Genomic DNA, 121,896 nt, shown 5'->3' on the forward strand with positions numbered 1-121,896 from the left:
AGAAAAAAAGGAAGGTCCGCTGCTGGAGGGCTAAGAAATGTCATATCCTGCCCTAGCCAGTTTGGCTCAGTGGATAATGCCTCGGCCTGCCAACTGCAGGGTCTGGGTTCAATTCTGATCAAGGGCAGGCACCTAGGTTGCAGGCTCCTCCCTGGCTGGGGCCCAGGTCAGGGCTCATGCAGGAGGCAACCAATCAAAGTGTTCCTCCCACTTTGATGTTTCTCTCTGTCTATCCCTTTCTCTTCCACATTCTCTAAAAGTCAGTGGAAACATATCCTCAGATGAGGATAAAAAAAAAAAAAAGAAAGAAAGAAATATCATATCCTATGAAAGACACATCTTGAAAATGCCTAAAGAAAGTTGTCATTTTTTTCATGGTGAAGGGACTGGAGTCTGTGTTGATGAAAACACCTTGGTGGCTGTGGTGACTGGCAGTGGCTGCAGCAGCGGGGTGATGGGGCTGGTGCCTTCCCCTGATCAGCCCGGTCGACTCCCACAAAGGGAGGCCAGACTGTGGCTTAAGCCGTCAGTAGGACATCCTCTGAGGGCTCCCAGTATGTGTGAGGAGGCAGGTTGGGCTGAGGGACCCCCCATCCCCAGTGCATGAATTTCATGCACCGGGCCCCTAGTGTCAATAATAAAACACTTCCTACAAGAAATATTTTTTGGTGTAAATCCTAATAGACCCAAATACCACAATTAGTGTTGAATTTTAATAATAATATATTTGTTAGCTTCACTCATATTACATATCTTTTTTAAAAAACGTTTTTACACTTTCTACGTTTCACATGAGTGAAATAAGACAACCACAAAAATATAAAGATTGCATGATTCCACTGATAGGAGGTCTCAAAAGTAGTCCAGTTCAGCCCGGCCAGAGTGGCTCCATGGTTGAGCATCAACCTATGAACCAGGAGGTCATGGGTTCAATTTCTGGTCAGGGCACATACCCGGGTTGTGGGCAGGATCCCTTGTAGGGGGTGTGCAGAAGGCAGCCAATTAATGATCCTCTCTCATCATTGATGTTTCTATCTCTCTCTCCCTCTCACTTCCTCTCTGAAATCAATTTAAACAAAAAATTTAAATTAAAAAAAAAGTAGTCCAGTTTGTAGAAACAGAAAGTAGAGTGGTGGTTGCCAGAGGCTGGGGGAGGGGAAATGGGGAGTTATTGTTTAATTGGTAGAGAGTTTCATTTTTCCAAGATGAAAATGGTCTGGAGCTTAGTTACACATCAACATGAATCTACTTAAGTAACACTACTGAACTGTGTGCTTAAAAATGGTTGTAATGGTAAATTTTATGTTGTGTGTTTTTATCACAACAAAACAAAGCATACATATCTTTAATAAACATTGTATTCAGTTTGGAAGTTAATTTGGACAACTCTCAGTTACACAGTTAGACCCTAACACTTGGGTCATAGCCATACTCATTTGTTTCAAGAGTAAACCCCCACGGGTTCAGAATTCTTCATACTCATGTAGAGCTCAGCTCATGCATCCAGCTCTTGTGATATATTTCTGTGTTTTTTTATTTTTAAAAATATATATTTTTTATTGATTTCAGAGAGGGAAGGACAGGGAGAGAAAGATAGAAACATCAATGATGAGAGAGAGTCATTGAGCACTGCTTCCTGCACGCCCCTTACTGGGAATAAAGCCGGCAACCCAGGTATGTGCCCTCCCTGACCAGGAATCCAACTGTAACCTTCTGGTTCATAGATGGATGCTCAACCACTGAGCCATGCCAGTTGGGCTATTTCTGTATTTAAACAGGAGATTAGAAAGGAGCAGTTGGAGTACAACAATTGTAAGGAAAGAAATAGAATTTAGTTATTTAATCACTAGGGGCCTGGTGCATGAATTCGTGCACAGGTGGGGTCCCTTGACCTGGTGGGTAATTGGGGTGATCAGAGCAGGCCCGCCAGGGGGTGGGGGGAACAGTGGGAGATTGGCTGTGGGAGCGCACTGACCACCAGGGGGCAGCTCCTGCATTGAGCGTCTGCCCCCTGGTGGTCAGTGCGTGTCATAGCTACCGTTCAGTCGTAACAGTCACTTAGGCTTTTACATATATAGATATCTTTCAATGTGACCACTGGGGATTTTTATTTGTGCTTGAATATAAAACAGTGAAACAGTGCAAATTGTGAAGTGCGATCATTTTGTTTGGTTCTTCAAGGGTGATAGCAGGAGGAGGTGGCATAATTCATAAAGTGGGAAGAGTGAGTCTTTATACTGCTGCCTTCTCAAAGATGTTGAGGAGTGAGGGATCCACTTTCAGGAATGTGATCCTAGGAAGACGGATGTCACAGCTTCTGTGGTGTTGGGGCTGTAACTAGGCAGTAGGAAAAAATCAATGGCCCTTAATGAGTTTCAGATGTCAAAAAGCAGGCTTCAGAAGGTAAAGAACAGAACCTAATTTAGGGCCCACACCTTGTTTGGCTGTGTTTTTGTTTCCCTGGCCTGTGAAGCGCTGCAGAGCCAGGGGTCCTCAAACTACGGCCTGTGGGCCACATGCGTCCAGCGGGGTGCCGCTGCCTGTCCTGCTTAGCAGCCAACTCCTCCTGGGTCCGCAGTGCGCATAGGAATTTGTTCATAGTTTTTTTTTTTTTTAAACTATAGTCCGGCCCACCAACGGTCTGAGGGACAGTGAACTGGCCCCCTGTTTAAAAAGTGTGAGGACCCCTGATTGAGAGAATGACCTCTAAGGGTGAGGGGCATGGGATCCCTGTCAGTCCCACTTGGGGACAGCTGAGGAGGGGTGCCTTCCTTGCTTCAGCCGTGCAGCCTTCAGACGGAGAGAGTGCTGTCCTGGTGGGAATTTGGGGTCTGACACCAGTCACCTGTGAGTGCTTTGAGATGCCCCGATTCTTTTTTTTCTTCTTCTTTCTTTGAACTGACAATTTTAGTAAATTTCAAAATCTGAGCAATGTGAATCGTGTTTCGTGAAAAAAGTAGAGAGAACAGGGTGGGTGCCCGGCCTGCTGCCCAGCTGTATTCCGGGCCCCATGGCTCCCCAGCGGCGCAGTAAATAGAATCCAAACAGGGACCACAATCCACCGCGCGGACCGCACGTGGAGTTCGGGGCTTGCAGGATCCCGCTGGCTTGGCCGACTGGTCACAGACCAGGGAGGCCTGCAAGTCGGTGGCGCAGGTCCCGGCCCGCACCCGCGTGGGGGTGGCAGAGATGGCCATGCGGGAGGTGCCCGGGGCGGGCCGGGCTGTCAGTCCTACTTCTAGCGGCCACCGCCGGGGCGGCCAGGGTGCAGGGCGCCCCTGATTCTTTGGCAAGAGGAAAGGGGTGCGACATTTTCCAGCAGCTCCAGGTAGGAGACTGTGCCTCATGTCTCAGCGCAAACCTGCTTAAGGCGCCCTAGCCCGTTTGCTCAGTGGATGGTGCTTCCGCCTGCACACGGAAGGGTCCCCAGTTCGATTCTGGTCAGGGCACATGCCCAGGTTGCAGGCTCGATTCCCCCCAGTAGGGGGCGTGCAGGAGGCAGCTGATCAGTGATTCTCATCATTGATTTCTCTCTCTCTCTCTCTCTCTCTCTCTCTCTCTCTCTCTCTCTCTCTCTCTCTCTCTCTCTCTCTCTCTCCCTCTCTGAAATAAATAAAAATATATTTAAAAAGCAAAAAGGGCAAACAAACAAAAAAACTACTTAATGTCCTCCCTTCTATTTTTGTTCCACTGGTTGACAATGATCCTTCAGCTTGGCAAGTTGTTGACCTTATCCACTGACCTGATTGACAGCTGGGCTGAGGACAGTGAGGCAGGCATGTTTCATTAAGGTTCTCTTTCTTTCCTCACACAAAGGTCATTCAGATCTGGCAAGGAACAGAGAAGCTTTGGCTTTAGGTCATGGTAACCTTCCCCACATTTGGAAAAAAAGCATATCTCTTGCCATGTTTTGACTCTGACGCTGGGCCTGCCAGATCCATTTTGGATTACAATTGAAGAGCCCACCTGTCCAGCGACTGGAGTGAGCTAGGACACAGGTGGGAACCTAGATGAACACAAATACAGCATGTGGCTAGTCCAGGGCCCTTTGATCCCAGTGTGGAAGCATGTGTATTTGACTCATGGGAGACCCTCTTGTGCTTACTTTATACAAAGGAAAAACTAAAATTCTCCATCAATTCCCCCATAAAATCAAGCCGAAATTCAAGTTGGCCAAGGAGTGAGGCCTTCCACAAGAGAGGGTACCTGACCTTTAAAGCTTCAACTTGTATTCTTTCTTCTCTATTGCCAGCCTTGGAAGGCAGGGGATTGATTTTGATAAGGGAGTTGATGTACATTATGGTTGGTAGATTTCATGGTTGGCTAAATGGGATTAGCCTAGTTACTGGGTGACCCAGATTCAGAAATAGGAGTCGAAGCTTCCAGAAAGATCATATAACTGGCTCTACTTCCATGAAATCTTAAGTATCATCAAGATAGAGCCTACAGCTCAGTACAACAATATTTGATGTGCAAGTATGGTTTTCATAGAAGGCCACGTTACCTAGGGAAGAGCCAGTCAGTAGGGCTGAACAGTCAATTTCCTAGCTAAGAGGGACACAAAGACAGAGCAACTGGCAGGAGAGCTAGAAAGGTCCCCAACAAAGTAAGGAGGTTGGTGAGTGCCTCTGGGAGCATAACCAGCGCATTCCTTTCCTTCACCAGCCCTCTAATCCTATGTGTCAGGCATGCTGGTTCCTCATCTTAATGGTATCATAGTAGCTCACACTTCTGTGACTTTGCTCATGCGTATTCCTCAGTCTGGAATGCCCTTCTCACCACCCTCCTGTATTTTTACATTGGAAATCCTACTCATCTTTTAAGTCCCTGCTTAATGGTGACCTTCTTAAAGACTTCTCTACCCCCCCAAGCAGAATCCTTTAGGCCAGCGGTTCATAGGACTAGCAAAGCCTAGAATATTTGCTCACTGGCCCTTTACAGGAAAAGTTGGCAATCTCTGCCATAAACCTGTGCTGTCCACTGGGGGGGGGGGGGGGGGGGGGGGGCGGCAGGAGCCCCAGGTGACTGTTGCACACATGAAATGTGCCCAGTGCTACTCAAAAATAGAATTTTGAATTTTAAGTAATTGAATTTCAAGTTAAAAAACCAATACTCATTTAGTTATGGGAAAACGTTTAAATCTGTTTAGAACAACTTGGGTATGCAAACCTATTTTTTTCAACTGTACATTTCATGAACTTGGAATATGGGTCAAGTTTTTCTGAAGAAAACTTAGTTTCCAAATTGCAAAGTGACATAAGTACACACTGACTTTTGAAGACTTAGTAGTAAGAAAAAAGAATGTAAAATATCTCAATACTTTTTATATTGATTACATGTCAAAATGATCATATTTTGTATATGTTGGATTCAATAAAGTATGTTATTAAAATTAATTTTACCTTTAATGTGGCTACTAGAAAATTTACAGTGATGTAGTGACTTGCACTATATTTCTTTTGGGTAGCACTGTTCTATACTAACATTCAGAAATTCTTTGTAATAATTTTTATACTGCTGTGAACACATCTGTCTTCCTCTCTAGGTGTTAAGTTTTTTAAAGACTGGGATGTGTTTTGTTTTGTTTTTAAATCTCTGTCTTACATATCTTGCATGTAGTACATACTCAATAATTGGATGAGTTAAGCCAAAAAGTTTCTATTTAAATGCTTCTTACGGGCAGTGGATGGCCACTTCTCTGGGTTTTTAAAAGGAAAGCTTAGACTGAATCTCAGTGATCTACAGGTGTTTTTGATTTGTATCTACAAGAGCATCCTTACTGTAAAATTGATCCCTCAATAAATGAACTTCTTGCAGAGTAAAGGGTGTGTTCTGGAAACTTTTCTCATGGCTATTAAAAATATATATAAGGCCATCTCTAATTTTTAACACGGACCATACCTATATTGTAAAGCAGATAATTGCCAAATAGTTAAGCTATGCCAGATATGCTGTTATATTTGGGAGGATGAGTTTTTTAGGGCTCAGCTTCATGTCTATGATATAGACATGAGCAATGGTATATCAAAAATGCAATTCAAATCCTTTTATTGAGCCAGGGATTGTTCTAGACTCTTGGGAATATCTGTCCTTGTGGAGCTTGTGTTCTATTATGTTTATTATAATGACTAGAGGCCCATCAGGGCCATGTCTGCCACCCTGCAACTCACACTCTGCTGACGCTTCTGGCACCCCACGATGCTGCCGGGGCGGAGGGGGGGGGGTGAAGAAGGGCCGGAAGGTGCTCCAGCACCTCCTCGTGACCAGTTGTTTGGTCGTTCCACCGTTATGGCATCACGACCACAGGCCTTTTATGATATAGATGATAAATAAGTTATATAGTATGTTGGAGGTGATAAATAAAATAGAAAAAAGAAAAATAGAGCAGGATAGGGGGAATCAAGATTCCCACATGAAATAAGCTAGAATTGTAAGTAGGGTAGTCAGTACAGGACTCACTAAAAAGATGTCATTTGGGCAAAGACCTGATGTAGGTGAGTGATTTATTTATAGAGCTATTTGGGGGAAAGCAGTCCAGACAGGGATGAGCCAATGCCAAGGTCTGGTTAGGGAGTCTGTTGGTATGATCGAGGAACAGCAGGAGGACAGAGCAGTTGGAACAAAGTCACAAAAGGATGGATTATAGGACATGAAAACTGTAAGGCAATCGGGGCCAGATCATATAGGCCTTGTTGGCTGCTCTGAGGACTTTGGCTTTTGCTCAGAGAGAACTGGAGAGCCACTTAAGAGACTTTGTGCAGAGGAATGACCTGATCTGACTTAAGTTTTAAAAGGGCCATTCTAGCTGATCTGTTGAGAATACACCAGAGGTTGGCAAATTGTTCTGTGAAGGGCTGGAGAGTAAATGTTCCAGCCTCTGTGGGCTGTGCATCTCACAACGATTCAGTTCTGCTGTGGTAGCACAAAAGTAGCTTCGGACAGTATGTAAATGAACGACTATGGATGTGTTCCATTAAAAATTTATTTATGGACATCAACATGTGAATTTTATATAATTTTCATGTGCCTTAAAATGCTCTTCTTTTGATGTCTTTAATCATTTAGCTCTTAGGAGGTACAAAACCTGACAGTGGGCTCAATTTGGCCAGTGGGCAGTAGTTTGTCAATCCCTTAAATAGACTGTCAGGGGCCCTGACCAGTTTGGCTCAGTGGATAGAATGTCAGCCTTCAGACTGAAGGGTCCAGGGTTCGATTCTGGTCAAGAGCATGCACCTTGGTTGCTGCTCGATCCCCAGTAGGGGGCGTGCAGGAGGCAGCTGATCCATGTTTCTCTCTCATCAATGTTTCTAACTCTCTATTCCTCTCCCTTTCTCTCTGTAAAATCAATAAAATATATTTAAAAATAATAGGCTGCCAGGGGACAAGAGAACAACAATGGAGACCATTTAGTGATCCAAGGAAGAGAGCTGACAGTAATCCAGACGAAGATGATAGCAGGAATGGTCTAAGAAGTGGTTATTTTCTAAATATCTTTTGAAAGTGAAACCAAAAAGACTTGATGATTTGGATGTGGGGTGTTAGAGAAAGAGAAGAATCAAGGAAGACCTCATGATTTTGGTCTGAGCACCTTCAAGTATGCATTGCCATCAACCACAATGGAGAAGGCTGGAGGTGAAGTGGGTTTTGGGGTAGAAGAGTCTAGTTTTGGACATGTTGACTTGAAACATCAAAGTGGAGATGGTGAGGAGGCAGATGGATAGATAAGTTTGGAGTTTGGAGAAAGGTCTGGTCAGGACATATGCTTTTGGGAATCATGACAAAGAGACAGTATTCGAAGACTGCATGAGATCACCTAGGGATCAAGTGTTGATAGAAAAGACCAAAGAACCAAGGACTAAACCCCAGGGTATCACACCATTATGAGGTTGATACAAGGGGAAAAAGCAGCAAAGACCACTGAAAAGCAGCAGTCAGTGAAGTAATTGTGGTGTTTTTTTCTCTGGAAGCAAAAGGAAGAAAGGACATTAATGAGCATGTAGTGAACAAAGTACCAATACTGCTGATAGATCAGGTAAGATGAGGGCAGAAATGTGACCATTGGATTTAGCAACATGGACTCCTGGGTGACCTTAATGAGATCGGTTTCCATGGAGCTGTGGGATGGAAAACCTAGTTAGAGCGGATTTAAATGAGAATGGGAGGGATACAATTTGCAGTAGTGATTAAAGGCAACTCTATTTTTCCTAATTTTGTGACAAAGGAGCCAAAGAAATAATGGGGGAGAAGTGGAGTCAAGAGGAGATTTTTTTTAAAACATGGGAAAAACAATGCAATATTTCTATGCTGATCAGGTACCATCAGAGAAGGAGAATCCAAAGTATGGCAACTTTATTATTTTACAATAACTTAAGAAGGAAAGTCTAAACTCCACTTACTAGGAAATTGGCATCCTTGTCTATAATTATCCAAGGTTTATAATATACAGATAACATAAAAATTCTAATTTAGTTAGAATAACTACCTATAAAACTTTTTGATGTTTAATTGAACAATTTTATTTGCCACTTTAGAATTTAGAAGAACTTTTTCTTTTGTGATAAATTGTATGACCCAATTCTTTTAAAAAAGCTGAGCTGACACCCGGTGGCACATGTAGGAGTTGACCAACAGCTACATCGATGGGTGGAGCAACAGGTTGATGTTTCTCTCCCTACCTCTCTCTAAAACAAACAAACATAATTTTTTTAAAAGTAGCTAAGCTGATGCCTAATTTTCCTCTTTATTAAATTTTCTTATAACAGAAGCATTTGATATTATTTCACTGACCATAGAACTATCATCATTAGCCTTATGTACCAGTAATTTTATTATCAGCAAAGTGATGATAATTCTTCCCTTGAAAAATGTTTTTATATGTTAAGGCCAATACCAATTTCTTCACTTTGTCCCCCTTTCCCCCTTCTTAGTTACTTCACAGCAAGCGCAGTCAGAAGAAATACAATCAGAAAACAAGTCAGTTGTCAACTTCCAAGTTTCCACTTAGCACTTAGTTGACAGCTCTCAGAGGGCTTTGTAATTGGAAAGCCAAAGTAACAGAAATAGTTATTGGGTTCTAGCTGAGATATTTCAAAAGAAGTTTCCAAACATCTCTGTGGAATTAAGACCAACATTTGATAATTGGATTTTCCAGCCTGTTAGTGTCTCCCTAAACTCAGTCTTTGAATAAGTGGACAAATTGAGCTATGTCTTTCAATTAATTATCATTTAAATTAGAACATTTCTTAATACATAGGAGTACTTTGTATAAGACAAAGCTGAGGATTGCCTTAGCATGTTTGAGAAGGTTCATTCAATAAAACTTAAATCCTGGCCGGTATGGCTCAGTTGGAGCATAGTACAGTGTACTGAAAGGTCATGGGTTCAATTTCTGGTCAGAGCACATACCTAGATTGCAGGTTTGGTCCCTGGTTGGGATCCATACAAGAGGCAACCAGTCAATGTTTCTCTCTTTCTCTCTCTCTCTCTCTCTCTCCCTTTCTCTCTTTCCCCTTCCTCTCTCTAAAAACCAATAAACATATCCTCAGGTGAGCATTTAACAAAAATCTTAAAGCAACTAGGTGGATTAGACGCTTCTGGACATTTCCTCGAACCATTGATTTTGTTGTGGTTGTTATTAACATAGCAAAAGTTAAGAATCCTTCCCTGGACATGGTGGACAATACTCATTGCTCCAAGAGGCACTCATATAAGTATGAAATTATTAGCCTCTGCATTTCCTTTTCAGCTATCTGGTGTGCCACGCCAGCACGGCCAAGGATGAACCTGAGTGGGGGTGGTGAAGGATTGAGAAAAGACAGACAAGAGAATGAAAGCTGGGTCTTGGTGGGACGCTGTCCTCTCTGATGGAGAACCTCTCTGATGGAGAGCTAGCGACAGCGTCACAGACTACAAGCGACGTCTTTATTTTATAGCTAGATTCCACAAGGCAAAGTAAGGTTGTGGTCAAGATGTTTACAACATTCTCATGAATTTTGATCCTACTCAATTACATGCACCTGAACTCTATCAAGCCCACATCACTCAGGCACGTGGGACCACGTGTTCGGACCATAGCTTACAACTATAGCTATTGTTCAAGCTTACAACTATAGCTGTTGGCTATAATTGTGTTGGGAGGGCTCTGCCCTCCAAGCTGGGACTTGCATGTGGCCATGAGAGGACTGTGCCCTCTCATTAGTCTGAGGCTTGAACCTGTCCAAACACTGTAGCCACTCTCCACAATCTGGGACATATAAGAAGCACCAGCCACAGGTTTATTTCGCATCAAATATAATTACCATCTGTACTCTGAGACATTCCTGCTACTATACTCTGCCCTTCTCACTGTTCCTCTTGCCAGTCTATGAAGGTGATTCTTGAAAAGGTTCTGAATATATCCTAGATGCAGCATCAACCACCACTGACCTCTTTCCCCTTTTTAATGGTGGCATGAGGGGCATAGCCGTGTCATTTTTAGGATTCAGAGAGGGGTAGAATAGCATGAATGGTTAGAGAGGATATTAGGATTAAGATAGGATGGAATGGTTGGTGTAAGTTGAGGGTCTTCCAGATGGTAGATAGAGTGTGGCTGTAGGGTGATTGGGTTTGGAGGCAACTCACGGGTACCATGTAGGCTGGGTGGTCAAAGAGTTAAAGAAGCAGAAGAAAATACCCTAATTCCTCCAAGTAATGCTCCCACTATCGGCTCAGCTGCACTAATTAAAATGACATCAAGTAGCAACTTGGATGTCTGGGAGGACCTCTGAGTGCCAGAGGTGTGTGCTCACTTTTTCCCTCTCTCCACACTGGCCTGCAGATGGTGAAAACAGGTGTGATGTCAGCCATCTCCTCTTTCATCTGGATGGTGGCATCAGTTGGTTAGGGTATCTCATTTCTCCAACATTTGTTGAAGCTATTACTACTTCCCCTCATTCTTCTGTCAGAGTGCTTAAGAAGCATTTTGAGAAATATACGGGCCTAGACACAAATCCTAGGAGTCCCATATTCCCACAGATCCACAAATCACTTGCCAGTGGCATCCAGATTGACATTATCTAAATTTGTCCGCTGTCATTCCAGAAGCCTTTCCACTGTCTGGGGAACTTAGGTGGAATATAGTGAAATTTAAGCCTGGGATTTGCTAAAAAAAAAAACACCACACAAAACACTGATGACACTATACTAGTCTTGTTTTTCTCAAACCTTTACCTCATCTATTTAATATGGCCCTTGCTGAGAAACTCTTGAGTGTAGTTTATTTTCCTCAAATGTCTGGTAATTGTGGTTCATTTATATTTTTGAATGAAGATTGAGGATGGTTAAAGTGAACAGATGTTTTCTGTCTTCTTCCCCACACACCTTTCCCTGACAGGGGGCAGTGATGATGCCTCTGTGTCAATGTCCAGGCTTCATTTTGTGATGTGAAAGCAGGAAATGGAAAAGTGGGCTGGGTTTCTTGCCCCTTGTCCTGTGTCCCAGACCAGGAACTTAGCTCTATCTATACCAATCATTCCTAATTTTAAAAGATCAGTTTCTTTATTTAAAAAATAAATATATATTTTTTATTGATTTCAGAGAGGAAGGGAGATGGAGAGAGAGAAACATCAATGATGAGAGAGAATCCTTGATTGGCTGCCTCCTGCATGCCCCATACTGGGGATCGAGTCCACAACCCATGATGTGCCCTGACCGAGAATCGAACTGTGACCTCCTGGTTCATAGGTTGACATTCAACCACTGAGCCATGCCAGCTTTGAGAAGTATTTTGAGAAGACACTCTTGAACAACATATAAACTTTAGGACAAGAACTTGTCTTTTGTCCTCACTGATTTGAGTCTATTTTCAAGCAGTTGAAAGTCACCAGATAAAGTGAACTCTGACCAAGTTTTATAGAATTATTATCCTCATTGTGTGCTATTTATATTTCTAGGGTTAATACTTATCATATTTTTTCCCTTTGCCATCACTGCTGTCAAAGTATCATAATATATTATGAGTTGTTTCACATAAAGACCATTTAAATTCAGGATGCAATGTTATACTGAAGATATTGATAGTCGATAATTTATTTATTTATATGGATTTATTAGTAAACTAGAGGCCCGTTGCAGGAAGATTCCTGCAATAGGGCTTCTTGCAGTGGTCTGCTTCCCTCCCTTCTCCCCCGCCCCACTTGCTTGCTTCTCCACAGCTTCGCTCCCTTCTGCAGCTCTTGGCTTTCTTCTACACTGTCTTCAGTCTTCGCTCTGCACCTGGATATGCAAATTAACCACAATCTTGGTTGGATTAATTTGCATACTCACTCCTGATTGGCTGGTGGGCGTGGCAGAGGTATGGTTAATTTGCATGTTTCTCTTTTATTAGATAGGATGTACCAATTGTTTTCCTATTTTTAGTTTTTTTTAATTTTTATTTTATTTTATTATTTAAAAATTTTTTTTTATTGTCTAAAGTTTTACATATGTCTCCTTTTCCCCCAATTGATCCCCTCCCCTATCCCTTCCCAGCCCAGGCAAGCCCCCACCACCCCAGTGTCTGTGTCCATTGGTGATGCTAATATGCATGCATATAAGTCCGTTGGTTGCTCTCTAACCGCCCCCATCCCCTACCATTTGTCTCTAGATCAATCTAGAGTTTGTTTGTTTTTAATCCTCATTTGAGAATATGTTTTTATTGATTTTTAGAGAGAGAGGAAGGGGGGAAGAGAGAGAGAAACATCAATGTGAGAGAGAAACATGGATTGGTTGCCTCTCATATGTGCCCCGACTGGGGATCAAACCCACAACCTAGGTATGTGCCCTGACTGGAAATCAAACCCACAACTTCTATTGTTGGGATGGTGCTCCAACCAACTGAGCCACCTGGCCAGGGCTTCCTGTTTTTAGTTCTAACACATATAATGGTAACCTTAAAAGAAGTTCACAAATTACAAAAATCAATACTCTAGGACCCAACATTATCATTTCCCAGGAAGAAATTTTATTTCATGTTGTGAATGCAAATTTTAGTAACAATTCTGTTGAAGTTACTTTTCTAGGACTGTTATCAAAGTAGTATTTCAACTACTCAAGATAAAACACATTATCAGAATATGATATTTCAAAATGTCACAAGTGAGAAACCACTCGCCAAAAGGTAACACATTTGTTTAATTTCACTAGTTACAAGTGAACTGGTGGATAAGTCATGATTTTAGGTGTGTATGATATTTCTACTAAGACATCCAAGTTACAGAGATGATCAGAAATGGGTATGGCTATGGAGATTCCAGGTGAATCAGTGTATCACTTCTGGGGGCCCATTGGGCCCACCAACCCTACTCCACAAACTTAAAACAACAAAATCCTTTAACTCGTGTGGTTTTAATTCATGGGTGGTTCATGAGCACTGAGAACCAAATGCATCTCTTCTTAGGAAGAAATTAAGGGGCTGTGTTGACAGATAACTTGGAGAGTACATCTATAGATGAAGATTTTGACTATTTTAAGTAAGGGAGCACTGCTGGGGAATAGCATTTCATGTCCAGTGATCAACAGGGTTGGAAAGAGCTGGTACTTTCTGGGAGAAGGAACTTTTCTTGATAGCTTTAGTATTGTATTGTGAGTTGGAAACAGTTAGAAACCAATCCCTGAAGACAAGTTAAATGTTTTCAAGTGAATTTGCACAGTGAAATAGTAACTCTAAATAACCAAAATTTGCAAAACTATTTTTTCTATTATATGAATGCAATCTGTTTTGGCCTGATAATTATAGCTGTACGTCTAGTAATTAGATGAAGACTCAGATCCACCCCAAGATGGTCACTCAATAGAATTATTGGTTCAGACCAAAAATGAAACAAACATATTTGTTTCATAACCAAAAATGAAATAAACAAAATATTTCCTGGGTTATATGTCTAGGCTCCAAAGAGAAGAGATGGCAGCCCTAAAGATAGGAAAAACAGAATCTTCTTTCTTATATTTTCCTTTCTCTTTGTCATGGAAACATGTTTTAAGGGAAAGGGATGTACATAGAGTTTTAAAACTGGAAAAGGCCACCACGCTCCTTCATTTCTACAGACTTTTGAGACCAAATGATTTGCCTGAGGTTCAACAGTAACCTGGTATCCAGTCTGCTTTATTAATCGATGGGCGATTTAGTGTTCTCTGCTCATAATTCCTACTTGTTGCTACTTAGAAATATTTATTGAGTTCACGTCTTTTAGGCTATGAGACTAGCCAAGATGAGCAATTCTTAGTTTGCCTGGCCACATAAGCTAAAATCCTGCCAGTTTTTCTGGGCAACACATAACAGTTGGGTTACATCAGGTAGGTCCTGGTGAAGAGATGATTAATAGTTTCAGAGTCTGAAAAAACAAAGCTAAGCCTTCCCCCTCCTTCATATCTCATAATAGCCATTTCTTGTGTGATGTCCTATTTGACTTCGCACTTTCAAGGAACTCAAACTCCCTCTGGCTATATCAGTTAACATGAAGTTGGACTGAGCCAACATGCGGCTGATTTTGTGATTGCCAACCAAGTTCATCCTTTTGCCATCTGTTGAATCTTTAGTATGAAATGCTGTATAAAAGTGGGAAGCTCAGTGTTGAAATGGATGAGTTGATGTTTGTGGAGCATCTTACACAATGTCATCTCTGCATTTAGCATCAAACAAGTCTTCCAGAAAGTATAGATTGTTTTGATATCACTGAGGGTTCGGGTATATTGGTAGCCTCTCTTCCTTCTTGCGGTGGGGTAGAGGGGATGATTAGTTTACTAGTAATGCTAGCTCCTCTTGGGAGATGAAATCTTGCCACATGAAATGTCACCTGCACAGTAGTTAGGTAAACTGGCTTGTGTGTGTCAAGGGGTTAGAATTCACGTTCAAGAAACCAGCGTTTTATAAGTCCCCTTACCGGAGGGAGTAGTATAGGGTTAGCTTACAAAACTGTTTGCTTAAACTCTTTTGAGATTTGGCCCTCCTTATTTGCGGTTAGATGGGACTTTTCAAGCAGTTCGTAGTCCTCCTGTATGTTGGGGAGACTTTGCCTCGTGTCTTGGGTGATCTTTTGGACTTGAATATCAGTCCTGTTCTTTGGAGAAACCCTCTGGCCCCGGTATGCCTGAGCCTGGCGTTTAAAGATGCCAAACTTACTGAGTAGGATAAATACGTCCCGCTGGAAGGTCTTGGTGAAAATGGCATAGAGGAATGGATTGGCACAGGAGTTAAGTGGATAAAAGAGAACCAGTAAGATTTTGGAGTTGGTAACAGTGATAAGAGGCTTGTTCATAAGAGCTGACAGAGCATAAAATGAGATGGGGGCCATGCACATAAAGTCAGTGAAGATCAAAACAGCCATCCTTTTGGCAATTTTGGTGTCTTTGTCCCCTGGGTTGTACTGGGGATTTCGGACTGTGATGTAGATCTTCACGTAACAGAAGCAAACGATGATAAAGGCAACTATGTTGAGCAACAGGACAAGGATAATATATGCCAGGGCAAGAGGGGTCTCGGTGTCCATGGGCAGGCAGATGCTAACTTTGGCATAGCTGCTTATTCCCACCAAAGGGAGCAGGGCGAGCAGGAAGCAGCAAACCCAGCCCCCAACCATGATGGCATATGCATGCCTGAGTCGGATTTTTCGATCCAGGCGCATGGCGAAGGTGATGGCATACCAGCGCTCCAGGGTGATGACCGTCAGTGTATACACAGACAACTCACTAGCAAAGACGGTGAAGAAACCAGCTGTGTTGCAGCCGGGGCCTGTCTGCCAGTCGATGGCATGGTTGTAGTACTCAGAATGAGTGTAGAGGTCTACAGAGGCAATGAGGAGTAGATACATCCCCATGCAGAAATCTGCAAAGGCCAAGTTGCACATGAGAAAGCGTGGGACGGTCAGTTTGTAGTGGCTGGTGAGGAGAATGACCAGGACGAAGACATTGCCCAAGAGAGCCAGCAGACTAACAAACCACACCACGATTCTCAGGAATTTGTAGCCCATTATGTCTTCACAGGGGTTGAACTCATCTGACTTGGGGGTACACACCATGTCTTCATTGCCCCCACACACTATGTAGTCATAATGGTTTTCAAAGGCCTGTAGTGTCTCTTCCTGTGGGTTTTTGAGCTTCTGGCCAAACCCAATGATCTCATCTTCTTGCTCTTCAAAGAAGACGTAATAATGAGAGTGGGTATCCTGGGACTTGTTTTCCCTGTACCCAGCACTGTGGTCACCTGGATCCTCTTCATATTCCTGGTAGAAGGGACCATTCAAAGCATTCACAGACTTTCTCTGCCGCAGGCTCCGAATACTGCTGTCATTACACATTAAGGAGTCAAGGATTCTGCAAGGCAACAGAAATAAGTCAGCACTTGCTGAAAACCACTAATGGGCCCTACAACATGTAGCAAAAAGATTCTACATGACCTGGTTAGGTCCATCTCTCTTACGTCATTTCCTATTACCCTTCCAAAACTATGCTCCAGTGACACTGGCCCTTATTTCTCCTCTGCAACCAGTTCAAGACCAGTAGTGAGAGAAAAAGCATGGATGCTGGAGCCAGTCTGCCTAGGTTAGGACCTGGCTTCACTATTTACTAGCTGTTTCACCTTGGGCAGGTCTATGAAACTTGGTTTATCAAATTTTAAAAACAGAATCATGAAATTACGTATTTCATATCTTTTAAAGCTCTTATACAGCACCTGGAACATGGTTGGTGCTGTATATGTGTCGGTTATTGTTATTATTCCTATTCAGAGCTTTAGAACACCATGTTCTCTTTGCCTGAAAAACTCATGACTGCTTCTACTCATTATTCAGTTTTAAACTCAACTGTCCTTTTGTCCCTGATCTCTTTATTTGTATTTATTTATTTATTTTTAAAAAATATTTTTATTGATTTCAGAGAGGAAGGGAGAGGGAGAGAGATAGAAACATCAATGATGAGAGCATGGAACCCTGACCTCCTGGTTCCTAGGTCAATGCTCAACCACTGAGCCACGATGGCCGGGCTGTCCTGATCTTAGATAAATTTTCCTACCCTTGTGTTTATTTCCTTCATACCATTATCAGATATCTTACTTGTTTGCTTATTTTCTGACTTCCCCTACTGGAATGTAAATTAAATATTCTTGTCTGTCCTATTCATTGAACAAATGAATAAATGGACATTATCATGCAGGCATGCTCGTGGGAGTAAGACTTAGTTTATTGTTAGCCTATCAGACTGACATCAAAAGAGATTCTTTAACTTGCTGAGCAGATGTTGACTCACCTATTGGGTTAAAATGCCAATGGGCTGCCTATTCCAACCTGTTTGGAGGTTAACAGGAAAGCTGGACCCTGCCCTTATGCAGTTCATTAGCCTCCCACCCATCCCTGGTCCTTTCCTACTCTGGGCCACATGGAATCAGTATAGAACCTGCTATCAGCATCCCCATACACCACTCTTAGTTTTCTGTAGATGTTATGCCCACCATTGACCTTTGCACAGCTGCTCAACTTTCCCATTTGCTTCTGCCCACTACTAGGTCCCAAATTATTTCCCAATGCAAGTATGAATGCAGAATGTCAACCAATAGATATTTAGAGACAGAGAACACACTATACTAATAAATGATGGCAGTGTTAGGAAAATGGGATTGCATGAGTCATGAAGGGGGAAATAATGCAGAGTAAAAGTGTAGGTGAGGACAAGATTCAGAGAAAGCATGGAGAGAAAAAGACCATCCCTCTCCCAGCCAGTGTTTCTCAGTGGTTAGTGTCAACCTATGAACCAGGAGGTCACGGGTTCGATTACCAATCAGGGCACATGCCTGGGTTTTGGGCTCGATCCCCAGTGGGAGACGTGCAGCAAGCAGCCAATCAATGATTGTCTCTCATCAGTGATTTTTCTGTTTCTCTCTCCCTCTCCCTTCTTCTCTGAAATCAATAATAATAAAAAAAGACCATCCCTCCTTTGCAGCCTGATCATAAAATAATACACATTGAGAGCTTATACTATTCCAAGTTATTGTGATAAGTGTTTTCTATTAAGTTTCTCATGTAATCTTCTCAAAACCTTTATGAGTGATAGCATTATGATCTCCATTCACAGAGGCTCAGGGAGGTTAAATAAGTAGGCTGAGATAACACAGTTAGGAAGTGGCAGAGATAGGGTACAAACCCAGCTGATTCCAAAGTGCCCACGTATGTAACCAGTAAGCTGTGACCTTTGCAAAGCCCTAATTGACCAGGTAACACAATTGCTTGTGTTTCTAAGTTTGTCCTCAGAATTGTGGCATCTAATGCATGTTGCATCTGGAGGCTGTGCAATATAATCTTGATAAGATTTCTACATGATCTGGTCATTCCTCTCTCTCCTATGTCATCTCCTAGTCCCCTCCCCTCCCCTGCTGTGTTCCATTGACCTTGGCCTTATTTCTCATCTGTAGCCACGTAGAGTCTAAGTCATTGTGTCCCATGGATTTTATGTTTCTTGTGGATACTTCCAGTTCTTTCCACATGGTTTTCAAACCACAAAGCTTCTTCCCCAGACCCAGAAATTAATACAACTTTTCCCAAGGCCTTTTGTTGCTTATTCCAGACACCTGCCACTTACCCTCTCGTTTTCTTCTGATTCTTAAAAGCACAGCAGTGGCTTGGATAAGAAAGGTCAGCCCGTGCAAGGTGGAGGAAACTCAAGGAAGTTGGAAGTTTCTTTAGAGTCCAAGTATTTCTTGCTATCAGTTCCTTGAGGTGTTCCAGGCCTTTGGAAGGCAGGGCAGTAACACTGGTATAAGAGACGTCCCTGGGGGCGGGGGGAGGAGAAAACAGAGTAATACAGAGAGGTGGTGAGCACCCAGAGCCTCTAACTGTTGGCCAGAAAGTCAAAGAAGCCCGAGATTAATGTAGAAATCACGGGCTCCTTTCTGCTACCGAATATACACTCTGAGTTCTTTATATACAGTCACTGGTCTAAGAAAGGATATTAGGCTTCTAAGTGATAGGTGACAAGGTTCTCCCATTTTTATTGCTTGGACCTCCGGTATCCATCAATACAATAACTGTTTAGCAGACATTTTATTTTATCCATTGCAACACATACAAACTCTTAGAGTCAGAGACAGACATCAATTCTACTCTGGAAATCTATACCTATAGCTACTAAAGGGTTTCAAGAGGCAAGAGAAATATATTTGAACAGGCTCAAAGGGGCCGAAATTGCTCCCAGTCTCTGTGGGGAATGGGACTTTGGGTTTAATGAACTGATCAATGATATGGATTAACACCAGTATCATGAAAATCTCCTGAAGATGTAGAACTTGGGAATCAAACCAGTTGCATGGTGAATTCAGGAGATGAGAGAAAGAGAGAAACATTATGGTTGCCTCCTGTACACACCCCAACTGGGGATCAAACCCACAACCTAGGCATGCCCTGACCAGGAATCAAACCTGCTACCTTTGGTGTGTGGGACAATGCTCCAATCAACTGAACCACTGGCCAGGGCTCTTTTATCATTTTTTTTTTTACAGTTACAATTAATATAATTGTAGTGTCTGATTAGCAAGTGAATTCCAATATTTATAACTTCTCCCTCCACATCATTGTAACTGGACTTTGCTGGGGTTTACATTCTCAGGGTTCAAGGCTGCAAGAACTGCTCAGTTTTCATAAACACGAAGCTCATGCATTTACCCCATTCTCACCACAACTGTGATTCTCAGAGAAGGGTGCCACATTTGCTATTTTGTTTTGTATTTAATTTAAAAATTCTATAATTCAGTATTTCCCAAATCTCGCCTGGTAGTAAGAATTAACTGTGGTGCTTGTTATTGTCTGATTCCCAGGAAATTTTTAACATTAAGCAAGTACATTTGGGAAAAAACTGACATAATCAAATAACTTTTCAGGTAGTGAGAGAGTTGAGGGATTTGGGAGCCAGCCTGATAAACACAATTGTGAAGTAAATGCAGCTGTGCCTTGCTCTCTGGCCTAACTGTCCTTCTGATGCGTGTCTTTCTTTTGGTCATGCTACCTCCAAGGTGTAGCCATCGTTCTGCCTCTAGTTTCCTGGAAGCAACTTATGTGTTTCATTATCCAGTGATGCTTTTTGTCAGTGTTGGATACACTGACTGTGCGTGTTCATTTCAGAGTTTATCCTTCCAAGCAACGTGTTTGTATTTTATTAGATTTTTTAAAATTTTATTTTCTTTTTTATGTTTCAATTACAGTTTACATTCACTATCATTCTGCATTAGTTGCAGATGTATAGCAGAGTAGTTAGAAAATCATGTACTTTACAGAGTGGCCCCCCGATGTTCAATTACCCACCTGGCCCCACACACAGTTATCATGATATTATTGGCTATATTCCCTATGCTGTAATCTACATCTCTATGGCTATTCTCTAACTACCTATTTGTACTTCTTAACCCCTTTGCCTTTTTCACTCAGCCTCCAAACCCCCCTCCCCTCTGACAACTGTCAGTCTGTTCTCTGTATTAATATTTCTTGAGAAAACACTTTCAGAACCACTCCAGTTATTGCGTGACAAAACATCCCCAAAACGAAGTGGCATCAAACAACAATCCTTTTATGCTAAGAGTAGTTTTTGTGGGTCAGGGATTTGAGCAGGGCATGCCAAGATAGATTTGTCTCTGCTCCGTGATGTCTGGTGCTCAGCTGGGAAGACTTGATGGCTGGCGACCCCATGGCTGGGGGTCGCAGGCTCCGTCACCTGCATGCCCGGTGTCAGCACTGGGACGATTCAAAGCTGAGCTCAGCTGGGATGATACTGTGGCCTCTCCATGTGGCTTGGGTTTCTCACATCATGGTGGTCAGCTTCTGAGAGGGAGCATCTGAAGAGAGCGTTCTGACAACTGGTAGATTCAAGGGCAGGAGACACAGAACCCGTCTCTCAATGGAAGGAGTGTCAAAGAATTTGATGCCTAATTTTAGAACTGCCATAGTGGTCTAAGTGGCAGGGATATCATTGAGGCAGATATTTGGTGAAAACTGGTAACTCACCGATCTACAAATCAGTGTTCCAGTTCAGCCCCCACCCTGGACCAGTGTCAGAAGCACCTGCAGTACAGACGCCTGAGCTACCCCAGGCCAACAGAACTATAATCTCTGATGGCATGGCCCAGGGATCTGCATTATTTAAAATGCTCTAGATCATTCAGAGTCTCATCTTGAATTCTCAGCATTTTGATGAAACAGGTGGATACTAAAGTTAAGACAAATAAACAAGGCATGTTGTGTCCAAAGACTCAGCAAACCAAGGGTGGAGCCATAACTGTCATTTGAGTTTAGAGTCCTAGATTCCATGTCCTACAAACTTTTCTCTAGCCTTTTTTTTTCCTTTTTCTTTTCTTTTTTCTTTTTCTTTTTCTTTTTCTTTTTCTTTTTCTTTTTCTTTTTCTTTTTCTTTTTCTTTTTCTTTTTCTTTTCTCTATCCTTTATCCTCAGATCCAGGCACAGCAACCCTCTTTTTGGAATCTGGGAGGGAGGAATTGATTTTGTGGTCTGAGTGTCTGCAATGAGTGTATCCCAGGTGCTTCTCGTTGGGTCCCAGTGAGGATGCCTGGGAAGGCACAGAAAAAGCAGGTAATGGAAAATGTGTATAAACCTTATGACAGGAGCAGCTGTAATGTACTGGGTCCTTGGCATATAGGAGTGTTCAATGAATGCTAATTCTATCCTTGCCTCAATTTAGTTTGTTGGGCTCAAGGGAGAAACAAGAAACCCGGCAAATATAGCCCTAGCCAAGATACTGACTTGCATATCCAACTGCTTGTCTGACCTGGATACCTCACAGTCATCTCCAACTTACCAGGTCTTTCTCCAACTTTTGATCTCCTCACCCTCATCCCATCCTGCTCCTTCTCTACTTAATTGGCAAAAGAACTGTAGATTTGAACTCCAAAAGACTCTTGAATCCATGTATTTGCATCTCCAATGTAAGCTCACTAGTTTAAATTAACATCATTTCTTGTTGCACTAGCTTTCTGATCCACCCTTAATCTTTCCCAATCCATTCTCCACACAGCAGCTGGAATAGTCATAACACATCAGGTGTGAAAGTTCACATTCCTGCTCAGAAAGTTGCAGTGACTTCCCGTTATACCACAAATAACATCTACTCTTCCTACGGTGCCCCTTAAGGTCCTGTAGATCTGGCCCTTGCCTTCCTCTCCAACCTCACCTCAGGGGCCCAAGGCCACTTACAGCGCTAATTGGAACCTGTCTGAAGTCATGTTCCTCCCCATTGGCATGAGCTATTTGATGTAGCTCTACATATCCATTACGCCTGTTGCTGCAAAAGTGCTCCTGAGGTGCTGTCCTCTGCTGACCCAGGCTGCTCCGCTCCTGCTACTTTGGCACTTACAGAGTCAGGTAAAGGGAATAATTGCGTTTCCCCTCTTTTTGGATTTAACCTCCCTTGCAGAGATCTGCAGGTTTTTTTTTTTAAATATGTTTTTATTGATTTCAGAGAGAGGGATAGAAACATCAATGATGAGAGAGAATCTGATTGGCTGCCTCCTGTATGCCCCACACTGGGGATTGAGCCCACAACCCTGGCAAAGTGCCCTGACCTGGAATCAAACCATGACTTCCTGGTTCATGGGTTGATGCTCAACCACTGAGCCATGCCAGCTGCGTGAGATCTGCAGTTTTAATCAGATAGTCTGGTTTATCAGAAAGGAAGGTAGGAGCTCCTGTATGCTTCCCAGCAGATGTAGCACAGCCTTCCATTCAAAGTAGCCCAGTGGAATGATTCTTCCCTCCAAGCCTAATGGTATTTCATTATTTCCTAAATTCTGTCCGCTCTCTTCCAGGGCTTGTATCCTCTTAGAGTCTCTCTTGCCCTTGCCATAAATATTTACAGTAAAATGCAATTGGGCTAACCCCCCTGATCAGATGTCAGCTCAACTGTTTATATGTCTACAGTCTCATGGTTCTCATTACTACCACCTTAGTTTAGGTCTGAATTGCATTTCATCTGAATTTTGCAAAAATTTCTTGACTGGTCTCCCAGAAAGTCTACTAATCTCACTTTCAGACTTGGAACAAAATGTTCTTTCTGAAACTTGGATCTCATTATATTGCTCCCTAGTTTGAAGCCCATGGTTCCTCAGATGTCTACAGAATGAAGTTCAAGCTTCTTAGAAGAGGAACCCTCCTTTCTCCCACATTTGTTTATCTTGGTTTCAGTCTTTCATTAGAAGCAATCATTGGCTAGTGATTGTTGGTGGCACATTCATGCTTAAGATTGAGGCACCGAAAAGCAGATTGGGAGCTTGTCCATATGCAGACTTTGCTTTAGGACAATTGTGTAGGGAGCTGGCCATTGTGCTGTTGGACCTAAAATATCAATGCGGAGGTCTTTTTGTTTTAGGGTTATTCAACTTCCTCAGAAAGGAGACCTCAAATCTCAGCCTGGAGGAGATGTACTTGGCTGCTGCAGGCATTTTGTATGACGGGGTAGAGGATTAACATTTCCAGTTATGGACCTTCAATAAATTCTTCTGTTTTAGTCCCATGTCTAACTCTTGTCCCATGCCACACCCATCACCTCTAAACCCCACCCCCTCAGAGATTCTGCAGGACAAGGCAGCTGCCTCTGACTGTATGCTCTTATGAGTACTCCAAATTTCACCTTCCTTGTCCTCTAGCTTTTCTGTAGCTCTCCATACTATTGATGTGCCTCACCTGCCTCTTTGTCCTTATGGACTTATATATATTAAAATTTCATTTTCCATCTTTTTAGGGAGATTTCAGGAGGCAGAGGAAATAAAAGGTTATGCTGAATGCATTATCTTTGACTTTTTTTTTCTGTAATAATTACCAGTTTTATTCCTCTGGCTAAGATATGCAGAGGTGATTTGAGGTTTATATTTTAATTAGAGGCCCAGTGCACAAAATTCGTAGGGTCCCTAAGCCTGGCTGGTGATCAGGGCCAATCTGTGGGGCGACCCGCGGGGCGATCAGGGGGCCCCTGCTGGTACCCGCCTTGGCTGGCCTGGGGCCTGCAGGCTGGGGACAGCTCCTGCATTGAGCGTCTGCCTCCTGGTGGTCAGTGCGCGTGATAGCAACCGGTCATTCCACTGGTTATTCGGCCGTTCGGTCGATTTGCATATTAGGCGGCTTTTATTATATAAGATAGTTATCTCATCAAGAGTTTAGGCGCCCCCATTGCCCTTATAAGCTGGTTGCAAATTATTTGATTCTCTTACTTATTAAAAAAATTCACTCTGTCTGTGACATGTGCTCATTAAAAATACATATAAGCAAAAATAAAATGCACATCAATGGGTTTAATGAACTGCTCATTAAGCACAATTAACTTTTTGATGTGTGTATGTATCCACACATGTACACGCACACTAACTTTTACCCTACATATGTGAGCTGTTACTAAACATGCTGCTTTGTAACTTGCTATATTTTACTTTACAATATGGAATAAACATTGTATTTATTATTATTATTATTATTATTATTATTATTATTATTATTATTTGCTTCAAAAAGCTTTATTGTTTCCATTTGGCCCAATACAAGGGAGAAGGCTCCAGAGTGGTTAAAAGAATAACTAGTGATTTCAGGGAGAGGCTCAGGCAAAAACCAGATACCACGGAGATGCAGAGGGGTCGCTCAAAGGCTCTGGGCTCTAAAGGCTCCTAGTCATGCTTGAGAGTGAGCCTTTGAAGAGACGCTAGCCCAGCCCAACCTGTGGAGGTGAGTCATGTGTCACCCATCTTCTTGATGAGTTTCACCTGCTCATCCAGGAAGTGGTTCTCCAGGAAGCTGCTGAGATGGGTGCCTGCGTGGGCAGAACACAGGGCATGCAGATCCATAGGGGCCTCGTTCAAGTTCTTCTCCATGACCATGGAGCTTCCATGGTGTCCTGGGTTTTACCCTACTCATCCTGGGAAGGCTTGGAAGAGAATGCAGCCACCAAGCTGGTTTTGCATCTTTAAGAGAAGCTGGGCTCCCTCGAGCTTCTGCTCCACCAACTTGTGGAAGAAGTGGCCCAGGCCCTCCAGAGCTGCATCGTCATGGTGGAAATGGAAGCCCAGGGAGAGGTAGGTGCGGGAGGCCCGCAGATGCTGGGTGACGAGGCTGTTGATGGCAGCCTCCACCTTGGGGAATGATTCTGATGAATTTGGGAGCTCATGGTTGTTCAGCAATAAGGAGATAAGGTAGAAAAAACAAAAACAAAAACGGTGTTGCCTGGTCTCAGAGGCTGAGGATGGCTGAGGTGGTTCCCAAGGTGGTGACTGGAGAAGAGGTTGGTGGGTGGTCGAAGGCTGGGTTGGCGTCCCTTGGTTTGTTCCATTCAAATACTGTTGAAGCAAGAGACAGATCCGAGGGACCATCAAGGTCACTCTGGAATAGACATATTTTTATGCATTTGCGTGAAATTTCCCAATTGAAAAACAGACCTGGAGAATGAGTCAAAATACAAAATGCTGGCAACAAGGAAACTACCTAAAACAAAATTCCACCAGATGATTAAAAGAAAAACGAAGGTAAAAGTTACCTCAGAAAATGTGAACAGAAAGAACAGAAAGAAAGCAGGGGCTAGATTTTACTATCCTACAAAGAGAGAGAGAGAGAGAGAGAGAGAGAGAGAGAGAGAGAGAGAGAGAGAGAATTCAGGCTTAAAGCACTCAGGATAAGGATCGTTGCGTGAATGTCTTTGCTTCAAATGCATCACCACAAACTTGTTTCTTATTCTTATTTTTTGCCTAAGCCTTCTGCCTCCTGTGGTACCTCTTCTGAAGGGTGGTCTTCCTGGGTCATTGGCATGTTCTGTGCTTCTCCTTCATTTTCTTCACAAGACTTTTGCATGTTGAGTATTTTTCTGTTATTTCCTTTTCGAACAAATTAATCCTGAAAGGATCCAGGGCAGTTCTCTCCTTCTCCAGCAATAGGGAGCTGCTCCAGGAAACAGGCCCTGGACTACATGCCGTCATCCTCAACTTTTAATTACTTCATTTAACACATAAGACTGCAGAGCTTGGAACAAATTCTTGCTGAGAACTGAGCCACTCTACAGTCTGCCAACTCTGGAATTGATGGAGGAAGAGCCTCAGCTGTAGAAATCCTAAAATTCAATAGGGCAGGATCATTTTAAGTTATCTGAAGCTGTATTTTTTTCTCATTCATCTAAATTTTTGGACCACTTTGAATCCAGAATTTCTTATTAGTGTACCTTCTTTTATGAAATAATATCTTCAAAATGTAGTTAAATTTTGTTTTCAGAATAAAACAAAGGAGAGTAGCTATCAGCAGTTGAGGGATTTTGAATTTGTGAATGTAGCCACGTGGTTGGAGACCTACAAGCTGGAGAGCCTCCCCCTATCTTATTGACTCTGGCACTTTCCACAGAGTTCATTACGTGATGGGCACTAAGCTTCATGAGAATCTGTCTCTAGCAAGTATTTACTCACAAAACAGCATGCAGCGGAGCCTAGCCTGGCAGACACTTTGAAGTCTAATTGTCTAGGTCATGGGAACCATCTCAAGTTAAGTGTCCGATGAAACTAACAGGACCTGAATTTAGAGAGAGGGAGGCCTATAGGGTTACACACAAGGCAAGAAGGTCACCCAATTTTATGATGCTAGAAAATAAAAAAGAGTCAACTGATATTTGATGTCACAGGAAGAACATATTGCTTCTCAGAAGCAATTATGTACAGTAGCATCTCCAAACATTAGAACAATTTCATTTTTTCCATTTTTTTGGTCATCATTATTTAACATTAACCTTTGATGAATTTAATTGCAAATGAAATAAGCACCAGTTGGCTTGCCAGTGTTTCTGCAGCAATGTAAGCATCTGTTACGCTCGCTTGTAATGAATGTGGGTTTTCTAAAGGTCACTGTGTAGAAGCTGATCATTATAAATGTGTAGCCACATCTGTAAATTGGTAGATGAAATGCATCTAAGAGCAGAAAAAAGATTAATTTACTGCTTAAAAGGCAGTTTAATAAATTATTAATACTAAATTAAAAATAACTTAAATGTAGGGAGCGGTTATAGGGTTAAGCCTCAGACTGACCTGCAGGCAAAGCCGCAAACAAGTCCCAGCTTAGAGGGCACAGCCCTCTTAGCATAATTAAGCTTGATCTTGTGACTGCTCCCTAGATCTTTCCTGGGTAGCTAATGGGCTGTGGGAGGTGCAGCAAGTGCTGCCAAAACAAGTGAAACTTACAAGAATATTGTAAAGTACCTTATTTACCTCTGACTATAAAATAAAGCATCAGTTTGCAGTCTGGATCTGTTCTGTGGTCTCAGTCACACACAGAAGATCCACCTAGACCCAGCTTATTCTCTTTGTCTGTCTTTTCTTCATCCTTCGCCGGCCCTCCCTCAGGCTTGCCGAACCCTTGGCTGTGCTGGTGCGGCTCACTTAAGGGTGTAAGACCTGTAAGTTCAAGGCAGTGAGCTTATCTAATTATTTGTTTAAAAGAATTTAAAAACACAATATGCATTCATTCAATAAGTATTCATTGCTTTCTATGTTTTAGGTATAATTCTAGATTCTTGGGCTATAGCCATAAACTAAAATGCAGATATTCCTGTTCTTCTCATGCTCACATTCTATAGAGGAGAGAGAATTAAAAAAAAAAAAAAAAAAAAAAAGGTAAAACTTGCGGAATGTTAGCTGACAACTATTAGTATCATGGGGAAAAGAATGATAGAGAAGAAGAAAGGAAGAGCCCAGAAGTGTGGTCATAATTAGAGATGATGGAGGCTGCCAAGGAAGGCCTCACTCAGGAGATAGTTAAGCAAAGGCCTGAAGGAGGTGAGCAAGAGAGCCATGCTGATATCTGGGGAAGAGCATTGCAAGCAGAGACACCAGCCAGTGCAAAGGCCCCGAGGTGAGAGTGCGCCTTGGAGTGTTTGAGCATGCAAGGAGGCCAGGGTGGCTGGAGCTGAGACAGTGGTATTGGGGGAGGGGGTTTGAGGAGTTTAGAAAATGTGTGAGAAGAAGTCGGAGAGGTAATGGGGGGCCATATCATGTGTGTCTTGTAGGTCATCAAAAGTACTTTGTCCTTTCATCAGAGTGAGATCATAAGCCTTCAAAGGAATGGTACAAACTAACTAATTTCAAAAGGATCTATCTGGTTATTGCTTTGAAAGGAAACCAAAGAGAACAAAGAGTGGAAACAAGGATACCGACAATAGAGAGGATGATGCCTTGGATAAGAGTGATAGCAGTGGAGATGCTGAAAATGGTTGACGTTTGTATAGCTTTAAAAGATAGAGCCAATGGGATTTTCTGATGGCTTAGATATAGGGTGTGAAAGAAAGAGAGAAAAGAATGACTCCAGGATTTCAGGTCTGCAACTAAAAGGGTGGAGTTGTCATTTCCTGAGATGGGGAAGGCTGCAGGCAAGGCAGGTTTGGAAGGAATGATCAGGGATTCAGTTTCAGACAGATCAGATTTGAGATACTTATGAGACATCCAAATGGCATTGTCAAGTAGGCAGTGTACTGAAAAGTCTAGAATTTGGGAGAGTTGTCTGAATTGGAGATTTCTATTTGGGTAGCACAGGCATTAGGCAGTCAAAGGACTGGATGAGATCACCAAGGAAGTGAAGGGAGATAGATGAAAAGAAGGCCAGTGCTCTGCAGAACTTATATTTTTGAAAGTAAAAAACTTTTGAGGATGATACTAGTTGTACTTTTAGTTAATTGAAGAATTGCAAAGGTTTGTATGACTTTGAGGATCTGCAATAGCTCCATTATCTTTCCCACCAAGAGCCATACCCCCTCATTGGGAAATGCTATGCAAATTTCTCAGTAGTTATAAAAAGCAACCTTCCTGTTTTTCTCATATTGGTGGCTATGGAAGTAAAAGATATTACTGATCAATTAACTTGAGTTGTCGACACAACTTCTCTGGTCTGAAGATTCCTAGGGCTAGACTGACCATCCTCTGGTTCCCAGCAAGAAGCCAGCATGCAGACAATTCTGGAAAGGTAATTGTCTGTTCTTTCTCTTCAAATTCTTCTGTGACCTCCCTCGAAGCTCTCGTAGACTCCACAAAATGGTCTCAGGCCCTCTCCTTTGCTGGGCCTCTGCTCGGTTGCCTCCTCGGCAACTCAGCCCCTTGGCATAGTCCGGCTGGTGCCCAAAGGGGAACTGCCAAAGTCTGTTTATCTCTGTAATTCATCTCACAGTCCATGAGCAGAGCAGCCTTGCAGACAAACCTCCTCTGGTTCTCACCCCTAGGAGGCTCCCTTCCTTCCAAGAGAGCTGCTCTGAAGGCTCTGCTCAGCAAACACAGAAAGGAAGACAAGGAACTCCAGGCATTAGGTCTTCAGGCTCAATTTCGATTTCCTGTCCCCCGAGGGAGGTCCAATGCCTGCCAAATAGCTGGGCGGCCCAGAGCAGTCCCGAGGCAGTGGCTGGGACAGAGGTATCCAGGACTAATAGAGTCAGGGCTGAGGGAGGGCAGAGGCAAAGGAAAGAAGGCATGGGGGTGAGTTGAAGAGAGCCACACACTGTAACAGGTTATGCAACTGTAACTAATATATCCATGGTAACCCTTCAGTGGGTCAGCCCACCTGCTGAGCCAGGTCATATTCCTCATTTATGATTTCAGCACAACATACTTTGAGACACTATTCTTCAGCCCAAATTATGTTTTCCTTTTCTTTTCTTTTTCCCCAATTACAGTTTATATTATATTCATTTCAGGTGTACAGCCTAGTGGTTAGACATTAATATAACTTACGAAGTGATTCTCCTGATAAGTCTAATACCCACCTGACATCATATGTAGTTATTACAATATTATTAACTATATTCCCTATGCTGTTTATCCCTGTGACTATTTTGGAACTGCCAGTTTCTCTCCCCCTCCCCCCTCTCTTTGGGTTCTTTGAACACATCCTATTTTTTCCTTAGACTTATCTTTTTTTCTTTCTCTTATAATTCTATCTCTGTTGTCATTCTACCCCTCATCTGAAGACCATCTCAAATATCACCTAAATGAGGCCTTTGCTGGTTACCCTAACCAAAAATGATAATCTTGATTCTCTAATGTCTCTTATGGCTCTTTTTACATTAAATTCACAATGCAGTTACTTATTCCCATTTCTCCCAAATTTGATTGTAACCTATTTAAAAGCAGAGGTTGTGTCTTACCCTTCTAACTTTCCTGGCATTCAGTAGGTGCTCAGTAAAATGCCTGTAGAAAAAGTGAGTAAATACACACCTTGCATGGGTTTGTTTCAGATTAGCCATTTCTTCTTAGGGAAGAGAAAAGGGAGAGAGGATGGGGGAGAGCTAGTAGTTATGACTAAAACTGATTTTATTTAGGCCAAAAATTTTACCCAGGATCACAACTTAATAATAAGACAAAACAACACAATTTTTAAAATGGTTAAAATATTTGAACAGACATTTGCAAAAGAAAATATACACATGGCTAATAAGTTCAGGAAATGCCCAACATCATTAATAATCAGGGAACACAAAGTACAACCACAATGAGATACCACTTTATACCCATTAAATGGCTAGAATAAAAAAGATTGATAATGCAATGGGTTTGCCAACCTGCAACTCTTAGAACTCACTGGTGAGAACAGAAAATGGGACAGCCATTCTGGGCAAGTTTTGCAGTATTTCCTATAAAGTTAAATATACATGTATCCTGTGACCCAACAATTTTACTCTTAGATTTTTACACTAGAAAAATAATAAGCTATGTAGGTAGGTGTCTATGGAATGATGGGGCATGAGGGAACTTTCTGGATGAAGAAAATGTTTTAAGCCTTTACTGGGATAGAGTGGCATAGTTTTGCTAAAACTCATTAAATTTTACACTTGAGAAATGTGCATGTTATTGTATATAAATTGTACCTCAATAAAAAATGAGCAACCTAGAAAGTCATGTATTCAACGCTCCTGTGCACTTTAGGAATGCCCAAAAGAACCCTGCTACACTTCTTCTGCCATCTAACAGTATGATCTTGTGATGATCATTGAGTCAGAAAGAAAAACATAAAAAGGATTATTTTTTCTGTACACCAAGGTGGCAGAGCCATGACCCTTAGATTTTCAAATGATTAGTTTGATCAGTGCAAAGAACAGTTAATTTTGAAGTTTATTTTTTATTGACACATGTAATGCAAACTCAAGGATATTATAAGAAGACTAGAGGCCCAGTGCATGAAATTCATGTATGGGTGTGTGTGTCCCTCAGCCCAGCCTGCACCCATTCTAATCTGGGATCCCTCTCACAATCCAGGACTGCTGGCTCCCAACTGCTCACCTGCCTGCCTTCCTGATTACCCCTAACCACTTCTGTCTGCCAGCCTGATCACCCCCTAACCACTCCCCTGACAGCCTGATTGATGCCTAACTGCTCCCCTGCCAGCCTGTTTGCCCTTAATTGCCCTCCCCTGCAGGCCTGGTCACCCCTAACTGCCCTCCCCTGCAGGCCTGGTCCCCCACAACTGCTGTCCCCTGCAGGCCTGGGTCCCCCTCAACTGCCCTTCCCTGCAGGCCTGGTCGCCCCCAACTTCCCTCCTCTGCCGGCCTGGTCACCCCTAACTGCCCTCCTCTGCAGGCTTGATCACACCCAACTGCCCTCCCTTGCAGGCCTGGTCCCTCCCAACTGCCCTCCCCTGCTGGCCTGATCACCCACAACTGCCCTCCCTTTCAGGCTTGGTCCCTCCCAACTACCCTCCCCTGCTGGCCATCTTGTGTCCACATGGGGGCAGCCATATTGTGTGTTGGAGTGATGGTCAATTTGCATATCACTCTTTTATTAGATAGGATAGAGGCCTGGTGCACAGGTGGGGGCTGGCTGGTTTGCCCTGAAGGGTATCCCAGATCAGGGTGGGGATTCCCTTGGGGTGTGGGGCAGCCTGGGCAAGGGGCCTGTGGTGGTTTGCAGACTGGCCATGCCCCCTGGTGACCCAAGCGGAGGCCCTGGTATCTGGGATTTATTTATCTTCTACAATTGAAACTTTGTAGCCTTGAGCAGAGGCCAGGGCCAGCCAGGGCGGGCTGGAAGCTTGGCTTCCTCCATCACCAGGGAAACCCAAGCCTCCTGCTTGCTCCGTGGCCACAGCCATCTTGGTTGGGTTAATTTGCATACCTGCTCCTGATTGGCTGGTAGGTGTGGCTTGTGGGTTTAGCGGAGGTACAGTCAATTTGCATGTTTCTCTTTTATTAGTGTAGATTTCCCTTTCTTAGGAGATACTTATAGTAATAAGGGGGACTGTAATAATATAGTAATTTTTAACAGTAAGTTAATCTTATTAGTGTGGGTTACGTAATTTAAACCTTAATGAACCCTGATTATTATAGAAGGCATTGCATTTCAGGGTTTATAATCCTTTGGGATTATAAACACCAAGAGTGCTTTCAAAATAAGATTAAAAGAAAAGAAGATAGTAAAAAATAGAAAGTATAAAAATAGAAAATGAGATTGCATATCTTGATTAAAAATCAATAAGTAAGAATGTTATTAAATAAAATTAAGAAGGCTTTTTTAAAAAAATACCAAAGATTGGAGAATAGATCTTACTTTAGCTGTGGCATCTATTTAAAATTAGATTCTTTTCTAATTTAACTTTGGCAAAAGGTGGTAAACTAAGTGGGCAAGTTTGTTTTTGCCAACTTTAGAGATGACTGTATTCTGTCATAATTACCTTTAGGAGGCAGAAATACCTATGCCATTCAGTTCTCTTTCTAGATGAAGTTTAAGTTTTTCCAAGTTTGGCTTTTACATCAAATCCCAACTTAATCATGGTTATTTGATTTTCAGTTTCAATTTATCAAATATTTATTGAGTACTTGCTTTCTTCTCTTTTGAAGTAGGGGATTACAAAAAGTATATAAGAATCCATTTTTTCTAGGATCTTAAAGTCTAGTCTTGAGGAGGAAGTATGTGGAAAATAAAGTAATGAAGATTTTGACAAAAGTTCAACACAAGAATTAAAGTGATGTTACTTTAGTGCATACTTAGTTAAATGAATTTTAAGAAAACTGCTTGGAATTTGAAGAATGAGACTGGGCTTATCTTTGTTCATTTCTACCTTTCCTTCTACTGGCCTCTCAGGTGCTGCCAACCCCATTGTCCTCTCTTCCTATACTGGTGGCTTTTTTTTTTTCTTAATTTAATTTTTATTTTTATTAAAATTACGCATGGGCTCACTTTTTATTTTTATTCTCACCTGAAGATATGTTTATTGATTTGTAAGGAGAGAGGAAGGGAGAGATAGATAGATAAACAGATAGATGGATAGATAGATAGATAAACATCAATTGGTTGCCTCCCGTATATGCAAGAATCGAACCCGCAACCTACGTATGTGCCCTGATTGGGAATCAAACCTGCAACCTTTTGGTGTCCAGGGTGATGCTCCAAACAACTGAGCCACCCGGCCAGGACTGACCTATTTTTTAAAAAGCAAATTACACTGGAAAGTTGATAACCCCCACAGCAAGCCTCTGTGTCGCCTCTCCCTGCATTCTGCTTTTTGAAGAAGCAACTACTCTTAATTACAGTATTTTTTCCATAATTGGAAATATTTCTCCATGTATTGGCTTTTGATTTACCCACTGACTCTCTACCATGAAGATGAGGATTTAGCTTTCCTCACCCTACATATACACCTACCTGACACCCCCTCTACTCTCTTGAAATAGTCTGAGGACATATTTGGATAAACCCATATTCAGTATCTTAGTTATTACAACTCTGCATATTGTAATTTAATTTCCTTTTTATGTAACTCTTTTGATTCTTCATGAGATGTCTCTCTTTCTTTTTTTATTATCGTATCTTGGTTTGAGTGGACCTCTTGCTTAGTCTTGCCACGTGCTCTAAAGTTGTGTAAAACACCTCTCAAACCAGGTTTTCATACCGTCAGTCTTGTCAGATAATCTATCAACCCCTTTTTATTTCTAGAACTTTCTTTTGGTGTCCTCCATCCACTAGCTCTGATATGGACGCCTTAGTCTCAAGATTCCCAGGCTCTGCCTTTTGGGTCATCCTGGGAATTACATTTGTTTCTCTCCTGTGTTGATCGCTGCTTCTGAATTCCTCGCTTTTCTCTTCTTGGTGGAACCAAGAGGGAAGGCCAGGGGCGATTTGGAGGCTCTTGTCAGCTAGACCAGCACTGCTGAAGTTGTGGTTCCCTTTGGCTGTTTCTATGAGTCTTTGATAAGGTCAGAAGCTTGCACTGGAATGTAAGTCAACTACTTCACTGTTCAGTTTGAGCAACTTGGTTTTCATGGGAAGATTTAAATGCAGGTTAAACTTTAATGTCTGACATTCACCATTTTCACCAGGAAAATCACATAACATGGAAATGTTTTCAAATACCTATTCTAAAGGCTCTTTCCAAATCACAAATTTCTTTAGAAAAGCAACAACCTTTCTCATTCATTGGTGAAATATCACCTTTATCTTAAAGGAGTAGTTAAAGGTATCTTTCAAAAGTATCTTTTAGGCTCTAGCTGGGTGGTTCAGTTGGTTGGAGTGTCATCCTGTACACCAAAGGAGTCTGCAGGTTAGATTCCCAGTCAGGGCATATACCTAGGTTGTGGGTGAGTCACTTTCTCTTTCTCCCTCTCTCTCTAAAAATCAATAAAAACATATTCTCCGGTGAAGATTAAAAAATATATAGCTCTGAGGTTAAAAAAAATCACAGAAAAGGTCAACACATATTTTTTTTTCACTTGTCTTTTTGTAAAAAGAAGAATGCATAAAACTTTTTAAAGTATTTGCCGTGAATTTACAATGAATCTCCATGTAATACAGATTTTCAGGGTCACTCTGCCCTCTTTCATGGAACCTATGCATTAAGAGAATAAGGCCATAAATCCAAGTAAGTAGGTGCATTTAATCTAAAAGTGAAGTAGAATTATTAAAAGTGAGAGTGAGGATAAGTCTTTGACACTGTGGATCACTCACTGTTTTCTTGGATGCATCCATTCCCTACCTAACACTTGAGGGATAGTGGTCATCCTATATAATAAAACCCTAATATGCAAATTGACCGAATGGTGGAACAACCCGTGGAATGAACAGTGGCTATGACATGCACTGCCCCCCCGAGAGGGAGGTGACCGGTGGTGGTGGTGGGGGGGTGGTGGGAAGGGTGGGGCCAGCCAGCAGGTGGGTGCCAGTGGGGGCCCCCCAAATTGCCCCGCCTGCTGCTCACCCCACAGATGGCCCGATTGCTGGCCAGGCCTAGGGACCCTACCCTATATATTGGGAACAGTCTCTTAGATTTAAAAATTAAAACCTGGCAAGGCTACTCTAACACTGCAGAAAACAGGATGATGCAATGATGACATGCATGGACTCTGGCTTGCACATTTTGTGGTCAGCCCTGATTCTGACACTTATATCTGTGTGACAAAGCCAATTACTTAACTTCTCTCTTCTTCAGTTTTCCACCCATAAGATGGGGAAAATGGTACTACTGCCTCAGAAGGATCATGTTATGTACTACTTTTTATAATTAGGGCAAAAAAAAAGTAGATGCCCATACAACAGCAAGATGCCTTTCACCTGTATGAAAAGTATGTTCACTGGTGCATGCAGCATCCTGGATTGCGAGAGGGATGTCTGACTACTGGTTTAGGCCCAACATCCCCTGAGGGGTCCCGGATTGCGAGAGGGCACAGGCCGGGCTGAGGGACGCTCCCCCCCCCAACCCCACTCCTGCCCTCGAGCACAAATTTTGTGCACCGGGTCTCTAGTCTGTATTAAAATATTAGTAACACTAATTTGTTCTTATTTTTTAAAAGCATAAATATACATAGAGCCTCTCCTATTTCCTTTGATCTCTACTGATTGGTGCTTCTCCTGAGGTGCTGTGCTCCATTGACTAGATACTCAATGAGTTTCTAAACTAAGGCCAAATCAAGGGGGGTGAAAAGACGGCGCTGATGGAGAGGCCAGAGGGAGATGGAATTGACAGAACTTGATCAATGTTGGACATGGAGGTGTACATCAGAGGAAATTCACAAATAGGTAATTTTTCCTGATGTTTCTCCATGACGTTCACATCCCATCTTCCCCAACAATAAGTTCTTCCAGATATGAATACAGCTATCACCTATACGCTTCCTTCTTTGTGCCAGGCGTTGTGCACCTAAGTTTTTGTGCAAACTAGAGTGCTTGCCACCTATTGGCAGACCTCATGTCTCAGAATTTTGCAAACAGCAGCTGTTCAAAAATGTCTGTTTTTCCCACTATGAGAGGACCTCCCAGGCATATCCACACCAAAGTGGCTGCCTGATCAGGGATCAGGATGGCACGGCGGAGTGTGGGGCCTTCTGAGTCTCAAAGAACAAGGGCTTTCTCCAAACAATAGCCTATACAGCTGGGCAGAAAAGTACTAGCAGAAGTCTTTGTCCAAGTCAACAACATTCCCTGCCCACAAACAGCTGCTCCCCCTAATGCCTACCTCTTGTCCAGAAAAAGAAAAGAAAAAATAGACGGATATATTCTTTTGTTCGTCTTACTCACAGTAGGGTTGGTCCACTGTATGCTCCTCCAAATGCATCTTTGTCAATAACTGTCAAATATTTATTCTTGTTCAGGTAACTAGAGGGAGAGAGAGAAAATAGATTAGGTGAGATTAAGCAAATTAATCGAAATACCAAAATAAAATGTGAACATGGTCCCTGTAGCTATTAAGAATTTGGAAATTGCCCTAGCTGGTTTGGCTCGGTGGATAGAGCATCAGCCTGCAGACTGAAGGGTTCCAGGTTTGATTCCAGTCAAGGGCACATGCCCGAGTTGCGGGCTCCATCCCCAGTGGGGGAAGGGGAGGTGCAGGAGGCAGCCGATCAATGATTCTTTCTCATCATTGATGTTTCTATCTCTCTCTCCCTGCCCTTCCTCTCTGAAATCAATTAAAGAATGTTCAGGAAAAAAAAAAGAATTTGGAAATTTAAGAATTACCTTCTATGGCTTAAGCACTCCAAAAAAATTTATAGGTTTCATTGTGCAAGGTTTATACACATTAATTATGGCACAAGTCTTTGAAAGTGAGCATGTTTATTGTTTAGTATGCATATATAGATTTTACACAAGTTACCTAATTCCCTGTTTTCCCAGCCAGTGGCAACTGTATTTTTCAATCATCTTCAATACCAAGTAATTTACAATTTTTTTCTCAATATTTATCAGTATTCTCATTTACTTAGAAAATTTATTTTTATTTCTTTTAGAGAAGAAGGGAGAGGGAGAGAGAGATAGAAACATCAATGATGAGAATCATTGATCGGCTGCTTCTTGCATGCCCCATCCTGGGGATGGAGCCCGCAACCCAAAAATGTGCCCTGACCAGGAATTGAACCATGACCTCCAGGTTCACAGGTTGACACTCAGCCATTGAGCCGCATGACCTGGCTTCCCATTTACTTTTGAAGACTGGGCTTCAATCAGGAATGGAATGAAGGTGGTGAATGTGGTGAGTGGTGATGGGGACTGTGAGGGATTCAGACCTCTTCTTTGGGATAGGGTTTCCAGATTTAGCAAATAAAAATACAGCCCAGATAAACAATGAATACTTTTTTAGTATAAGCATCCCCCGTGCAATTTTTGAAACAGTCTTATACTAAAAGTTAAGATTTGTTGTTTATCTGAAATTCAAATTTAATTGAGTAACCTATATTTTCTTTAACAATCCTATTTTGGGGAGTTAGCTTATGCACATGAGATTACAGAGTACATCTTTTGTGGAAGGGTTTGATGGGCACACTGAGCTTTCCAGTTTGAAACACATGGGGCATTTGAGGTTAAAATATTTTTGAAAATATATTTAAGTCACAAAGTGAGTCTGAAACATAAAGTTACTTCCAAATGGATAAAAGCTTCCAAGCATTTTAAAACTGGCTTTCCCCACTAGCCTTTTTCGAGAACAAAATTGTCTAAAAAGAAACAAAGCACATATATATCCTTGTTATGAAGTGATCTAAGTTTATGCCTGTTTAGAATAACTTACCCCATAGCCTAATCAATTGAAGAGTTAGTGAGTGAGCCCCTGTTGGTGCAAAATTAGTACAGTGCAGACCCTTAGGAGGTATGCTTAGATACAGATAATGCTTCTTTCATTCTGTTTATGGTGTTTGCTCTTCAAGGTGGAAAATTCTCAAGGATGATGGCTAATAATTATAGTGTGATATGAGGATTCATGGTCAGGAGGATTCCTTTTTCAGAGCCCTCACAGAGAAACCTTCTTGGTTAATTGGCTGTTCCTCTCTTTCTCTGAATCAGAGGTGAGGAGAAGGAGGGTGGCTCCATTGGTGGCTGACTTGAGGGGAGGCAGCCTTGGTTGCTGTTCAGAAGGCAAAGGCAGAAGCAGCATGTCCATGGGGTTCCTGCCCTCAGCCTCTCCTGGTCCAGCAACTCCAGGCCTCTGTCAAAGATGGAACTTATTTTGAATGAGAGATGGCAGCCAGAGCCAGAGATGGGTCCCAACTAGAGCCGTTGGAGGAAGGAGAGTTTTACCAACCCCAACGAAGTCTTCCTTTCTTGGGCAGGATGAGGGATTAACCCAATAACCACGAGGTCTCAAACTGACGTTGTAAACTTCCTAAAGTCGCTGCTGAGGTTTTCTCATCACACTCTTTTTTTTTAAACTTTTAAAAACCAGTGTTTATTTTGCAAGTAAAATGCTCAAAAAACTTTAAAAAGGCCCAAAGGCCTAGAGATATCCAGGTTCCAGTTAAGATTATAGGCAGATGCTGACCGTTGGTTTCTCCATTGCTAATGCCTAAATTTCAATGTGCTCGATTCTGCACTTCAATGTGCATGATTCTTCTATTTGGGGAGCAGTGAATTCCTCCAGCTCTCAGCATACATCAACATTTACCACAATAAAAATGATAAGAAAAACAGTGGTAGTAGCCATCATAGTCATTGCAAAGGGAAATATTTTATGACCCAGGGAGAAATCTGCCAGAGCAAATCCAAGAATCAAAATCATTAATCCAGTAGGGAAAACAAAGTATCACTTGCAGAATCTATATGAACACTTTCCTTGGATTATTCTCTGCAACCAGGTCTGTTGACTATAAACTTGAGATGTCAAGTTCATGATGAGTCTTATCTTGTATTAATGCAACTCTTTCAAAATGAGATTTCATCACACTCTTTATTTGCTCATCATCTGCCTCCCCAACTAGAATACAAGCTCTTTGTCTTATTTATTGCTATGTCATTGGTACCACGTTCAATGCCTCTGTAATTATTTGTTGAATGAATATGTAAATGAAAAAAAAACCCATTGCATCTGTCCTCCAAAATAGTGAGGTAGGTGCTGCTAAACGCTTAGTGTGACACATATGATTGCTTTAAGGGAAAAAGAATGGAAAATGAAAGATTAGAAGACTCAGCATATGGCGTGGTGGCCAATTGACCTTCTTTGATGGCTGTGACAAGGCAGATGGTTTACAAACCATAGGGATGTGGCTCAGACATGGCCTTTTCAGGCAGTGGCTGGACGCCAAGCTTCCCAGGCATTGTTAAGTCTGAAAGGGAAGGCTCAGCTCATCTCATACATATACAGGGCCCAATTAAGATGCTACAGCAGCCAATATGTGCCTTCTGGATGAATGGCTATCACCTAAGGTTCTCAGTCACAGGCTTCATCTAATTATTGTCTGACTCTTCTTCAAGTCATGTGTCCACGGAGTTCCTTTGCTCAGTGATAGAGCAGGCAAAGAGCCACCTTGGAGAAAACAACTGGAGAGAAGATCTTGAATAGCATGATTTCATAAAAGGCCAATTAAGCTCAGCATAAGGGCCACACTGGCTTGTGTCTCTTTTTGTATTCTTTGGACCATGCCGCTCCCAGAGCACATTCTGTCCCCAGACCGCTGAAAGTCAAGTAATGACTGGTGAGCTCATCTCAGTTTTTCCTCATCAACCCCAAGTGCCGTGAGGGAAAATCGGCTTGCTCTCATCGTTAGGGATCATTGTAGGACTAAATAATTGCTTGTCCAATTCTGCAGTGTTTTTGTCTGATATTCAATATGACCCCAAGGAGGCTGGTTGATAAGCGTTGTAGATTACCAGAAATGCTGCAGGAGATTTCAAACTGGGAAAGCCAGCCAGAGTCCAGGAGGGGAGAAGGAGGATGGAGGGAAGGCACAGCCAACTTGAACGGAGATGAACTGAGTCTTGGGGGAGGCTATGTTCTCTAAAACCAACATGGTTGTGTAGGCACTTTACCTCTTAGAGATAATTGGGTGCTTAGAAATGAAACTGTCCCCCTGCCTTTAGCATGTGGAGGGCTGCCTTATTTAGCTTTTAACCTTGGGTTCAGATGTTTGATATAGCTTCCATCTGAATCTAAAGGACTGGATGGGGGAACATCTAGATAAGCTTTAATAGCCAGGAAGAAGTGCTTTAATTGGCCCCATGTATCACATAGTATTTCCTGGGAATGTCAGTCTAGTTGGGGAGTGGTGTTGAAGAACTCAGTATGTACTATGGATATAATGTTATGGCCTCACTCTTGGGATACACCAGCCATCCAGTGAAAACATGTTGGATGAATCAAGAAAGTCTAGTTGCTGGGAAATTCCTAGCTAGAGGCACCCTCTGTATTATGTTTAGATGAGGAAGTGTGTCAGAGGGAGAAGTGTGACACTGTGGCAAGGGAAGATGTAGTTGCTGCTGAGCATTGCTCTCTCAGACACATTCAGCTCCAAGATGGAATTTTAGCCTGTGTCTCCATAATTCCGGTAGGGGACACTTGGGCTGGCACCTGTTTGTGTTGTGAGACACTCATGGGAATACTTCTTTGGTGAACTACGGTTCACCAAAGAAGTGTCCCCAGCCATAGTATTTGTCATTTGGAATTAAAGGGAACCTTTGCCCAGCCCTCATTGCTCTGTGGAAATCCTTTGGTAGCAGAAATCAGGATACTTGTCTGTAAACAGTCACAGGTGAGAAAATACACAGGGTTTCAATAGGAAGAGAAAGCCAGCCTTGGAGCATCTCCCACAAGCTGTTCAAACACTTACTGAGAAATAATGGCTTGCTTAATCCTATAATCTTCTCTATCGTCATCTTTTCCTCAGTGCTCTAAGCTGCAGTGTTTCGCTTTTAATCAGCTAATATGCGATGCTAATTAGTACATGAATTGTGTTGACTTCCCTGTTCATAATGATTAGTGTTTCATTCTTAGCACATCAAAACGGTATTCCCCTCCCCCACACCCAAATGTCTACTGTCAGATAGTAGCTACTTACTGGAGTTTGACAATAGAAAATACAATGCAGAGAATTAGACTTTTTGAGATAAGCAGCACATTCCCACACCAGATTGGGTGGAAAGAGAGGATGGAAAGGAGGTTCCAAAGAATGAACATGTGACTTTACTTGCAGTTCAATTTCTGTGGAACAGAGGATGCTTGTGTTTTTATTAATTTCACATCTGAGTGATGACAGAGAGCTTGGTTCCATGTGAAATCACAGGACCACGTGCTCTTCCACGTCTGCCATGATTTTTGTGAACCTTTAACTAATTACCCAACTGCTGCAGAGGCACCAGCGCTCATTCTCAATGTGGAATTTGTCCAAGTTGGCTGCAGGCGTGTTCTTCAGTTTTACTAACAAAAATGGGTCTCAATGAAGCCAAAGCTGCTAATTTCAGTAAACTGGCATGAAGCCGATGATGGGGAATAAATGTTCTTTGGATGACATATTGTTTAAATTTGAACCTAGAGATATTTGAACACACTTTGGAGAATTTACCAAATTGTTAGCATGCTATGTGCGAAATTTGAACACTAAGGATAATCATGGGATATTGATGTGTGTAGATGAGTTTGAAATTACAATTAGCATTGATAACAGAGGCATCAGTCCTGTGTAAAAATCACAAAGTGAATACTATTTCATTATTGCTATGGAATCTTGACCTCCTTCTACAGGTTAACTCTTATCTTTCTCTAGTCCCAGGCCTTCCTTGTCATGATCATCTTGATTTTGTCTTGGATTTACATGATGCCTTTAATGAAGGGCTAAAGCTAAGAAAAAAATAAATTTCTCTCAACTAGGAATCAGAAACTTAGGGTAGAATGATGAAGAGATGGAACCTTGTTTTATAACAGGGGGAGAGTTTCAAGTTTGGATTCAAAATACTGATTGGAGGAAAAAAAAGATCTTTGTTTTTGATTATGATTTGATCTGAACTTTCAAACCCCAAAATATTTTTATCCAGATACTTCTTATCTTTATTCCATGCTTGTCCATTAACCTTTATCAGGAATTGGGAGAAATAGACTGAATATTTCATCACACAATGGCCATTCTCCCCGAATATCTTTACCTAGACCAGAGGTTCACAAACTATGCCCACCCAGTCAAATCCTGCTTGCTGACTGTTTTCGTACATAAAGTTTTATTGAAACACAGCTGCACCCAGTTTATGTATTGTCTATGGCTGCTCTCATACTACAATGGCAGAGGTGAGCAGCTGCAACTGAGATCCTATAGCCCAGAAAGCCTGAAATATTTGCTCTCTGGCCCTTTCCAGAATGAGTTTGCTAGTCTTTGATCTAAACTTTTAAAAATCAAGAAACAAACGATTTTTTATTAAGAAATATTTCCCACATTGGTTGAACTCCTCCAAATAACTTTAATATTTTCACATGAAAATTCCAAAAAAGTATGATGAGATGGTGCACTGCTTTCTTTCTATGTTTCAATAGATGTTTACAATGACTAGAACAGACTGTAATTCAGGGCACCAGTGAATTAAAATCCATCATCAATAGAACAACACTCTGCCATCAGCTAGGCCTCTCAAAGAGCTCATGAGATGGTCTGAGGAGAAAGCTGGTGGGAATGTTGAGTCTCCCTACATAATTTCTTCATAGGTTTAATTTCAGAAGACCACCAGATGATCTGAAACTCTCTTGAGCTCTCAGATTCTACACAGGCCACCTCTATAATCAACCTTGTTAAGTTTACCTGCCTTACAACAAGGTGGTATATTAAAAGAATCTTCTTGAGTAACATTACCCCAAAAGATCAGAGCTTCAAGAGTTTCCTAGGAAATTCTACATGCAGTATCCCCATCTTGAATACGAGTAATTCAGTATGCTCTATTAAAAGACCAAGCTAGTCCATCTAGATACTTTAACTTTGTATGGTCATGAATAGCTTTTTATTTTTTATTTACTTATTTATTTTTAATACTCACCCAACAGTATGTTTATTGACTTTTTTAGAGAGAGGAAGGGGGAGAGAGAGAGAGAGAGAGGGAGAGAGAGAGAGAAACATTGATGTGAGAGAGAAACATTGATCAGTTGCCTCCTATACTCATACTAACTGGGAAACTAATCCACAACCTAGGTATGTGCCCTGACCAGGAATCGAACCCACAACCTTTTGGTGTATGTGACGATGCTTTAACTTAGCCACCTAGTCAGGGTGGTCATGAATAGCTTTTAAAAAGCAACACTAATAAATTTACAATGGAAAGAAAGTTCAGTGAACACAGTTTGGGGACACTCCCTCCTACCCCATTTCTTCTCTTACCAACAAAAGAAGAGAATTGGGGACAGAAATTATTGTTTCTTTGTAAGTTTTTCTCTTTTCATTAGAAAATGTCTCTAAACTCCTTTGATATTCTGTAGCTGATTTTATGGCCAAAGCCATACACTGAGATCCACTTAGCCCAGCAGAGTATCCTAATTATAGAAGATACAACTTTGGAAATCTCTTGAAGTCTTTGTGTAGTTCTCTAAACATGATCTAAGGCCAATTATGAGTAGGTATAAGATATTTTTAAGAAAATGGTCAATATACGTGGCCCAACTTCAACCCCAATTCTTTGAATTTAATAACTGTTTGTCATGCCAACCTTTCATTCAAGGTTGAAGGACCGTATTTGGAAGCTCGCTGAGTTGGTGTATGGGTAAAGTCAGGTCTTTACTGACTAATGACCCTGTTCCTTGGTATAACTGTTCTCTGAAACTTCCGGTTGTGTCTTGTCTCGAGTGGCCTCCTTTCTCTCACATAAGTCCACTCTTCTTCCCAATTGCAAGATGTTTTAGCTTCCGTATTTCAGGCTGAGTTAAGAAGTCTAAACATTCTCCTGGGCTAAGAAACAAGTGGTCAAGGTGGAGTTGGGTGAACAGGCCTTGGTGGTGGTTGGTAAGTCAGCAATGATGAATTATAGCAGAACACAGGGAAGGGTCTTGAACCAGGGGATCCAGGTTTTGGCTTTGGCTTGGCATCTAGACAGCTCTTTCAAATTTAAAAAGCCAGGTTAAAACACACACACACACACACACACACACAAAAAAAAAAAAAAAAAAAAAAAACCAACAACACACACACATTTAAAAAAAGCCACGTGTTCACTTTGGGCTTCATATGTAAAATGTGATGATTAGGGCAAGAAGGTTGATATAGGTTTTCCACATTAGTAGTTCTTGGTGTTTGCTTTCCGTTGATCACACTGGGGGAGATTTTAAAATCCCCACGCCCTGCCTACATCTGGACTAATGAAATCAGAATGTCTGGTGGTAAAAAAAATCTAGGCACCAGTGTTTCCAAATCTCTTCAGGTGATTCAAATTGGCAGCCAGTATTAAGAATCATTGCTCTGTAGACCTTAAACTCTGAATTTTATGCACCAAATGTCTATCCTTAAAAAATGGCAACTGAAGATGATGGAGGGTGATTCCTTCCAATGACTAAATGTGGAAAAATAAAGAAGCAAATAATTTAAAGCATAGATCCTAATCTTTGGCTTAAATTTCTTTTTTGCTGTAGAAGCAGAAGTTTTAGAAATGAATTATATTGTATCCATGGTTGGTTTCTGGTTCTTTTTCTCGTCCATCATTCTGGAAAGTCAGTTTGATTCAGACAAGAGTCACCTGGACACACTGAATTAAAAAACCATATTATCATCTCTGTTTGAAAATTTATTCACTGTTCCTACCCCTTCTCTTGCTAATGAGGTTCTCTGTTGCCTTAATGATAATCTCTTGATGTCCCCAATGTCCAGAACAATGTGACAGTCTTCTGAAATCTTTTATACTCTAAGTATTTACAAACTGTCTTAATTATTTTAAGAAGTCCCAATACCCTACTTCTGGGATGATCATTTCTCTCAGGGTCAGGCTTTCTAGGAATAGTTGAATCAAAGAGGAAAATATTTGGTTAGATCATGTAACATCAAAATTAAATGCTATAATTTTAAAAATGTAATAAATCTAGGGGAAATCATACTTACACTGAGTGACCAGATTATTATGATCTCTGAACGCATAATAATCTGGCCACTCAGTGTACATCCTATATAATAAAAGGCTAATATGCAAATTGTCCCCTCGACCAGGAGTTCGACCAGCAGGCAGGCTGGCCAATCGCCCATGTCCCCTCCCCCTGGCCAGGCTGGCCGGACCCTACCCATGCATGAATTCATGCACCGGGCCTCTAATATATATAATCAACCTTGTTAAGTTTACCTGGTTGATTATATATATTAGAATTATAAGCCTTCGGATTTTGCAATGATTATTCTGGCAGTACTGATGTTTGCAGCTACACCTAAGGAAAGACACCTTTTGTGAACACTGATCACTTTGGTGGCAGCTCCTGATTTGTTAGGTTGTTTTATTTGCCTGTCTTGAAGGTATGAAATAAAATATTTGTAAGTTTTTTTAAATTTATGATGTAGTTTTGTAGTAGGAAGGCCCTACAAATGAACTCGTCTACTGTACTGTGGGAAGCAGACTCTACTAAAGCTATTTTTCATTTGTTGAATATCAGGTTAAAGCACACAGAAGTATGGCCAAATCAGTATGCAAGCTCCTAGACACAAAATATGCTCTAGCATAGATCCTGGGGGCCACAAAGACCCTACAGAAAAGTACAACAATCACAGAAACTCATGTCAATCTCTGTCTTTTTGCCAACAGACTGTTCTAGGCATTATTAATTTAGGGAGAAGGCAAAAGTTGGATATGTCTTTTAAGCTCTTTCTGAGTGAATCAAATATAAACTGATCCTTTTTCCAAAAACATGTCAGAAAAAAGAATCTAAAAGAAAAATCTTACTCTCTGAACAGCTTTGGACTTAAAGATACTCCTTTACTTCTTGCACATAGTAGATAAACATTGAGACACACATTCCTACAAGATATCTGAAAATGACCCCATGGTGCTCCATTTTATTGTGGGTAAGAGCTTTGGGATTTAGAATTGGAGTCCATGTAAGTGTCCACTGAAGCTGGCTCTTGCCAAGTTCCTTAACATCATCGCCAAGTCTTGGTCACACTAGCTCTGCAGTTTAGGAATGCGCTGGCAGAAACTATCTATCTCTAGAAGAATTCTAACCCATTGGATGGTCCTTCTTGGGGATGGGAGGATGGGGGATGATAGAGGTTTCCATAGCTACCCTTGACTTACACAGCATCCAGCTTTGTCCCATTGAAAGCATGTCCTTGGATTGAAGTAAAGCCATTGTTGTATAGTTTCCTGCAAACAACAGAGCAAGGAGAAATCAGTGACCTATAGGAGGTGACGCTGGCCCATTTCTGAGGTTGGGCTTCATTCAGTATCAGAAATGTACATGAAGGTTCTTGGGTCCCACATCTGAGCCCAGAAGAAAACTCTACAGTATGTCTTGTTGGGGATGTAGAATAATATTTCTCAGTTTTAATTCCCATTCTCCAGACTTTGCTTCTAGTAACTTGACACTGTTTCTCAGAAGCAGGTTCATTTTGAGGAACAAAGATCTGCCATCATTTAAGACATTTTAAAACATGTTGTACATATATTTAAAAAAACAATAGGGTTTCAGTTAATAGTTAACCCAAAGTCAATAATGGAGGAATGGCCCAGTCTGTATGGCTCAGTGGTTGAGCATCGACCTATGAAGCAAGAGGTCACTGGTTCAATTTCTAGTTAGGGCACATGCCCAGGTTGTGGGCTCAATTCCCAGTAAGGGGTGTGCAGGAGGCAGCCAATTGATGTTTTTCATCAATGTTTCTATCTCTGTATCCCTCACCCTTCCTCTCTCTCTAAAAATCAATTAAAAAATTTTTTAAAAAATGGATGAATGATTGCAGTTTTTAAAAATCAACACTTTTAAAGATATTGTTAATTTGAATGCATAAGCTTTATTGTTCTGTTTCAAATGCTATTTCACATTTGTATTTTATCTATATTTTTATTCTTTGGGCTTATCATAGATGAAATGCTTACTTGCTGTGGGCTGAACTAAATTGAACTTCAAAGACAAATTTAAGGAAGTAGATAGGCCCTGTCCTTTTGTGGAAATTTTCATGTTTTAATTTGTTGCTATGTTTCTTCAACCAGTTAATGTATATAATGATTCCAGGGGTTGGACTGAACTGCTATTTCCTAGTTAAGTTAATGAAACATGCAGTTAAGTTGCTGAAACCACATTGCTGCAGAGCTGTTGGGACTCAGGATTCTTAACCTCAAAAGCCATTCTTCCCACTCACCCAAAACACAACCCTTTGTGCAGGAAGAGCCCCAGCTGTAGGAACTCTGGTCTACAATGAGATGCATGGGCATTATTGGTGATATTGACCTGAGAAAGAGAAGGCAGCCATGACCACAATCAGGCACAGCTAGTGGCAGTTGAGGGGGCACTTTGATCTCTACTGTCGTCCATTATCTGTACACTGTGTAACACATTAAGAAGCATAAATACAGACTCCAAATTTGGAATTATACCTGGCTCTGACCCTTCATAGGATGTCATCCTGAGAATTTCAAAACCTCTATTATCCTCACTTTCCTTATCTGTAAAAATATGGTAATAATACCCAATCAAAAGGTTGCTGGGCTGATGAAATAGCTTTATATTTAACCCAGTGAGAAACACTTAGGAGATGGCCATGTTAAAAGGAGTACCCTGAAGAGCTGGATTTATCCCATGTGTAGAACTAAGAGGTAATCTTTGCTTGTTTTAGATAATTACACCATGAGTTTAATTATACAACTAAGGTGTCCTAGGTGAAGACTGCCATGGGCAGGGACACTGGGCAGAGGTTGAGAAAGCATTGATAGTTAATTTTTTTGTGCAAGCTAGAGTTCTTTTATGAAGATGTGAGAATTATACACTTGAAGATACTTAAATACAAAATATTATAAGGCTTCCAGGCCAAATCTGGCTCACTGCCTATTCTTTAAATAAAACTTTATTGGAACATAGCCATGCTCGTTAGTGTGTATAGTGGGCCCTAAAATGGCAGAGGTTAGCAGTTACTACTAAGGCCATGTGATTTGTAAAACATAAATGGCCCTTTATAGATAAAGTATGCAGGCTATAAGGGAATACTGTTGTCTTGTCACCTAGACTATTTTGTCATCTATAGAGTCCCATACCACAGGGCCATACTCTTACTTATTTATGTGAAACCCTTGGTAGACCACAGAGCACTTACTATAAGGTAGTATGGTTCTTAGATGGGCTGTGAAACTATGACGATTTTCATATCAAAATTCAGTTGTTGGCATTTGTAGAATGGAGAAGTTATAACACTACTCACAGCGTCAAGGTTTCATTGCACAGTCCCTGGAAAGCATTGGCAGGGATGGAAGTCATGTAGGGGTTGTCTGTAATTTCCCTGCAAGAGAGGGACAAAAACACTTGGTGAAAACAATGCTTTTATTTTTTGGAGCTGGGTTCTTGCTGCACATCTGCATTTAAATAAATAGCCTGACACAGTTTAGTTTAACCTTGTTTCTTTTTAAGTTTCATTGACTTAGTCGCTCGCTGGTGGCTCTTAGGTTAAGCGAGGTGATGAGAGCTATCCTAGATGGACATGCACTTAGAGCCCCAACTGTATAGTCAGTGAGTGAGCTTTGGATTTGGCTGAGGCCCCTGACTTAATCCTTATCTGCCAGAGGAGCTAGTGGGTTTCAGAGATATTTCTTGTGAGTGTATGACAAATACTTTGTCCATAGCAAGTAGAGTGTTCTAAGTATATGGAACACCTAAAAAGAGTTGGAGGAATGGAATCAATGGATTTCATTTCATGAATATTTCTAAAGTGTTCTCCACTTGGAAAACACTGCCAGGCAGTTGCCCAGGAGGGCATTTCTATGCCAACCTTGTGGCTGGAAGACTGTCTGTATTTTGAACTGAGCTCTTCTGCTGCAAAGGAGCATAGTCAATTTTTTTCTAGCAAAATCCCAACAGTTTGGATCCCTTCACTTCACGTTTTGCTGATTGTGGTGAAAACTCAACCTGTAATTCTCTCTGCATACGTCCTTTCACTTCTGTACAACTTGACTGTGTGTAACAGGTTTTAGTCAAGAGCACATGGCCAACAAGAAGTCACAGAGAACAGTTTAAGCATCTCTAGTGACTACTCCTTGGGACTCTGCTCAGACAAAATCACTTAGGTTTTCTATTCCTCAGTTTCCTTATTTGTAGAGTGGAATCATTATAACTTCCTTTTATGACTTAATGAAATGGCTGAGAGGAACAACCTTGATAATGAATTAGGAAGTGTTTAAAAGTATTAAAAAACTAGATGAAAAATGAAGTGTCATCATCATCATCAACATTTTCTCCTATTTAATCATTGCTACCACAAATAAATATGTCATAATTTCTCCCACTAAAAGAGAACCACAACAAACCTTTTCTTCCAATATCCACAAACTACTGAAACATTTTCTGCTCTATTTTAACAGTAAAACTTCTCAAAAGACTTTATTATAATCACTCTTTCTAATCCTTCCTCTTGCTCACTCTAACCACTTCTCCGTCACTGGAAATGTCCAGATCAGGATCACCAATGCCCTTCATTATTAAACCCAATGGCCATTCCTCAGTCCTTGCCACCTGTCATCTATCAGTACACCTATCACAGCTGATCACTGCTCCTTTCTTGAAACAATTGCTCTTTTTGGCTTCAACCAACACTAATGGTTGCCTCTATTCCTTGTTAGGGACAAATAAAATATTGCCTAACATTGCATGTGTGCATACTTACAGTATAAAGAATACATCCATGGAATAAACTTTGGTCAGGTCAGGGAATATTTTAAGTCCAGTGTTGAAAATGCCACTAAAGTAATGAAAAAGAAGAAAAAAACCCAGAATTTAGCAAAGGAAATTAACACATAGGAAGTAGAATAATGTAAAAGCTTAAAGCATGAGTTCTGAAGTCAGGCAGTAGTCAAATCCTAATGCCTCCACTTAATAGCTGATTGGCCTCGGGAAAGTTCTGATCCTTGGATGAGATAATGTTCCCTCCAGTGGAATAACCTAATCTTGTTCACCAGTGTCAAAACATGTTTTCTTTTTAGAAAAATCTTGGGATTATTTGAACCAAGTAAGATTCCTAGGAAAAGGAATTCAGGCATTCTCTCTCTCTCTCTCTCTCTCTCTCTCTCTCTCTCTCTCTCTCTCTCTCTCTCTCTCCTTATTTTAATTGGAGCACATTGCGGGTGTGCCTGTTTGTGTCTGGGGGATAAAATAAAGGGAGGATGGGAAAGGAAGACAATACAATTAACCAACTCCAAGCAAAGCTTCCTCTTTCCAAATATACATTATATGTATTGTGTTCATTATTTTGCCAAGAATGCTTTTCCCAAGGCAGTCACTGGGGGCACCATGGCAGCAGTACCATTTAACAAGTGTGTCCAGCCAAGGAAGGAAAGCAACCAAACACATCCTCACTTTCCATAGTTTGTATCATCAGGGCAAAATGCCAAAATGAAAAGATGTGCATGAACAGCATGAATACAAACACTCTCAGGTTCTGATGCCTCCCAGATTTAGTTGGTTTAACATCTGTTGCAGCTACTAGAATGTAGGTAGTAGAAACAGATGGGGTGTGATCTACACACTATCAGTGAAGCTTTACAGAAAGTCTTCCAGTAGAGAAAACTCTAGTTCCACTGGTGTGTCTTCTCAGGCAAATTCTGACCTGACTTCCTCTAGAGCAGTGGTTCTCAACCTTTCTAATGCCGCGACCATGTTTTCCGATGGTCTTAGGCTCTACAGCAGCGGTTCTCAACCTGTGGGTCACGACCCACAGGTTGAGAACCGCTAGCAGGGTCGCTGAAGACCATCGGAAAACACAGATATTTACATTACGATTCATAACAGTAGCAAAATTACAGTTATGAAGTAGCAACGAAAATAATTTTATGGTTGGGGGTCACCACAACATGAGGAACTGTATTAAAGGGTCATGGCATTAGAAAGGTTGAGAACCACTGCTCTAGAGGGAAGACATAGGATTTGAAGACAAAGCAGGAGCCAGCGGTCTCAAATGGGACTTTGAACAAATAGGACTTTGCAAATAATAAAGGAGAGACATGAGGTTCCATGCGGTATAACTGAAGCACAGGAAACAAGCTAGTTCAGTTGCAATAGCAGTTCACATGGAAGAGCAGGGGGAAAAGGCCCAAGGAAAGGGCTGAAATGCCAGATTAGGGACTTGTAGCAGGACCCCTCTATTCTTCAAAACCCTAGACAAGTCCATCTCCTTTTTGATGTCTTCTCTAATGGCCTGTACCCCCAAATAATGTATGTTCCTCTCATTTTTCACTTACCATTATTCTCCTGTATGGGAGGAACTTTTCAATGTCATATATAGTATCTTCCCCAACTAGAACGTAAGCTTTTTGAAGGCAAGGACAATGCTTTACTATGCTCTGTGTTCCCCACAGAGCCTTGCACATAGCAGGAGATCATCATATCAAAGAATGATTGATTGAAACACTAAGTCCATACAGGAGTGACTGCCTTTTCCCATAAGTTTTTGTCACTCCCCAGATACCCCTCAGCCACATAACCCATCAATGTCTCTTTCTATTCCTCTGGCATCTCCCACTCCCACCTCTTCAATACTGAACTATTCATAGTTCCCCCAAGTAAGCCATGTGGTTCCATGGCGTTGTGTCTTTACCATGCTTTTCCATCCATCTGTATTTCTCTTCTACCTCAACCCCCTTCTTTTCCTGGATAACTTCAATTCATCCATAAAGACTATTATTCATAAAATACATATGGCTATATACTTATATTTAAAAATTACTAGATGGAAATAAGCTATGTTAATAGTGATTATTTCTGGGCATTGGGATTAAGGTTGATTCTTTTTTTTCTCATAATTTTTTTTGCCTTCTTCTCTTTTACAATGCATGTGAGCAAGAAAGAGGGAAGGTGGAAGGGGTTCTTCCAGCGGGTGCCTGGAGGACCTGAGACCACATGTAGACATCCAGTGAACACACTGTTGTTGAGCACATACTCTGCTCAGCAGTCAAGAAGCAACAGAGAACACAAATGTGGTTCCTGCTCTCACAGAGATATGATGAAGGTGTCACCAAAGCAGGGCAGCAGGTGCTGTCCCACCCATTTTTATCCCTACAACCTCCAAGAGATTAGATTTTATCCGTTGTGACTTTGGTATTTTTACTGTGTAGCAGCCACTCTACTATTGTTGCGATACCCATTTTTTCAGGAGGCTCTCGGGGTTTCTTGTTTTGTTTTGTTTTGTTCTACTCCACTTAAAGACTATATATACAGGGTGTCCCCCAAATTGTATGCACACTTTAACAGCTGGTAGCTCAATTTTGAAAATAAAATGTCTTTTATTTATTTTTAAATCCTCACCTGAGGATTTTCCACTGATTTATAGAGGGAGTGGAAGAGAGAAAAAACGAAGTCAGAGAAACACATGGATTGGTTGCTTCCTGCATGCACCTCAACCAAGGCCTGGGATGGGAAGAAGCCTGCAACCTGGGTATGTGCTCTTGACCGGAATCAAACCTGGGACCCTACAGTCCACAGGCCAACACTTTATCCACTGCACCAAAGCAACTAGGGCGAAAAGGAAATGTATTTTAATAAACACTGCCTTTCTAATTATTTAATTATATTTTGGGGGACACCCTATACATGATGGCATTTTCTCCTTCATGTTTCTGGGAGTAGGTATCTGGTCCCAGCAGTATGTGCTGACCTTTAAACCGGTTTTCTAAAATGTGGACCATTTCACCAGATACCTTGCCTGATGGGAAAAGGTGGGGAGTAAGTCATAGGATATGATTTGCCTTGGAAATTAAACCACTCAAATGGTCCTGGCCCACATCATCCTAGGGAGAATTCTGGTAGATAATAACATAATCATCTAGAAAAAAATTTTAAAAAGTGGGATTGGAATGGAGTTAATACTTACAGGAACTTCAGAAGAGGCAGCTCTTTTAGGGCACCAGGGTCTATGTAAGTTAAGCTTCTTGTATTCCGAATCTCTCTATAAAAGTTACAAGGAGCACATTCACCATAATACACCCATTTCTTTTCTTATCAAAGATAAAACAACATAAGTCAGCTTTAACATGAGAGGAATACACACTGACGTGGCACCCCATGGACGGTTCCTGCCGGGAGTCATGGGCAATAAAGGACTGCTGGCTCCTCACAGGGATACAGCAGCTGTTCAGCCTCCTCACATCCTTTGCTTAGTTTCGGTTCCTTTGAATTTATGGGCAACTTTTCTCCTAATTGCAGTCTCAGAGCCTTTTTAAACTCTCAGATGTAAATAGGAAAGAAAAGCCGCCTCAGTGGCTTGTGGAAGGCAGAAATCTTTATTGTTCACTGTAGCAAGTGTCCTGGCCCTGGGTGGGAGGTTAAGTGCATGAGATGGATGGCAGCAAGGTAATGAGGGTGGTGAGAGCTCTCTGTTAATCGCTATTTCAGAGGCAGTAGATGTCGAGAGTGTCAACAGTTCCCTTGGGTTTATTTTCCTATGTCAGTCATTTAAGACTCTTCAGCACATGTGGTGTGATATCATGTATTTCTGGAACTTATATGGTGTGATATCACGTATGTCTGTAACTTACGTGGTTGGGTTTATATGCATGCTCATCACAGTTAGCATTAGTGAAATTAGTAGTTGTTAGAAATGGCTACCATTGATAAAATTAAATGTAGTCAACATACTAGATTGGTTAAGAGTTTCAAGGCGCTCCCTGTGCTTGTATGAAGAGGATGGAGGGTCCCGCACACAGCCTTTCCTTAGGCTTGGTGCCTAAAGGAACCTGCATTTAGTTGTTGGTCATGACAATTCAAAGACTTAGAATCTGGCCTTTGGAATTTTGTTTTTAATGGTTTTAGTAAAGGAGAGTTTCTGTAAGATTCATGCATTGCAGGTATATAGCAGTAATTAGATGATTTCTGGTAAATTTGTGGAATTGTGCAACCATTGTCACAATCCAGTTTTAGGGCCTATCAATGACGAAAGTAACCATTGGCCCATTTGCAGTTAATTCCCACCCTCTCTGCCATGCGAGGATCCACTAATGTGCTTTCTATCTCTATACATGTGCCTTATCTGGGCATTTCATATCAATGGGATGATAAATATGTAGTCCATGTCTGGCTTCTTTCCGTTAGCATAATGTCTGTGAGGTTCATCCACATGTAGCATGTGCCAGAAGTTGGCTACTATCTATTGCTAAATAGTAAGGTGGACCTGGGATTGAAACTTGGCTCTGCCACTGCTGGCTGCATAAACCTGGGCAGGTTCCTTGACCTTTTTGAGCCACAGTTTCCTCATATGTAAATAGGGACAATAACAGCACCTGTTCCATAGGACTCTTGTTAGGACTAAATAATGCCCATGAGAAATTTGACATGTGACCTAGCACACAGTGAGGGCTCTATAAATGATTATTTTATTACTAGAGGCCTGGTGCATGAATTCATGCACCAGTGGGGTCCCTCAGCCTGGCTTGCGGGATCAGGCTGAAACCAGTTCTCCGACACCCCCCCCCCCCCCGAGGGGTTCCAGATTGCGAGAAGGCACAGGCCAAGCCGAGGGACCCCACTGGTGCATGATTGGAGTCAGGGAGGGACACAGGAGGTTGGCCAGCTAAGGAGGTACCGTGGGAAGGCTTCAGGGCGTGTCTGGACTCTCTTGCTCAGTCCGGATTGGCTGGACCCCAGCAGCAAGATAACCTACCGGTTGGAGCATCTGCCCCCTGGTGGTCAGTGCATGTCATAGCGAGCAGTTGAGTGGCCTTAGCATATCATTAGCATATTATGCTTTGATTGGTTGAACAGTCGACCAGTCACCGGACGACCGGACACTTAGCATATTAGGCTTTTATTATATAGGATATTTTTAAATAAAAAAAATTTAAAGGAAAAAAACGGACTAGAATCAGGTAAATTAATTTTAAAGTAATATTTTATGATAGGTTTTTATAACATAATAAATCACCCATGTATTTTAACATCAAGTATTAATCTCAAGATTAATGCATATTGAAGGAAACTTTAATTTTTAAAATGTTTATTTCAATGGACTATACAGATAATGTATATACATGGTAAAAAGTTTTAAACATCATTCCATGATTCAAAGAAAACCAGCTGTGGTTTTCTCTCTCTCTCTCTCTCTCTCTCTCTAGTAATCCTATATAGGATATAATACATCCAATATAATAAAAGCCCAGCAAATGAACAGCAGAATGACCAGAATGACTGGTCAACCAGTCACTATGATGCGCACTGACTACCAGGGGGCAGATGCTCAATGCAGGAGCTTCCCCCTGGTGGTCAGCACACTCCCACAGTGGGAGCGCCACTCAGCTGACTGGGATGAGCAGCTGCTCCTGCTGCAACTGCTTGGCTGGCCGGGATGAGTGGTGCTCCCACAGTGGGCCAATCCCCACAGGCCACGCTCCCCACCAGTGCATGAATCCCGTGCACTGGGCCTATATAATAAAAGCCTAATATGTTAAGTGTCCTATATAATAAAAGCCTAATATGTTAAGTATCCAGTTGTCTGGTTATCTGTTCAACCAATCAAAGCATAATATGCTAATGATATGCTAAGGCCATTTAACCACTTGCTATGACGTGTACTGACCATCAGGGGGTAGATGCTCCAACTGGTAGGTTAGCTTGCCGCTGGGGTCCGGCCGATCTGACTGAGCAAGATGAGCTGGACACACTCTGGAGCCCTCCCGTGGTCTCTTACCAGATGGCCAACTTCCTGCATCCCACCCCAGCCCCGATCGTGCACCAGTGGGGTCCTTCAGCATGGCCTGTGCCCTCTCGCAATCCGGGACCCCTTGGGGGATGTCAGAGAGCTGGTTTCAGCTTGATCCCGCAGGCCAGGCCGAGGGACCCCACAGGTGCAGAATTTGTGCGCTGGGCCTCTAATATATATATTTTGCTAATTAGATTGGACATCCTTCTGGATGTTCTTCTGGACGTTCTTCTGGATGAAGCCAGGACTGCAAGAGAAGCCCAGGTCCTGGGTGACTTCTGGTGGCTGGAGGGAAGCCCGGGTCCCGGGTGCCAGAGGGAAGCTGGTGCCAGCAGCCGGGGGAAGGAAGGCCTACTCTTGCATGAATTTCATGCATTGGGCCTCTAGTATATCTATGTTAAAGTAGCATTATGTCAAAAGCATTTCCTCTGGGATCAAATAGTCTGTAAAAATAGAAATCCAATGGTTGCTTAGTGTTTCATATTAAACCATTCTCCTAGCTCAGCATTTGAGTATTTTCCAAATTTTTGCTATTATAGATTAACTTTGAGACAGATGGCTTTTTATGCAAACTTTTTCTCCTCTGTTTATTTTATTAGGGGAAATTTATAGATATGAACTTACTGGGTCACAAAGTATAACATCTGACAAAGTTCTTGGAATATATCCTTAGCTGCTTAAGTCCTGATTTTTAAACTAGCTCTCATTTTCAGTAATAGCCTATAAATTCACAGAATAAGTGATCTCCTACATCAGTGGTCAGCAAACTTATTAGTCAACAGAGCGGCAAACTGCGGCTCATGAGCCGCCTGTGGCTCGTGAGCCGCAGTTTGCCGACCACTGTCCTACATTACCAAGGCTTTTCAATGAAAGAAATCTTAGTATTCTACTTTGATAATTATCAATGAAGTCTTTTACCACTAACACTCCATTATGTAACTGGGGGAAAATAATCTGTAACCAAAAGGTGATATTTATGATTTTGGTGCATCTTCTAATTTATTGGGGAATTAAAAATAATAGATGTTAATTCAAATAGTTTGTAAATGTTCAGATTTTTTAAGCAGATTGAGGAAAATGTAAGTTTATCAGCAGATTTTCTACTAGAAATAGGACTTTATAAAAGTGATTTTTTCAAATGGCCTGGAAGATACATGTTGCTACTCTTATCTATCTAATAATAGAGGAATATGCAAATTGTCTGGGATGCCATCACAGTAACAGTAACGACCAGCAGGCTGCCTCGGGCAACAAGGCCGGCAGGGGGGTTAGTGAGGGATGACCAAATGACTGAACAGCAGGCTGCGTGGGGTGACTAGGCCAGCAGGGGGGTTAGTGAGGGACGACCAAACAACTGAACAGCAGGCTGCATGGGGCGACCAGGCTGGCAGGGGTGGTTAGTGAGGGATGACCAAATGACTGAACAGCAGGCTGCGTGGGACAACCAGGCCAGCAGGGGGGTAGGTGAGGGACAACCAAACAACTAAACAGCAGGCTGCATGGGGCAACAAGACTGGCGGGGGGGCAGTTGGGGGCGGCCAGGCCAGCTGGGGGGGGGGGCAGTTGGGGGCAATCAGTCTGGCAGGCAGAGGTGGTTAGGAATGATCTGGCTGGCAGGGGGGGGGGGTAGTTAGGGGCAATCAGGCAGGCAGGCAGGTGAGGAGTTAGGAGCCAGCAGTCCCAGATTGTGAGAGAGATGTCCGACTGTCGGTTTAGGCCCAATCCCTGGGATTGGGCCTAAACCGGCAGTCAGACATCCCCCGAGGAGTCCCAGATTGGAGAGGGTGCAGGATGGGCTGAGGGGACCCCCTGCCCCCACCCACCTGGGCACGAATTTCATGCACGGGCCTCTAGTGATTATAAAATACTTGGGACTAAGTCTTGTGTTCTAAGACCTCCAATAAACCACTTGATTCAGTTTAGTGAATCAGCAAAATTAAATCTTATCATACTATCTGCCAAAAACCACACATTTGACCTACCCAGCTGTAGAATTTTTATTTACTTGTGATTTTTAAAAAATTCACATAAAAGTAAAAACATCCTTCTGAAGGCAGTGGTTTCCTTAATTATGTCTGCTTTTCATTAAAGAGATATTATGGGCTTGCATTACTTTTGGAGGCAGACACTACTGGTTTCAAATTCCGATTGTGATTTCTTAGCTGAGTAACGTGGGCAAGAGCTCTGTCAGCTGTGTGTTACCATCTTCATTTTACATGGGGGAAACTAAGGCTTAGTGAGATTAAATGGGACAGTGTATGTGAAGCACTTTCAGCAGAGTGCTTGCCTCTGAAGGCATTCAGTAGTTGGAAGCTATTAGGAGCAAAACAGCAACCATCTATATGCTATTGACTTCGTTATAGAAGAAATGAAATAGAAGATGGAAGTGACCAGTATTTAATTTTACAGGTATAAATCTTTATTTATTTATTTATTTAATTTATTTATTTTTATTGCCTCAAGTTTTACATATGTCTTTTTTTTCCCAATTGACCCCCTCTCCCCAGCCATTCCCCCACCACCCCAGTGTCTGTGTACATTGGTTATACTAATATGCATGCATACAAGTACAGGTATAAATCTTTATCTGATACACACTTTTGGGGCCAAATAGTATCCCAGCTGAAGTTTAAAACTCAGGAAAAACTTGGTGTGTTTCCACTTAGGACCCTCAATAACTTACAAAGAGACCTACCAGTCTTGCAGTTTTCTCTTGCCAATCCTCAGTGTCTTTTACCAATTGTTAACTGATATATAATGGCCTGGCTATCAAATTATCCCAAACAAAGTGGCTAAAATAACAATCATTTTATACAGCTCAATTTTGTGCATTAGTATTTCAGGCAGTGCTTAACTGGGCTGTTCCTCTGTTCCATGTGCAATCCACTGGGATTACTGGTTGATATTCAGCTGGTGTCTGGATTATTCTGGAGGGTTCAATGCCTGGGGATTGCTAGAAGGCTAGGGTCAGATGGGCCCTTCTGCATCATCATGTAACCTAAGGATCTCCCCATATGGTCTTCCCATCAGCCATACTTGGACTGTCACTGCCGTCTGGAACCCCCAAATTAGCAATTGAGAGGGGCAGTAACTTGGGTCTATGCTCCATTTTTCATTGTACTTACATGTGCGTCATTTTACTCAAATTGTAGAAGGAATGTGATTCCAGCCGCTGCAGAGTTGTATCTATGGATAAGTAGCTGAACATCACAAAAATATAAGACAAAGTAAAAAGTTAGTAGGGTTGTGAACTCCAAGCATACTGTTTTGATGTAATGTCTTTGTCAGGGGCCTCCCAGATCATAAAACATATGTAATCCTCATGGTTTCTTCTTAATTATGTTATAATTAGTTACTACTATTTTTAGATCCGGTGACCCCTGAAAGTTTCCCAATACATGAAGTCCTATTGATCTTTCAGGTTTCATTTAACTGATACTTCCTTTAGAAGCTTTCCCCAAATTTCCTGATTGGGTCAAATTTTCTGTAATATATCCTCACATTACCATGAATTCCTTTCCCTAATTATCACAGAGCAACTTGGCAACTGTTAGGATGATATTTGATTTGTGCTGTCTCATTACACTGAAAATTCTCTGGAATGGAGACCTATGTTGGTTTCTGGTAGCCATTGAATCTTGAGTCCCTTTCACAGTGTGTGGCATGTAGTAGACTCCCAATAAATATGTATTAAGTGGATGAATGAATAGGTGAGTTACTCAAAAGAGCAGAACATGAAAGATATGGAAAAAAATGAATAAGAGGCATTTTTAATGGTGTACCTAACAGCATGGAATTAGATAGTTTCAAAGAAGATGAGGCAAAATCCACAATGCTCTAGTGGAAAATTCCAGAGGGTGGTGACTACATATTATCTCAATACTTCTATTCTTGATTTTGATGAAGTTGAAAATTCAAGGTTTGTTTTGAACTTTGGGAGCAAAAGATAACAAATAAAAGTTTTTAAGTACTAAAACGGGGGAAAGAGAAATGTCTAACTATAAGAATACATAAGGAATGACATTTAAAATAATCTCCTCAAATTCCATCTTGTAATGAGAATGACTAACGCAGCCAAATTCAGTGACTGATTTTTATTGAGAGGCATTTCTATGACATTTGGGAAAATTAACAATTGACAGATGATGTTCACATGTAGCTCTAGTGAAGATTCTCAACTCTGGCCATACAATTGAACTATCTGGAAGGTTTTTTAAAACATAGAAATGTCTAAAACTTGGTCCAGGACAATTAAGTCAGTGTTTGTGAGGGATGGGCCAAACACTTTTATTTTATAAAGCTTTTCAGATGACTCTAACGTGTAGGCATGGTTGAGAACCACTGGCGTATACTGAATCTGTCAGTAAAATATTTTCATTAACACAATGTTATTAAGAAGACCTCTGACTGCTCCATTTGAGTTTTTACCACGGTTATTGTGAATATTCTAAAGGTCCTGTGATTTTTGTTTTGAATGGGCTAGTCTATAAATAGTTATCCTTTTGATTTATCAGGTCTGCCAAGCTATTGCCACTTGTGGATAAGGTTACATAAATTATTTTGATCCAAATATCATCTCTAAAACATAGAGAAAGTAATAGGAGATGTTGAAAATAATTAATTGTGTAGAGATTGTGGGGATTTATAATGGATGAAGCTGAGCAATCTGAAAGACAAGGTTAATTTTGAAGGCTGCGAATTTGTTCATCTAACTTTGCATCATATCCATTTGTTCCAAATTTTCTCTTGACTTTGCTAGTTCAGAGGTGCAGAGCTTTCTCAAGGTTTTATTGGGGGAGCCAACATGTAGGAACCATTTATCAGGGGGATGAAAGGAGTGATTCTCTACTTGCTAATCCCATTTTTATAACCAGGAAAAATCAGATCCTACTTCTTCCTCAAATTTTTTCTAACCATTTAAGTCTTATGTAACCACTAGGGTGAACATAACATTTATCATGCAAAACAGGATATTTTTGTGAGTTAAGACAGGGTGCTAATAGTATGCCAGAATAATAGGTGAGAATTTGTACTGTCCCAGGAAAACCTACCTAGGGTCTCTTTGGTGATCTCTCTGTTGCCCCCTAGATATATCACCTCTTTGATGATTATTCATGTATGTGTGTGTGCTTTCATTCAACAAATGACCAAGCAGACATGTTCCCTAGCTTCCAGAAACTCATAGCAATGGGAGGTATAGGCAGGTAAATGGGATTAACATATTGGGTGATAAATGCTTTGATGGGGTTCAGGGCTCACTTAACCCAGACTGGAGAATCTAGCACAGTCTCCCTGGAGGAATCTTCAGCAAGACCTTCAAATATCTCAGTCAATCTGCTTTCTTTAATTGCTCATCACATTCATTTCAAACCTTTCAAATTTCTAACTCTGCCAGCTCTACCCTCAATATTAGTACATACTCTTTTTATTTTTTAATTTTATTTTATGGTTGAGAGTATGCTCTTTTAATAATTTATGGAAAGGAAAGAAACCTTGAGATAAGGATTTCTTGAAGTTCCTTCCAATAAGCCTATTAATATACCTGCACCTGCCCCATCTCTTACTATTACTTTCTTATTGCATTGTAAAAAGTCACCATCTTCTGTAAAAGGTCAGTCCCGCTCCTTGGTGCTCTTAAAAATTTTTCTTTCTGCACTTTTTTTTTAGTCTCTCCCTTTCTACTGACTCCTTTCCCTGTTCTAAGTTACAAATACCTGATTATGACTCTCAAGTCTAGTGTCCACCCAGATCTTCCCCCTGAGGACCCCAACATACCCACTTCTAGTTCTCCTTACTCTGCTTTTTTTTTTCTTTTTATCATATCCACAAGTCCCTTCTAAATTAGTATCTACACTAATAAAAGAGAAACATGCAAATTAACCATCACTTAGCTACACCCACCAGCCAATCAGGAGCGAGTATGCAAATTAACCCACCAAAGATGGCAGCGGCCACAGAGTGAGCAGGAGGCTTGGGTTGCCCCCGGCGATGGAAGAAGCCAAGTTTCCCACCTGCCCTGGCTGGCCCTGGCCTCTGCTCAAGGCTACAAAGTTTCAATTATAGAAGATAAATAAATCCCAGATACCTGCTTCCAGCTGGCCTTGGCCTCCACTCAAGAAGGCACTGAAAAAAAAAAAAGAAAAGAAAAAAAGCCCCTTCCCCAGGCTGGCCACAACCTCCATGGCCCGGTCCCTGTAAACTGGCAGTAGGACATCCTTCAAGGGGTCCCATATTGGAGAGGGTGCAGGCCGGGCTGAGGGACACCCCCCCCCCACCCCCTGTGCATGAATTTTGTGCATCGGGCCTCTAGTATATATATAATTTGTTGATTCATTGTCTATTTCCTTCCATTCAAATGCAAGCTCCAAGGGGCATGGATCTTTGTCCATGTGTTCCCTGGTATATGCCTATCTCTTAGAACAACAATTGACACATAATATGGACTGAATAAATATTTCTTTAATGAATGAGTGAAAAAATTATGTCCTAATGTCTACTTTGATGTGCCAAAGGCACCTTAAATGTCATATGCCCCAAATTGAATTCAGAACTTATCCCCTGCATCTCCACAGCAAATGTACAGAAAACATCTCTATCTTGGCAAATATGCTCATCAACCACACAGGTGTCTGAGAAAATTGAATGAAATTCTTCTCTATCTCCCTCCCCCTCCAAATCAATCAACTTTCTAGTTTATTATGTATTCCTATTTATTTATCACATCTGGCCACTTTTTCTTTATTCCCACACAACCAACATCAGTTCTCCATCTCCTCTTCCCCAGGACCCTGATTCAACCTCCTCACTGGCTTCCTGTCTTCAGTCTTGCTCCTCTTCTACTCCTGTCCACAGCACAGTCAAGGGAAGGTTTCTAGAATATCTGATCTGTCACTTTCCTGCTTATAACCATTCAGTGGCTTGGCCCTTAGGGAAGATTTCAAACTCCTTCCAATGATTCACAGGCCCTGTACTTGCTTAACCTCCTCCCAGTCTTATTTTTCTCTACTGTTCCTTCCCAGCCTCAAGAAATTTATTTTAATTTCACAGACAGCCAAGGCTTTTCTCTTCTGCTTGGAACTCTCTTTCTACTTATTTTTTGTTCAATTATTTAGCCAGATAATGCAGATTGCAAATTTGGTGCCATTTCCTCCAGGAAGCCTTCCCTGACTACCCACCCCCCCATCATACAGGTAATACACCTCTCATATGAGTCTCCACAGACAAGTGAAGAGACAGAATAGGCAATTGTATAAAGGAGATGAGGGAAAAGGAAGAGCTGTAGGGGAATTTGAAGTTTTTAGCTTACAAGTCACTAAATGATAGTGCTGTTAAAAGGAGGAGTAGGGAAGGAGCAGTTTAGGGGAAGATGAAGAGTTTATTTTGGGATATACTGAGTGTGTACTGCTTGTGGGACATCAAAGTCATGATATTTGGAAGGAAGGTTGTAATGCAGGCCTTAGCTTCTAATAACAGGTCAGGACTAGAAATACTCACTTAGGAATTAGTTATATTAGGTAATAGTGAAATCAGACATCATTGGCTACATTTATGGCAAAATGTAAGCATTCATACTAGTGGTAAAAAGTGAATCAAGAATCGGTAATTAGGATAGATCAATTATAGACAGAGAAATATGTTTATGGGAGAGATTCCCAGCTAAGATTTTGCCACATCCCAAGATATATTAAAATATATTAAGAATTATTAAATGTTCAAGAGCAAATGAATTAAAATTTATTTTAGCTTAAAAATATCACTTAGGAATTAGGGAATGGAGATGTAGCAAAACAAAATAAACATTTTATACATAAAAACTTCATATACATTACATACATAGATTATTTTTCTGGATAGAACACATTTGGAACATAGCATGTCACAATTGTAAACTTTTTGATATTAAAAAAATGACTTACATCCTGGAAATATTGGGCAGATTTGAAAATGCATGACTGGGAATGGTTTTCAGATGAGTCTCTGTAAACTTCCTATAAAAATAAGTTACACAATTAAAGTTTTAATCATTGGACTTTTCTAATAACTCATCTTAATTATACAGAACACATTACTAGAGGCATGATGGTTCTTACAATATGTATTTCATCATACATAATAAAAAAATTAATACACAATGAAAAAACAAAATACATTTTTTTTTCTCAAGAAAACAAGAAATAAGAGTGAGAATCAAATGCAGAAAATAAATCTTTAAACTTCATCTCTGAATTAGCAGTAAACTGTTATACCGTGTCTAACATCATATTCAGTTTGTTAACTAAAGGGCAACATCATACATTCATAAGTTTATCAGGACTACAGAATTCATATCATGGACTTGTCAATGGAAATGTCTTGGAATGCCATTAGAATATTAAGAGTAATTAAATGTATTTGAGCCCTGGCCTGGTGGCTCAGTTGATTGGAATGTCATCCCATACACCAAATGGTTTTGGGTTCGATTCCCGGTCACCACATGGGTGATCCCCTGTTGGGACACGTAAGGAAAGCAACTAATGTTTCTCTCTCACATCACTGTTTTTCACTCTCTCTCCCCCTCCCTTCTTCTCTCTAAAATCAATAAAAACCATATCCTTGGGTGAAGATTAAAAAAAAAGGATTTGCTATATCTTAAGGATTAAAAAATTTTGCCTGAACAAAGGTCTTTTCCACTAGTACCTTATTAAATCATCTATTTGATGCAGGTTGGGAACAGCTGACTGACAAGGGCTAATTCTCCTCAGGATCATGGTATCTTTGTTGAATATGAAATTGAGAGGTTGTGGCTTTTCTTCCAGTTTGCTTTGTTGGATACTTTTCAGAAGTCTGAGACTGTTTTTCTTATAGACACTAAGAGATCTTCATGCCTTGCAGTATGTCTCTCCAACTAGGAGCCCATTTTTTACTTCCTTTCTTTGCTATAGCAACTGCTTGAATAGAATCCTGAATGAAAAAAAGGTGTACCTACTGTCCTAGCTCACATTGCAAAAAGATAACGACTCATTGTGCGCACCACCTTCCCCATGGATCCGTTCTGCTATTTAAAAATTGGCAATCATGCATCATTCATTTATTACCTTATTTGAAGATTGAGATGGAAATTATGTATTTTCCTCTCCAGGCTTCAGGGTTGTTTCTCAACAATCAATTCCCTTGATCTGTGCGTCCTTTGAACTACTAATTTCTGCAGTGATTGAAATATACAGGGGTGGGCAAAAGTAGGCTTATAGTTGTTCATTTGGAAAATAATACAATAATTAATAAATAATACAAGACTAAACTGTCTTACATACTCACAACTGTAAGCCTACTTTTGCCCATCCCTGTGTTTAGCACTTCCAGTTTCCATTCCTGCTTGTCAGGGCGCTAACAGTCACCCCTCCATCCTAACAATAAGGAAAAAGCTGATCAGACTGAAAAAAAAAAATCAACAACTCTTCTTGTACACATGAGGGAAGGCATAGGGCAAACTGGGGAGACAGCCAGATACAGGGGGTCCGGCTTCCCAGAGCAGAGGCTCATGAGGGAAACCATGAGTGTCCAGTGTACAAAAACCTGAACTGTGATTGACAAATCACTGGAGGCCCAGTGTAGACAATTCTGAGAGTTGAAAACTCCAGAGGAACCCAGTCATAGAGGGACCTCCACAATTTTGTGAGATTTACCTCCATTATCTTGACCAGGTTCTAATAGTAAATATCAGAGAACCCCCCACCCCTGTGATTCTAGCAAATAGAGGGGAAGAGGAACTGTTTGGAAACACACCAGAGCACTCTGTTCTTAGCAAGGCCTGCCTCAGAAGAACTAAGTAACCACAACCTAACTGCCCTGAGGAAGGGAAGTGCCCAACTCCAGCCCAGTGTAACCATCCTGTCCTACAAAGGGGCGGGGAAAAACCGAGAAACGCTGTGAAGTTCACAGTCTAGGGACAGGCTCGATAAATGTCTAAGACCTAGTCACAGGACAATTGGACCCTTCCCTCCCCTCCCACACCCAGACACTTTACTGCCACATTACTAGCAGCCCATTTGTAGCAATACCTTTTACTTGGTATATCATGTCTGCTTATTGAGCATTATATCCATGACTTTCCAAATGAAAGCCTCAGCAGGGCCAAATCCTATCCAATAAAAGAGTAATATGCAAATTGACCATCACTCCAAAACACAAGATGGCTGCCTCTATGAGGTCAAAGATGGCTGCTTCCATGTGGACACAAGATGGCCACCACAAGATGGCCTGCAGGGGAGGGCAGTTGTGGGCGATCAGGCCAGCAGGGGAGGGCAGTTAGGGGTGACCAGGCTGGCAGAGGAGGGCAGTTGGGGAAGACCAGGCCTGCAGGGGAGGGCAGTTGGGGGGGATCAGGCCTTCAGGGGGAGGGAGTTGGGGGGGACCAGGCCTGCAGGGGAGGGCAGTTGGGGGTGATCAGGCCTGCAGGGGAGGACAGTTGGGGGGACCCAGGCCTGCAAGGGAGGGCAGTTGGGGGGGACCAGGCCTGCAGGGGAGGGCAGTTAGGGGTGACTGGGCTGACAGAGGAGGGCAGTTGGGGGAGACCAGGCCTGCAGGGGAGGACAGTTAGGGGCAACCAGGCCTGCAGGGGAGGGCAGTTGGGGGTGACCAGGCCAGCAGGGGAGGGGTGACTGGGCCAGCAGGGGAGGGCAGTTGGGGGGAATCAGGCCTGCAGGGAGGGAAGTTAGGGGATATCTGGCCTGCATGGGAGGACAGTTAGGGGCAACCAGGCTGGCAGGGGAGGACAGTAGGGGGGACCAGGTCTGCAGGGGAGGGCAGTTGGGGGGGACCTGGTCTGCATGGGAGGACAGTTGGGGGTGACCAGGCCTGCAGGGGAGGACAGTTAGGGGCAACCAGGCCTGCAGGGGAGGGGAGTTGGGGGCGAGCACCTGGCTGGGGAGGGGTGACCGGGCCGGCAGGGGAGGGCATTTGGGGGGGACCAGGCCTATAGGAGAGGGCAGTTAGGGGAGACCTGGCCTGCATGGGAGGACAGTTGCGGGTGACCAGGCCTGCAGGCAAGGACAGTTAGGGGCAACCAGGCCTGTAGGGGAGGGCAGTTGGGGGCGACCAGGCCTGCAGGTGAGGGAAGTTAGGGGATACCTGGCCTGCATGGGAGGACAGTTGGGGGTGACCAGGCCTGCAGGCGAGGACAGTTAGGGGCAACCAGGCTGGCAGGCGAGGACAGTAGGGGGATACCAGGTCTGCAGGGGAGGGCAGTTAGGGGGAACCAGGCCATCAGGGGAGGCCGGTTGGGGGAGACCAGTCCTGCAGGGAGGGCAGTTGGGGGTGACCAGGATGTCAGGGGAGGGCAGTTGGAGGCGACCAGGCCTGCAGGGGAGGGCAGTGAGGGGCGACCAGGCTGGCAGGGGAGGGCAGTTAGGGGTGACCAGGCCAGCAGGGTAAGGCAGTTAGGGGCAATCAGGCCAGCAGGGGAGCAGTTAGGTGTCAATCAGGCTGGCAGGCAGAAGCGGTGAGGGCAATCAGTCAGGCAGGCAGGTGAGCGGTTGGGAGCCAGCAGTCCTGCATTGTAAGAGGGATGTCCAGCTGCCTGTGGATTGGGCCTAAATGGGCAGTCGGACATCCCTCGAGGGGTCCCAGATTGGAGAGGGTGCAGGCTGGGCTGAGGGACAACCCCCCCCCCCCCGTGCACGAATTTCATGCACCGTGCCTCTAGTTAGTTAATAAAAGGACCTATTCAATAATGTAGCCAGTAATATTGTGATAAGTTCGCATGGTGACAGATGATTACTAGAATTAGTGGAGTGATCACATTGTATGGTATAAAAATGTCAAATCACTACATTGTACACCTGAAGCTATTATAACTAATACTAGAGGCCCGATGAACAAAATTCATGCAAGAGTAGGCCTTCTTTCCCTCGACTGCCGGCACCAGCTTCCCTCTGGCCACCAGCAGGCACACGGGACCTGGGCTTCGCTCCAGCCCGCCCCCGCTTTGTCCGGAATGATGTCCGGAAGGACGTCTGGTCTAATTAGCATATTACCTTTTTATTATTATAGGTAATATTGTATACTAACTATACTTAAATAAAAATAAATAAAAGAACCTATTAACTTGGAGGGCAGGAAGTGATGTGAATGACAAAAGTGTAGATTATTAGCCCTTTGCAAATCTTGGTGTTTCAGCAAGAAGCCCAATGTTGCCTTAATATGATTTCAGAAATTCAGGTCCCATAAATCCCCTTCCCTTTATCACAAGTCTCACTCACGCTTACATTCTCTTAATTGGATTGATTAAAAGCCAGTTGCTCCAGATCCAAAATTCTGAAGTTACAAAGATATGAGAATAACAATTCATTTGACTACAATCTCCGAGAAAAATTGGGCCATGACAAAAGAAAACAAAGGATAAGATAAACACCTGTTGGGTATCATCCAAGGAGATTGAGTTTCTTAAACTCAAAGATAGTCTTATTTATAGAGCTTGTCCTAGGGCATGGGTCTTAGAGCATACTCATTGTTAGATCACACACTGCTTGTAGGTAATGTGGACCTAATTTATACCTGACATTGACTAAACATTTTGGGGTTTATTCTGTGTTCAAAAGTAAATAACATTTAATTTAAAATAAAATTTGAGTAATGATTTCTAAGATGGTCAGTACATGAAAAAAAAAATGAAACTATACCACCAACTTACACCACACACAAGAATAAACTTAAAATGGATAAATGACTTAAATATAAGTCATTAAGCCATAAAAATCCTGGAAGAAAACATAGGCAGTAAAATTTCAGACATCTCTTGTAGCAATATTTTTGCTGATATATCTCCTATGACAAGGGAAACAAAGGAAAAAAGAAATGAGACTACATCAAAATAAAAAGCTCTTGCACAGCAAAAGAAACCATCAACAAAATGAAAAGGGAACCAACTACATGGGAGAACATATTCATTAATGATACATCTGATAAGGGGTTAATTTCCAAAATATATAAGGAACTTATACAACTCAACACCAAGAAGTCAAACAATCCAATTAAAAAATGGGCAAAGGACCTGAATACTGTAGACACTTCTCCAAAAAGGATATACAGATGGCTAATAGACATATGAAAAAAATGCTCAATGTCACTAATCATCAAAGAGATACAAATTAAAGCTACAATGAGATATCACCTCCCACCTGGCAGAATGGCTACCATTAATACATCAACAAACAACAAGTGCTGGTGAGGATGTGGAGAAAAGGGAACCCTTCTGCACTGTTGGTGGGAATGCAGACTGGTGCAGCCACTGTGGAAAATGGTATGGAGTTGCCTCAAAAAATTAAAAATGGAACTGCCTTTTGATCCACTAATCCCACTTCTCAGAATATATCTTAGGAATCCCCAAACACCAGTCATAAAGAATATATGTACCCCTATGTTCATAGCAGTGTTAATTTTTTCCATAGCAGCGTTATTTATAACTAGAGGCCTGGTGCACAAAATTCATGTGCAGGTATGGTCCTTAGGTCTGGCCTACGATTAGGGCCATCTTCTCCAGCTTCCCGCAGCCGGCCCCGCCCCCTGCCACTACCCATCCCTGGTTCCCCATTCGCCATCAGGTGATCGGAGACTGACAGCCAGGGGAAGGAACCAAGAGGTCAGCTGTTCCTGCCCACTCACCAGCCCTGCCCCTGCCGCAGGTCACCCTCTGTGTGTGGGGTGACCGGTGGGGTGGCGGCCTTGGCCTGGTGCCGCCTGCATCCCCCGCCACCCACCCCTGGCTCCCCATTTTCTATCGGGTGATCGGAGCCTGCCAGCCAGGGAAAGGGACCAAGAGGTGGTCAGTGCGCCTCATAGTGACTGGTCGAGTGGTCGTTCTGGTCATTCTGCCATTAGGATCGATTTGCATATTACCCTTTTATTATAGGATAGCCAAGATCTGGAAACAGCCCAAGTGTCCCTTAGTAGATGAGTGGATAAAAAAGTTGTGGTACATTTACACTATGGGATACTATGCAGCTGTAAAAAGAAGAATATCTTAACCTTTGAGATAGCATGGAGGGACCTGGAGATTATTATACTAAGCAAAATAAGCCAGCCAGAGAAAGATAAATACCATATGATCTCACTTATATGTGGAATCTAATGAACAAAATAAACTGATGAACAAAATAGAACCAGAGGGGTACATGGAACAGACTGATAGCTCTAAGAGGGGAAGGAGGTGTGTGGGAGGCTGGATGAAAGAAGGTAGAGATTAGCCAAAGAACATATATGCAAAGCCCATCAACCCAGAAAACAGTGTGGTGAAGGCCAGAGGCGGGTGGGTAGGGACTGGCTGGAAGTGGGCAAAGGGGGTAGGAATGGGGGACATCTGTAATAGTGTTAATAAAAATCCCAAAAACAAAACCAAAAAGGAAATGTTACCACTATTTACTATTAATGATTCAGACATCACATATAACTCATCAGGAAAAAAACAGTTTACAGCTACAGTTTCATATCCTAAGTGGAGTACGTACATTTAACAGTTAAACAAGTTGGCTTTGGGATATGGGAATTATAAGGGAGAATAAATATTTAAGCTGATGATGCAATTTAATTTATTTTCTCTATGACTTATTGAACTAAGCATGATCCGTGAGACTGGGACTTAGAGAATCAAATGTCTCCTTTGAGCCTTGCCGAGGCAAGATTTGTATTTCTCAGATGTCTACACTGGAAGACATGATCATAAATAGAAATGCCTGTGAAACGCCACCGATTGACTTGCACCGTTTGCAGACCAGGATCCAGTTTTAAGTGCTGTGTTTCGTGTTCCTGCAGTAGCTGTGGGGGAGGAAACTCTGGTCCATGCAAGGAAAAGGAGCAGATAGCTCCCTGTTCCAACGAGAACAGTTTGTGCAATTAAATTTTTCACAGTCACCTTGCATGATAGATAGTAGGCTCATCTCACTGAACTTTTATCAACGTGTAAATCCAATCAGCATTCCAACATCCTGTTTCTTACAAGTTTCTGAAATCATAGCTCCATTGTGTGTGTGTGTGTGTGCACATGTGGATGTCGGTTGTCATTAATATGCCTGCTTCCCACTGCAGCCCTGCTTGATAAAGAATGTGAAGTATGAGGGTGGAGCATGACTGAATTTTTCTGAGTTGAGAAGCCCAGTTGGCCTTCCCTGGCATGGTTGAGCTAAGTGTGTGTGGTCCCATCTGCGTGTCAGTTTCGGTCCTTTGGCAATCAGACTGAGAGTATTTTGTGATTCTGCATCAAGTTTATCTGTTTAATATTGTCAACTGCATTTCAAGGGCCTCCTTTTGCATTAAATAGCTGTGTCAAGCAATCAACTGGATTTCATTGAGATGTGCCAAGTGTATAACACTGAACTACCAACATGACCACAGAAATCCAGATACTTGTACATCGTAAAGTTGTGTATTATAATAAAGTGGACAATATTGATATAATTTAAATGTGACATTTACCATTTGCCCCATGGTTTTACTTTATTGAGGAGAAATTATTACTGATAAATTTGTTTTACTATTGTGCAATTTGTTGCTGTTAATCCTCACTAGGAGATTTTTTTCATTGATATTTTTAGAAAGAGTAGAAGGGAAGGTTGAAGGGAGGGAGGGAAGGAGAGAGAGAAATATCAATGTGAGAGAGACACATCAATTGGTTGCCTGCCCAGGTATGTGCCCTTGACCGGGAATCAAACCTGAGACTCTTCGGTGCACAGGCCAATGCTCTAACTGCTGATACACACTGGCCAGAGCATATTTTGCAATTTTTTAAATACTTTGTGGTGAGTTGTAAGAGAGAAGACAAGTACAGGAATTAAAATCAGGGACGTAGACCCAGAAGGATCATGCAGTCAAATGTTTGGACTGTTAACAAATAGACTATACTTGTAAGTATGAAAGAATTTTAAATATGGATCATGTTATGTTTTCAGTTTTTGGTGGTAGAGTGGAGTTTTAGTCAATGTTGCTGCTGAATTATCTATATATATAAAAGCCTAAGCGACCAGCCAACTATCCGACCAGTAGCTATGATGCACTGACCACAAGGGGGCAGATGCTCAATGCAAAAGCAGGAGCGGAAACCACAGCATGGACACATGAAACAGATTGATGAATCTCAGAGGGAAAAGGGGAGGAGAGAGGGTGGGAAGAGATTAACCAAAGATCTTATATGCATACTAGAGGCCCGGTGCACCAGTGGTATCCCTCGGCCTGGCCTGCACCCTCTCTCAACCCGGGACCCCTCATGGGATGTCGGAGAGCTGGTTCCAGCCTGATCCCCACAGACCAGGCCAAGGGACTCCACTGGTGCACGAATCCGTGCACTGGGCCTCTAGTTTACAAATAATATGAAAATACCGGTGATAACTACAATGGAATGTGTAACACTAGCTGAAATAGTGTGATACACCACCCAGATTCCAAGGTCACCTGTGAGTCATCATTTGGGGACAATTTCCATTTGGGTTTTAATTTTTGTCATCTGAATCTTAGGAACCCAGGCAATGGCTTCACGGGTTTGCTTTTGGAAACTGTCTGGCTTGGGCCATCTGAGAGAAATTTTTATTTGTGATGCTTGTTTTAGGTCTCCTGATGAAAAAAATTAATTTATTTTATTTCATTATTTGGGATAATATTTGTATTGAACCTTCCCCCCCTCACAAGTTTGAAGTATAATTTACATCCAGTAAAATGCACACATCCTAAGTGTATACAAATATATAAGTATACTTACCCATATGTATATGTACACAAATATCCATGTGACTAGGACCTGGACAAAATGTAAAATGTCACCATCAGCCTGGAAAGTTCCCTCGTGCCCCTTTCAATCAGTAAGCCCAACTTTCTCAGGAGATAACCACTATTCTGACTTCTATCGCCAGATTGCTTGTTTATTAACCTCATGTAAATGTGACCATACATTAGCAACCCTTTCTGTCTGGCTTCATTTGTTCAACATAATGTTATTGAGTCTCATCCATGTTGGACAATGGATGAGTAGGTATTTCTTTATTGCTAATTATGAGGTCTGGTGCACGAAATTCATGCACAGGGGTGTGTGTCCCTCAGCCCAGCCTGCACCCTCTCCAATCTGGGACCCCTCGAGGGATGTCCGACTGTCCGATGATCCCTACCAGGATCGGGCCTAAACGGGCAGTCGGACATCCCTCTCACAATCCAGGACTGCTGGCTCCCAACTGCTCGCCTGCCTGCCTTCCTGATTGCCCCTAACCGCTTCTGCCTGCCAGCCTGATCACCCCCTAACCTAGCCGTGGGCAAACTATGGCCCGCGGGCCAGATCCGGCTGTTCTATCCGGTTCTCTTGATCTCCCCTCTGCTCCTTTACTTTGAATTTATATTAGTTCACACAAACACCCCATCATGCTTTTGTTCCAGCCCTCCGGTCCAGTTTAAGAACCCATTGTGGCCCTCGAGTCAAAAAGTTTGCCCACCCCTGCCCTAACCACTCCCCTGCCAGCCTGATTGATGCCTAACTGCTCCCCTGCCAGCCTGTTTGCCCCTAACTGCCCTTCCCTGCAGGCCTGGTCACCCCTAACTGCCCTCCTCTACTGGCCTGGTCACCCCTAACTGCCCTCCCCTGCTGGCCATCTTGTGGCAGCCATGTTGTGTCCACATGGGGGCAGACATCTTTGACCACATGGGGGCAGCCATCTTGTGTGTTGGAGTGATGGTCAATTTGCATATTACTCTTTTATTAGATAGGATAGAGGCCTGGTGCACAGGTGGGGTCTGGCTGGTTTGCCCTGAAGGGTGTCCTGGATCAGGGTAGGGTTCCCTTGGGGCATGGGGCAGACTGGGCAAGAGACCTGTGGTGGTTTGCAGGCCAGTCACACCCCCTGGCGACCCAAGCGGAGGCCCTGGTATCTGGGATTTATTTATCTTCTACAATTGAAACTTTGTAGCCTTGAGTGGAAGCCTGGGCTGGCCAGGGTGTGTGGAAAGCTTGGCTTCCTCCATTGCTGGGGAAACCCAATCCTCCTGCTCTCTCCGTGGCTGCAGCCATCTAGGCTGGGTTAATTTGCATACTCGCTCCTGATTGGCTGGTGGGCGTGGCTTGTGGTGTGGTGGAGTGATGGTTATTTTGCATATTACTCTTTTATTATATAGGATAATTTGCTTATTCATTTTCCAGTGGATGTTTTTTCCCAGTTTGGGGCTATTCTGAATAAAGCTTCTCTAAACATCCACAAACCAATTTTCCTTTTTTTGTAACCTCTTTTTAAAAAATATATTTTTATTGATTTCAGAGAGGAAGGGAAATGGAGAGAGAAATAGGAACATCAATGATGAGAGAGAATCATTGATTGGCTGCCTCCTGTACACCCCTTACTGGAGGAGTCTGCAACGCAGGCATGTGCCCTTGAGTGGAATCAAACCTCGGACCCTTCAGTCCGCAGGCCGACATCTACCCACTGAGCCAAACTGGCTAGGGCCACATACCACTTTCTATGGGCATATGCAATCACTGCTCTTGGGTAAATATCTAGGAGTGGGATTTATGGATCATAGGTAAATATATACTTAACTATAACAGAGACGGACAGTTTCCAAAGTAATTATACATGCTCACTCTTACTAGTGACAGATGGGAGTTCAGTTAACTTCAGTTTCACTAACACCTGGTATTATCAATCTTTTAAATTTTAGCCATACTGGCAGGTATATATGTAAAAATTCTTAATTGGTATTTTTAAATTGTTTTTTATTGTTTGAAATATTACATATGTCTCCTTTTTCCCCAGTTGACCCTCCCCCCACCATCACTCCCACCCTCGAGGGCAAGCCCCACTGCCCCAGTGTCTGTGTCCATTGACTATGCTAATATGCATGCATACAAGTCCTTTCATTGATCTCTCACCCCCCACCCCCTGCCATTTGTCTCTGGATCTATTTTTGTTCATCAGTTTATGTGGATCATTATATCCCACATATGAGTGAGATCATGTGATGTTTATCTTTCTCCGAATAGCTTATTTCACTTAGCATAATGCTCTCCAGTTCCATCCATGCTGTTGCAAATGGTAAGAATTCCTTCTTTTTTACTGCAGCGTAGTATTCCATTGTGTAGATGTACTGCAGTTTTTTAATGCACTCATCTGCTGATGGGCACTTAGGCTATTTCCAAATCTTAGCTATTGTAAATTGTGCTGCTATGAACATAGGGGTGCGTATATCCTTTCTGATTGGTATTTTTAGTTTCTTGGGATACAGTCTTAAAAGTGGAATTACTGGGTCAAATAGGAGTTCCATTTTTAATTTTTTTGAGGAAATTCCATACTGTTTTCCACAGTGGCTGCACCAGTCTGCATTCCCACCAGCAGTGCACGAGGGTTCCTTTTTCTCCACATCCTCGCCAGCACTTGTTGTTTGTTGATTTGTTGATGATAGCCATTCTGACAGGTGTGAGATGGTATCTCATTGTTGTTTTGATTTGCATCTCTCAGATGATTAGTGACTTTGAGCATGTTTTCATATGTCTCTTGGCCTTCTGTATGTTCTCTTTCGAAAAGTGTCTATTTAGGTCCATTGCCCATTTTTTGATTGGATCATTTATCTTCCTTTTGTTAAGTTGTATGAGTTCTCTATAAATTTTGGAGATTAAGCCCTTATATGAAATAGCATTGGCAAATATGTTCTCCCATGCAGTGGGCTTTCTTGTTTTGTTGATGGTTTCTTTCGCTGTGCAGAAGCTTTTTATTTTGATGTTGTCCCATTTGTTTACTTTCTCTTTAGTTTCCATTGCCCTAGGAGCTGTATCGGTAAAGATATTGCTATGACATATGTCTGATATTTTGCTGCCTATGGATTCTTCTAAGATTTTTATGGTATCCCGTCTTACGTTTAAGTCCTTTATCCATTTTGAGTTTATTTTTGTGTATGGTGTAAGTTGGTGGTCTAGTTTCATTTTTTTTTTGCATGTGTCTGTCCAATTTTCCAGCACCGTATATTGAAGAGACTGTCTTGACTCCATTGTATGCTCTTGCCTCCTTTGTCAAATATTAATTGAGCATAATGGCTTGGGTCGATTTGTGGGTTCTCTGTTTTGTTCCATTGGTCTATATGTCTGTTCTTGTGCCAGTACCAGGCAGTTTTGAGAACCGTGGCTTGGTAATATAGCTTGAATCTGGTATTGTGATCCCTCCAACTTTGTTCTTCTTTCTCAGGATTGCTGTGGCCTTAATTGGTATTTTCAATTGCTAATGGATGTGGAGAAATGCATAGTATATTTGTATACACAAGTATGAAATTAATTTCATGTGTCAAATTGACTGGGTCAGGAGTGCTCAAATATTTGGTTAAACATAATTCTGGATGTGTCTGTGAGGGTGTTTATTCTCTGCATGAGGTCAGCATTTGAATCGATAGACTGAGTAAAGCAAATTACTTTCCCTAATGTAGGCAAGCCCCATCGAATCCACTGGAGGACTGGATAGAATAAAAGGCAGGCAAATAAAGCATTCTTTCTCTCTGACTATCTTTAAGCTGGGACATCCGTCTTTTCCTGCTTTTGGACTCAGACTAGAATTAGAATTTATACCAGCGGCTCTCTTGGTGCTCAGGCCTTTGGGCTCAGACTGGAACTATACCCTCAGCTCTCCTTGTGTCCCCACCTTCTGACTGCAGATCTTGGACTTCTCAGCCTCCATTACTGTGTGAGCTAATTCCTTATAATAAAACAAAATAATCTCTCTCTTTCAATATATATGTATATACACATGCACACACGCGCGCGCGCGCACACACACACACACACATTCATTCTCTATTATAAAGTGACCTAGGCTTACTGATTATTTATGCCCCCTTTTCAGATGTTATCTTATCTACCCATTTCCCTGACTTTGTACCTTGAAACATACAAGACAATGGCTGACAAAGAGTCTTTCTTGTGGGGAAGGAAGGAGGCATAAGCTAATACATATTGTCTCTGCTGCAGATAATTTAAAAAATAACATCAAGATGCTTCCTGACAACAGTTAACAATCACTTTTTTATGAAGCTACAAACACTTAGCTCTCCACATTACGAGACTCTCCAAGAGTTGTGTTTTCTAATAGCCATTTTCTGAAGTCATTTCAGCTAGAGGACACAATGAGTCACCTTAAAATGGCCCAAAACGCCTCCCTTCCCCGCCCCCCCCCCCCTGAAATGATTTACAATGTTTCATTGTTACTTCAACCTTAGGGACGACTTTTCTTAGCATTATCACTGTGTCTGGTATCCAAGTAAGCAATACGGAGTAATTTAGAAAGAATTGCCCTTAAAATGTATTTATTTTTCCGAATTGAAGCTTAATGTTTTTCCTAAGCAACACATCTGCTGTTGTTACCATGACTCAAATTATTATTCAGTTAAAAATAAGGGTTTTTTTTTTATAAACAGATTTACTAAAATGTAATGAATGTGCTCAGTCAGAGCCTATCCAGTGGTCGGCAAACTCATTAGTCAACAGAGCCAAATATCAACAGTTCAACGACTGAAATTTCTTTTGAGAGCCGAAAACCGACTTCTGCGCATGGGCCATGAAGTTTCAATCGCACTGTACATGTGCACCCGCACATGGTATTTTGTGGAAGAGCCACACTCAAGGAGCCAAAGAGCCACATGTGGCTCGCGAGCCAGTTTGCCGACCACTGGCCTATACCTACTTAGCTTCCAATATGTGAGTTTCTCTATGGACTATAGGGACACAACTAGATGCTGATCTGATGCCCAGAGCAGAGTGGCAGGGTGAAGGTACATACATGCTGTGTATGTCACTGACAGGTCAGCTTTTCTCTCCCCTGTCCCGTTGCAAGAGTGTGGACAGGCTTGTAAGGTCCAGAGTGCACCTGGATACTCACATCTACGGAAGGATACCAGAGCTTTCCTGTTTGTTTCACTCATCAAGTCAATGAGTCAGAGCTTCCTGGTTCCCTATACACTTCGGCTGTCACTGACAGGCCTAAAGTTTCATGGTGCTATAATCTATATATATAAAAGGCTAATAAGCAAAGTGTCCTCTCAGGAGTTCGACTTGGAGACCGGGAGTTCGATCACTCGCTGTGACGTGTGCTGACCACCAGGGGGTGGCGCAGAATGAAGGGAGGCCCCAGCCGGCAGCCGGCAGCCACTAGGGACCCTACCTGTGCATGAATTTCATGCATTAGGCCTCTAGTTTTATATGAAAAGGAAACATGGTGTGTACCCTTGAAAAATGTTTGTGTCACAAAGGAAAAATGCTATGACCAAAAAGGCACATTAGTTCCATGCATGTTGTCTACTGAAATCACTTCCTATTTCCTAGCGGCTTCATTAAAACAAAACAGAGAATAAATCACTTACACATCTCCTCCCAACAATCCTCTCAATTAAAAAAAAAAATAGAGCCCTGGGTGGTGTTGCTCAATGGTTGGAGCATTGGCCTGCACACTGAGGAGTCTCAATCTAGGGCACGTAAGTTCCCTTGGGTTGCAAGTTCGATCTTTGGCCTCGGTTAGGGTGCACATGGAGGCAACCAATCGATTGTCTCACATCCATGTTTCTCTCTGTCTCTCTCTCATCCCCCTCCCTCCCACCATCTCTAAAAATCAATGGGAAAAATATCCTTGGGTGAGGATTAACAACAACAACAACAACAACAACAACAACAAAAGACAATAAAAATGCAATCACATGATTTTCTACTTCAAATGAATTAATCTAAGTGGGTGGGAAATCCAAATGCATCAGAATCCGGGAGGCCATATTCAGATAGCTCCATTCAAAATGATTAGGAACACTTTTTTAGTAAAGTCGTTTTTTGTTTTGTTTTGTTTTGTTTTTTGTTTTTTTGAGTAATGCCATTGGGTATAGAGAAGCTGCTTTCACAAAATGAAAAATCATTGGTAAAAATAACTGACATTTATCTTCCAGCATGATTTTAAATAGTGTTTCTATATGTCTTTATTTATTGAGAAAAGCATCAATACCAAAATATTTCATTCCATATCATAAAGGAGAATGTACTTTTAATAAAATTTTGAGTAAAAATTTCAGATGTTTCAAGAAAATATACTTTGACATGATAATTTGGAGCTCTATCCTTGAGGTGAAAAAGGAATTTTACTAAAAGCAATATAATTTTTTTTCTGGAAATTAAGCGAAGGATTAGTTTTTTGTGGTCTTTTAGCCAATGGACAAGGGGGAAAAGAAAAGAACTGGTCTATTCTTTTTAGAATCAGAGAGCAGGCAATTGAAAGTTCCCTGTGAAAGTAAATTTTTTTCCCTCAAGGGCTCTTGAGGGTCCACACTGAAATGTCAATGACCTTGTTTGTTCAGAGCTTGTAACAGCCATTTTCAACTGCCCTCTGTGCTTCGGTAAATATGTTCCAGTCATTAGAGGTTCTGTGTCTAAAACCTATCAACATCATTCCTTAAGCATCAAGGGGATGCTTTTTATGACAAAACAGGCTTTATGCAGGACTCTCACTGAACCCATGTGATTCCGAGAACATCCATCCCATGCTGTAGTCCAAAGTACAGCGTTAAGAAATTACACAATATAAAATTATTTGGAGGCAGTTCTGGTGAATTATTTTTATAGTCTCAAGGCTTGGAAATTCCAGACAATCTCAACAAACTATGCAACAGACAACTGGCAAAGATGGTATGTATTTTTAAGAAAAGCCAACTTATTATTTCACCCTCTTAGGAAAGATCCCAAATGTTCTGATCAACTATAGACCACCCGGTAGCCCAACTTAGAGCAGTTTACCAGAGGGCCATACTTATTTCTGCTACTTAGTACAGAAAATTTTTATTTGAGTGAAGTAAGCATAAAGAGACTTTGATTGATTTGGGATTTTCCTCATCAACACATAGTAAAAACTAAAATTAAGTTATATATATTTTAATTTATTTTCTCTCCATCATAATCATAAATGAGAGCTACTGTTTATGGAATTCTTCTATGTTGTAGGCTCTGCAATAATACTGTTCCATGTATTTTATCATTTAATATTTACACTGATGTGTGAGGTATTCCACAATGATCTTTTCTTATCACTGAGGAAATGGAAAATTAGAAAGGTTAAGTAATTTATCCAAGGATCTTGCTCAAGAACTCCAAGAACACACACACACTCACACACACACACTCACTCATATCTTAACCACTTCGTCATATTGCTTCTCTGCATATCCTTTATGTTTAACTAGGGGCCCAGTGCACGAATTCATGCACCTTGAAAGGAACTGTGGGCCGTGAGGCTGCGGTGAGCGCAGGGGCAGGTCTCGGCCCATCCTCTGCACCCCCCAGCCCCTCCCACCGTGGCCCCAGTCTCCTGTCTGCTGGCAGCCCTGCTCCTGCCGCTGCTCCCACACACTGATGGTGCCAGCCCTGCTCGCACCCACTGAAGGCGTGGAGTGATTGGGGCTGGCGCCAGCAGCAGCTGCTGCCCCGATCACTCCTCAGGAGCGGGGGGAGGTGGAAAAGCCCTCAGGGGTGATCAGGGCTGGCAGCCGCCACTTGCACCTACTGATGGCACCGAGTGATTGGGACCGGCACTGGGCACTGGCAGTGGGTGCAAGCAGGGCCGGTGCTGACAGTAGGTGCGAGCAGTGGCTCTGGCACTTGTAGCAGGTGTGAGCAGGGCTGTCACCGGCAGCAGGTGTGAGAGGCGGTTGCTGGCCCTGATTGCCCTTTAGGAGCAGAAGGTGGTGGAGAAGCCCTGAGGGGCGATTGGGGTCGACAGCCACAGCTCACACCTGCTGATGGCGCCGAGCGATCGGGGCGGGCACTGGGTGCCGGCAGCGGTGCGAGCAGGGCCAGCACTGGCAGCAGGTGCAAGAACTGGGCAGAGCCGTGGCATGCAGGAGCAAAGAATTTTCAGTAACCACCAGAGGCTCGCCCCAATGACAGCGACCAGTGCCCCGCCTTGGTCTGCTCACCTGCTCCACCATCCCGCCACGGCGACGCCCGCCATGTTTTGCACACACCCCTGGTGGTCAGTGCAGTCATAGCGACCGGTTGTTTGGTTGTTCTGCCATTTATTAAAATTAGCCTTTTATTATATAGGATACTGTCTTCTATGACTATTCTATGTCAGAATGCTATACATAGGCTGCAGAGGATATGGGTGTAGAACTGTAAAAACCAGAAACACAATTCTCTTTTTCCTTCCTTTTCCCAGACCTCCCTTCTTCCTCTCTATTTTTCTTCTATGCCACATGGTCTGCTCTCCTATGGTTTGAAATATAATTGAGAAGCCAGCATATATAATCCTCAAAAGTAAAACATAGAAAAGTTTGATAACATTGAGTAAAGTAAGATGGAGAGGAAGAAGGTACTCATATATTTTTTAATTCCCAAAACATTCCAATAGCCAAGTAAAGGAATCCCTTCTCAAAAATAGGAAAATAAAGTTTTCAATAGAAGAAGTGAATGGAGTAACTGGGGAAATCACAATGTGCCTTTGTTACAGTTTTTAATTCCTTTAAGTTTATTGAATGATTCAGATTTTCTATTTCTTTTTATGTCAGTTTGGGTAAATTGTATTTTTTCCTAGAAATTTGTCCAATTTATCTAAATTTTCAAATTTAGAAACATAAAGTTGTTAATAATAAATATCATTAAATGATTTTATAATAATTAAAAATATCTGTAGGCTCTGTAGAGAGTTATCCCTTTTCATTTCTGGTTCATTTTCTTGATGTACAGGACATTGTATATGAAAAAAAAGGTTACAATTATTTGAGGCCTAGAATTATCTTCCTCCAAGGAGGACTTACATTTGCCTTTGATAGGTGGTTAGGGCACCAGCAATATTAGATCACCTTAATCTAATTATAGGGATTGAGCCTGGCTGGCATGGCTCAGTGGTTGAGCATCAACCTATGAACCAGGAGGTCACAGTTAGATTCCCCATCAGGGCACATGCCCGGGATTCAGGTTCCACCCCAAGTAGGGGGCGAGCAGGAGGCAGCCGATCAATGATTCTCTCTCATCATTGATGTTTCTATCTCTCTCCTTTTCTCTCTGAAATCAATAAAAATATTTTTTAATTATAGGGACTGTGATGATTTAAACTTTACTGCAGCTCCAAGTTTTTTCCAGTTACTCCTTACTCTTAAGTGGAGCCCTTTGGGATCCCATCTAGATGTGTGGACATTTACCAGAGATCACTCCTGAACAGAACTTAGATTTTTTTTGATAAATTTTATATATTTTTTTATTTACTTTTAACCATCTAGCCCTATGGGGCTGCCAAAACCTCTGCCCAAATTCTACCTTAATCATTTCTTCCAGAACCATCAGCTATTTCCTAGGATTCACCTCTCTGGTTTCCTTTTCTTCTTCTTTGTTTCATAATTCTTTACTATCTTGGTGGCTATAAGATTTAAATTTTTTTATCTTGCTTTGTTAATTTGTCCCAGCAGAGGTAGTTTATGTTATGTGCATGTATTGTTTATTTTTTAAAAAAATATTCCTGCAAGCAAAGGTCCTTCACACTTTGTTTTTAATATTTTAACCATTGATCTGTGATTTCTTGGGGTCATTTTGCATGTGTTCATATTTTCCGCCATAATATGAAGTTCATTAGGGCTATGACAAGTGCTGAGATGGCTGGGATCACCCAATTGGCCCACCAACTGGTATTAGAATCAACAGTAATAACAGGAGCTTCCGAAGGCTTGGTTATCGTTAGTCTGTCCTCTGGATGAAGCTCCCTAATGCTCTATGTTTTGGACAGTTCTCTGGCATCTGTAGAGTGCCAGGAGTCCTCAAAGTTTTTAGTAGCATCAACTCCAGCTTGTTCCCTCAGGACTTCTTCCCCACCAGGATGCTCCTCCAAAAATATGGTCAAATCATGCACCTGCTGTGGCTGTGCTTCTGGAGCTCTTCCACGGTCTTGGGAACGAGGCAAGCCTCCGGCCCTGCAGACACCAGCGAGCTGGGCAGAGCTAATAGCTGCAATTTTAAAGCCCACTTTCAGAGGAATGAACGCAATGTACCAGCTACTGAGGAGCATCACTTTTTGAGAAGTGAGGTTGTAAACTTAGAACAGAATAAAAGATCTACATAGAAAGTGCAGCCATACATTTACTGATATTGTTATCTAGAAAATGTCTTCTTGATCATGAGTCAGACTGTACATTTCACAACATTAAAAGTGTGCTAAGTGGTTTCTGTAAGCTACAAAAAACACAGTAAACATAAAAAATTGATTCAAAACATTTTAAAATTGCACATTTCTTCCCAGAGCGGTAGAGCAATTATTGTCATTTAACAATGTTTTTGGAGGTTGCTTTTTAAAAATGTACCTTTATTTTTAAAAGTATTGCAGATGTCCCCGTTTTTCCCCATTGACCTCCCCGACCCCAGGCCTTCACCACTATTGCCTGTGTTCATAGGTTATGCATATATGCATACAAGTTCTTTGGTGAATCTCTCCCCACCCACCTACCCACCTCTACCTTCCCTCTGAGATTTGACAGTCAGTTCCATGCTTCTATGTCTCTGGATCTATTTTGTTCATCAGTTTATTTTGTTCATTATATTCTACTTTTTGGCCTACATTTATGTTTGTTAAAAACTGACATACCGTAAGCAACAAATGCTGTAGAAAAAAATATCCCAAATCACTTATCACTCTGAAGCCAGTGATCTTGAGAGAGATTATCACCTAGGACTTCCTCTTCCTCTGCCCTGGCCATGTCCTCCTCCTCTTCCCCTACCTGGGCCTCTATCTGTAACAGTTTTGCTTTTCCTAGATTTCACCTTCGGTTTAACATCCATGAGTAATGTATCCAGAGCAAAGCTTCCAGGCAGAATAAAATATCGAATGTTATTTCCTCGAATACTCAGTGTTTCCAGCTGTACGGGTTCTTGGTTCTTTAGGGTCACTGTCAGCTTTAAGATGAGGGTTAGAGGTCATTGTCACAGCTTTAAGATGAGGATTCATGCTGCATCTACACCTTTGATTGTTCCATGGATCTGGGTTCTATTCTTTAATTCAATGGTTAAAGTTTCATGACTCAATTTCATCAAAAATCTCATAAGCTTCGCCCTAGCTGGTTTGGCTCAGTGGATAGAGTGTTGGCCTGCGGACTGAAGGGTCCCAGGTTCGATTCTGGTCAAGGGCACATACCCAGGTTGTGGGCCCAATCCCCAGCAGGGAGTGTGCAGGAGGCAGCCAATCAATGAAATCAATAAAAATATATTTTTTAAAAATCTCACAAGCTTCGCCATCACGCTTTCAATCAGATAGTAAGCAAAACCCGACAACCGAGGGCTGAGGAACTGGAGTAGGAATGGCCAAAAACCTGGAGGTTTTGGTGATCTAAAGATCAGGCTACCTGATCGCTCATTTCCTTAGAGGCAGGAAAACATGATTTATTTCACTTTTCTCTCTTCCTCCCCTCCCTTTCTGTCCTTCTGTCCCTTACTCCTTTTCTTTCTCCTTTCCCCTACATTACTAGATTTGGGGAAAACAAAGATGCAAAAACAACAACAACAACAACAACAACAACACCCAAACCAGAATCATTTTGCTCTTATCTTAGTAAAGAAGACAAGCAGACACAGGTGGAAAAACCCAGAAGCTGATGGGATGAGCTAGCTCTTCAGTGCTGTAAAGGTTAGTGATGCTGACAGCAGATTTCGCATCAAAGGAGACAGGTAAATGGCCTTGAAGGTTGATCAGAGATGAATCAGCAAAGAGACACATTCTGTTTGACTTTGTTTCTTAACATTTTAAAAATAGGTGTTTATTGATTTCTTTTTTTTTTCCTTTTTTTTTTTTTTTTAAGAGAGAGAGAGAGAGGGATAAAGAGATAAAAACATCCGTGAGAGAAACATCATTGATTGGCTGTCTCCTACATGCCCCCCACTGGTGACTGAGCGGGCAACCTGGCATGTGCCCTGACTGGGAATCGAACTTGAACCGAAGAACTCTTAGTTCATGGGTTGACACTCAACCACTGAGCCATAGCAGCAAGACTTTTTCTTAACATTTTTGAACATTACTCTGAGATCAAGGATGTTGGGTCGATGCAAATTATGATCATCACGGTAAAGCAGTGTAAATTCTTGATTACCCTGCTCATTATATAAACTCACTCAGCGGTTACTTATACTTGTTTAGAAGGTTCCACTGTAGCCCATGTATTTTGGTGATATCAGCCTTGGATTATTTTGGAATTTTCTTCGGGAAGGTCTACCTTTCTTTCTTTTTTTTTTTTTAAATAAATCTTTATTCAGATTATTACAATTATTTCTCCTTTTTCCCCCCATAGCTCCCCTCCACCCATTTCCCACCCCACCTTCTGCCCTTACCCCCCCGCCACTGTCCTCATCCATAGGTGTATGATTTTTGTCCATTCTCTTCATGAACCCCCCATACCCCTTTCCCCCTGAGAATTATCAGTCAAGGTCTACCTTTCTTGTTCTTTTATATCACTGGACCTAAATTTCATGAGTGTACTTGTCTGATTTGGTCTTTGCAAATAAAAGCAGGTTAATCACTTGCATTTACCTGGTTTAGAAATCTGGTTTGGCCTTGTGATCTCTAGGTAGGCCTAGGACTATCTTTAACTGTCACCTTTATCTTCATGAAATGGTAATAGGTTTCTGAAAATTGCCCCCAAAGGAGTCCTAATTTGATTGCTGGAATACCTGGAGTTGTAGTTGACTTCTCTATGTTAAATAAGAAGGGATTGTGCAAAATAGTGTAACATGAAGACATTTGAATGCAAATATAATAATTTACTTTGGGGAGTGGTCACGCTTCATCTATTTTTTTTCTTTAGGAACTGATCATTTTTGTAGTTTCTAGTCCACTGCTTCTGACTTTACATCATAATCCCAGTTCACAAATACATACGGGTGCACCCACCAGCACCACCACCAGCACCACCACCCATATACATCCCTTCCCTCCCCTGCTTTGTCTTACTGAAGTGAAGTATGTAGCTATGGTTGTTGTCTGCCTAGCATGTCTTTCTTTAATCCTTGCTTTCTAGAAATAGAAACCCTCTTTCTCATAAATTTATTCCATGTGGTTCAAGTGGAGTTGAACCCCTTCATGCAGCTGACCAAGCACTACTCTCTGGACAGTCTTCTCAGAATGGTTAGCAATGGGGACAGGAAACTTAAAGCTACTAGTGCCCATCTTGGCAAGGCTGTCTGACAATAAAGCCTATGCCCAGGTAAGAGAGGGTGGGCTAAAATGAGAGTGATAATCCCTGAGTGATACAGTCTTTTTCAGCTTAAATTTTTTTTACTATTTTCGTAAGTACTCAAATATTCATAAAATCATCCTGTGCACATAAACTTTCTTTTTTAAAAATATATTTTTTATTGATTTCAGAGAGGAAGGGAGAGAGAGAAATAGAAATATCAATGATGAGAGAGAATCATTGACTGGCTGCCTCATGCACACCACCTACTGGGAATTGAACCATGACCTTCTGGTTCATAGATCAGTGCTCAACCTTGGAGCCACACTGGGTGGGTTCTTTTGCAGCTTTAAAATGAGGGGTTGGTCCACAGTCATGACAGTGGCTACCATACACTGAAATTTTACTTTATGCTAAACTAGGGAACCAGTGCACAAATTCGTGCACCTTGAAAGAAACTGTGGGCTGTGAGGCTACCATAGGCACAGGGGTGGGTCTCAGCCCATCCTCTGTGCCTCCTTCTGGCCCCTCCCACTGAGGCCTCCTGATCCCCTGTCTGCAAGCAGCCCCATTCCTGCCACTACTGCTCCCACCTGCTGATGGCACCGGCCCGCTTGTACCCACTGATGGCGTGGAGCAATTGGGGCTGGTGTCAGCAGTGGGTGCGAGTGGCAGCTGCTGCCCCGATCACCCCTCAGGAGCAGGGGGAGGTGGAGAAGCTCTCAGGCGCGATCAGGGATGACAGCGCCACTTGCACCCACTGATTGCGATCAGCGATTGGGACTGGCACAGGGCACCTGCAGTGGATGTGAGCGGCAGCTCCAGTGCCAGCTGCAGGTGTGAATGGGGCTGGCACTGGCAATGGGTGTGAGCAGTGGCTCCAATGTTGGCAGTGGGTGTGAGTGCCAGGCAGGACTGTGGTGAGCGGGAGCAAAGAATTTTCAGTAACTACCAGAGGCTTGCCCCGATGTCAGCGACTGGTGCCCCACCTTGGTCTGGCACTCCCATTCACCTGCTCCACCGTCCTGCAATGGCCGAAACTCGCCATGTCCTGCGCATGCCCCTTGGTGGTCAGCGCACGTCATAGTGACCGGTTGTTCAGTTGTGTCAGTTGTTCCGTCATTTGGACTATTTGCATATTAACCTTTAATTATATAGGATACATTCCATGCATTAATTTCATTTAATATTAATGACAACTCTATGAGGCATATGTTTTTATCTTTCTCCCACTCCTATACTGAGAAAACTGAATACCACTGAGAAAAGCAATGTAGTGTAAGCTAGTAAGAGAAGTTACATTCATCATTTTAAGTTTGTTTCTATCAGTGTCTGGCTTAATGGTGAGATATAAAAAAGAATTGGTCAGGTAAAGAGATAAAGCACAATCTCTTTGACTTCAAAGTCCATGCCCATAACCACCATCAATAACTTAAAACATTATTGACTTGAGCAACTATCTAAACTCACTGAGTGGTTATCTAGGGGGGTTTGTAGGTCAACAAGTCTGTGTTTCTAACAAATTTGAAATGATTAAAGATAGAAGCAAACATGTACTTCCCTCACTATTCCTAAACACAAAACTGAATCTAGTTCTACTACAAGAATAGGTGAAATAGGCTTTGGGGTTCGGCCTGAGATGCTGACCACCCTCTGAAAAAAATGCATTCAAAAGTCTAAAAAAAATAAAACCCTACACCCTACAGATTTACAAGCAAACTTTTGGAATCTAGCCAACTGAGAAACTGAACACAGAGAGAAACATCCATGTGAGAGAGACACACCAACTGGTTGCTTCCAGCATGCTCCTGACTGGGGGCAGGGAGTGAACCTCAAGCCCAGGTACATGCCCTTGACCAAGAATCCCAGAGCTACTATTTAAAAAAGCATTCTAGATGCAGTGCAGAACTTTATGGCAAGAAAATGCAGTGCTTATTTAGTTTCTCAAACAGAGGGATTTAGGTTGTTTGTGGGGTCCAATTTCTATGCTTCAAAAAATAACACGTGACTTAGAGAGGTTTTGAGTTTATATCAAAACATGGATCATGATCCTAATACTCAGAACCAGACCATTTCTGTGTTTATACCACATAAACAGATTCTAAGAACTCTATCCCCAACACTTAAATTACCGGTCTATGGATTTGAAATGAAAATTAGGATCAGGTGAAGGTTTATGTTTAAGGAACATCTGATCCAAAACAAAATGAAACTTAAGGCTTAAATTCTGTTCTTCCTGAGACTCTAGTTTCTCCCTGTCATTGCAATTGGCCAAAACTCTCTGTGTGAAGAACCAGCTCTTTGGAAAGCTTTTAGGAAATAACTTTCTGAGACTGTGTTCTGCTAACATGCCATGACCAATAGCTGCAGGAACTATGACCAGGTCTCCAAGTCATTTATGCCTCGTACTTGGTGTGGGAATTCTATGATCAAATCCCGTAGCTTCAGTTTGGTTGTCAACCCTGGTCCCTTCCAATGAAATTGTGGCAATTACAGCATGTTAAAGAGTCCAGTGGCACTAATTGTGTAGTTTGTTCAGTGAAACATTCAGGGCTTGTACTGACACGTCCAGAGGGGTGTTAAGGACAAGATCAAGAGGACAAGTAGGAAATGGAGAAGGAATCTATTGAAAGCTATTTTTTTTCCCGGCACTTTGGCTGGCTTTTCATATATGTGTGTATACACACACACACACACACACACACACACACACACACACACACATACACACACACAAACATCCTATCTAATAAAAGGGTAATATGCAGATTGACCATCACTCCAACACACGAGATGGCTGCCCCCATGTGGTCAAAGATCCTGCCCCCATGTGGACACAAGATGGCCACCACAAGATGGCCTGCAAGGGAGGGCAGTTGGGGGCGATCAAGCCTGCAGGGGAGGGCAGTTAGGGGTGACCAAGCCAGGAGAGGAGGGAAGTTGGGGGCAACCAGGCCTTCAGGGAAAGGCAGTTGGGAGGGACCCAGGCCTGCAGGAGAGAGCAGTTGTGGGGGACAAGGCCTGCAGGGGAGGGCAGTTAGGGGTGACCAGGCATGCAGGGGAGGGCAGTTAGGGGCAAACAGGCTGGCAGGGGAGCAGTTAGGCATCAATCAGGCTGGCAGGGGAGTGGTTAGGGTGTGATCAGGCTGGAAGACAGAAGCGGTTAGGGCAGCCTTGGGCAAACTATGGCCCGTGGGCTGGATCCGGCTGTTCTATCTGGTTCTCTTGCTCTCCTCTCTGCTCCTTTACTTTGAATTTATATTAGTTCACACAAACACTCCATCCATGCTTTTGTTCCAGCCCTCTGGTCCAGTTTAAGAACCCACTGTGGCCCTCAAGTCAAAAAGTTTGCCCACCCCTGGGTTAGGGGCAATCAGGAAGGCAGGCAGGCAAGCAGTTGGGAGCCAGCAGTCCTGGATTGTGAGAGGGATGTCCAACTGCCCATTTAGGCCCCGATCCCACTGGGATCGGGCTTAAACGGGCAGTCAGACATCCCTCAAGGGGTCTCAGATTGGAGAGGGTGCAGGCTGGGCTGGGGGACACACACCCCCGTGCACAAATTTCGTGCACTGGGCCTCTAGTATATATATATATATATATATATATATATATATATATATATATAGATATAGATATAGATATAGATATAGATATAGATATAGATATAGATAGATAGATATAGATATATATAGATATAGATAGATAGATATACTGTATATATATACTGTATATATACACTGAGTGGGAGTGGCCAGGTTATTATCATCTCTGAACGCATAATAATCTGGCCACTCAGTGTATATCCTATATAATAAAAGGCTAATATGCAAATTGTCCCCTTGACCAGGAGTTCAACCAGCAGGCAGGCCGGCCAACCGCCCATGTCCCCTCCCCCTGGCCAGGCTGGCTGGACCCCACCCATGCACGAATTCATGCACCAGGCCTCTAATATATATACTGAGTGGCCAGATTATTATGTGTTCAGAGATCATAACAATCTGGCCACGCAGTGTGTGTGTGGGGGTCCCTCAGCCCGGCCTCACCCTCTCGCAGTCCAGGACCCCTGGGGGGCTGTCCACCTGCTGGCTTAGCCCCACTCCCTGAGGGATTGGGCCTAAGCTGGCAATCAGACATCCTTTTGGCAGCCTGGGTGCCCTTGGGGGATTTCCAGCTGATGGCTTAGGCCCACTCCCCCCCAGGAGCGGGCCTAAGCGGCAGTCGAACATCCTTAGTGCTGCTGTGGAGGCGTGAGAGGCTCCTGCCACTGCCACTGCGTTTGACTTGTGGCTGAGCAGAGCTCCCCCTGTGGGATCGCACTGACCACCAGGGGGCAGCTCCTGCGTTGAGCATCTGCCCCCTGGTGATCAGTGCCCATCATAGGGACCAGTCATTCCGCTGTTAGGATCAATTTGCATATTACCCTTTTATTACATAGGATATATACATACACACACACATATATAGTCTCATTTATCCTTCCTTAAATCTCATAGACACAACTACCCCTATCCCATTCTGGACTGTTAACACCCATCAGAAAGATATTTGTGCCCGGCTGGTGTGGCTTGGTAAATGAGCACTGACCAATGAACCAGGAGGTTACAGTTCAATTCCTGGTCAGGGCGGGCTCCATCCCCAGTAGGGGGCGTGCAGAAGGCAGCGATAGAGGGTTCTCTCTCGTCATTGATATTTTTCTCTCTCTCCCTCTTCCTTCCTCCCTGAAATCAATAAAAACATATTTTTTAAAAAATAAAACAGAGTGTTTTCTGTTTGTTTATTTTTAAAGATACTTGTCATCATGTGACTCAGGAGACTTCGAAGGTCATGGATTGGCTGCTAATACCCAGCCACTCTCTGGTCTAACCCATAGGCTCAGATCATCTCGTTTCCTCCTGGGGACACAAACACTCCATAAAGGCAGCTCTTCTAGGGCTCTGAGCAGGACCATCCTGACATTGTTTTCACTCTTCTTCCAGGCTGCAAGCAAATGAAAAACAGCTCCATCTCACAGGAGGACTGCGGAACCTTGATATAGAACAGATCTCCAAATTGGCTTTTAGACTGAAATAATTGAACCAGTTAGATATTTTTGAAAGATTTATTTACTGCATTTCTTCAATTAAGATGAATTTTATAGGCCCATCTCCCGTGGGTATATTTGTTTTAATTGTGAATTAAAGAGTATACCCTCGCCAGTGGCTCAGTTGAATGGAGCATCATCCCAAACACCAAAAGGTTGTGGGTTTGATTCCTGGTCAGGGCACATACCCAGGTTGCATTTTCAGTCCCCATTCGGGGTGTGTGTAGGAGGTAACCAATCCATGTTTCTCTCTCACATTGATGTTTCTTTCTCTCTCTGTGTTCCTTCCTCTGTCTCTAAAAATCAATTAAAAACATACCCTAGGGTAAAGATTAAAAAAAAAGATTAGTGCACATTTCCCCCCTGCACAAACATCATGACCCATAAGGTTAACGCATGAAATCCTTTCATCACGAACTAGGATTATACTCTATTCCAAATCAAGCCACGTAAACATAGATGATGCCAGACCACCAAACAGTGTTTTCTTAGACTCTAAAAGGGCAGAGTAACTATCACCCCGTGGGCCATACGTGTGGTCTGGTGGGAAGAGCAAGCTTTGGAGGATGGAATACGAGCTCACGGGTGGTGAGGTCCAGGTCCATCACTTAATCTCCTGGGAACCGGGTGCCCAGTGTCAGGAGGACTGGTTAACAAAGCTCTTGACTCACAACAGAGAATAGTAGACAACAAAGAGAGGCCATACATTTTCATTGGCTTGAAAACTCCTAGAAGACAGGGCCTGCATGGTTAGCTTGTAGCAACAATGTTTATCACTATGGCGCTTATCTAATAAATCCTATATTAACATTTTCATCCGAAAAACACCTAAATGGAACATGTGATTCCAAGGGAGAAACGAAGATGGTGGCATAGGTAAACACCTAAACTGCTGCCTCGCACAATAATTTCAAAACTACAGCTAAAAGACAAAACGGACACCATCCAGAACCACAGGAAAGCTGGCTGAGTGGAAATTCTACAACTAGAAGGAAAGAGAAAAGCACACTGAGACTCAGAGGAGCTGCAAAAGGCTGAGGTACGGAGACACACGTGTGCAGAGAGGACTGGCGGCTGAGTGCACGGCTGGCTTTCTCAAGCGGGAGGGAGACAGAAGCTCCCGACTGCACTGAACTCCAGTTCCGAGCGAGACTCTGGGAACCCAGACTCATTCGGGGGGAATCTGGACTGTCAGGAAAAGAGAAAAGCACACTGAGACTCAGGGGAGCTGCGGAAGGCAGAGGTCCGGAGCCGCGCACGCAGAGAGGACTGACTGCTGAGTGCGCGGCTGGCTTTCTCAAGTGGGAGGGAGATGGAAGCTCCCGACTGCAGTGAACTCCAATTCTGGGCGAGATTCTGGGAACCCAGACTGATTGGGGAGAAACTGGGCTGTCTGGCAGTGGGCGAAACTCAAGGGCGGCTTTCTCTCAGAGGTGCTTGCAGCAATTACCGAGGAACACTGAGACCAAGGGGCCTCATAGGGCAAGGCTGATGGGAAGCCAAGGCTGTCTGCTCTGCCCTGAGACTCCACCCCATCCAAGCTGAGCACAGAGGCTTTTGCAATTTTGCAAGTCTTATTTCATAAGAGTGTCTCCAGCACAGAAGTTCTCCCAGCGTAGACACAGCTGATCCTCACAGCCAATTGGCCTGGAGGTCAATTCCTCCCAGTGATACCAACAACAATCAAGGCTTAACTACAGCAAGACTGTGCACACAACCCACAAAGGGGTGCACCAAGAGTGTCCACCTCAGGTAACTGGGGAGGCTGAGCCAATGGGCCCTATAGGACACCTAGCACACAAAGCTACTCTACCAACTCAGGGAAACAACAAAAATGTGGAGACAAAGAAACAGATCACAAATGAAAGAAATGGAGGAAAGCAAACAACTGGATATAGAGTTCAAAACCACGGTTATAAAGTTTTTCAAGAATTTCCTAGAAAAGGCCAATAAATTTAGTGAGACTCTCGAGGATATGAAAAAGGACCAACTAGAAATTAAACACACACTGACTGAAATAAAAAATATTATACAGAGACCTCACAGCAGACTAGAGGACTGCAAGAATCAAGTCAAAGAGTTAAAATACAAAGAAGCAAAAAACAATCGAAAAAGCAAAAAGAAAAAAGAATCCAAAAATTTGAAGATAGTGTAAGGAGCCTCTGGGAGAACCTCAAGCATACCAACATCCAAATTATAGGGGTGCTAGAAGAAAAGAGAGAGCAAGATATTGAAAACCTATTTAAGAAATAATGACCGAGAGAATATTAAAAGCAGCAAGAGAAAAATAGTTAGTTACCTACAAGTGAGCACCCATATGATTGTCAGCTGATTTCTCAACAGAAACTATGCAGGTCAGATGGGAGTGGCAAGAAATATTCAAAGTGATGAATAGCAAGAACCTACAACCAAGATTACTCTACCCAGCAAAGCTATCATTTAGAATTGAAGGGCAGATAAAGAGCTTCACAGATAAGAAAAAGCTAAAGGAGTTCATCACCACCAAACCAGTATTATATGAAATGCTGAAGGGTATTCTTTAAGAAGAGGAAGAAGAAAAAGGTAAAGATAAAAATTATGAACAACAAATACATATCTATCAACAAGTGAATCTAAAAATCAAGTGAATAAAAAAGCTGATGAACAGAATAAACTGGTGAATATAATAGAATCATGGGCATAGAAAGGGAGTAGACTGACAATTCTTGGTGGGAAAGGGGACTGGGGGGGAGTGCAGGAAGAGACTGGACAAAAATCGTACACCTATGGATGAGGACAGTGAGGGGGGAGATAAGGGCAGAGGGTGGGGTGAGAACCGGGTGGAGGGGAGCTATGGGGGGAAAAAGGAGAAACAATTGTAATAATCTGAACAATAAAGATTTATTAAATTTAAAAAAATAAACAAAACAAAACAAAAAAACACCTAAATATATCTATAATCTTGTATACCTGTTAAGATTCTCCTTGCAAAAGCCACATAGGGGGAAAAAATCTTAATTCACATTTTTCAAGGGGGCTTTTTTCACTATCATTGAAACAAAGAAACATCTGTTTTGCTAGAAGTTACTATATATGACTAAATATTGTAATTAGTATTTCTCTTAGGCCATAAATGTTGTACCATAATTTTTAAAACTTGATAAACTAATGTAAAAGATGATTCTTTGAAAAAAATTAATAAAACAGACAAACATCACAGCAAGATTAATTAGGAAAAAGGCAGGAAAAAACACAGTACTAGTATATAATTGTATTAGAAATGAAAAAGAGGCTACAAATACTGTGCATATTTATAAAAATAACGAGATAATATAGATCTAAAATTTTTCTAAAATATATATCTTTTGTTTTTAAGAAGTGAAGCAAGACAGTGCCGTGGTGAAGCTGGTATAGCTCATACTGCGAGGGCAGGTTGTTTATCCTCTTTAAACCTTTGTTCATTTGTAAATGAAGGTGGTAGTGTCCTCACTACTTATTTACAGGGCTATTATGACATTGGTGGAATTAATACTGTACATGCAAAAGCAATTTAATATAAGGACTTGCTATTGACCATTTCACCCAAGTCCCATAGTCATTTTAGGCAGAGGACAAATTATTTAGAACTCTTATCTGCTGTTCACTTAGTCTTCTTCCTATCATTCCTAGCTGACCCCAAACTCAGAAACCTTAGGTGATTTGGCAAAGCACGTAACCAATGAGTGGCAGAGCCTGTAGCTTGAAAACATCCTTAGAGATAAAAATGTGCTGCTTCGGGGAAATTAGGTCATACTTGTTGGTAGTGGTGAAGGACACAGGATGATGGTGATGATAAACCTAAGGTGCTTACTACATGCCAGAAATTACTCTAAGTACTTTACATAGATAAACTCACTTTAATCTTCATAACAACACTGAGGTAGGCACTGTTGCTATACCCATTTCTCAAAGGAGAAAACTGAGGCATAGAGCGGTTAAACAAAGTGAGCAAGGTCCCACACAACTGATATCAGAGACAGGGTTGGAATCCAGCCTGGGCTCCTGGTCCATGCCCCTAACTTCTACTCTTCACTTGAAAGACAAAGATGTAGGGAAACAGGGCATAAAGGGCCATATAACCCCTTATCCAGAAATTTTTTGGGCCAGATGTATTTTGGAACTCAGAAATTTTTAGATTTTAGAAAGAGAATATAATATTTTATTTCACCCATGCATGATCTGGGGTCATGCCTTAAACACAATCATACCAGTAATCAATAGTTTTGTAGTAAATGTACGAGCAAATAAAGACTGTCGATAACCTCACATCAATTTGAGCTAAGTTCTGCTGCCATGCGTTACCGGAAAATGGTCAGTATTCAGAGCTCTTTGAGTGTTAGACTTGCAAGTAAGGAGCTTTGCTCCTGCAATAGCCAAGCATGTTTCCAAAGGAAGTGGAGAAGGGGGTGGGGATGGCTGTCTGGTCTTGGCCAAGGCCAGGAGTTCCTGTTCCCTTGTGAAAGAGAAGAGGGCAAAAGGAAGAACGACAAGCATTGGTCCCCACTCCTCACTTGCAACTGCCACAGAAAGTTCTGTTCTGCTTTCCTTTAAGGTCTAGAATGGCCCCTGCTGGCTTTTTCTGTATTTTACTTGTGGCCAGTAGGGTCAAGGTGATTCTGTCTCTCCCAGGTGTAAGTGAGGAAGAAAAAGGGGAGTGAGGTTGAGGGATAGAGGATGGTACTAGAGAGAGTCTTTATAGGTCCTGGATCCCTTTTGCAACTGGCAATTGTTCATTTATTCGTTTTGCTACCCACTGGGGGAAAAACTTAGAAAACTGTTAAAACCTTGGAGAGTGCTTAAGGGACAAGTGAAGTAAAACTAAAGAATTTATTGTGAGCTGTCGGAGGGAGGGAGGTGCTGGAGGTGGGGGAGGGAGGGAGGGAAGGAGGGGGAGATAGAGAGAGAGGGGGGGGGAGAGAAGATAGATATTGAGAGTAAATATGAATGAAGAGTCTACAAATCAGGCTGACTTGGAAGGAAAGAATGGAAATCTGAGTAGAACCGATAATGACTGAGAAGTATAGCTGAGCACTATGCTTTTTCCCAGAAGGTCTATCACTAACCTCACCCTCCCAACCACCAGCAGGCTCATGTCGTAAGGAGCCCAGGTTTCTCAGTTTCCTTGGCTGGGGCAGGGAGTCTTTAATTCACTTGGATAGAAGGGAAGCGTGGAAATATTCCTTGTGTTCCCAGTAGTTGCTTGGACATGTAAAACATAGTGCTGGGTGCTAGAATGTTTCTGGTGGTGCTTAAGGGACATGTTAAATAAAACCTGAGAGTAAATTCTGGCTTGCAGCTGATTCTGGGATAGTATTAGATGCCTGGCATCTTAGTGGTTAAAAAGTCTTTGGTAGACCAGCCAGAAAGTTTAATAAGCATGTAAAATACATTCAAAACAAATGACTGCTGGAACATAACCCTGTAAGTTGGGGACTGCCTGTTTTTATAACCTTTGCCAAAGTTACTAAAATTAGCAGCATAATTGAAATAAAAAAATATATATTCTTATGACTGAACAGCATGACAGCATCTTCAAACCCAGAGCTGAATTTTAAAGTCAATATTATTTTTTGGAAATTTTCTAAAACCAAAGAGAATGGGTTGGCAAGCCACTCCCTCTGGCAATATGAATGGAGAAATTCTGCTTTTATCTTTACAATTAAAGTAGCTCTGTGCAGTTTCATTCCTAGTGTGAACGGGGGCACAGGTGGTATGCTGATTAATCTGCCGATGTTACAAAACAGAGAAATAGCAAATATGTTAGGTAAGAGACACAAACATTCGGTTTCTCTCCCATCTCCTTGATTTCCCGAACCAAAACAGTTCAGAGGATCATTTTGTATATGTAATGGAGGAAAGCACTGGAATGTTTAACTTAGAAAAGACTTCTTCTACTGGGGAGGAGGAAAGGCATTAAATAGAAGTGACATTCTTTCTGATTTGGTCTCTGGGGTCCTAGTGGACACACCTAAGACCAATGGTGGTAGATTTTCTCCAGTGTAGGAAAGGTTAACAGAATTCTTCAACAATGGGATAGTAAGTTCCCTTTACCTATGATTTCAAAGGATGACTATCATGAATCAAGTACAGGAGATTCTTACCGTACATTGGGTAGAAAGTTAAAGTAGATGGTCAACAAGTCCCTTTTCCAACACTAAAGCTCTGTAAGTTCATGAAAATCATAATAACTAGTCCCTCTTTCTTTCCCAAGCAATATGATATCCTCAAAATTGGATGCCAGTGAGGAAATTCAAGTGGATACTAAGACCCCAGTTGGTCATACAATTGTGCAATCAAGTTTTAAGTGTTCCTAATGGATCCAGCCAACCTGAGACTGCCCATCTCCTTACTCATGGAGATGTAGTTTTGGAAACCAAAATCTGTAGTAGGCAAAAACTGGTCCAAGCCGCGTGGCTTTCCAACAGGGTATGATTATAAAAGAGGCCAGAATTATTGTAGCCCAGAAAGGGAAAAGTCAGCAGAATTTATTATTCTTATAAAACATATTCTTTGATCCTTCCTTCTACCATATTGCATGCCCTGTTTCTTGGACTGTCTAGTGGTCAGTGAGGTCAAGATAATGTTGTATAGATCTCATTGCCTTTATTTTGGTTCTAGAGAGAGTAAGAGCCAAGATTAGTTTCTTTTTAGAATAATTATTATTTAGGAAATATAAGTTTTTCATTGCTGGAAGCCATTTGGAGTGCTCTAATAGGTGGCAGTCTCCTTTGCCTGATCTTTGTAAGTGACAGCACCAGGGCATTGAAGTGTGCTCAGGAATAAAGTCATAATGGAAGTCTCTTTGTTGTCTTTACAAACCCACCACACTTGTAATTATTTTTTAAATATATTTTTATTGATTTCAGAGAGGAAGGGAGAGAGAGAGAGAGAGATAGAAACATCAATGATGAGAGAGAATCATTGATTGGCTGCCTCCTGCACAACCCCTACTGGGGATCGAGCCCACAACCCAGGCATGTGCCCCCAACTGGAATCAAATCCAGGACCCTTCAGTCCACAGGCTGACACTCTATCTATGGAGCCAAACCAGCTAGGGCCACACTTGTAATTTTTTGATCAACATTGGCCATCCATCTGGTATGTAATTCCATTAGAGTAAGGCCAAATTATCTTGTGCAGCATTCCATTTCCATTAGCTAGCATAGTGGCAGCACTCAAAAAATATTCAATTGAAACAATAAACCTAGCAAGGAAATGATGACCCGCTCCCTCCAATGCTCTTTATATCTTCCACATCAATTCCCCTCCCCCCCCACACATGCACACACATACACACATGCACACAGAGTAACTTAAAAGAATAGAAACTGCCTACTTTTTGTTTCACAAATTGCATATGGAAAGCAGTACATTCTTGTTCCCATGTCCTGGATCAGTGGAAAGATTCTGTTTCTTCCTTTCAAATGACTTCATTCATTTTTGTTATTAACTATATCAGTGGGCACTGAGACAGTTCACAGTGGTGTAAGGACACCTCACCTGGCTTTCAAGTTTTCCCTCTAAAGTATAACAACATTGCTTCTAGTCCCATGCAGAGGCGAAGGAGCTGTGGGTGCCTTCCAAGGAGGTTAATACCACCTCATGGGACAGTCAAGACAAGCAGCCTCATCATAAAATGTAGGTAAATATGGAAGATTTCCTGCCTCTTAAATACCTTCAAATGCCGTTGCAGGCAACGTTTCTTTCTGAGAGGCAGGACAAAGACAGCAGGAGACCATGTATGACCTGGGACTAGGGAAGTGGGGAGATGGGTAATGTTAAACACTATTCTGCCCTATCTTGCAGTTTTACCAGAAGCCAGACAATCTAGTTTCTACCCCAGGATAGTCAGTCCTAAGAATAAAATTATATTGGTTTGTATATTGTCTAATTATTCCATAAATACCTATGCATAATATTTCATTTTATCTTTGTAATAATACTGCAAGGTAGCTGACATAGGTGTTATTATTATTCCTATTCCCATCTTTTTTTCCATTTACAAAACTGCAGGGTTTAAATGACCATTTGAGGGTTAAAGTGCTAGCTAGAGGCAATGATCTCCAGGAGACAAAGCAGTGTGTGTAGCAATAGCAGGACTAAAGCCTGTGGAATTCCAACTCCATCTATTATCTATGTAACCTCAGAAAAATCCTTTGCATTTTCTTAGCTTTAGTTTTTAAAAAAATATGTTTTTATTGATTTCAGAGAGGAAGGGAGAGGGAGAGAGATAGAAACATCAATGATAAGAGAGAATCATTGATCAGCTGCTTCCTGCATGCCCCCAACTGGGGATTGATCCCACAGTGCTCAACCACTGAGTAACCATGGCCAGGCAGCTTTAGGTTTTTTAAAATATATATATTTTTAAATGGGGCTAAAGAGGTAAAAAGGGAAGGGCAGGGGAAATATTTATCCTGTTCACCTCATGGAATTATTCTGAGATGGGGATAATAAAGGTTATATGTTGTAACTGTGAGATGGTGTCACTCAAAGAAGAGTAATACTTCCCAACAGAGATGAATAGATGGAGCTTTGGAGCCCGAGGGTCCCAGCACCATGCCTTTCTAGCGGTATGACCTCAGCTGAGTTCCTGAACCTTTAGTTTCTTCATCTTTAAAATGGGAACAATAAAACCTCCCTCATAGGGCTGATGTGTGGATTAAATGAGATTAAGTACAGGAAATAGAAGTTACTAACTGTATGATAATAGTGGTAGCAGAATAATTTAAATAGTAATAGTAATGTTTTCTCTCCAGTTGAAGAAACTGAGATTTAGCAGCTTACTAGATTTGGTTTCAGGGTACCCAGAGAGCAGAGCAGAGACTCGGTAGGCCCATGTGAAGTCTTGTATTTGCTTTGGAAGAAGAGGTCTGGTGAGTGGAAGCTGGACGAGAAGAAACTTTTCTCTTTTTCTCTCCATCCCACCAGCTCCACCCACCTCAGTCCACAGGGTCTGTTTCTTTAGGATTTGGGAAAACAGGAGCCACTGGAGGGCCAAGGAGAAACCAGTACAAGAGAGACTTCTCTCCTTTATTGCTGTAAGAATCCCAAGAAATCGTAGATGAGAGATTGGATGTTTAGTGGCGCCATTGCTTAAAGCCTAGGTTTTCCCCAATTACTGGGATAGCATTTCGTTCCCTGGAGGACCAGGTCTGAATTTCTGGCTCCCTTAGGCAACTAGAAGTAAACCTTTGAGATGAAATCCGCTTGTCTCTTGGTGCTCCCTCTGCTGGTTGGCTGAAAGCTTACTATGACAGAGCAACGTCACTCAGAAAATTCTGCAATAAACAAACAGTAGTCATTTCCTGGGTCATAGGAGAAAGCTTCCAAGAATAAAGAAGAATTGTGGTCAGATGTGGCATTGTATTGCACAATAATTCATTTAACAATAGTTCAAATCTCCCAGGAAAGGGAGCAGATATTGGGGAAGCAAAGAGCATCTAGTAGCTGGGCCACTTAACTGCTCTGAGCTTCCAGTTACTCTGTAAGTTGAGGATTCTCCATCCGAATTGTTTTGAGAATTAAATAAGATAAGATAATGTAAGCTATTCATAAATTCTAAACCACTATACAGATAGTAGCAGTTATTTAAATCTTTTTTCTTCTTTTCATGTCATTGCCCTTTACCGCTGTCACAGACTTTAAGATGTTGCATGAAGGAAAAGTTTATGTCCAGTTTCCTCACACTGACTAGAATGTGAGATACTCAAGAAGAAAGGCTATGACATTTTTTATACAACCCCAGAACCCAAAACACTGACTAGCACATAAGGGGTGCTGAATAAGTACCTTTTCCCTTTTTCCTTTTTAATTTTTAATTTTTTTGAAAACCAGAACTAAGTGATCCTTTCTGGTCTAACATTTATTTCCCAAGATTCCCCAGAAATCCCACATAGTGACTTCTGAGATTTATGAGTTGATTGCTTTATCACTCTCTGGGCTTGTTGGTGTGAATTAATTTAAAGTAGCTTCTTGCTCTGGCCAGGTGGCTCAGTTGGTTGGAGCATCATCCCATGCACTGAAAGGTTGTGGGTTCAATTTGTGGTGAGGGCACATACCTGGGTTTTGGGTTCCATCCCTCTTCAGGGTGTGTATTAGAGGTAGCCAATCAGTGTTTCTCTCTCTTCCCCCTTCCTCTCTTTCTAAAAATCAATAAAAACATGTCCTCAGGTAATAATAATAATAAACCCCATAAAAAAATAAAGCAGCTTCTCCACCAATATGTCAGCTGATCTTGGTCTGCAATGCTCTGTTCAAAGTGTAAAGTTTATGAATAGACCTTCCTTAAGCTCCTGTTTGTCACCTGTTTTCATCTGCTAACTTCACAGTGTCCCCTGGCAGTCAGCTGACCCTTCAATTACTCCTTCTCCACTCGGAACACTACTTCAAAAGTTCCCCTGTATGTTGAATTTTATCTTCAATTTCCAGACTTTTTTTTTTTTTTTTGCTTCTACTTCACCACTATCTGACATTGAAATCTGGAAAGAGTGGTAGCGTTAATAATAAAATGAAGCAAAATCGTTGGACCTGTCATCATTAATTGCTTTCAAAGTCTGTCCTGTCTTTATGAGATTTGTTTCTTTATTTCCTCTTTGAAAACAAACCTGGGTTATTGAACATCTGGGCTGGAATTTCTGCTGAAGAAAAACATTCAGAGGCTCTTGAAGTCTGTCCAAGTTCTCCAGTCTTTTTCATAAGTGGATAGAACCATTTGCTTGAGAAAAGAATCTCCCTGTCCGGAGTGATAGGCTAAAGGATGGACTTTCGTACTGTATTGAGTGATTTAATGGGAAGAGGAGTTTATAAGTCTTTTAATTTTGAATCATAAGATCAAATGAGAATATATAGTTTTTTAAAAAGCCATGTATGGATTTGCAAATTATTCTTGATTAAGAGAGAAAAATCAGGACTTGTTCAATCTGTGTTCTAATCTTCTTACTCATCATGGTCACCATTTACTTGTATAAAACGTTTAACAATTATTCCTGTTTCAGGCCACTCTCTTAAAGAAAACTGCCACAAAGTTTTGTGTTCCTAGCATCAGTGTATTTAAAAATCTAACCGAGTAAAAGTCACAACAGGCTGAGCTTCAGGGATAGTTTGTTGGCCACTTCTTACATGCACCTGTGTCCACTCTGGACTCAAATGAAAGGCCTCCCAATAGGGCGTGGAAGCCATCTTTCCAGGGAGCCATGGAAGGGGCCAGATGACACAAAGAACGTGAAAGGAGTAACTTGGATCAATGAGAAATAGGAGGTGGGTGAGTTCCTTCTCATGAACTGCCATAAAGCATGGCCTTCACAGAGTCTGTCCACAGGTACCCTGTGTGGCTGTGCAGAGGCACTTGCCACATTACCTGCTGGGTTTCTCGTGTCTCATTGGGAAGGAAGCACAGCCCTCCCTGCCTTACTTATCTTGTTCTTCACTCTCACTTTAGCAAGTTAACTCTGCCTCAGACTCTGTTTTCCAGGGAACCCAGGATAAGATGGCTATTGGTTAAAAATATCTACTTGCCAGCACACTGAAGGTTCATTTCAATCCTGGATAATTTTGTGAACCTGCTATGTGCAAGGCACTAGATTAGGTATCATAAGGGAAATAAAGGTGAATACCATTCAATCCCTGACCTTAGGCGCCAATAGTCAGAAGATAAAATAATTGCAAAGTCAGCATCGCTCTGAAAGAGGAATTCAGGACAGTTAGGCTCTCCTGAGAGCAATAGAAGCCAATGATCTGTTACACAGGGAATTGAGACCCCATCCACAGTACATTTTATAATTATTACTCTGGCTGCTGTGTTTAATAAGGACAGAAGAAACTCCATTTATAGTGGCTCAGGTGGGAAACAATGATGGTGCTCTGAACTTTGATGGCAATAACAAGAATGGAATGGAGACAGATTGAGACATATTTAGATTGGTAATAATTATGGATTTGATAATGTGTGAATGGGAGTAGACAAGATGGCTGGTGGAAGTGTGCCCTGAAAAGAGAACCTAAGAAACAACATCAAGTAAGTATTAGGTAGAGGAAAAGAAGCTTGTAAAGAAAAATCCAAGGAAGTGCAAACTGAAAAGATTAAAACAAACAAACAAACAAACAAACAAAAGGATGTGGCAGCTCTGGAGATGTGCCACTCTGATCTCCCTCTAAGAAACAGCTTTCTGTTTAGCTGTCAAGAAGACATTTGCTACCAGCCTCTATCTGTAGCACATTTGGGATCTGTCACATGTTTGAACCAAGGCCCTAATCTTCCTGGTAAGCCCACAGCTAATGGATAAGCATGGCAGGGGCACTAGAGCCTGGCTGTTATGCCCAGTGTGGGGCCCCTCTCACAAGCAGTCTTCACTTAAGAGTTGGCCAAGACTTTGTCAGATTTGCAGAGAATGTGAGGCTGTGCCTACCAACTCCTGCTTCCTCTCTCTTTATCTTTCACAGATGTTACCTCCTGCAAACCACATGCATTCCCAACTCTGTCTCAGAATTTGCCCCAGAATAACTGAACTGATACAGGTGGTACCAAAAGAGGTCTGAGAAAGTAAGAGGTAAAATGGTTCACTTTCTGACAGTTGGTAATGAGGATCCCATATTGGGTAGTACATGGGAAACAGACTCTGCACAACGTGGCAGCCTAATTCCTAAAACTCTCACCAGTGGTGACCTGGAAGAGTGGCCTGCAGAGGGAACTTCCCTGGCTTGAGCAATGATTCATAATAAAGAAAGTACACACGTCCGAGTTGTGTTGGGGTGGGAGTGAGGGAAATGAAAGAAAGCAATGCATCCAAGGAATTAGCTGGCTTTCATTAAATTGCATTAAAGTTACTATTGACAGATAATGAAAAGTGGAGAGTAACAAACAATTGAAAACTAAATGTGAAGGCCCCAATCTAGTCCAGTGGGAAACCAAAAAAAGTTGAAGACCAAACTCAGGACTTATAGTTAAGAGTTATGCTCTCATTCATCCCTTAGTAGGAGAATGGACAAATAAATAGTGATTTATTCATTCAATGGACAACTGTACCAGGACTGCTCTGTCTATGTATCAATTGACATGGAAGTTTGCCAGCTTGAAGTAGGAACTGAGCAGGAGTTAGCACACCAGATGGTGGAACTAGAACTTGGGCCATATGATTTGGTGTTGGAGGAGTCAATAGTGGAAAAAGAGGTAGTGTGGTGTGGAGTTGAAGGTAAGCCCTCACAGTAGAATTGTAATGTAGTCCCATGGAGTTCTGGAGCAAGGCCACACCACCTGCAGTGCAGAAAAAACAGCTTTTAGTCTGCTACTGGGCTACTGGGTCAAATGAGACTGAACATTTAATCATGGAAACCAAGTGATCATGCCTTCTAAATTGCCCAAGTTCAGATGAGTTCTGTAGGAATGACTAAGTCATAGTATCAGGCAGACTCAGCAGCAATTAATCAGCAGTAATTATCAGATAGAAAATGGTACATACCAATCATACCTGAGCAGGACTACAAAGCATGAGTAAACTGATTCTTAGAAACACAGAATCCTAAGTCACCAAGATTGCAGGACTACCCCTTTCTTGGCTCACACCTATGGCTGTATGAGGCGTCCCATATATATGAGTAGTCCAAGGAAAAGAAAAAGGCAGAACTTGGTTAATGGGTCATTTGATTTGGTATGTAGATATTGTTTCAGTATGTCCACCTAAAATGGGCATTTGCTGCATGTGGCCTCGAAAGACAGCAACAAGAGAAAATCTTCCTAATGGGAGGATTTCATGGAAAAGTTGCCTGATATAAGACTATATATGGAATCATGAGCAAAAGTATTGCTCAGCTGGTCAGGGGCCTGGGAAGAAAAAGATGATAATTTTATAGAGAAAAAAGGCTGGGCTAGATGCATGTGGATGAATATATGAGAGTGGGTATGAAATGTGAAGATCTTTGTATCATATATTAATGACCACCAGAGAATAGCCACCACAGAAGAAGCATTGAATAGCCAATACAAAATTGATTAGTTGACGGTAGACATCTTTTGTCATTGGCCGCAGAATTAGCATGATTGGCACATTAACAGAATAAACATTACATGTCAATAGCATGGACCCCCCACTTATCAAGGCTGATCTATTACTACTATCATTGAAAGTCCAACCAGTTTGCAAGTGAGCTCAATGTAACACTATTACTCAAGGGGACCACATGGCCACTTGGTGGCAAGATGACCACTTTGAGCCCTTTCTTACTGGAAGGGCCAGTATTTATTGTTATAGTAGTAGGCACTTATTCTTGGCAGCTGTTTACCTTTCCTGCCTCTAGAGCGTCAGCTATCACCACTATCTGGGAGATTTCAAAGTGTCTGATCTAGGCATATAATCTCATATACCATACCATGTGATCATGAGACTTACTTCACAGAGAAGGAGATAGGGAGGTGAGCCCATGGCCATGCCAAGTACCACACAATCCAGAAGCAACTGGTTTTACAGAGCAATAAAATCGCATGCCAAAGGCACATGGAAGTGCTAACTTGTAGGTAATACTTCTGTCATGATAGGATACCATCGTGCAGATTACACAATGACTTACAAACTATTTGGATGTTGTGTCCTATTAGCAAGAATATATAGGTCTAGGAACCAAGGGACAGAAGCAGAAGTGGCCCCAGTTGCCATTATGGCCAATAACCCACCAAGGGATTCTGTGCTTCCCATCCCCACAATTCTAGGCTCTGCAGGGAACTACAAGCTATGACTCCTACCTGGACATTTTGGACTCCTTATGTCCAGGGACATAAGATGGCAGTAACTGATGGGAGTAACTGATTCTGATCAGCAGAAAGAGGTAGACCAGTTGTTATATAATAATGGTAGGGAGAAATATGTGTAGAATTCAGGAATCCACTTGGCCATGTCATAGTACTTGCTCAATTATGACCAAAATAGTCAAGTCTAGCAACCCTAGTGAGAGAAGAGTATGGTTGCCACAGGCTTAGACCTCTGAGGAATGAGATCTTGGATCATATCAGATAAGTCATCAAGGCCAGCAGGGGTGAGAGCTGGGGAATTTAGAATGGACAGTGGAGAATAGAGATGGTAAGTACCAATTGTGGTCCTGAGACCAACTGCTGCTATTGAAAATGAAGATACTGGACACACTATAAAAAGAAAGCTTGCATCCCCAAGTCACCCTACTTTTCTTGGTCATGAGAGATATACTTTCTGGAAAGTGCCAAGTTTCTTATGAATAAAAGGAATTCATAGGTATGTTAGAATGTCTATTGTCTCACAGAACTGAGTCAGACAGAACTTGAACGTATCCTTTCATGCTTCGTAGAGCACGTTTCAGAGCTTCTGGATTTGTTGTTTTAGATCCTGGGGATGGAGGCTGGTTGTGAAATGGCAACTTGGTTATGCTACCTAAGGAGGCCAGCCAAGCATTAAGTAGGGGCATCTGGAGAGTTTGGAAATACTAACAGGCTTTTCAGCCAAAATCTGACATTGAACAGATAAAATCCTCCTTACAGATTTATGGACCCTATTGGGACAGAAATGACCAATCGGGTCCAGTCAGAATTTTGGCCAGTTTACCCTACAAACAGTAACTCCCCAGGGATAAGTATCTCTGGCAGAAGACAAGAAATCCTGTAAATCTTTAAAATGTCTCTTGCATGGAGGACATGTGTTTGCTCTTCTTACTAAGGCTGCACAGCCCTCAAGCCTAACAGCTGCTGAATGGTCCCTGCATGAGAGCTTGACCTCTACAAACCAATGTAATGCCCACACTGCCAGCTCTGGGTCTCAGACCCACTACTGCTTTAGAGATAATAGTTAACCTGTGATCAAAGCTTTATTCTGGTTTACCGGGTATTGCATGTACGTGCTGCTAGCATTATCTCACGTGATCCTCATAACCACTCCGTGACGTAGCTGCAGCAGATCTCATTAGTTTGTTCATCGTGTGAGTTGAGCAAATGGTCTCCCACACAGCAAGTTGGTGGAGAGCTAGAATTTGAACACACATCTGCCTCGAAGCCCAAGCCCAGAGTGGGTTGGAAAGAAATAGCTGAGAAGTAAGCTCCGGGAAACATAGGAGAAGACTACTCTACTTCTCTCATTGAACATTTAAAAAAAAAAATCGTAGCAAATGTTCTTTATTGGCATGTTGGTTAAATTTTTTAATGGAGAAATAAAATAAGACATAGAAGCCAATATTATTATGAGAAAACCCATTACAAAAAGGATACTGTTTGAGTTCTGCAGCTTCCCTAGGACAGAGAAAAGCCCTTTGCTTAAGTATTGGCTCTTAAAAGGGTAAAGAGTTAACGGATAATGACTCACACATTGCTATGAAGTCACCTCTTTCTAGAAGTGTTGACGAAGATTGCCATGGGATGCAGAAGCATAAGCGCTTGGTGTTCCTCAGCCAACTGGCTAGAAACACTTCACAGGCCGGGGACTCTTAAAACCTGTGACATGGGGAAGCAATTTCATGGTTCTAAGCCTCTGAGAAAAAACATGGACATTCTTGGTGTTCAGATGGTTAGATCTAAGGTGTAAGGCATTTAGACATGGAGTGGGGCTGCTCTCTACACCACAGTGTCAGAAATGGACCTGCCTGAAACATCCTGAAAGTACCTAAAGCTTGGCCTCTTGACCTGTGTTTTCCCCTCAGGCCACTTGTCTGACTGCCCACACCCTTTCCATCCCTACAGTGTACATGAAACATGAAAACACTGCTAAGTATGTAAAAGAAGCCAGGTACAGAGGTCACATGTGGTATGATTCCATTTATATAAAATGTCCAGAATAGATAAATCCGTAGAGACAGAAGCAGATTAGTGGTTGCCTGGGCAATGGGCAGAGGGGGAAGGGGGAATGACTGGAGAATCAAGTGCAGGGTCTCACCTCCTGCCCTGGAGCTTTTCTGTCACTATCTGGGAACTCTTTCTTCATTCATACACAAGAAACATGGAAGGCTGGTGCAATTAACACCCTGACCCTGGGGACTAGAAGCTGATGGATGTAATTTCCCTTTCCTCCCTCCTAGAGCAAGGGTCCTGAGATGCATAGCATCGGAATTCACAGGGAGTCCCGTGGGATCAGCAACTATTTGCTTCTAAGCAGCAGCCAGCTCACCCTCCCTGCCAACTTCATTCTCCCATCCTACCGTTCTGCCCCCAATCACACACCCCAGCAAGAACTGTCACACAGGCTCTGCTTTCTGGAGAACCCAGGCTAAGACATTAACTCTTGATTTCACTCAGACTCCACACAGTCTGTTAGGAAATCCTGTTGGCTCTGCCTTCCTCATAAAATCCCAAGATTCAACCATTTTTCACCTCCTTCCCTGCTGTTAAGCTGGTCCAAGCCATTGTCATCACTTAACTGATTAACAAACACAGTTGCCAGGGTGACCCTAGTAAAATGTAAATCAGTTCATGTGATTTTTTTGGACTAAAAATCCTATTAAGTTTCTTATCTCATTTAGAACATATGCATATTTAATGTCTTATAGTGTCTACAAAGTACAACATCATCTGTCCTATAACTTTTCTGATCTCATTTCCCACAATCCTCTCTGCTTCAGCCATATTTCTCTCCTTACTTCTTAAAACATACACATTTCTCTCCTTGTTACTTCTTAAATATACTATGCATGCTCCTCCCATGTACTCCTACCTCGAGGTCTTGGCATTTATTCAGAATTTCTCTCCCAAGATGGATATTCAAATGTCACCTGCTCAGTGAGGCCTTCTCGGACCATTTAAAATGCAACTTCCAGCATTCCTTCTCCCTTTCCCTTCCTTAATTATTCTCCACTATACTTATCACCATCTGACATTCTATGTGTTTTATTATTATTATTGTTATTATTATTATTTGGCTATTGTCCCCTGCTAGAATGTCAGATCAATGAGGTCATGTATTAGATATCTCCAATGCCTAGAATAGTACCTGTGTATATAGGTGATCAATGAGTATTTATTGAAAAAAAGAAGAATGGTAGGAAGGAAGAAAAGCTGTAATAAAATGCCACCTGTCTTGAGGTAAGGTTTCTGGTCATCTCAAATCTTTGGATGGCCACGTAGCCAGAAATAACTGTGAAGAGTGTTGAGAAGGAAACAGAATAGTCACAAAGCCCACTCAACACTGTCACAGGCGAGCCCCTCAAGGGTGCCCTCCCTTTAGGTCCTGTTCATTGTCTTATACAGATCCTTGCCCCGAGGTTAGGCTTCTCCTTTCCCAGTTCACAAAAGATGGAAATAACAAAATACGGAGTGACAGTAGCTGGCAGTAAGAAGAGATGCTTTCAATCCCCTCTCGGGTGTGGGTAAAATTAAGCTAATGCCTCCAAGATGTAAGCCAAAGGCTTCACATATCATATAAATACAGGGATCAGGTTTTTTCAAAGAAAAACTGGGACACAGGGAACTCTTCCCAGGTGCAAGAGGGGTGTGGAAAATTGAGTTAAGATGATGACAAAAAAAATATTTGAGCTCCTGGACTATCCTGAGGGTAAAATATTTTAAATAGAGCTGGGGCAGAAAAATCCAGGGCATATTTACATGTCACTACATGGAAGAGAACAACATTTATAAGATGGTTTAAAAATTACAACTGCTGCTTTGTCATTTTAAGAAAAAAAATTTGAAACACCCTGAATGTTCTTAAGGATTTAACAGAAATCAAGCAAAGTAAGTAGAGTCTGATACCTAAATGGAAACCTTTAAAAATCCAATTTGTAGCTTTGAATACATGGGACCATTTTCCCCATACATTTCCTTCAACTGAGTTTTAATTGCACGGATGAAAGGCAAAATGGTAATTAAGCACCCCACCCAGTGTCAGTGACAATGGAAACAGGGCCAGTATGAAGCATTTAATGTCAGATTCGAGGCATTAGAACCTGTAAAATCTGTCTGTGAACTACTTTAAAATATATTTAGTGAACTTCTGCATGAAGAGCCTATTCAAGGGCTAAGTGCGAGGCATCACGAGGTAATACAGTGTTTCCGAGAAAAAATAATCACGTTGGAAGGTCAGGCAATTTTTATTTATTTAAAAATATGTTTTAGTGTTCTTTATAATAAAATAAAAGGATTGGGTCACATTTAATATCAAATATACAGCTATTAAACAAAAATGCCAAATTATCCCAAAACAGAATTTCTTGACTTCTTTTTTTTTTGGGGGGGGGGGGTGGTGTCAAGGGCACCTCTGGAAATCTGAGGAAGGTTATAAATTCAGCAGTGCACTGATGTACTTGTATTCAAAATTTCACTTCATCACAGATTCCCAGGAGGACAGCATGGACCCCTACAAAGCCCATGAACCTCCAGGTAATCAATCTTCATCTGAAGGGTAATAAACATACTTTGTACAACAAGGAAATATTAAAATAATCAAATAGATCAATTCAAGTTAACAATTTCTCAGCTCTGGAGGGAAAGTAAAATTTTTTCAATTGATTGATAATGCCAGATAAAATTCACTCACTTAACAATATGTTTTAAGTGTGCTGTTTCGTATGTGTGCTACTATGCTATTAGAGCTGATATAAGAAAATAGGTGCCATTTTGCTGCCTATGAAGTCTTGTAGGATTTTTATGGTTTCCTGTCTTACATTTAAGTCCTTTAGCCATTTTGAGTTTGTTTTTGTGTATGTTGTAAGTTGGTGGTCTAGTTTCATTTTTTGGCATGTATCTGACCAATTTTCCCAGCACCATTTATTGAAGAGACTATCTTGACTCCATTGTATGCTCTTGCCTCCTTTGTCAAATATTAATTGAGCATAATGGCTTGGGTCGATTTCTGGGCTCTCTGTTCTGTTCCATTGGTCTATATGTCTGTTATTGTGCCAGTACCAGGCAGTTTTGAGAACCGTGGCTTGGTAATATAGCTTGATATCTGGTATTGTGATCCCTCCAACTTTGTTCTTCTTTCTTAGGATTGCTGTGGCTATTCGGGGTCTTTTTTTTTTATTCCAGATGAATTTTTGGAGAGTTTGTTCTAGGTCTTTGAAATATTTTCATGGGGATTGCATTGAATCTGTAGCAGTATCTTTACAGACATAGCTCCTAGGGCAATGGAGACTAAGGAGAAAATAAACAAATGGGACTACATCAAAATAAAAAGCTTCTGCACAGCAAAAGAAACCATCAACAAAACAACAAGAAAGCCCACTGCATGGGAGAACATACAGTATTTGCCAATGCTATTTCAGATAAGGGTTTAATCTCCAAACTTTACAGAGAATTCATACAGCTTAACAAAAGGAAGATAAACAATCCAATCAAAAAATGGGCAAAGGACCTAAATAGACACTTTTCAAAAGAGGACATACAGAAGGCCAAGAGACATATGAAAACATGCTCAAAGTCACTAATCATCCGAGACATGCAACTCAAAACAACAATGAGATACCATCTCACACCTGTCAGAATGGCTGTCATCAACAAATCAACAAACAACAAGTGCTGGTGAGGATTTGGAGAAAAAGGAACCCTCTTGCACTGCTGGTGGGAATGCAGACTGGTGCAGCCACTGTGGAAAACAGTATGGAGTTTCTTCAAAAAGTTAAAAATGGAACTCCCATTTGATCCAGTAATCCCACTTCTAGGACTACATCCCAAGAAACCAGAAAACCAATCAGAAAGGATATATGCACCCCTATGTTCATCCAATAGCTAAGATTTGGAAACAGCCTATTTGCTCACCAGCAGAGGAGTGGATTAAAAAACGGTGGTATATCTACACATTGGAATACTACACTGCTTTAAAAAAAGAAAAAGGAACTTTTACCATTTGCAACAGTATGGATGGAACTGGAGAGCATTATGCTAAGTGAAATAAGCCAGTCAGAGAAAGATAAATATCACATTATCTCACTCATATGTGGTATATAATGATCAACATAAACTGATGAACAAAAATAGATCCAGAGACAAATGGCAGGGGAGGTGGGGGGTTAGAGAGCAACCAAAGGACTTGTATGCATGCATATTAGCATAGCCAATGGACACAGACACTGGGGTGGTGTGGGTGGGAATAGCCGGGGGCGGGCAATTGGGAAAAAAAGGAGACATACGTAAAACTTTAGACAATAAAAAAAATAGATGCCAGGCCTGGTTGGCATGGTTTGGTGGTTGAGCATCTACCTATGAACCAGGAGGTCACTGTTCGATTCCTGGTCAGGACACATGCCTGGGTTGTGGGCTCGATCCCCAGTAGGGGGTGTGCAGGGAGTAGCCCATCAATGATTCTCTCTCATCATTGTTTCCAGCTCTCTCTCCCTCTCCCTTCCTCTCTGAAATCAATTAAAAAGTTTTAAAAGAAAATAGATGCCAGGATAGCTAGGGTTTGTTCATGCAGGTGAAGTAACTGGACATTGTAGACCAAGGGATCTGAGAGCAGGACTGAGTGGGTGTGGCCTCTGCAGAGTGGGTCTGACCTTTGGGGCTGGGCTCGTAAAACACACACAGCACTGCCTCATAACTGCACCCTTCCTCACTGGCCTCCTGCAATCCCTGCCATTGTGTTCATTAAAAGAGGTTAAGCCCAGTAAATCTTTTTGTGCACAAAGCTGCGCCCATGGATTCACCTTGACCTGCAGTGTGTTATGAACAAGGTAGTGACAAATTTTGTTGCCTATCAATATCTCCACCTCAAGTGAATAAATCAGATCCCTTCACTGTTCAGGTTGTAATTCTTTAAAGCTCCTCAAATGAGCAGTTCCATCTCCTGAACAACACTTCCCCACGCCCTCCTCCACCCCCACCCCCTACCCCATGAAACTCCTTATACCCAACTCCAACTGGTTCATGATGTAGCTCAAGCCTTCCCTGAACACCAGTTTAAGTCAATCCCCACCCCCATCACTACCAAGTACACTCCCAGTACACATACACAATTATAGTCATGTTTATGTGATTATTTGATTAATATGCAGCCTCCATGCTAGACTGTAAAACCCCCGAGGACGGGGACATGGTGTCGTTCACCAAATCCAGAGCTTAGCACAGTATCTGGCATATAGCCAGTGCTTAGTTAGCATTTTCAGAATGAAGAAAGCCATAAGCAATGCTGAGGGGGTATGGCCCCTTTTGGGGGAAATTCCCCATTGTGTGTAACGTTAGAAGAACCCAGTTCTGCATCTCCCACTGCAGACACCAAAAGTGGGAGAGCGGGAGTTCCTCCCTCTCTCTACCCCCAGCAGCTAGGATGCAGCAGGTAACAACACATGCCAGATAATCGTGCTCTCATGTAGGATCTTACTCTCTGGCTACTGGTTCAAAGAGGAAGGGACAGCTGAGAAAGTATTGATGGCAGCACATAGACCATCCAGCAGCTATGGAACTGGGAGCTCAGCTCCTCAGATGTCCCGTGGCTGCGGCTGAGGTGCTGTCCATGGAGTTGTTCCAACCAGATGGCTGGCTGTGGCTCCAACTTCTTGCCTATCCCTGGCCCTGGCTTGTTTTCAAACCTGGCATCACCATTTACAAATTGTGAGACATTGAGCAAATTGCATCATTTTTGTTATTCCTCAGTTTTCTCCTTTATAAAATGAGAATAATAAAATCATCTCCTCACTTGGACTTTGTAAGGATTCCATGGGTTGAGTGTATGTAAAGGGCTGAGAACACTAATAAGCACAGTATAACAGTATAGCTTTCTATATTTGACTTATCTCATAGCTTCCTTTAACAAAAGAGTTCTACTGCTCCACAAAGTTTTGAAAAATTACTTTGCTATTATTGTAGATGACTGTGGTCATTATTTAAATTAGCATACCACTTTACCCATACTTTTAAATGTTCTCTTCCCTATCTCAGAATAACTTAATTCTTCAGAATAGTCCCGCCCCCTTACCCCCCCCCAATTGTTTTTAAGGTCAGATTCTCCTTGCTCCTGTCTCAATCCAGTTCTTAGCCTTTGTGACTCAGTGGACTCCCTCTTGAGCATCACAGACATCAGAAAGCACCTAACTAAACCCTCTGTTTTATCTAGAAGGAAACTTGGGTTCTCCTACATCCATGATCTCACCTAATTTCACAGTTAGTGAGAGAGGGATGAAGAGGATGCAGGTTTCTTGACTCCTCCTCCATCACTCTTTCTCTGATGTTACCCTTTCTCCTCATCATTTGGTGCCACCTTTAAAGAAGTCTCTGAAGAAGTGATCTCTCTGGCCTTCTTTATTCTCACAGCAAGTAATGAGACTAGCATATTTATGTTCGGTCATTCACTCACTTAAACTTTTTTTTGAACATCAAAGTAGTTCCAGGGTTGAATGACAGGGTTTCTGTGTTAGAGGAGCTCATGTCCTTCTTGCCTAGGCATGCAAAGAAATAAGTTATAGAAAAGCATGCCATGTTTAAGGGCCAGGATAGAGGTCGTACACAGAATATTGGAGGGGCAGGGGGAGGGAGCTCACCCAACCTCTAGGGGTCATGGATCAAGAGAGGCTTCTGGAAAGAACTGACCCTTAATCTGTATCTTTAAAAAAATATATGTTTATATTGATTTCAGAGAAAGGAAGGGAGAAGGCGAGAGAGATAGGAAGATCAATGATGAGAGAATCATCCATTGGCAGCCTCCTGCACACCCACTACTGGGGATTGAGCCCACAACTCCAGCATGTGCCCTGATCAGAATTGAATCATGACCTTGAGGTTCATAGGTCAACACTCAACCACTAAGCCATACCAGCCAGGCACTATCTGGATCTTGAAGTAGGTATTAGCCAGATGAAGACAGAGCAAAAACTGCTTTAAGCAGGAGGGGTAGAACGTAGGAGGGAAGGCAAAGACAGTTAGTTGTGATAGCAAATAACTTGGAGGGATGTGCGGGAAATTCTGATCAGTAGGAGTTGGAATTCTGATCAGAGAGATTAGGAGCCATAAGGTTTGAGAGAAAGACTGGACTAGGTCTTAAAGGAACTCAGAGGTTGTACAAAAGAGTTCCATCCTGGAGGCCATAAAGAGTCAATGCAGGTGTTTAATCAAAAGTAAAGAATGTATTTTATTCTGTGTTTGGAGCATGGAGAATAAAGCGGTATTTGGAGTTTATTGCACTAATCAATCCAGGGAGATAAGAAACGGAGGTATCTCAGAGCACAGAACCTGTACTGCAACATTGATCACCAAACAACATTCACCATTGTTTAATGTCCCTATCAACTACAGTCCTGAGAAAATCCTGAAGCACAACTTCATCATTGCTTTTCATGTATCTACATTAATAACTTGTACTTTCTTACCTGAACTAGGTTTAACCAGCCTAGGTTGTTTTACTATTTCTTTTCCTTTGTGCTCCATTTTTAACCACCCAAGAAAGCCTTTTCCCCTGGCTGTTGTCTGTAATTATCCTTTCAATGGTCATTGATTTAAATGTCTCTTAAGGAATAAGCATACCATAGAACTTGTTTACCATTGTTTCTAATTCGGTAACTTTAAAAAATAAATTTTATCAATGACAGTTGACATACATATTACATGAGGTTCAGGTGTACAGCATGGTGAATAGATATTTATGTAACTTACTAGAGGCCGGTGCACGAAATGCGTGCATGGATAGGGCCCCTAGGCCAGGCCGGCAATCAGGATGAATCTGTGGGGCAACTGGCGGGCCTATGGGGGTGGGGGCCTGTTGGTACCCATCTTGGCTAGCCTGGCGCCGCTCACCAGCCCGCCCCGCTCCTGATCGCCCTGCTGCTGCTGCCAGTTGCCTCCCTCTGCAGGGTGACCAGCAGGGCGATCAGGAGGGGCCCCCACTGGCACCTGCCTGGGCTGGCCTGGGATCTGCCGGCTAGGGCAGCTCCTGCATTGAACATCTGCCCCCTGGTGGTCAGTGTGCATCATAGCAACCAGTCGTCCTGCTGGTCATTCACCTGTTGGTCGATTTGCATATTAGGCTTTTATTATATAGGATGAAGTGGTAACACCCCAATAAGGCTAGTAACCATTGGACAATTTTTGGTATCATTTAATATGCAGATACAATGCAACTTATGAAATTTCACCTCTTTATTCCTCTCCCATGCCTATGGCAAAGGAAATTTCTGGATCCACTATGTCAGTGAGTAGTTAACCTTTGAGAAAGTAACTCAGGTACTTCATACAAAGTTACCTTCATGGAAAGTATAAAGGGTATATTTTAAAAAAGAATACCTGACTAAATTTTGTCAACCATTTGATGAACCAGCAGACCAGCTAAGATAATTTCCCATCTAGGAAGACTAAAAGGAGAAATACACTTTTTGCAAATTTTTATTACCAATATCAGATAGAAAAGTCAGTTCTTGAATTGCTACTAATCTTATTCGTACCTGAGGTAAAAGGAAGATTTAGCCTGGGCGAGGAGCAGGGACTATGCAGAATAGTTCTGTAAAAATAATAACTCTCATTTTCATCTTGTACCAAAGTTTTGTTACCGTTTCCTGCATTATTAAATAACTATGAAGTCAGCAATCCCAAGTTTATGGGATTGAGTTTTTATTCATTGCACACACACACACACACACACCCTCTGGCCTATTCTCAAGTTCTTTTTGTGCACTTCCGTCCACCTTTCCGGCTGCTTTGGCCTCTGAGACCTACCCTCTCCTCTCCCAGGTACTCACAGAGTCTGTGTCCCGGGCGGAAGGACTGGGATGCGATGAATATCCTTGCAGGTGACTCTGAAGTCGTCCTCCTGGTGGCACTCGCAGGGCGGAGAAACACACCCTTTCCCTCCTAAGCTCCTGGGCAGGCCGAGAAGCAGTGCCAGCTGTAGTAGGGGCATCGGCCTCATTTTCCACGGGTCCGAGGCCATTTCTTCATCCTCCACTATCGCCTCATTCTCGGCCCTCTGCGCTCCGGGCTCCCCGGGCTGAAGGAGAGAGGGAGTGGTGGGAGAAAGAGGACTCCTGGGGGTTGGGACTTCAGCACCAAAGAGGAGGCTGGAGAGGGGAAAGAAGAGGCTCTCAAGTGTTCCGTTTCCCTAGGCAACTCTCCACGCAAACAAGCCTATTGGCTTTACTTTCCTAGCCTGGAGCCACGCAGCCCGCTCTGTCTGTTCCCTGACACTTAACACCAGTCCCTGCTGTCCCCACCCTGCTTTCCAGCCAGCCCCACGCCTTCCTCCCGTTAGCTCTTTCCAAAGCTTAGTTTAGAAGCCCCCTCCTTTCCTTGCCTTTAAGTCCAGTGGGCCACCTTTTCCCGTGGGTAGACTCCTAAAGGCGCTGCCTGCCAGGACCCCTCTCTCCCGCTCCCCTCAAGGCGCTCACGCACTCCAGAGAAAACTCCCCGCGGAATGCACCGTCTAGGGCAGACCGGGGTCAAGATCCTCCTGGCCTAAGGCGCCTCTGAGGATGCCAGCCAGAGATGCGGCAGAAGCCGGGGCGCAATACCTCTGGCGGACCCGCACTGCTCCCCAACTTCAGCGCAAACCCGACCGCTTTGCGCAGAAATTGTATTGAGGAGTCACCTGGCGGCGTCAGCTCACATTGCAGCAGGCGGACTTGGCGAGGTGGGCCGGGAACTAGGCTCTGGGGCCATCTGCTGGGAAGAACCGGGAATGGCAGGAACAGTTCTGGTGCTCTGAAGCCAACCTAGCGACCTGGCTTGAAGCCTGAAGGTAAATTCTGGACTGCCTGGAATTTTATTGCGTCATATACCTCCGCTTCCCCCCCGCAAAAGATGGGAAGAAAAATAACACTTGAGTGGCATACCATCATCTACTTATCATTCTTCACACAGCCAAAAATAATAATTTAAAATATAAATCAGATTGTGCTAATTTCCTTCTTAAAAGCCTTCAATTACTTACTAATTCTTCTTGAGATGCAAAGAACATCAATTCTTCACGAACTGCGTAATTCTGTTTATATGACTTTCTGGGACAGAAGCGGGGAACTATAGTGACGGAAATAAGAACACTATTTAGGGGAGTCTGATTCAAAAAAAGACAGGAGAGAACTCATCAGGGTTATGGAAATGTTCTGTATCTTAATTAGACTGGAGGTAAGAGAATGCATACTTTTTTTTTCAAAATTCATTGGACTGTATGCTTAAAATTTGTATATTTCAATGTTTTTAGGGCTTTATTGATAATTAACCCAAACTGGAATTTCCTTTTTAAAAGCCTTCAATTACTTACTAATTCTTCTTGAGATGAAAAGAACATCAATTCTTCACGAACTGCGTAATTCCATTTATATGACTTTCTGGGACAGAAGCGGGAACTATAGTGACGGAAATAAGAACACTATTTAGGGGAGTCTGATTCAAAAAAAGACAGGAGAGAACTCATCAGGGTTATGGAAATGTTCTGTATCTTAATTAGACTGGAGGTAAGAGAATACATACTTTTTTTCAAAATTCATTGGACTGTATGCTTACAATTTGTATATTTCAATGTTTTTAGGGCTTTATTCATAATTAACCCAAACTGGAAACAACCCAAGTGTTCCTCAACTAGGCAATGGGTAAACAAACAGTGATACATCCATACAGTGGAATACTATCCTATATAATTCCTATATAATAAAAGGATAATATGCAAATTGACCCTAACAGCAAAATGACCAGAACGACCGCTGGACCAGTCATTATGAGGCGCACTGACTACCTCTTGGTCCCTTTCCCCAGCTGGCAGGCTCCAATCGCCTGATGGCCACCTGTGGCAGGGACAGGGCCAGCAAGTGGGCAGGAACAGCCGACCTCTCGATCCCTTCCCCTGGCTGTCAGGCACCGATCACGAACGGGGAACCAGGGATGGGTAGCAGCAGGGGGCAGGGCCAGCTGTGGGCAGCTGGGGAAGATGGCCTTGATCACAGGCCAGGCCTAGAGACCATACCCACGCATTAATTTCGTGCACTGGGTCTCTAGTTTTTCAATAAAAAACAAAACAAACAAACAAAAAAAAAAACAGCCCTGATCAGGGCTGTTGGTTGGAGCATCATTCAGTACACTGAAAGATGGATTTGATTCCAAGTCAGGGCACATATCCATGTTATGGGTTCAATCCCTGTTTGGGGCACGTGTAAGGAGCAACTGATTGATGTTTCTCTCTCACATCAATGTTTCTCTCTCTCTCCCCTATCTAATAAAAGGGTAATATGCAAATTGACCATCACTCCAACACACAAGGTGGCCATCCCCATGTGGTCAAAGATGGCCACCCCATGTGGACACAAGATGGCCACTACAAGATGGCCAACAGGGGAGGACAGTTGTGGGTGATCAGGCCAGCAGGGGAGAGCAGTTGGGGGTGACCATGCTGGCAGAGGAGGGCAGTTGGGGGGGACCAGGCCTCCAGGGGAGGGCAGTTGGGGGCAACCATTCCTGCAGGGGAGGGCAGTTAGGGGCAATCAGGCCTGCAGGGGAGGGCAGTTGGGAGCAACCAGGCCTGCAAGGGAGGGCAGTTGGGGGCAATCAGGCCTGCAGGGGAGGGCAGTTGGGGTGACCAGGCCAGCAGGGAGGGCAGTTGGGGGCAACCAGGCCTGCATGAGAGGACAGTTAGGGGTGACCTGGCCATCAGGGGAGGGCAGTTAGGGGCAATCGGGCCAGCAGGAGAGCAGTTAGATGTCAATCAGGCTGGCAGGGGAGTGGTTAGGGGGTGATCAGGCTGGCAGGCAGAAGCAGTTAGGGGCAATCAGGCAGGCAGGCAGGTGAGTGGTTGGGAGCCAGCAGTCCTGGATTGTGAGAGGGATGCCCGACTTCCCGTTTAGGCCCGATCCCAGTGGGATGGGGCTTAAACGGGCAGTCGGGCATCCCTTGAGGGGTCCCAGATTGGAGACGGTGTAGGCTAGACTTGGGGACACACACTCCCATGCACGAATTTCATGCACCGAGCCTCTAACATACATACATATATATATATTGCTCCCCCTTCCTCTCTCTAAAATCAATTAAAAAAAAGACATAATCTTGCTTTTACTTTGAACACTTTTGTTAACATTTCTTGTGGTACAGATCTGTTGGGTATGCATTATTCCATCTTTTTTGTGTCCAAACAAGTATTAATTTTGCCTTCATTTTAAAGGATAGCATTACTAGGTACAGAGTTATAGATTAAAAGTATTTTTTCCTTTCGGTACTTTAAAAATATTATTCCACTATCTTGTTATTTCCAAGGACAAATGTTCTGTCATCATTTTCTTTTGCAACGTATTTTTTTCTTCCTCAGAATGCTTTTAAGACTAGTTATTGCTGGTTGAAACTACTTTGATTATTACGTGTTTTGATGTACTTTCTTCATATTTCTTGTGCAGTATTTTGAGGTTCTTGATTTTTTGCACTTATGGTTGTTTTTAAAAATGTTTTATTGATTTTAGAGAGAGAGGAAGGGAGGTGGAGAGAGAGAGAAAAACATTAATGAGAGAGAAACATCCATCAGCTTCGTCCTGCACAACCCCTATTGGGGATTGAATCCATAACCTGGTTATGTGCCCTGACTGGGAATTGAACCCACTATCTTTTGGTGTACTGGATGATGTTCCAACCAACTCAGCTATACTGCCAGGGCAAATTTATGGTTTTCATCAATTTTGGAAAAATTTTAGTCATTACTTCTCCATTTATTTTTTATGTCCCCTTATGTCTCTCTACTCTTTTTGGGGATTCCAATTATTACACTTATATTAGGCTAATTAAAGTTGTTCTACAAAAAATAAAGCTCATTTATGCTTTCTTTAGGGTTTTGTTTTTTGTTTCATTGATGCTTTTTTAAAATTACAAATTAATTTTCTCTCTTTTTCATTTTGCATAGTTTCTTTTTTATATCTTCAAATTTAATATTCTTTTTTTCTAAAATAGTTAATCTGCCATTGATTCCATCAGTATATTTTTTATGTCAGGTGAAATGTTCATGTCTAGAAGTTCAATTTGGGCCTTTTTCATATTTCCCCTGTCTCTATGTAACTTTTGACATCTAAAACACTTTTGATGTCTGTGTTAGACTCCTAGGGCTACTGTAACAAAGTACCATATATTTGATGGCCTTAAAGCAACAGAAATGAATTCACTCACAGTTCTTGTGGCTAGAAGTCCAAAATTAAGCTGTTGGCAAGATCATGGCTCCCTCTGAAGGTTCTAAGGGCGATTCCTTCCCTGCCTCTTCCCACCTCCTGATGGTTGCCAGCAGTCCTTGGTGTCCTTGGCTCGAATCACCCCAGTCTCTCCTCTGTCATCACCCAGTATTCTCTCTTGTGTCTCTGCTCTAAATTCCCTCTTTCCATGAAAGCATCAGTCACTGGATTAGGGCCCATACTAATTCAACATGACCTCAATTTAACTTGCATATCTGCAAAGACCCTGCTTCCAAATAAAGTCACATTCCAGGTATTAGAACTTCAATTTACCTTTTCGGGGGACACAATTCAACCCCTAACAATGTCCCTGTTTGATAACTCTAATATCTTTATCAGTTCTGGGTAAGTTTCAATTGGTTGATTTTTCTCCTTAAAATGAGTTGCATTTTTCTTCTTCTTTGCATGCCTGATCATCTTTATTTGGATTGCAGACATTGTAAATTTCACCTCTTTGGGTACTGGATTATTTGTTTTCATAGAAATATTTTTTAGATTTGTTATCAGATCTGGGAAAATTACTTGGAAATAGTTTGATATTTTTGGGTCTTGCTTTCAAGGCTTGTGAGGTGGGATGGGAATAGCATTTAATCTAGCACCAATTACTCCTC

General features: G+C 42.2%; 1 protein-coding gene and 1 pseudogene across 2 annotated transcripts; both read right to left on the reverse strand.

The window, feature by feature from the left end:
• Nucleotides 1-14,921: 14,921 nt before the first annotated feature.
• TSHR (thyroid stimulating hormone receptor) lies at nucleotides 14,922-117,006 on the reverse strand (the record flags this gene model as incomplete). Its single annotated transcript, XM_080674098.1, has 10 exons — nucleotides 14,922-16,326; nucleotides 18,583-18,771; nucleotides 36,494-36,571; nucleotides 46,409-46,477; nucleotides 48,523-48,600; nucleotides 49,978-50,052; nucleotides 53,176-53,250; nucleotides 59,121-59,195; nucleotides 63,912-63,983; nucleotides 116,837-117,006. 10 exons carry the CDS (start codon nucleotides 117,004-117,006, stop codon nucleotides 14,922-14,924), a joined length of 2,286 nt encoding a protein of 761 aa, XP_080530224.1.
• Nucleotides 83,648-86,138, reverse strand: LOC308253481 (small nuclear ribonucleoprotein Sm D1-like; annotated as a pseudogene). The gene is made up of 3 exons: nucleotides 86,063-86,138; nucleotides 83,910-84,039; nucleotides 83,648-83,878 (listed from the first exon to the last, which is right to left on the reverse strand). The product of its transcript is annotated as a small nuclear ribonucleoprotein Sm D1-like (transcript).
• Nucleotides 117,007-121,896: the final 4,890 nt, after the last annotated feature.

Source organism: Plecotus auritus (assembly GCF_963455305.1).
Source record: "Plecotus auritus genome assembly, chromosome: 1".
Lineage (NCBI taxonomy): Eukaryota > Metazoa > Chordata > Mammalia > Chiroptera > Vespertilionidae > Plecotus > Plecotus auritus.